Source organism: Antechinus flavipes, chromosome 1 (assembly GCF_016432865.1).
Source record: "Antechinus flavipes isolate AdamAnt ecotype Samford, QLD, Australia chromosome 1, AdamAnt_v2, whole genome shotgun sequence".
In the NCBI taxonomy this organism is placed as follows: Eukaryota; Metazoa; Chordata; class Mammalia; order Dasyuromorphia; family Dasyuridae; genus Antechinus; species Antechinus flavipes.
Genome location: NC_067398.1, coordinates 468,178,266 through 468,291,620, shown reverse-complemented (window position 1 = coordinate 468,291,620; position 113,355 = coordinate 468,178,266). Strand labels below are relative to the sequence as shown.

Here is a 113,355-nt window from a genome sequence, read left to right as displayed (position 1 = left end):
TTCCCACATCCTGTCCAACATTTGTCATTTTCTTCTTCTGTCATATTAGCCAATCTGACAATTTGAGGTGGTAGCTCAAAGTAGTCTTACTTTGCATTTCTCTCATCAAGAAGGATTTGGAGCCTTTTTCTTCCAAATGATTATAGAGTCTTGATTACTTTGTCTGAAAACTGCCTGTTCACATCCTTTGACCAAACATTTACCAAATGAGGAATGCATCTTATTTCTAGAAATTTGATTCCATTTTCTATGTTTGAGAAATAAAGTCTTTGTCAGAGAAATTCATGTAATATTTTTTTTTGGTCACAGTAATGATTACCAATTATGTATTTTCCTCCATCCTATATTCCTGATTTATTCTATTCTCTCTTCTTTTCTCTGTCCATTCTCAAGTGTTTTGCTTCTGACTTTTACCTTCCCACAAAACTGCTCTCTCTTCTATCTCATCAGCTCATCACCTCACCCTTCTCTCTTAGAGCCTCCCCTTTCTACTTTCCTGTATGGTAAGATAGATTTCTATACCCCATTGATATTACACACACACACACACACACACACACACACACACACAAATTGAGATGCTCAAAAGACAAATAAATGATAGAAGCAAGAGCTGGTAATGGCAAACAAATGTGTAGCATGGTTCAACAAGAAGTTTTAGGAGTGCTAAAATTCAGACTGAACTAAGTAAGGTTGCCAAGGGAAACTAAGGAAAATAATGAGGAAAAAAATGAGGTGCAAGTTTACTGATGCATCTTATTTTTAATACCAATTATTTACTGATTTCTTTCCTATCTTCCCATCCTAATTCCTTACTGTGTCCTCTCGTTAAAAAAAAAAAAAAGACCTATTTAGATACTGCTTTTAACAATGAATGCAATGTGTCATTACTTCTGTACTCCAGAGGATGTATATTTCATCAGCTGTTTTCTGAAACTAAGACTGAACTATTATAATTAATCGATATTTAAATATCTTTTAGTGTTATTGTCATATATAATTGTAGTATTATAATTGCTGTATGTATTATTATAGGGTTCAGATGAAGCAACCATTTTTCATTTTTCCCAAGATTCTCTTCTTTTAATAATTTGGAACCATTTCTCTCTAAAGAGATCAGAATCATCTCCAAAACAGCATTTTCCCTTGTTACAATTAGTGAATTAAATTCTATCAATTAGTTGGTGGATGGAAAAAGTGGTGAGACCAATTTGGGTCTCTAAGATTAGTACCAGAGTGAAAAGAAAAGAATCTGTTGAGATAATGGATAGGAATTGCATGTGGTCAACAAATAAAGAGATGAAAACTGTTCTAACTAGGCTAATTTTTAATCAAGTGCTAGAGTTAAAATGTAGATCTCTACAAGTGGATTCAAGAATCAAGTCTGGAAATTTCAACCATTATGCAAAATGGGAGATCCACTATTCAGTGATTAACATTAAGTATACAATGATCTATTTCTGCTGCAGTTGAGAGAATATTATTTCTGTTTCAAGTGTAAGCTGATCTTCCTATTGGGGAGACAGAAAGAATGCTTCACTGCAGCCCAGGTTACTAGGAAGAATAAAGATCTCCTAAAGGAAACATTCAAACTTCAGTAGGAAAAAAAATGGTGGTGTGTTATAGGAATCTGAAGAAGAAGAGGAGGAGGGGAGATCTGATTATTATCAGAGTGATTGAACATAGAAAACAGTTCTATCAAAGTGAAAGGGAAATCAAAGAAAAGATACGATTAGGTCTCACATTTGAAACTCTTCATGAATAGAGAAGTGGATATATTTGCACATATTTAAAGAATGTATTTGCCAGATGTCTGGCAAAATTTAATCAAAAGCTTTAAACTAAAAAGGATACAGGAAAGCAGAAAGCTGCCCAAGTAAAATATCATAGGGGAAGAATATTTAACATTCTTGTGTGTCATTGTTGTCTTTGTTAGTCTGGTAAAAATGGATCACTTCTTGTTTTTTATATGAATAAAATAAAATACAGAGAATTATAAAGGAAATCAGTTATGTTGAAATAGTTATGAAAATATTTTTAAAAAGAGTTCAGTCTCAGGTGAAGAACCACTGAATCAACAGAGAGTAGCCACCAAGAATGAAAATATATAGTAACTGAGATTTTTGGCTGGTTGTTATTATTTGTTCTCAAAAATTACCAAAATAACATCACTATATTGGGATTAAGGTACATTGTGTCCAATTGTGGCTGACCAGAACAATATAAGCTTGGAAACTCATATAATAGGTTAGGAACAAATAGTTCATATGAACATTTGGAATGGAGATGTCTCTAAATTTGCACTTCTCATGCTTCTTTGGAACTACTGCAATTCTGCTTTATTCATATCACATAGCACCTTCTTTGCTATAGGCACACCATGTTGGGAAGTCCTATGCCAGTAATTCTCATGTCTCACAATTGATTCTAAAGCACCTTTGTATCTTGAGTGTCCTTGTATCACTTCTTTTGATGTCCAGGTGAAAGTTTGCTTTATGTGAATTGTCTATAAAATAGTCTTTTAGACAAACATATTTTTGTCATTCAAAAATGTGGCCAATTCATTAGAGTTGCACACTCTACATTAGCGTTTAAATGCCTGGCAGTTTAGCTTTAGAAAGGATCTCAGTGTCTGGTACCTTATCTTACCAGGTGATAGGTGATATTCAGAATTTTCTTAAGACAATTCAAATGAAAGAAATTTAGTTTTCTAGCATGGTATTAGTGTACTGATCAGGATTTATGGTCATAAAACAATGAGATCAGTTCAATGACTCTGTAGACCTTCAGTTTGGTAAGCAGACTAATTTTTTTTTTTTTTTTTTTTTTTTTTACCTCTTCTTTCCTACACTTTCCTTCAGAGCCTCCCAAACACTGAACAAGCTCTGGCAATGCATGTATCAATCTCATAACCCATATGTACATTACTGGAAAGTATAGTGTCAAGTTAAATGAACTTAACCCCAGCATTTGAATTTTCTCTATTTGCTGTAACCAATAATTTCATACATGATGTGGTGCTGACTGGTGGAGAATTTCTGTTTTTTTTTGGTGTTAATTTATCAGACTAAAATGAGCACAAGTGTCAGAGAACTGACCCATACTATGTTGCAGTTCAGCCTAAGAGGCTGCAATGAGTGCACAATCACTTGCAGTCATACACCAATTCTCCTTCCACTTTAGCTTTGACGTGCAGGTTTTTAAAGTTAAATAATTTACCATCAGTGTGGTAACTGAACTTGAAGTGATTTTTATCTTTGTTGAAGACATTTGGCAACATTCTTGAAAACATCATGTTAAAAAGAAGGAGCAAGCACAGTAGCTCCCACAGTGACTTGTGTTGTTCCACTGGTGACTGGAAAAGTAAGAGCACTCACTGCCTATTATCCAGAAAATGTGCAAGCATGCTTCCCTTTCTGGTTCTCTTCTAATCTTGGCTGCAATGGTTTTCTTTGTGCAAAAGTTTTAATTTAGTGTAATCAAAATTATCCATTTTGTATTTCATAATGTTCTGTATTAACTGTTTGGTCATAAATTCTTCCCTTCTCCAAAGTTCTGATAGGCAAGCTATCCTCCTAATTTACTTATGATACTTAATATTTTAAATAAATATTTATCTATTTTATCTAAATTATCTATGTTGTCATATAATTCAGTGAAAATACGATTATGTTTACAAATAGTTTCATATGAATCATTGTTGATAGTTTATTTGATCTTTAATTGATGCAAATTTTCCTTTTACCTTTTTTTTTTTTACCATAATTTGATTTTTCTCTTTTTAAAACCAATTAATGTCTATAAATTTAAAAAAACTGTTTATAGTTTTATAAGTTAAGGAATTCAGTCTTTTTTCTATTTTCAGAATTTCTATTTTGGGATTTGGTTGAGAATTTTTTGATTTGTTGCTTTTCTTGTTGCATTTCCTAATTAACTGACATATTCTCTTTGGACTGCTTCAGATAAATCTAAAAAGTTTTGTTACTCTTTTATTGTCATTTCTGTTGAAAAATTTTTCTAATTTTAAAAAAATTATTCTTTTTTTTTTTTTTAAAGAATTTTACTAGGTAGTCCTTGCTTTTTAAATACTTTTTAAAAAAGGTTTTATTGAGGGGCAGCTAGTGAAGAGAACTAGCCCTGAAGTCAGGAGGACCTGAGATCAAATTTGATCTCAGATACTTAATGCTTCCTACCTGTGTGACCCTGGGCAAGTCACTTAACCCCAACTACCTCAGCAAAAAAAGGAAAAAAAAAAAAGGAAAAAAAGGCTTTTATTGAACATTTATTTTTATTACATTGTGGTCAACATCTTGATTGTGTTTCATAAAAGGATGTGATTAATATTTTTCTTTCTTTGAATTTGTTAGGTTTTTAAACTTCTATATATTGAAATTTTTTGTAAAGGTGCCATGCCCAATTCAAAAATATCTAGAATCCTTTCTGTTACAATTTAGTTTTTTGCCATAAGTTGATCATATTGAACTTTGCTAAAGTTCATTTAGCAACTTGTCTTTTTTATTTATCTTTTTGTTATATTTGGTGTTTTAAGGATAATATAAATACCTTATTTACTTTTTGTTCCTTTTTACTATCACATGTGAAATAATTGATACTCTTGCTTAAGTTTACCTGAAGCATAATGGGTTTTGTTTTAGTCTTTTATTTTAACTCTATGAATTTTTCTTTTTCAAGTATATTTCTTATAAACAACACACTGATGAATTCTTTCTAAGCCATTCTGCAATGCTCTTTCATTTTATTGGTAAATTCATCCCATTTAAGTTCACATATGAGAGTTAGTTTTTGCTTTTACTTCCACTATGTTCACTCAGATTCTTATCCTTACTCTTTACCTTTTCTTATTTACAAATTTGTTTATAAATTGTATTTACAATTTTTTTTTTTTTTACAAAGAAGGTAGTGAAAGAGGGATCTATAATATGAAGCAATATTTCTACTCTGATTCCCCCCCCCCCCGCCTGTTTTTCTGCTCTGATCAATCTTAAAATTATTTTTCCTTACCTTTTAATATTCTATTCTTGCTTCACTCTTGAACAGTAAAATGTTTTACCTCAGGACTAGTTCCTCACTAACGCTACCTCCTTTTCCCAATCAATTTTCCTATTTAGTTTAAATGCATTTTTACACCAAACTTTGTGTTTGTTGAGAAAAAAGTTTGGGTGTTTTCAGTCTTTCTTTTCTAGTTCAGATGAAAGTAAGGTTCTTGGAATGCCTATTGCCTCAACATCTTCCACTATGTTTGCATACTCTTCATTCCTTATCGGGGTCCTCAAACTATGGCCTGCAGGCCAGATGCAGCAGCTTAGGACGTTTATCCCCCTCACCCAGGGCTATGAAGTTTCTTTATTTAAAGGCCCACAAAACAAAGTTTTTGTTTTTACTATAGTCCAGCCCTCCAACAGTTTGAGGGACAGTGAACTGGCCCCCTATTTAAAAAGTTTGAGGACCCCTGCTTTACATTATATAAGTTCTTTTTCCTTTTTGTTTCTTTTTTCTCCACTTTTCATTAGCAATTCTGCTTGATTTGGACTCCACAGAATAATAGGCCCACCCAAGATAAATTTATCATGTGAAATCTCATCATCATGGTGACTTACTTTTTGATACTTAGCACTTCAACTCTTCAATTGCTTCTCCCCTCTGATTGAAGAGTTAGAGGGTGGAGCACTAAACTTTGAAGGGTTCTGAACTTTTTGCAGAAATTTCCTGAGAACTTTCCACTTTCTATCAGGAGATTGGCTTGGTTTGGATAGCAGGGAGTATCCTGTTCCTATATAGTAATTTTACCTTTCATCTGTCATAGTGTCTACACAAGCCTTCCTTAATGAGTCCTCTGCTCTATATCTGCAGGCCTCTGGGTGTTTCTTTGTATCAACCTAGTTTGAGAATGGGGAAATGCATCATTGTGATTTCCCTGGTTGAGTGACTTTCTCAATCTTTTTTGGAGTGGTTATGAGATAGAGCTGGGTTGTACTTCTTTCTCTCACTTTTACCATCTTGCTGGTTCTTGTTTTTCTACTTTTTGATAACTCAAATAATTGTTAAGGCAGGTCAAGATTTTATCAGCTACTCTGCTTTTAACAGAGATAGAGCTCTGGAAATTCAAATAGTTCAGTCTTCTGTCATTCAATGCTGTCTGTGCTTTTTCTAGAAATTCATCTTTCATTTATTCTTTACAGCAAGCTATTTTGTAGCATACACCCATCAAGATATTACAATCTGGCTTGGTGGAAGTATTTGGACATTTTTCTACTTTAGTCTTTTTTTAATGTAAATCTTTATCAGAACCATAAGTTTCCATTTTCAAATATTTAAATTTAAAAATCTAATTTTACCATCACTGTTTTCCATGCTCTGCATCTTCACTGTTCCCTCTCAAACAATTAAACCTCCTTTGTAACAAGAAATTATAAAAGAAAACTGCCCTGATATCGTAAAGTCAGAGGATAAAACAGAAATTGAAAAAAATCTACCATTCATCTCCTGAAAGAGATTCCAAAATGAAAACTCCTAGGAATACTATAGTCAAATTCCACAGCTCCCATGTTGAGGAGAAAATATTGCAAGCAGCACAGAAATAAATAATTCAAATATTGTGGAGGGTTATGATATCCTGGAAGGCAGAACAGATAGTATTACAACCGAGAATAATCTATGCAGCAAATATAGACATTACTGAAATAGAGTACTTTCAAGCATTCATTATGAAAAATTAGAAATTTTGGTATTTGAATAGAAAATTTGGTATTCAACCACAAAACTCAAGTATAAAAAAGATAAATATGAAAGACAAATCATGAGAATAAGGTTAAACTATATGGGAAGACACATGTAACTTAGAGAACTTTATCATTGTTATAGTAGTTAAAAGGAATCTAAACATAGAGCATAGGTGTGCTGACATATTGGGATGATCTAAAAAAAAGGAGAAAGAGGAATGCCCTGAGAAAAGGGGGAAGAGAGAAGCAGAATGAAGAAAATTAAATCATATAAAAGAGGTATACAAGGAAGAACTTTTACAGTGGATGGGGAAATGGGAGAGTGGTGGGCAGTGTTTCAACATCACTCTCATCAGAATTGATTCAAAGAGGGAAGAATATATGTACATATTCAGTTGGGTACAGACATTTATCTTATCCAGTAGAAGAAGAGAAAAGGAAAAATGGAGGAAGATGATAAAAAGAGAGGGAGAGGTGGATTAAGGGTCAGAAACAAAACACACTTTTGAAGAGGAACAGGATAAAAAGAAAGAGACTGAAGGATAAAAAATAGGGTGGAGGAAAATGCAAAACTAGTAATCATAACTGAGAACATGAATGAGATAAGCTAATCTGGAATCAGCTGGCAAAATAGATTAGAAATACGAATCTTAACAATACGTTGTTTGTAAGAGACACACTTGAAACAGATGCATATAGAGGTAAAAATAAAAGACTAGAGCAAAATCCTTTATGCTTCAGCTGAAGTCAAAAAAAAAAAAAAAAGGCTTGTCATGATCTAAGACAAAATAAAAGAAAAAAAAAAAAACAGACCAAATTTAAAAACATAATCGAAAACAATATTTTGCTAAAAAAATAATCTTGACAATGAAGTAATATTAAAAAAAAATTATAGTAAGTTTCTTTGATGAAGGTTTTATTTTTATAAAAGAGCCATTCCCCAATTGATAAATGGTCAAAGGATATAAACAGGTAGTTTTTGGAAGAAAAATCAAGGCTTTCTCTAGTCATTTGAAGACATGCTCCAAATCACTACTGGTTAGAGAATTACAAATTTAAAGAATTTTGAGCACTACCTCACACCTATCAGAAATGACAAATGCTGGAGGAGATGAGAGAAAATAGGTACATTCATGAATTGTTGATTGAGTTGTGAATTGGCCCAACTGTTTGGGAGAACATTTTGGAACTATACTCAAAAGGGTATAAAACTGCAATCCCTTTGACCCAGCAATACTATTACTAAGTTTGTACCACAAAAGAGATTAAAGACCTATAAGTACAAAAATATTCATAGTAGATCTTTTTTGTGGTGGCAAAAAATTGGAAATTGAGGACACACCCCCCCAATTGAGGAATGGGTGAACAAGCTGTGGTATGTGCTTGTGAAGGAACACTACTATGCTATAGAAAATGATGAGGGAGATCGTTTCATAAAAACTTGGGAAAACATATATGAAGAGATGCAGATTGAAGTGAGAAGAATTGGGAGATAATTGTATCTAACAGCAATATTGTCATGATGACAAAATAATTCAAAGACAATCCTAAAGTACACATGATGAATGTTATCCATCTTCACAGAGAGAACTGATAAAAAGAATGTAATTTGAAGTATAATTTTCTCACTTTGTTAATTTTTCTTTCTCTCTTTTTTTTGTGTAACATAGTTAATGTCAAAATATGTTTTGCATTATTTCACTGCTTGCTTTCTCAATGGCTGGAGGAGAGGAGGAAAGAATTTTAAATTCAAAATTCAAAACTAAACTAAACTTAAAAAAAAAAAAAACTCACATTCTCTAATTTTTATTTCCTGTCTGGCTACAGCAAATTTAGCTTAATTTTTGTTTTTGGTAATTTCCTTTTTCCCTCATTAAAAAAGTCATCAGTTAATACTTTACTGCCTTCATTAATCTTTTTTTGGATTTCAGTACTGGATAGAACACTGGAATTGGAATCAGGAAGATAACATTTAAATCCTACTTCAGACAGTAACTAGTTGTATAACTCTGGTCATGTCAATAGCCTCTATAAACCTCAGTTTTCTCATCTGTAAAAAGAGGACAACAGCACCTACCTGCCTGCTTTAATAGTTTTGTTTTAAATCTCATCTATTTCACTTCTAATTTTCAAAATATCTTGTGATTATTTGGGGTTTATTATATTTTCTAGTTTCAAAACAATAATGTTCTATTATTAATCCTCCAATTGCTTTAGTTACATCTCCCAAATTTTGGTAGCCTATTATTGTTTTACATGTTATTTTTGTAATTTGTTCTTGTTGTACTCATTGTTCATGGCATTATTAGGAAGATAGAGCATTTATTAAATACTACATGCACATTACTGTGTGATAGAAATGCAATTAAGCAAGATAGCCCCTGCCCTCAAGAAGCTTACATTCTAACAAAGAAAATACAAAGAGAAGTGCTAAAAAGCTGAAGGAGAAGAAACTCAAAGAGGATCATGGAAAAGAAAGAGCAAAAACTGTTGTGGAGCCTGGGGTAGACAAAAAAAGATATAAACTCATCAGTGAGAGCAAGAGGAACCAGGGGCTCAGTCCAATGATGAGAGATGAAAACAATGGACCCTGAGAGCAGAAATATTGGTGAGCAGTGCTCTAAAACTAGTCTTTTATCTTTTAATATATCTGTGCATATATATATATATATATATATGTATACTTATACATGTTTCTTGTACAAGATTAATTTTTTCTAAGATTTTTATATGACAAACATGTACATTATTTAATATTCCTTTTCTGAAAATTCCTTACCCTTTCAAAATCTAAGTTTTCCAAATTATTTTTTTTTAAAGTCCTGTGGCTTCCTTTTGATATTAGATTTATCTATGTCTGAAAGTAAAGTCAACTATAAATATTGTAATTGCTACTATTCTTATTTTTGTAATAGTATATTTTGACTTTAAATTATAGATACTTTGTCATTTGATGCCTAGTCTGTGGCCCCTTTAATTATGACGTAGTTTCCCTCTTTATTCCTATTGATGATGACTTAATTTTTTTTCTTTTAGATTTGTGATTGCAACTCCTCCTTTTAAAAAAATTACTTGAGATATCAACTTTTGTTCCAGGCTCTTATTTCAAGTTAAAAAGCATTTATTAAGTGGCTAGCATGTGCTAGACACTAAGCTTAAATCCTGAAGGCATAAAGACAAAAAATATTCCATTTTCAAGATCTCAGTCTAATGGTGGTGGGGGGGAGAGAGACAACATGCAAATTATGTACAAATGAAATATGTAATGATAAATTGGATATAATCCATCAATAGAGGGAATATAGTTTCATTTTTAAAAAAATTTAAACATTTTTGGAACTTTTTTGTTTTTTTGCTTGTCTAACTTATTGTTCTTTCATTTTTGAAGAATTAATCCACTCACATGTGAAAATGTTATTTTGCTTTTGTATCACTTTTATTTAAGACTATATTCCCCCTAATATTTTACTCAGGAATCTTCCCTTTTAGCAAATACAAATGAAAAAACAGGGAATACAAATAAACTAATTCCATTTGACAATATTTTCAGGGTCCCAGATCCAAAATTCCCCACCTCTGAAAAGAAAGGAGGAAAGTACATTTTATCATCTTTTCTTTGTCACTAGCTTGATCATCATAATAAAAAAGAATTTGGTTTCAGACTTTTGTTATTATTGTTCTTTCCATTTCTGTTATCATTATTTAAGTTTTTTCCCTCTGGTTTTGCTTACTTTCACTTTTCATCCATTCATGCCTTCCCATTTTTTTTTTTTTTTTTTTTTTTTTTTTTTTGAGAAGCACTTTAATTAAGAGATTAAAAGATTTGCCAAAGGACACATAGCTATCAAATATCTGAAGCAGAATTTGAACTCAATTCTTCTCGACTCCCACTATAACATTCTATCCATCATGTTACACAATCTGTGAGCAACTACTTTGTTTTTTGCTAGTATAAAAAAGTACTGCATCAAATACTTTAGCATATATTGTGGATGGGTGGTGTTTCTGAAGTTCTTACTATACCACTGGGATCTCTGGATTTAAGGGTATGGACATGTTAGTCCTTTCTTAGCATACTTCCAAATTTATTTCTGGATCCATTCACATCAAGATTATAATTTTAAAGTATTATGTTTTCATTCATTAAGAGGGTTTTTTGCTGCACTTAAAAAAAAAAAAACAAACTTTCCCCCTTTCTTTTAAATGAGCAGGTGGTCTCTACAATGTTTCGTAGAAATTATTAATTTGAGCACAGTCTTCATTTATAAACTGTCACTTCCCAAGTTCCCTGAGTTTGTGTTAGTTTTATTTTCCTCTTTTCCCTTTCTAGATCAAATACAAATGTGATTTAGAATCCTCTCTTCCCTCATCTCATCATTCAAGGCACCTTTTCCTAAAAAGTGTTAATTTGCTTAATTCCCTTCCTTATTCTTTGCTATTCTAAACTATTTTGAAATCTAATCTCCCATTTCTAAACTATAGGTTTCTGCATGTATTCCCCATTCATATAAGATAGGGCTCTGTTGGATACAAGTTTTGCTGTTTTGTCCAACTAATATATTACGGAGAATTAAAGATCTTGCTTACTCACCTTTCCCTTTCTGATTTTTTTTTCTTTAAAGATATTCCCCATTCATATAAGATAGGGCTCTGTTGGATACAAGTTTTGCTGTTTTGTCCAACTAATATATTACGGAGAATTAAAGATCTTGCTTACTCACCTTTCCCTTTCTGATTTTTTTTTCTTTAAAGGTATTTTTGTCTGAAATCTTCACTTCCAAACAAGCTCCATTTTTGGTCACTAACTTGACTCTATGCCCTGAAATTATACCATGTTCCCAGCTGAAGCCTCAACTTTGCATTACTTCCACCATCTACCACCTTTGTTCCTACTCATATGCTGCTAAAAAAAAACTGGTAAAAATCATGTGACTGCTAAATGGGTCTACTATATATTTATGTTCTCTCACTATGTCTGGGCCCTCAACTGAAGCAAAGTAATCCATTCTTACGCATTCCTAATTGTTTCATCAGGGTAGTTAAGTGCTGTAGTAGAGAGAACATTGAACCTTTCTGATATGAAAGATCAGAGTTCAATGCGGCCTCAGACCTTAGGAGGTGTATGCCTCTGGATAAGTCACTTAGCCCTGTTTCTCTTAAGTTTCCTCATCTGTAAATGGCAAAACATTTCAGTATCTTTGCCAAGAAAGCCCCACACTTTGTTTACGAGGTCACGTAGAATCAGATTCAGCTGATGACTGAACAACAAATTGTTCCACTAAGTTACTCACCACAGATATTTTTCTAAACCTTTTCATACTTGCCCTTCCCATGGCTCTCCTTATTGTCACTTTCCCCGAGAACCTTGCCTCATATTTCACTGAATATATCTAAGCCATTTGCTAATGGAAAATTGTATCTTTCACAAAAAGTTTTGCCTCTGTATCTTGTTTATATACTATTTACCTATTGCATCCTCATTAGACTGCGAGTTCCTTGAAAGGAGGATCTGTTCCCCACCCCCTCCACTCTGTATTCTCAGAGCTTACCTTTGTACTCAGCACATAGTAGGCCCTTTATAAATGTTGCTAGCAGTACTACCTGTCAACCTATTCTTGTCTGTTAACCTGCTATATTAAATATACTTAGGGGTTCATATAGCCTTTATCTCTGAGGAAGACAAAAGTCCTTTTTAGAAAAAGGCATTTCCTGGGATTCTAATTTCATCTGAATAAAACTTAAGTTTCTTGCATACCTTCACCTTTTCTGTGATCATCCTGCACACTAGATAAGACTGACATCTTAGTCTTCAGTCTTTCCCTTTTATCTCTCTTGACTAACTCTTTCACAGTTCACCAGGATGGAAAGACCACTTTCTTCTATTCTTTCACACCCCAGATGTGGAGGAATACACACACACACATTTTCTTTTCTTTCCTTTAGCTTCTTCTTCCTTCCTGAACAGCCCCATCAGCATAATCTCGCTTCTCCAGTTTGTTTTTAATTTATAAGGGAAAATAGATTTTAGTGTTATCAATTTGGTTTTTCTCAGTTTCTTTCTCAGTTTTAAAAAAATTCTTAAATTTCTGGACCATTAAATTTATCTGCTCCAGATTAGCTACTTAATTTCAAAATATAATTTTTAAGAAATCTTGTCTTGCCCTCAAATCATGTGAAACAATTCATTGCTTAGTCTTTTGCTAATTATACTTATCTTTCTTGTTTTTGTTATTTTAAATGGACATCCAAATGACCAACTCAATCTTAGAATCTTTGAGGAACAATTAATTCAAAGGCTTCCTTTTGATGAAAATCCTTTTCTTTTTCCTCATCTATTTTATAAGATATAATTCTCAGTGCCCCCTAAATAGATTTGCTTTATGAAATATAAAATTTTCATCTCTTCTTGAATGTAAATTCTTTAAAGCTATAGTCCATTTCATTTTTTTCTTTGTATTTCCAATGCCTAATGTACAACTGGATACGATAGGTATTAAATGAATGCTTGTTCATTCTCAATGATGAATCAGTCTTGGGCTATTCAAATTATTTGTTGAAGGCTGAAGAACTTCCTTTTAGCTCCCTGTAATATCTGTTATTACATTTAAATTCCACAATTTAACAAATGCATTTGTTGGTCATAGTAACTAGGAATTTCTCTGTTGTCAATTTGTGGATTCTCTCAATCTTTGCTCTGCTGATAATACATGGGAACAATTTTCTTGTGTTATTTTTTGCTATTCAGACTGTTCAATTACTATTTTTTTTCTTTTAGGGAGACCTAAAACTTTCAAATTAACTCTTCATAGCCTTTCTAATGTCTAAGCACATTTTAAAAATGCTTTTCTCTTTTGTGTTGTGAATTTTTCTTTATATTTGTATTTTCTAGTTCCGCAGCAAACAATCACCCTTCCCCTCATTTCAGAGCCTCTATTGTTTGGTAAAGATTTCTAATTGTGTATCCTAAATTGCTTATCCTAGGTTGTTTTTTGATAATTCTGAATTCTGCTCACATTTTTCCTTTATTTCCTTTGATAATTTTTTGCTTTCTTAATAATTGTTTTTAGTTCATCATTTTTGGGGGGAGATGGGGTGGGTGAAGATCAAGTAGAATAATTTTGATTTCTTTTTTTGGAGTAGTTGGGTTGTCTTCTGTCTTCAGCCTAAAGATCTTCTTTATTTCTTCTTCTTCTATCACTGTATAAAATTTACTCAATGACTTGTGTCTCTAGTTTTATTTCCAACATTTCTCTGGTAGACTCACTGTCATCTGCTCACTCTCTTCTCATTAGGAATCTAATATGTCTGACCCCCTTTGTCTGGAATAGGCATAGGCAATTACCTTGTAGTGAGGTACATAGCTGCTTGCTACATGGAAATTCCACAGGTAGAGGATCTTCCATAAGAAAGGAAGACCCTCAAATATCCAGTTGTTTTTCCTTTCCATGATGGTGCTGGATTAATTTAAAGCTCTCTGCCATAAGAGATCAGGCTGGGTCATACCTTAAGGGAGGGGAAATAAAAATCATTATAACCAATGCTTGAAATGGAAACCTGCTTTGTAGGTCAGTGAGAAGTGAGGAAGTTTTAAGACGTTCTTTATTTAACTTAATCTTTTTCTTTTTCCCTCCCCCTCCCCCCATAAGACTGCCACAAAAAGGCACTATCTTTTCTTATTCTTTATTTTAATCATTGTGTACCTATCACATTTGCTATTCTTTGGAAGGATCATGATTTGTGAACTTAGCTCATTGTATCATCTTATTGATCACATGTATGACAATGAAATTTTTGCAGGCCCTTATTTGATATATTTCATCCCTAGCTAAGAGACTATGATTCTTACTTTTGAAATTATGGTCCAGAGATCCAGTCCTGTACTTTGATATCAGAACCAGATGTTCCCTGCCCATATCCACTCTCTTCTGAAGAACCTATTTTCATTTGGCAATAAAAAAAAAAAACTATCAAATTTATGTTTCCATGGTAAAGTTTCATAACCTTTTTGGCATTATGATCCCTTTCGGAATCTGGGAGCCTATGGATTCCTTCTCAGGTTTTCAAATGTACAAACTAAAAGACTAGGATTACAAAGAAAAACAATTAGACTGAAATAGTTATCTATACATTTACCCAGACACATGAAGACACAAGTTCATGGATCTCAGATCAAGTACTCCTTGCCCAAAGCCTTCCATTTTTTGCCCACAACTACATAATCCCTAAGCAATATTTTCTAGGCTCTTCTTTGTTCCTCGCCTAATTGCACTACTCTGAACTGGTCATATTCCAGAAACTTCATAAGAAACCTCATTGTCCTATGAGATCCTGTTACTCATACTTGTTATGAATATGTTATGTTGTTACTCATACCTCATCAGTATCTTCTATGCTTCTGATTGGAGGGCAGGGCAAAGAACTTCTCCCAAATCCTCTATTTAGAAAGGACTTCCAGGCCAGCAAGCTCTTAATTTTCCAGCCAGGTATTCCCCTCCTTTCACTAGTTCCTTTTGTGTGTTGTCTTCACTACTTACCAATAAGATTGTGAGCTTCTTGAGGGCAGGAACTATCTTTTTCATATTTGTATCCTCAATAACTAGTACACAGTGGATGCTTAACGACTGTTTATTGATCAACAGACTTCTGGATGTAGTATTTCTTTTTATGTGAATTACTGGAAGTAGGTATAGGTGGTCAGGTCTGAGAAGCCTTAGGAAGCTCTTCATTATTTCTCTAGGGACATATAATGGGAAAATAATGTACTTCCCAACTGCTCACTGAAGTTTAATATATAGATAAACTGATAGCCCCTGACCTGACTCTTAGGAGTGGTATTGTACCTTTTCTTTTTGTATAATGTGTAGATCATCATCATTTCTTGAAGAAGCTGCTTTCTCATTAATAGATTTAGCTTTCTTTTCTTTATTACATACTTCCAGCTTCCTGATAAGAAGAATCTTCAGATTTTTTTTTCTGCTTAAAATGCACTTTCCATTCCTTCAAAGAAAATTTTATTCTTTCTGATAAGCTAGAGCATAGAATCACTAACTCAGGTATTTCATTTTTTTGTTTAGAGAGACCAATCTTTTTTTTTTTTTTTTTTTTTTTTTTTTTTTAACATTTATTTTTTTTTATTTTTTATTTTTTATTTTTTTTTAAGTTATGTGCAAAGTATTTTCTTTTTTTTTTTTTTTTTTTATTTAATAATTACATTATATTTACACTCATTTCTGTTCCGATTTTTTTTTTTCCCCTCCCTCCCTCCACCCCCTCCCCTAGATGGCAAGCAGTCCTTTATATGTTGGATATGTTGCAGTATATCCTAGATACAATATATGTTTGCAGAACCGAACAGTTAGAGAGACCAATCTTTAATCTGTTGCACTGACAGAAACACCACAGTACGCTCTCATCAAGTTATTGAATTTTCTTGCCCCTTCATATTTGCTGAGTATATATCTATTGCTTACTATTAACTCATATGGTTTTCTGATATGTCAAAATATCTCTTAGCTGTGTTGGTATCTTTTTTATAGATTACTTTAAAATTAATCTTTTTTTTTCAATTAAGCCTTCTCTCCTCCCCTCCCATTTTTAACTTTCCTCTTCACCACTCTACCTCACTCCTACAACCCAACTGGGAAAAAAAAAAGTTTTTTTAACACGGCCAAGAAAACAAATTTCCACATTGGTTATATCCATAAATGCTTCACTCTGCATTGCTGGGACTCTGGAATCATGATTGGTCATTGTACAGTGAAAGAGTCAAGTCTTTCAAAACTGTTCACATTGTTCAAATATTATTCTAGAATAATTGTTTTAATTGTGCTCACTTCACAGTATATCAATTCATACAAGTCTTCCCAGATTGCTCTGAAGTCAACCATTTAATCTTTTATATGTTAGTATCTTTTGAGGAGGAAAAATAGAAAATGTGTGTGTAATAGTTTTTCCACCTTTATGTTTATTTTGGCAATCTCTAGGGCTACTTGCTTAGATCTATTTATCTGCAAGGCTCTATAAGCTACTACTATTTTCTTTCTTTTTCACTGTCATTACTAAGTAACAGGAATTGTTTAATTGCCTCTTGCCTTAGCACTGTTCCATTACTTGTTAGGTTTGAACCTCTTGGAACCCTTATGAACATCAGAGCTTTTAGTAGCAAACACAGCTATTATTCATTCTTGAAATGAGGTTTCCTGAATTATAAATGAGAAGAGAAAACTTTTGAAGATTACTATATTTTTAAAACTATTTCTTCTTCCTAGTATTGTAACTGTTTTCAGAAAAGGATAGGGAAATGGTATTGATCTACTTTTTAATATTAAAGATCTACTGCAACAAAAGAAATCATCCTTAGGAAATGAAAAAGGGAAAACCACTTACCCCTGCCTCCTATTAGCAATAAAAGATGAAGAAATTCAGGATGCATCTTCAGGAAATAAAAATGAAATTAGCTGCCTCAGAGTTTTTGTCATCCATTGTCATAGTAGGATACGCAGCATAATTGTCCCAAGTTGCCATATTGAATCTCCTGAATTGCAGATGTTAATCAGCACAATTCCATTGATTCTTCAGATAGATCTATGGGATTTCATTGTGACTATCATTTTTGAAGAAAATAGTTATTTGTTGTAAGTATATGATCACTATGCAGAAAGAGTAGGTTAAATGAACATTTTTAAGCAAGACTTCACAGTTACCATTTTATCAAATACACTGATTATATAGAACAGATAACTACTAAATATTAATTTTATCATTTGTACACCTATTGTCTATAAACATCTGGAACTTTCAAAATGTATTTTTTACTCCACTTCTTCCAGAATACAACTGAAAAAAATATTGTGATTAAACAAACAAAAAAAAAGTTAGGAAAATATCTCAAGTCTTCACCTCATTTCAAGACCATATTTGAGGTCAGAGTCTAAAGTTATTAATGAAATTTGGCAACTTTATTTTATCATCTCTCGTTTTTCCAAGACTGATAAAGTAACAAGATACTTAGTTAAAGATTTTTAGTTTCAAAAGTTCAGGAAGACATTAAATAAAAAACAGCTAGAACTCAATAGATGATATTTATATCTGTTCTGCCTTGGGCATCACTCCACTAACGGTAGAATATGCACAGATATGACCCTCCACGGTCAACAAATGATGAGTGGAATTATGATGCTGCAGAGATCTCAGCAACAAGCAAGAAGACACAATGAATAACACAAATGAGTAGGAAAACAGAAAATCAAGAGAAAAGACAAAATACAACTACATTGGAAAGAAGAAAAGAGTTTTATGACATAAAATAACTAGAGAGAAAAGATCTAGTAGATATATCATAATTATGGCATCATGTTTGAAAAACAATCAATAATCAATTTCTTTTGTCTTGTTTTGGGAAGTTTTAGATGAGTAGCTTAACATTACATCTGTTTCAATGGGGATTAAATTTACTTTGGTTGCCAATAAAATAAAATTTCAAGACATCAGTAGTATAGAAAACAAACCTTTCTATTTGAGATTCTTTCAGAAACCTTAAACAATAAAGTTCAAAGTGTAGGAATGCATAAAATGATTTTTTGGGGGGCAAGAATTGGACTTCAAGTAGACACAATGCTTGTATCCAGGGTGGGTATAGTAGAAGTACTGGATTTGGTGCAGGGGATATGTGGCTTCAAATTCCAGCTTTACATCTTAAAATTTCTGTGATTACAACCATATGACCACAAATTTTGAGCTGGAAGAGACATTAGAGGTCACCTAGTCTAACCCTGATATTATAGGTGAGGAAATTGAGACCCAAAGGGTGAAATGAACTGCCCAGTGTTACATGAGTAGGAAGTTAGAAAAAGGATTCTATGATTTTACATTAGTCACCATTAAGATTCTTAACATAATGGGGGAAAATGAAAATGAAAGATATTTTTTCTCAATAAAGGTCAATTCCTAGAAATATACACCTAGGTTTGAGTTTCTTTCAATAAGGCAATAAATGAGCTGGAAATGGACATAATATATAAAACAATTTATAGTAATCATTGTAGGGGTCACTTCACAAGAAAGGCTAAGAGCCAAAGACTGTTCAAAATTTTGGGGCACTAAGTTGAGGTGTCATTTTTATTGATTCTAAAATAAAACTACACATATATCTTACAAGTTAAGATATTTGGAAAAAAACTTGATTTATGAGTTATATTACCAAGAAGTAGCATATAGTCACTAGAACTTTCAAATAATCACTGCAAAATCCAACAAAACCCCAAAACCTTAAATTAAAAACAAAAATGTTCAGAAGTAATTCTAAAGGGCTTAAAACATGAAAACAGGCAGAAGACAGCATAAATAATAATATCTCAATAAATCTTTACTTGGAGTGGGGTGCCTTAGGTAGGTTACTAACCTACCAATACAGAGAAGGGAAGATATAAAAGGCCTTCTAGTACATCTTGAATGCCTTATTATTTCTTTCAATAAGTTTTTAATAGCAATTTGCCAGTCAGAATCTCCAATTCTGAAGACAAATGATAAAAAGATCCTTCTTCAGTCCCTTGCCCTAGATGTTTTTCCCTCAAATGCCTCATAATAAGACATTCTTCTTCTTCTATAATCACCCATTTATCATTCCCATCCTTTTTCTCAGGAAAGATAATGAAGCTTCTAGTGACTGCCATTACCACTACATCTTTGTTATCACACTACTTCCATTTTTACCAGTATTGTACTATTCCCGGGGAAAGCAGGTATTAGTCATTATTAGGTCATTCTCATAGGAAATCTTTATGGGAGCATTGACCGAGGAGTCCTAAGACTTGTGGTTGTAGATCTGTCCTTGATACTTATTGGCTGAATTCTTGGTCGTTTTATTTCATGTCACTAAAAGCTGCTTCCTCATTATAAAAATTCTTGCCCTTTCCATCTCAAAGAGATAGTGAAACAAAAATAAGGCAATGTTCATGAAAATACTTTGAAAAATGCAACGAACAGAAGCATGTTTTTATTATTCAAAGGCCTGCAAAAGTCCATGGAATCATGATCTAGAGATGGAAGTTTTCTCAGAGACCACCTAGGCCATTCCTTTTTCCCCTATTTTATAAAGGAAAACTGGGACCTATGAACATAGAGGGACATGACCAAGGTTATGCAAGTAGAATGTGTGGCAGGATTTGAAACCAGATTCTTTTGACTTCAGAGCTGGTGCTCATTCCCTTATATTATCTCAGTTCTCAACAAAATCTTTGATTCATTAGCTGTGGATTCTAGATCCATAGAACTTTATTTGTCATCAGATGAACCTTTCCTTCAAATTGTCTAGGTCTTCACTCTCACTTTACAGAGCAAAGAGGACGTAGAGAAATTGGAATGTAAACAAATCAAAAGGAAGGTAGTGGGGAACTTCCAATACACAGAAATTAGAATACTTCCAAAATAAGAGGTAAAATAGATACATCCTCTATTAAGGAGAGTACACAGGAAATCAGAATAATCTGTTCTTCCAATTATGACTGTAGAGATGTTAATAAAGATAAACTAGAATGTGGTTATTTTCTAAAAAGCCTCACTTTTCAAAAGTGATTAATTGAAATTAAAAAAAAATTCAAATCCAGACAAAGTTCCCCTTTTAAGATAGTCAAATTTGTTTTCTTAGCAATTTAAAACTTTTTTCCCTACTGAAAGTAGACATCTTTAAAAAAAGTAGATAAATGGAAAAACAGGACTTCACATCCTATTTAAAGAGATGAAAAAAAAAATATCCAATGATACAAGAATGAAAAAAAAATCCTGAAATTAGTTACTAATTTTCCCAAATAAAATGTAAGAGGGTAAGGGGTTTTTAAAAGTCCACATTGGTCCAAATGAAATATTAAGGTTTTTCTGGAAAATATCCAAAGGAAAAGGTTAAAGTATAATTTATAATATACATAATTGGTAAATGTAATCTCAATATAAATTGCCTAAAAATATTTGTTTCAAATGAGTAAGAAATACTATCAATTTTGTGCTTTAAAGTTCAGCCTCAATGGGGGTGGAGGGTGTCTCAAAATTAATTAACACAATGTTTTTACAAGGCTGCACAGTTTTATCAACTACCTTTTCTTCACAATAAACCTGAAGGTAGAGAAGGTAGGTAGCGGTGCCTAGCCTATAGTCACTTGATCAATAAATTTAAGAGCAAAGTTTTAAACCTAAATTTTCTAACCCCCAAGTCTTGTACTTCTTTTTATATATCCACACTACTTCTGCATATATATAAGCTTAATTTTACTTATATTTTGCAGTTTTCCTTTTAAAAATATAAATTATAAATGAAAAGTAAACTAGGTATCCCACTCCACTCACAAAATATATCCTGGTACTAAATATTAAAATATTAAATATTAGAATCTTATTCCCAAATAAGTGAAAAAAAATTATCCAATTTGACAGGGCAAATGAATACCAAATATCTGTTTCATGACATCAAGGCAAACCATGATCTATTAAGATTTCAGGCAGAAGTTCTACGTTAACTAAAACCATTCTGTATTTTTATTCATATATTTTGTGGTGTTCACATATTTTTTTTTTGTTTTTGTACAGCAAACATAACACTGTAGGCCATGAGAAGCTGCAGCACTATTGTTTAATAGCAGCAAGTTATATTTTATATCAGGATATCTGAATAATAAATAGTCTGTTTCTTTGGATGTGAATGTTTAAAATGAAGTACTGCTGCAGCTTCATAATGTGATTGCTATTTCACAGAGCTTATACACAAAAATATATATGCAATCTTTGTCTATATTTTATACAAATACAACAGTAGTTTGTGAATACATTTTAAGTACATATACATGATAAGCAATTTGATTTCCCATATCACAGGATAGCAAATTTTAAATGCAAGAGACATATACAAATTCAGTCTGGAATGCAGGGTTTTGTTTTTGTTTTCTATTTTGACTCAAAACTTTATCATTAGAATATTTTAGCGTTCAAGTCCAAACACTTTTTAAAACTACCTCAATACAATATCAGCAATTCAACTCATGTTCAGGTACGATATCATCCATTTCCTAATGGTTTCCCAGTTTCTTTTAAATTCAAAGGGCTTCTAGCAACATACAGTATGTTCTTCACTCCACACTATATATATAAAAAAGCCCATTATTCATTTTAACTATCAGTCATCTTATGAACAAAAGTTGGGCTTGTTCTGGAAGGTTTGCATGTCCAAGATTTTCCTTTTGCAAGTGCATATGAATACATTGTGGTGTTGTAAAAGTTCGTTAATGACAAATTAAGTCACAGTATAAAAATATATCATACACCTATAGGTCAAATATAGTCCTTTTTCTATGGGTAAAAATATATCTGAATGAGACAGGAAAGTTTGTAGCACCATGAGGAGTTGTTTCCCAAGTTACATTAGCAGCATGATCCAAAAGAATAATATTGCAGGAGTGTTTCTGAGAAGATAAACATTCATTCTGGTTCAACTGTACCACTGAAGCTTATACTGCAAAGTGTTTATATATGATTAGCAATAGTTTTGTGTCATTTCTAGGGCTAGATAACTGTTATCAAAAGACACTGCCTTCCAACCACAGAGCACTGACAACCTTATTACATAAGGGCCTTAAGAATGATTTACATACATCTTTAACTATGTTGGTTTTATTCTGTCTTGCTGTATATGGGTTGAGGATCTTCAGGATAAACCTACATAATGGTATGTAAGTCTATATAGGTAAATAAAATCAACAGATTCTCTGTGGAGTAGGATGTGTAGAGAGATGGCTGCTGAAATAGAGTATGAGAAAAAAAGACAAAGTTAATATAGGCATCTACTTATCATAGATTTATAATAAGCTATCATAGCTAATTATGAATAATATAATTGTTTAAAAGATCTCCTCCAAAGTCACTATATCATATGGTTTTCAGTAGGCTAGGAAAAAACGTTAATGGCCTGGGGTATGGGTGTGTATATGTTTTAATGTACCCGGGGAAGACAGTGTGTTTTGAAACATGTAAATCTAGTTTTAATAATTGTAAAACCTCATGAAAAAACACACTGGATTCTGTGCAATATAGCAAATTGATAAGAAAACACTGTAAAATGTACCTGTTTAAAATTAAATCTACCATTTTTTGTACACAAAGCAATATATGAAAGGCCTACATATATGTAATCTAATGGCACTTGAAACAAATAATAAAAGATTTTATAATAAAAAAGCATAACCTATAAGACAATTTCTTAAAAGGTTTAGATTTTCTTTTTGAAAGTGCTATATCTTGTAATATGTGTAACATAGAGGTTGACCAAGCTTTATTTTTTAAAATATTGGCCTATAATACAAGTATTGCTCACTAGACAAATGATCCTGAAAATATGTACTCTTTAACATTCATTATTAGCTTAAAATAAAGCACTCAGCTCTGGCTCATGTTTCAGTCAGTATATGGTTTTTAAAAACCGCTACTGTCCAAATTAACACAATATATCACTATATTCCACAATTTTACTAATAATAAAGCACAAGCAACAAGTAGACAAAAAATAGTTTTAAAAGAAACACTACTTAAAATTGAAGAGTTGCACAAAGAGTGGTGCACGATCAGCCAGGACATAAAAAATAATATGATTTTAAAATATGAACTTGGTATTAGGGCTTTAGAATGGAAATTTTAGTAGTGGCCAATAGATTAAAATAGATAATACTCATTAATACACTAATGGGTTAATATTGCTTACAGTATCAATCTGTGTTCATAAAGACATACTTCTGTGTTCAGTGACAAAAAGTGCAGTCACAAACAGAAGTTCTAACTGAATGAGGTTCAATATATTGTCTGAGGTCCAAACTTCCAAATGAAATATTTTTTATTAATTTCTATCACCACCTCCACCCCCCGTGTAAAAAAAAAAAAAAAAAAAAAAAAGACCAAGCTAAGGCACTACCAGAAATAATAAGAATAAAGATTCTGGTTAATGGAAGATGAAAACAGGATTGGTAAGAAGTTATTAATCAAGTCTAATTGCAACAAACACTAACAAATGACAATATCTTTTTTCCAAGAATCTAAGAGCCAACCCTGTGTTATATCCAGGTCAGAATACTGTGCAGTTCAAATAAACTAATATGTATTTTCATAGGTGCTCTTCTAAAACTGGTTAATGACTATTATACCCAATTTTAAACTAATTAGGATAGATTCTCTCTTATTTTGAAATTTAATTTCAAGTCTATGGAATTGCGATAGGCAAAAATGGTAAATACATGAAAATTAAGAGTATGCTAATTTAACAATGGTACCCAAATTGATGTTCTTCCATGTATCTGAATAGCAAGTTTTCAAAATATGGGGAGAATTAGGCTTAATATCAATATATTGCCATATCCCCTCCTCTAAAAAAGTCTATGGTCAATTAATTTTGGTATTCCCTTTACATTAGGGAAAAAATATACAGCCCACAAAGGCCAATGTCCCAATTCATTAATCCACTCCTACTGTTTAAAAACAAATGCTAGAATAAAGCAGTGATTCCACATTTGCTATTTAATTTATAGTTGCTATTTAAAAATATATATTTTCTATTTATTTGTGCTCTGTCACCATTTTTCTTTTTCCTTCTAAACATGGTGAGAAAAGCAATACTGAACACGAATCATTCAACTAAGTTTGAGATTAGCGATCTGTTTCATAGAAACTAAAGGAAGCAGGAAGCAGAGCTAAGCGTCCACTTTCAGAGCAAACAATCGCCTAAACCAAATGCTTAGCGACAGTTTGAGAATGTCAAAAAAGGTTTTTACTTATTAACATATCTCATCTTAATGCCTTTGGAACAAATAGTTTTTATAAAAAGTTATTTTTAGTAATAAAATTTAAATATAAGTATAAAAAACTACACCTGTATATTGCTCCCAGGATATACAAAAACAGGAGCAGGATAAAATAGCAGGAGTAATAACTCCTTAAATGGGATTTTGTTTTTGTGAAGTGCTATATATACAGTGAAACCCCCCTATTTACATTATTACAATTTACATTTCCTCACAATTTACACCTTCTGTCCTTGCCCCAACTTTTTAAATATGCTATATTGCTACTGTATTATATTCAGTAATTTGCACAAATTTCTCAGAAATTCTCAGGGAAATACCCTTTTCACTTGAGTGAAATCAATCTTGTAAAATTAGGGGTTCTAACATGTGCTATTCTGCTGAGTGCTTGGCACAATTTTTTTTTTCTTTTTCTTAAAAAAGAAATAGAAAGAGATAAAGAGCGAGAGCAAGAGTGAGAGATCTACAGTTCCTCTGACAATCCTATAAACCTTATAAGGCCACCTATAGAAATATGGTCTCCTGGGTTGACTTCCAGCTGACAATGAAGAAAGAACTTCAATATTTTGTACTTTGAGAAGGTACTTACTCAAAATAGATAAAGACCATCTAATTCAATTAAAATATATATTAAGCATCTATAAGGTGGCAAGGCACTTGACTTGGTGATTGCAAAATGTTTTAGAGTTTTAGATACTATATTAACTAGGATTTGGCTTGTTCAACTTTAATTTATCTTCTTGTCCCTTTTTCTATTTGTAGTAATCCCACCTTACTTCCCAAAGAAGTGTAAAAGTGGGGTTTTACTGTATATATATGTTTAGCCATTTAAAACTTTGTCTCAAAGATACTTGCTATGTACTTAGTTTTAAATTTTTTATAAAAATGGCAAAAAAAATTATCACTCTATAGAAAATATGCTTTTATTGGGGAGGAGGGTTAAAATTTTTTTGTTGGTTTTTTTTTTTTTCTGCTTTTGGCTCTTAAGATTGGGGAAGAATTAGAGTGTATTAAGTAAAAAATGGTGTAAGCAATATGCTTTTACTTTACTCCTAAGAGTCCTGTTTTAAATCTTGGCAACAGGGGAAATTGTCCCTAACCAAGTTCCCAGGATTAGCAGGTGTGATTAATATCTTATTGCTCAGGAGAATCACACCAAACAAGCCAAGATCCACTCTACTACAAACATATTCTGATATTTGCAAATCTACAATGGCTCTCTGATTGTTGGCTAATTGACAATCAACATAAAATTTCTGGCTGGATCTGACCCACGCTTTGGCTGTGAAAGGTGGAAAAGATTGATGAGGTCTATGGATTTGAACAGACTCTGAAGACTCCAAGATACCTTAACTTTAATACCACTAAGATGAAAGAGAGTAAGTTAAGAATTAAGTTGAAAGCTGAAAATGACAGAATAATTTGTGGTAATAATTTGTTATTGAATACTTTTTTCCCCAAGGTCAATCATAATGTTCTTCCTACCAGTGCCATGAAATAATATTATTTCATGTCAGAATGAAAATATTTATTGACTAGAAGAGTATTACTTCTTGAGAATACTGTTGCTTTGTGTTTAAGTGGCTGATTTAAAATATTTTTAATGTTTTAAAATAAAGACTACGTGTATTTTAGCCAGACAATAGCAAGTCTTCAAAACATACTGACCTGAAATTGTGATAGCAAATAAAAACATTTTTGCCACCAAAATTTGGATTCTTAATTTATAAGATACTTTTAAATTATGTATCAAATCAAAGCTACTTAACAATTTAGGAAGTCTCCAGGTCTCCCTCAAAATTTTGTTAATTACTGTACAGTTGTAATTTTTATTTTTTACTGAGCCAAACATTAATGGGTAGAGCCATTATTATTGGATAAAAATGAAAGGATTAATGTCTGAAAATTTTTAACAGGGGATATATTGAAGTTTAGCAGTAATGGCTTTCCTATCTCAATTCTTTTGTAAAGCATGTCAATTGGCAGTGAAAAGACAACGAAACACTTTGAGACTTAAGCAAAGTAAACATAATTGAACACAAACGGTTTCTGAGCTCATTAAAAAAGTTAGTTTCAATTTCTTACTGGCTTAATGAAACTGGTATGATACAAAGTAAGCAGAGATTTTATAATGTCTTAACGTAGGCACTACATTAAAAATGGTCACCTAAGGCATTTCTACAAATACATTTTTTAGTAAGACAGCTTTCTGTGTCCTATTGAAAAGCTTGATGAAAGCGTGGTAGGGTGGTGGTTGTGCTTAGGCTGCTGGTGAAGGCTGCTGACAGGGAGTGCAGAGAACCGAGGCCTATACTGTTTGCAGGATCTTGAGGATCCTGGGTCTGTGGTGGAAGCTGAGCCAAAGAAGAATGTGTCTCCTCTTGGGAATAGCTCAGTCCAAGATTCCCCACCGATACAGAAGGATTATAGGGTGGGCCATTGACAGGTATGAAATTGAACAACTGGGAAAAATCCAAAGATGATGTGTTTAGAGGTTCACTAATGGAAATGGAGCTTTTGGATAAGGCCAGTTCCCCAGATCCATCATCTAGGGGTCCTACTTGAGGCTCTAAGCCTAGTTTAGATGAAGATGCTTGGGAATCCTGGGATGAGGAAGGCATACCACTTTGTAACTCCATTAAGTAACTCTCAATTTCCCCTTTTAATGGTTGTTCTTTTTCAGGCATAGAAATTGCATATGAGGTAGAACTGAGTGGATATTTCAAAGATAGATGGTGGGAAGGGTGAACAGATTCCATATCAATTGGGCATGTCATTCCCAAAGGTAATGATGTGGTGACCATTTGATGTGCTGGTCCAGAACTCTGCATGGATTGAATTTGTGTATTATAAAGGTTTAACTGCAAAGTGTTTGTAAATGGCTTTGATGTTAGTTCACTGGAAGGTAAAGACATCACTGGAAGCAGCTCGTCTTTTATAGGCACAGAAACATTGCAGGTAAAGGGATCTAGAAGGTCCATGGGTTCTGTTTTGACCTTCAAAAGTTCTTGATTGTGACTTTTTTTCATATGACGAGTTAAATGATCTTTCCGTCCAAATCTTTGTGCACAGTATTGACAAAGGAAGTCCTTTCTTCCAGTGTGCACAACCATATGTCTACGGACGTCCTTGCGGGTATAGAAACGGCGATCACAGTGTTCACACTGGTGCTTTTTTTCTTTTACCCCACCAGAAGATTTGCCTGCATGAGTTTTGAGGTGCTCCAAAAGTACCCCTGTGCTTTCAAAAGTCTGCAAACATACCTTACAGGTAAGGTCACCACTTGTTGCAGCATGCAAGGCCAAGTGACGTTTAAACCCAAGCTTGGTATTGTAGTTCTTGCCACATTCTTCACACTTAAACGCCTCTTTGTTGGGGTTGTGTGTATGTAGGTGATTCTTTAGATGATCTTTTCGGTGAAACATTTTCTCACAATAATTACACTTGTGGGTTTTCTCAGGAGAATGAGTAGCCATATGCCTTTAAACATAGATATATTCTGTAAGTAATTATTTTGATCAAAAATTACATGTGCTCACTTTTAAAAAGGAAGCTAAAATCCTATACTAAAGTTTCTTCCCAACAGAACCTTTTTTTTTTAGCTTACAATATGATACTATAAGGATAACTAAGTTAAAGCAATATTTGAGCCATTTAAATAGTTGTTTTAGTTTTTGCTGGCTTTTAGTCAGCATAACAAGGGCAAATAGGTAAGACTGAACATACTCACGTAAATGTCCATAACCAAAAATTCTCAGTCCATACACTTTTCTTGTAGCAATTCCTTGTACAAAAGGAAATTCTATTCTTATTAAGCTTTTTATTAAAAAAAAAAAAACCCAAAGACATTAACATATAAAGTAATGCAATTTGGAATTCTAAAAACAATCCAAAATCTAATTTACTTAACATTTCCTCTCTGCAAATCAGCTGAAGAATGTGTACACAAATAAATACTTTTACAAGGGCCTAAAATGGCCAACATAATAGAAAATATAATCTGAAAGATAAAGAGAGTTTAATACCTTAGTAATTTGTACTTAGAAACAAAGGCCTTGGTGCAGTCTTGTTGCGTGCACTTGTAGGGCCTCTCTCCTGTGTGAGAGTATGAATGAACCTTTAATTTCTCAACACTGTTAAAGGCCTTGTCACACAGTTGGCAAGGAAAGTTTTTTCTTGGTTTGGTTTCACCACGCTTACGTTTCCCTGAAGGGACTTTCTGGGTATCTCTTACTTCTGACAAATCACCAGGAATGACAGTGGCCATCGCAGCCTAAACCAGGCCTTCTTGTTGGACACTTGGGAACTGCCCAACTCCACTAAATGATTTAGCTTTAGATGGCTTCTCAAGTTTCATGTGGTCGTAAAAGAAAGCAAAAGGGGACTGGAAAAAAAAATAAGAAACAACTAGTTTGTAACTAAACTTAATTTATTTTTTAAAAAAGTTTACTTGCTATGTGATGCTTCTGAATTAAAAAAAACCCATACAACTGGATTCAGCTGGTCTAATGTAATATCTGTAGATTTCTTCATATTTGTTAAAATTATATATAAATGCATTGCTCAGGATGAACAGTTCCACATATACCCTGAAACTCCAACTTTACATTTTGGGACATTATAGTATTTCAGGGAAATCATAGGAGATATCCACACAAAATTTATTTGAAGAGCTGTATTATGTCAGCTTCATTTTTTTTTTTTAGTCAAGGGATAAGGAGTACATATATTTGACTAAAAATAAATATTTCAGTAAAAAGTTTCATGCCTGAATTTTCCTCCATGCTACTAAGTTCTATTTCAAAACTACCATAAAATAAAAAAAAAAAATAAGTAAGGCTAGATGAAAACTCTAATGTGTCATTTGGCAAACTGGAAGAGGCTATTTACTTAATGGACACAAGGCCTGAAAGAGTTAATGTACTCCCCCGAAACGAACAATTTACTCCTCTTACCAGTATTATCACACCCAATAGGCTTTCTGAGTTCAAGACTGGAAATGTCTTATCTTCGTAACAAGTCTGCATCTTGAAATGGTAAAATCTTGTGAAATTTAAATTAGGTCAGGATCATGGCTCCTTGTCATTATTTTGGAAGGATCAAAGACCTTGCTTGGGACACAATGTCTGCGCAAGAGCACCTAAAAAACAGTAAAACTGAACTACTCACTATATGAGGTGATTCAAAGCTGGCAAAAATGTCTGTGGGTCAGAGTAACTGAAAAGATAACCTATACTGGGAAGATGTATATAATGCATTGTAAAGTATGTGGTTTAAAAAAAAACACCAATAACAATAAGAAGGATCTTTTATTAAAAGAGCTTCATACACATTAATCTTAAAGAAATTCTTAAATGGAAGACAGAAAATGCTATACAGCTTGGAAAAACTAATACTGAAAAGTAAATGGCTTGCCAATATCAAGTACTTAGTAAACATGTAATTATGAATTGCTGTCTTGCAGTATCCAAAAAACAATGTTTCTTCAATTCACTAGAGTATACACAGAAATAACTTGGCATCTCTATTAAAAAGGCCAATTTCTGAAGTAAAAACTGAACACAGCTGACGGAAGGCATTGCTGCCTATTTTGGATTCAATTTGCTTTTTTTTCCCAAGGTTTTTAAACATAGAAAAAAATTCCTTATAACACTGTTGTTGTGGGATAAAAATTCTTGCTTACAAACTATCTATTGGAATTAGCTGTAGCTTAAAAAAACAGGACAACTACTCTAATGCCCTCATTTTATGGTTAAGGAAACTGAGGCCTGGTCTGTAGTCATGTTTTCTTAGAACACAGATAAATCCAGAGAACATAAGAGCTCTGAGCACTAACAATGAATTCATAGTGAGTGGCCTGGTCTTATAACACTTTAGGATTTAGATTGTAACAATACATATAAAAAGGTAGGATACCAAGCAATTCATTTAAGTGTATCACATAGATGTATAACAAAAATTTTAATTAAATAATCAATTAGTATCCAGGTAACTGAGACAGCAGTTTCTAGCATCTTTCCTTGAGTAGCATCTTTCCTTGAGTATGCTATTCACACCAACAATTATTGACAAGCTACATTTCTCTTATTTTCTCAAAATTTTTTACCTAATGATCTTCAAAAATTCATTTTCTTTAATATTCCATATTCCAGTAAGAGTTTCTGTGTATCCCTCAGAAATTTCTAAATTAATAACTTTAATTAGCTGTACCAGCTAGTTATGCCTTTGTAGAATGTTGCAAAATATTTCTGCTAAGTTAGAATAATATTCTGATTATTTCCTATCAATAACATAATACTTTTGTGTACCTATAAAATAAATGGCACTAATTTTTTTCTATGTAAAATACAACAACTCATAATACATGCAATTTCTATAAGTTGCTAAGTCAAAGGTTTTTAGAAATTGGCTATATTTGTCATATTATGTGACCTAACCATAAGAATATAATTCTAATTTGAACTAATTAGAATGAATTTTATGTCAGTGAAATGTACTGAAAAAAATCAAAGGTATAATTGTGAAAATATGTACAAGTATATACTTGACACTTTTAGACAATGGTTCATCTTCTGTTTTTAAGTATTACTCCTTAAAAGAGTCAGTTATTTTATTCCTGGATGTACATACTGAGCAATGAAAAATGATTTCAATACTGATGCTCAAATATTACAGTTTTCTAAGACCAGCTGAAAATATTTGATAATAATGCCTATCTGTAAGTTAACAGAATACCAAAATTGAAAGCATAATTTTTTTTGCTGCTTTCATAACTGCAGGATAAACACTATGTTCAATATCTAAAAATAACTGCATATATTAAACAGTAAATACATATGTTAAACTGATTACACATTAAGCTATATCTTAGATACATACATACAAAAGAATTACAATGGTTTTGCTCAATGCACACCTGATGATAGCTGGTAAAATCCTCAGATACTGATCTTAACCAGTCCCACTGACTCTTCTTGGAGGAGAGCAGAATCCAGTACTTCCCATTTTGGCTGATCTATAAAATAAAAAAAAAGAATGGACTATACAGTAATGGAACCAGTATTTTTATGAAAAAAAGGTAAAAGATAAGAAAAATGTGATTTAGTAATAAGCACATGCTTAGATTTCATATCTACTTGATTATTCATGCACTAATATCAAGTGTAAATACTTTTAATTCTAAGTGAATTTATGACAAAGTAAGAAAAGAAAAAGAGAAGTCATTTTGATAAATGTTAATTCATAAGGCTTGTTAAATAAAATTTCCTATTCTCAAATATTTGTTTTGTTTTAAAAGGTTAAATCTAGTCCACTTGGCTATTAAAAATACTATTAAGAAATATTTTAAAAATTAAATTGAAAGACAATTTGTAACCTGAGAATATTAATCTTGCCTAGATTTAAAATAATTATTACTATTTCCAAATATTTAATATTTTAAAATAATTAATTCTCTAAAGGGAGAGGAATCGGAGCTTTGATTTCACTAGTATGGGGAGCTACTCAGATGAGAATATTCCTTGACTAATGAGGATCACTTTCTATATAGTTAATAATCTTTGAGTTGCCCAAACCCTTCAAAATTTACAAAATGACATATACGCAATTATGTTTCAGAGGCAAATAAGTCTTGAACTCTGGTCTACCTGGTTCTGAAGCCAGGTCTCCATCTATTATACCACACTGTTCTTAATCAATATTCTAAAGAATCAACAACAAAAAATGATATAGAAAAAAACTTAAAATTTCTTCAGAAAAAAATTTCAGAAATGATTATGCAATGGATTAATGTCTAGAAACCTAGGGTCTAAGAGCACCAACCTGAAACCTAACAGAAATTTAGCGGAATTCCACTTTAAAATACTGTTCTATTGGTTGAGGAGATATAAACAGTAGATAACAAATGGAACTGGAGCTCAATAATTATCTACGTGACACTGGACAAAACATGACATCTCTTTATTCATCTGTTTCTATTTCTATAAAATGACAATCTCTCTAATTCCCTCTAGTTCTCAATATACTGAGTGTATAAAAGCAATGAACTGAAAGTGAGGTAATTCAAACTAAATCCAACTGTGACAATGTCAATTCTCTCAGCAATAGTTTTGTCATATCCAATACCTTCCTCTCTGTTTTTCAGAATGGTGTTTATAATTAAAGATGGGTAGGAACAATAATGTGTTCCTTGGATTTATTATTTCATTAAATTAAATGTTGATTAAATGAGAAGACAAACCATGATTTAAATTTTTATAGAGCATGGTTGAAAAGTAATCTTATAGTAGCCCCCAAACAACCTATTAATGCAATACATATTTCAATAAACTAAAAAAAAATGCTTAAAGAAAAATGTAAAAAATCGTTGTTTATGTTAGTAAAATCTATTTATATGATAGGAATAGAAAAACACTGAGAAAAGACCGATGCAGCACATGGCACAGGCATGGGTAAGTAAGCAGTGAATGTTTGAGACATTATTCGGAGACCAATATAGGAAAATAAAACATAAAGTCAATATAAATTAAATGATAATAACTATAAAATAAGAACCTATTAATGATGAAGAACAAAAATCTTTTAGTAAAACTGCTAAACAAACCAAAATATCTTTCCCGTTCAAATTTTTCACACAATTCCTAATTCTAAAATCTATAAGCCAATATTATTTAACCAAAAAGATATTACTAAAGCATTGTATAATAGGCACTACTAAAAGCACATTAGAAAAAAGAAGTGGATATATCATACTTCAAATGGAAGATTCAGCCTGATTAAAAAAAAAAAAAAAACTTTAAAAAAGTTAAAGAAATAAGTCTGCATTCTTTTGCAAAGCAAAGAACATGCATAAATAAGGTACCAGATTATTGCAAATCAAACTTTTAGGATGATAAAATTCAACCTTGCAAATACTTACTTGCCCAGGACAAATAGTGAATTTTTAGCAGACGAATAAGTACATAAAACAAATGTTGTTTATTATGTAACTTATAGAGCTTCAGTGAAGAGGTTAGAGAAACAGAAAATTTTATGGGCCAGTAAACTTGGTGAATTTATTTGCAAGGCTAAAATAGTTGCCAAGTTCCTTTTTCTCTCCATTTGAGTTGACAGGTAGCATCAACAAAGAATTTAGGCTACTCAAATCTTCCTTTAAACAAAAGAGTATCAAGAACATATTAGCATACTTAGAATTTTAAGTCTCTATATAACAATTGATAATAATCTAGGTAGATTATGAAATCTGAAATCAAAGTCAATGATAATGAAGTCAATTCAATTCAATGTAAGGAACATCTATTAAATTTTGATTATAGTTTCAGTAAGAGAAAAAAAAAAAGAAATGAAACAGTCTTTGTCCTGAAGAAGCTTATATTCTACTGGGGCAGAGGGAGGAGAGAGGGGGGGAGATATATCATGTATACAAGTAAATAAATACAAAAGGATAAAGAAAATAAACAAAAGGGAATGGCTTCAAAAGGATCAATTCCACTGCTAATAATTGAGTGGATCAGGAAAAGCTTGTGTAGAAGTAACACTTCAGCTGTGAGACTGTATCCCTCCCCAATTTATAACTTCGTCAACTGCTAGAGATATTTAAAGTACGTAAAATTATTCATACTAAATATATATTAGGTATTTTCTATTGGCAAAGCACTTTAGAAATTGAAGTACTACATAAATGTGAGCTATTAATTGACTGTTATCTAGCATAGAGAATAGGCTCTTGAGGAACTCTTTGGTCAAAGTTGAAGTCAGTCAAGAAATGTTTATTATATGCTTACTCTGTGTCAAGTATTGTGCTGAATGCTGGAGATGTAGATAAAGGCAAGAACACTATCTATCCTTGTTTTTGAGGAGGTTACATTCACCACTTTCTTGGCAAATTGGTCTTGAGAGTTGTCTGGGAACATTGAGAAGTTAACAAACTTGTCCAGCAGGATGACAGCAAAGAGCTTGCATATGAACCCAGGTCTTGGCAGCTCAGGGTTCCATTCTCTTTATTCCACCATGCTGCCTTTCAAACTATGTCTCAAACCTTGCAAAATTTTTAAAAGTTCTTTATAACTTTTATTGTTAAAGTCAGGAGAATACAATTCTGCTAAAAAGTTTATATTCTAAACAGTAATGAACAGAAAAAAAAATCATGTAAAAATTATGACATTCACTCTAAACATTAAAGTCTATTTAGAATTACTGCCTTGTAGTGTTATCTAATTAAATAGTAAACTACAGGAAAAAAGAAACTAGTTGGACCTAATTACTTCTTTATTCTGATATGATAAATACGAAAAGTATGAACTATGTTTATATATAATAAATTACAATTTTAAGGTGGAATTTGTGCGAATTTTGTAGAATTTCTACATGGAAATCCCATTCAGAAAACTGGACCATTGTTGCTGCTCAGTCATTTTCAGTTGTGGCCAATTTTTCTCGACTCCATTTGAGGTTTTCTTTTTTAAGATAATGGAGAGGTTTGCCATTTTCTTCTCTAGTTCATTTTACAGAAGAGAAACTGAGGTAAACAGGGTTAAGTGACTTGCCCTGAGTCACCAGCTAGTAAGTATTTGAAGCTAGATTTTAACTCAGGAAGATGAATCTTAAGACTCTAGGCCCAGCACTCTTATCTATTGTGCACTCTTATCAATTTTCTTTCATTTACCAAAGTCCACTGTTTTTTAAAACTGATGGGAGATTCTTTGTCTTATTTGAAGGGGGAAAAAGGAAAAAAAAAAGGTAAACTATTGCAAGAGTAAAAGTAAAAAAATGTGCCAAAACATTTCAAATTACTATTATGAAGAGTCCACACTTTAGAATATGCTTTCTAATATTTGCAGGCACCAAAATACAGGCTTAATTCCACTGTGAAATTAATAATGGAAATTAATCATATGCAATTATAAAAATTGGGGGAAATATCGATATACACACAATATACAGAATCTTCAAATTAGATTTTTTAAAAACTATATTCTGAACAATAATTTAGACAATAAGATAGTTAATGTATTCTCATACAGGATTGACTAACAAATATTCTTCTTACATCACAAAGAATATATGGTATTATTCAGTTATTTTTTTAAATTTCTCAGTTCTAAGTTCAATAATTGATTTTAAAATTCCAATGAGACTTACCTGTATTCATAGTTCTTTAAAAGTTTAACAAATAAAATGCACTTTTCTAATACAGTGCTATTGTCAACTCAGTTTGTCTCATAATCATGTCAATCATAAAAAAAAACTTAATGAAAATATTTAAGAAAAAACCATTCATTTGAAACATTTATAACTGCATATAACAATATAACATCTTCCCTACACTTAAGTAATGTCATGTAAGTAAGATGGATTGGAAGAGAAAACTTACCAGGCTTGTAGTACACTTCAATTTGCATGTTTATTAACAGGCAGCACAGAGATTTGAGGACTATGGAAGAAACTACTCAGCTTGTGGATACAACAGATTATGGTAAAGCCAGATAGAGCACACTAACAAGTTTTTTGGCTTTTTTTCTTTATGAAATGTGTTTTGCAACATCCCTCAAAAGAATTTTTTCCCCATTTTAGTAGAAATCTAATTTGGATTACCAGCTCATTTCCTAATTGTGAGTAATGGGTAAAAACTATTAAGACAATCAACTCTGATACAGAAGTTTTAAAGTTTAAGAATTCTTCCCCATATTCTGTCTCTCCATACTAAGGTCAGGTCCATAGTGGGGAACCCTATTGCCTCTTAACCATGTGACACTGAATTTTAAGTTCTGAGTTTTTAAAATGCTTACCTGTTAAAAGTTTGGTTTAAAAAATATATGTAGAATACAAATAAAATATTGTTCAGTGTAAATTTTTCTCTCTTTTTTCCCTAACCCTATAAAATTACTAAGTAGGACTGGGAAAAAGAAAGTTATATTTATCTAAAAATTATAAGTCTAAAAAAAGCATCCAACCATAACCAACTTGTATTAAATTATCTATATTGGAATAGTTCATACTACAGTGTTCGTTTACATTTAGAAGTCGGAATTAATAAAATCCTATAGAAACAATGTGATTCACTGAATGTGGTACTGAAGGGAAAGTTTAGGAGGTCAAGATACTTTTATTTTTTTTGGTTTGGTTTTTTGTTTTGTTTTGTTTCATCAGTGATTTATTAGTTGACTATATAAAAGATGTAATCGTTCTGAACCTTACCGGACTCTAAAAACTTATGGCTTTTTTTTTTAATTTTGTAAATATACTATTGTTTATTTCAATGCTATCACTTTATTGATCTTGTTACAATGCAATTCAAAACTATGAATACTTGACTTATAAAAAATGTTTTCTTGGTTGTATCAGTCTTTGCTTACTCATATGAATCACTTGCCATAGTAGAAGAAAAGCACTCATTCTTTTTTACTTTAGGTATAACATTCTTTTTATTCTGGAGCTATGGTTTTTTTCATCATAGTACAAAATTCCAGATGTGAAAATTCCTTTGCCAAGGAAGAATAGGAACTCATCTGCAATGATGTCTTAGAGATTATGTGAGAAAGGCCTTCTTGATTATATTCTCTCATTATGCTATGCTGCTTTGCCATGTACAACACAGCAATTAGAAAAGGTATCAGGGGAAGCACAGACTGATTAGTCATAGAAATAGTAACATTTAGCACAAATATTTTTCTTTGAAAGAAAAATGTGTTTTTTTGGTAAATAAATCATGAATTCCAACTATTTAAAAAATTGGATAACAGGTGACATGGCAAAGAATTATGCAGTATTTTGCACATGGTAATGAATACTAGTTAACTTGGGAACATTTTGAATTTATCTTGAGCAATAATCAGAACATTTCACAAAAAAAGAATTAACAATCTTCTAGAAATTCATTATAATTGGATTTACTCTATTTGGGTCCTTCTACTCAATATTTTCTGTTGGATATTTAACAAATACTAATGGTAAGGCAATATGGTATGTTGGACCAAGCACTCACTTTAGTCAAAGACTGGATTCAACGCCTACTTTTTAGATGGGCTGCAGATTCCTCATGTGTAAAATTAGATAGCCTCTGAAGTCTCTACAAGCTCTATGATTTTATGATCTTATAAGATATGTTGGCTAAGCTGTATTTTAATTGCATTCCTCTTCCCCTATTTGTTTTAATTAGGGTCTAAATAAAAAAAAAGTCAATATTTCCATCTCTTTTAGCTTTAAATCAGGATATAATTGTCCTATATTATTTTTAGAATAGGAACAAAGAATCTCATACAGTTGGGGACACACAAATCCAAAATCACAATTCTGATTGAACTCCTTGGTGGTCCAGTGGTCACGATTTGGCACTTTTGCTGGGCTGAAGTTCAATTACTAACCAAGGAATACGTTTTGCTTGTTATCATAGGGGTAGAAATGGTAAATATTCCTGTCTGTATCTAAGAGAAGGAGACTGCAAGCTTTTAGGATGAATTTGGATTTAAGGAAGACCTGAGAATTTTTTTTTTCATCCTGAATTCTTCTTGAGGATCCAGCTTCAATATTTTCCACATTTTATTTTTATCATCTAATTCACTCATGATAGTGGAACTAGATCATCCCTTGCCATTGCCACTTCCAAGCTCTCACTCTCCCACCATTGCTAAGTAACCACTTCTCTGAAATTCATTCAAAGATGATTTATCATCTAATCAAGATTCTGGGGACTATTATTTATCACCTAACTAATTAGCTAAGTGTCTAAAATTTTCTTCACTGAATTCAGTTCCTGCTTCAGTCTGTCTCCTCCTAAACTTCTGACCTCATACTAAGGGATTTTATTATACATAATGATAATCTCTCAAATGCTCTAACCTCCTAATACCTCATTTCCTCAGACCTCCCTCTGTTTCTCTTCAGCTCTAACCAGAGGCAATCATACCTCTCATCTTGCTATCCCCCATTCCATGTTTCTGCTCACTCCAGTCCAGTACTTGGACATTTTCTGACAGAGAGTAAATGCTTAATACTTTGCTGTTGTTGCTGTTTGGTCATTTCAGTTATGTCCAACTCTTCATGACTCCATTGGGCTTTCTTGGCAAACATACCGGAGTGGTTGGCCATTTTCTTGGCTAGCTCATTTTACAGAATGAGGAACTAAGGTAAATGGGTTTAAGTGACTTGGCCAGGGTCACATGGCTATTAAGTGTCCAAGGCTAGTTTAAACTCAAAAAGATGAATCTTTCTAATAATTACTGCCTTAATATTTATTTTTATATTCTCCGCAGCTGCCAAACTGATCTTCCTAAAGCATGCTTATCATTTCCCCCATTCATAAACCTTGAAAATCAAATATACCACTCTCTGGTTTTTAAAGTCCATCATAATCAAGCCTCTTGCACCTTGCCAGTCTTCTTACAGCTTATTCCCCCTTTCTATACTCTCCCATCCATGATTCTGGCCTCCTTTCAGTTTCTTGAACAGGACACTCTTGATCATTTTCAAGGATTGTCCCTCATGCTTGGAACTTCCTCTCTCCTTGTTTACTTCCTGGCTTTTCTAATTTCCTTAAGTCTCAGCTAACTTCTCATCTTCTTCAAAAAGATTTTCCCAGTCCTCCTTAATGTTAGTATCTTCCCTCTGAAATTATCTCCAAATTATCTTAAATCTTTTTTGTTTGCACATAGTTATTTGCATTGTCTTTTCTAATTAGACTGTAATTCCTTGATGGTGGGAACTGTGTTTCCTCTTTCTTTGTAAATCCAGCACTTAATATGTGTGGCACATAACAGTCACTTAAATATTGTTGACTTGACTGGTTGGTCTGGTCTAGAGATGCACTTTCAGGTATTGGGAAGCAAGAAATGTCTGTGAATTTTGTCAGGGATGCAAATCAAAACCCATCTTACAGATAAGGAGCCTCTAAAGCTTATCTCAGAAAATTTAATGAGATTTTCCAAAAGCCACAAAACTAGTCAAATGTTAAAGGCAAAATTAGAATCCAGTCTCTTCTATTCCAAATTCAGAAATCTCATTGTCTTTACAATTATACTACATCTCTTTATATGCCCAACTCTAAATATCAATTAAATTTAATCTTGTAAGGATAACCTGGGACATAACAATTTATGTGCCCCCTAAAGCAAGAGCATCTCCAGTTTCTCCAGAGGAAAAAGGGCTACAATACATGGCAGCAGTTGCTAGATTAACTCTGGAAGCTGCTTGTTGTAGAATATTCTTCAATTACAATTCTAGGATCTAGAATCTCACTCACTTTTCACACTTTGGGGTTAAACAAGTAGTTCCACTGCCCTACTTCTATGTTTCTCCTCTTCTCTTAAAACCCACCCTCACAAGGAAATGAATTCCCAGACACTCCTCTTATCACATTCATTCTATATCACCATTAAAACAAACACTCTGGAATCATGGTGATCATGTTGGTTGCTTCCCAAGTAAAATAGTCATACTTTGGGCCCCATGTTTTATTTTATTTTTTAAATAAAATCAATTTTGGTAATTTCTTTTGTTTTTGTGCTACTAATATATGATTACAATAATTTTGGCTTATCTCTGATAATTCTTGCTTTTAAAATCTTAATGTAAGTTAATTATTCCTCTCCATCCCCCATTCTCTCTTGTTCATTTTGCAAACAATCTGAAGAATAGCATAAAATTTATCTATTTTCTTCATTCTTAAAAATGACTCAATGATGGTATATTAGTGTATCATGAGTAATGAAGAATGTGAAGTATTCAGAGAAACCTGTAAAGACAAATAGGTGATGAGAGAAATAAATGGAAGCAGGAAAATAATACTCACATTTACCATAATAATGTAAAGGGAAAAAAAAAAAAACCTCTGAAAGACATCTAAGTCCTAATTAATTCAGTGACTAAATGTAACTTCAGAGAACAAATAATTTATACTATGTCTCCTTACTCTTAGCAAGAGAAGTGGTGGGATAGAGGCACACACAATGACATATGGTGCCAGACATGGTCATATTGCTTTGTTTCATTTAACTATATTTATTTTTTTAGGAAGAGGTAGTCATTGGGAAATAACAATTTTTTAAGAGTTTAATTATTTTTTAATAGCTGAGAGATAAAAGACGTATTTAGAATGGTATTTCCCTATCAACTTGAGGGAAAGGATAGGTAACAAATATTTATCAAGTACCTGCTGTGTACTTAACACTTCACCAATATTATTTCATTTGATCTTCACAATAATGCTGGGAGACTTTATTATCTCCACTTTACAACTGAGGAAACTGAGGTAGATAGAAATTATTTAACTTGTCTGGGATCACAGAATTAAATGTCTAAAGCTAGATTAGAATTTTGGTTTTCTTACTCCAGACTTTGGCATTTTATACATTGCATCTCCTATAAGTCTATACACTGCTTCTCTCTGTTGGAAACCAGAACTGTATGCTCATAATAAGGACTAAGTTTCAGGAAAGAGGGAAAATTTAAAAGCTTGAGCTCTCCTAAATGACCAAACTCAGGTCTATGGTGAAATAAAATATCAGAAAAGTATAAAACGCAATATGGATCATTCAACCATTTGGACAAACTTCAACTTATCTCTAGCTGCAAAGATATTCAAGAATTAAATCATAGATATTGCTAAGGAGATAATAAAAGGAATATCAAAAGCCAAGTACTTTCCCTGGTGGAGATAGGGGAACAATCCCAAAGTCTATACTGTTACCTCCATTACCTGACCCCTATTTATATAATTCACTGACACATTAATTAATTCAACAAACATTATTATTTCCTACCTACTATGTATATGGCAGTTTGTTAGCTACTGTAAGAGATGCAAAATGCAATATGAATGTAAATGAGACGATGTTAAACTAAATTAAACTAGATTTATAAATAAAAGAACAAGAAAACAAAAGATAACACAAAGAAGTAATATATGTTCTAAAAAAAAAAAAGGTCCAATAACTAGAAAAGCAATATGATATATGAGATGGAAAACAAAAGTTTAGAGTCAAAAAAAACTTGGGATCAAGTCTATATAACACACACACACACACACACACACACGCACATATATATATGTATATATATGTATATATATATATGAATATGATCATCAGAAAGCTATTTCACCCTCCTGTGCCTCAGACAACTTAAATTTTTTTTTCCTTAGCTCCCAAATTCTTTCTTTTCTTTTTTTAAAATATATTTTATTTTATTTTATAATAACTTTAATTGACAGAATCCATGCCAGGGTAATTTTTTTACAACATTATCCCTGCACTCACTTCTGTTTCGATTTTTCCCTTCCCTCCTTCCACCCCCTCCCCTAGATGGCAAGCAGTCTTGTATATGTTAGATATGTTGCAGTATATCCTAGATACAATATACATTTGCAGAACCAAACAGTTTTCTTGTTGCACAGGGAGAATTGGATTCAGAAGGTAAAAATAACCCGGGAAGAAAAACAAAAATGCAAATAGTTCACATTCATTTCCCAGTGTTCTTTCTTTGGATGTAGCTGCTTCTGTCCATCATTTATCAATTGAAACTGAGTTAGGTCTCTTTGTCAAAGAAATCCACTTCCATCAGAATACGTCCTCATACAGTATTGTTGTCGAAGTGTATAATGATCTCCTGGTTCTGCACATTTCACTTAGCATCAGTTCATGTAAGTCTCTCCAAGCCTCTCTGTATTCATCCTGCTGGTCATTCTTAAAGAACAATAATATTCCATAACGTTCATATACCACAATTTACCCAGCCATTCTCCAATTGATGGGCATCCATTCAATTTCCAGTTTCTAGCCACTACAAACAGGGCTGCCACAAACATTTTGGCACATACAGGTCCCTTTCCCTTCTTTAGTATTTCTTTGGGATATAAGCCCAGAAGTAACACTGCTAGATCAAAGGGTATGCTCAGTTTGATAACTTTTGGGGCATAATTCCAGATTGTTCTCCAGAATGGTTGGATTCGTTCACAACTCCACCAACAATGCATCAGTGTCCCAGTTTTCCCGCATCCCCTCCAACATTCATCATTATTTTTTCTTGTCAGACAACTTAAATTATAAATTAAAGTAGATTATACACACAGAGAAAATTTCATTTATTCATGAAATCACAGGTCTCTGCAAACAAAAAAGATATAAAGGAGAATTACAGTATATTTTTAAAAATATACTTCAGACAAGAAGGATTAAAAGAAAAATTCATAAAAGAAAAAAGTTGGGCTATAAAGCTTTTTAATTCCCACTTTACAGATGAAGAAATTTAGACCCACATAACTTACATGATTTGGGCAAAGGATTGTTGCTAAAGTAGAGATTCAAACTCCTTTCTTTTGATTTTAAGTGAAATGATGCTTTTAATATATGGACTCTGCTCTTGAAGAATGTTAGGAAGAAAGTTAAAGAACATTCTGATAACAAAGGCTGAAGGACAAGAATAAGATATACTTGTACATTATTAAGTGTTTGAATGTCTGAGATTGCATTTGAACTCAGGTTCTCCTGACTCCAGGGCTGGTATTTCATCCAATGTACCGTCTAGCCCCTGGAACTCACTTTTAAAAGGACAAGATGATAGGCAAATAATTATGTACATATAAAATACACACAAGGTCAAACAGGGGTAATCTCAAAAGAAAGGCATTAGCATTAAGGGAGATGAGGAACAGCCTCTAATAGAAGCCAAAATTTTAGCTGAGTCTTTATTAGGAAACTGGAGAAATCAGGAGGCAGAAATAAGGAAGAAGGTTCCAGAAATGTAGAATATCCAGTAAATACACAAAGATTTAGGAGATGGAGTATTTTATTAGAAGATCAGAAAGGGAGCTTATGGATCACAGACAACATGGAAAGAAGTAACATGTAAGACAACTTATTAGAAAGAGAGAAAGAAATCAGATTGTGTGAGGGGCTTTACAAATAGATTTTTAAATTTGACTTGGAGATATTAGGGAACTAAAGAACTTATTGAAATAGGGATGACATACTCAGTCTTATGGTTTATAAAGATGACTTTGATAGCTGAGTGGACAATAGCCTGGGATGAGAAGAAACGTACAGCAAGGAGGCCAAACAGAAGGCTTTTCTAATAATCTCAGTATGAAGTAACATGGTTGCATCAAGGGAGTAACAATGTCAGAAGACAGAAGGAGAGATATTGTGAATATAACAGATATTAGATATATATTAGATATAATTAGATATTGAAGGGAGGGTGAAGGGAGTCTGAGGAATTGAGGATAACATATAGGGTGTGAACTTAAGTGACTGGAAAGATGGTGGTACAGACCAAAATAGGGAAATTAGGGGAAAAGAGGGTTTTTAAAATTTGTTTTGAGAGGAAAATAATGATTTCAGATTTGGAAATCTTAAATTTAAGATGGCCACAGAATATCCAGTTCAAGCTATCCTTGGGCACTTGATTAAAGTAGTTAGAAGTATGAAGCTGGAAATCAGGATAAAGGTTAGGGCTGGATAATAGATCATGGAATTATCAGCACTGAGGTAATAACTGAATCCATGGGAGCTGATGTGATAACCTCAAGAAATAGTATATAGGAGAAAAAGGGCTGGAACAAAGATTTGAGGAACACGAAAGTTACTAAGTACGGACTTAATGAAGTTCTAGGGAAAGGACTGAAGAGTTGTTAGACATAAGAGAAAAACCAACAGAAGGATTCTAATAAACCTAAAAGAGTATCAAGGAAGAGGTGATCAAAAGTGTCAAAGGCTGCAGAGAAGTCAAAAGAATGAAAATTGATAAAATGCCATTAGAGGTAATTAAGAGATGACAGATTACTTTTGAGTGAGCAGTTCTAGGGGAATGATGAAGGGGGAAATCAGATCTCAGATAGTTAAGAGAAGAAGAGAGAAGGAAGTAGAAGGACTGATTACAGATTGTTCTGTTCCATGAAAGGGCATGGGGTACAAAGAGGATAGATGCTTCAAATGAGGCTTTATTAAGAATGGGATAAAATGGGTACATTTGTAGGCAGCAAAGAAGCAAACAGTAGATAGGCAAAGTTCGAAGATTAATGAACATAGGGGTGTCAGAGAGACAATTTACTAGCAAAGGGAAGGAGTGGGATCACTTGTGAATGTGAAGAGGGATTATCTTTGCAAGGAGAAGGGTTATCTATTCATATGACTCAAAATTAAAGGATATTGAGGGAAGATATCTGAATAACATAAGATTACGGAAATTTCATGGATTGGCATGGATTCTTTAAATAAGAAGGAAAAAAAGAGAAAAAAAATTACATTCCAAATATAAATAAATAATTTTCAATTATCTCCACTTGGGATTATCTGAGACACTGCTTTCCTATATCAACATGGACAGCTTAAATTTAATTCTTATAAAAGAAACTGTCAGAAAACATTATGTTGCAGACAACACAATTCAAAACTCTTCCTGCTAATAAAATAAAATCAATGCTGAGTTAAGATTAATAAATACATGTTTTTAACAGTCAAGAGAAAAGATGTATTTTATACAGGTGAAGTACAAGATATGGATTAAAGTAGTATGAGCAGCAACCTAGTCTTGAATGCAAATAAATACAAGTAGAGCAAAAACACTGCCACCTCTGTGCCAAAAGCGGAGGATTAAAAAAAATTGTCAGGCATCAAACCATTCTCCAATTGAAAAATGGTCAAAGGATATGAACAGACAATTTTCAGATGATGAAACTGAAACTATTTCCACTCATATGAAAGAGTGTTCCAAATCACTGTTGATCAGAGAAATGCAAATTAAGACAACTCTGAGATACCACTACACACCTGTAGTGACCACGTATTTAAAATCAGCCGGAGTCAGGAATTCAGGTTAAGGGAAAAATTCTCAATCTTTACTGAAGTGAAGAGGTGAATAAGGATTGCAATAGCAAATATAGGCAAGAAAGATTGCGATAGCAATATGGGCAGCTGCGACAGGAAGCCAGCTAACAGAGGGGGAATCTGAGCTGAAAGGTCGTTGCAATGGCAAAAGCAAGCAGTCTCTCCTCCCCTTCCTTTTCCACTTCCCTGCCTCCACCTACCAAAATCGTCATTTCCTATATAATACATCAGGACTTGCACAAAGAGTGGTTGGGGGCCATTCTTTCTCCAAGCTTATATATTAATAGAGTAGGGTCCAATTACTATTCAGCCTCATGTGCTTGGGACCTCAGTGCATCATCTCAAGCCTCAGCCCATTACACACACCTGTCAGATTGGCTAAGATGACAGGAAAAAATAATGATGAATATTGGAAAGGATGCGGGAAAACTGGGACATTGATGCATTGTTAGTGGAGTTGTGAATGGATCTAACCATTCCGGAGAACAATTTGGAATTATGCTCAAAAAGTTATCAAACTATGCATACCCTTTAATCCAGCAGTATTAGTACTGGGCTTATATCCCAAAGAGATCTTAAAGAAGGGAAAGGTTTGTATGTACATGAATGTTTGTGGCAGCCCTTTTTGTAGTGGATAGAAAATGGAAAATGAATGAATGCCCATCAATTGGAGAATGGTTGGGTAAATTGTGGTATATTAATGTTTTGTTCTGTAAGAAATGACCAGCAGGATGAATACAGAGAGGACTGGCGAGACTTACATGAACTGATGCTAAGTGAAATGAGCAGAACCAGGAGATCATTATATACTTCAACAACGATACTGTATGAGGATGTATTCTGATGGAAGTGGAAATCTTCGACAAAGAGAAGATCTAACTCAGTTCCAATTGATCAATGATGGACAGAAGCAGCTACACCCAGAGAAGGAACACTGGGAAATGAGTGTAAACTGTTTGCATTTTTCTTTTTCTTCCCAGGTTATTTTTACTATCTGAATCCAATTCTCCCTGTGCAACAAGAGAACTGTATGGTTCTGCACACATATATTGTATCTAGGATATACTATATCTTATTTAACACATATAAGACTGCTTGCCATCTAGGGGAGGGGGCGGAGGGAGGGAAGGGAAAAGTTGGAATAGAAGTGAGTGCAAGGGATAATGTAAAAAATTACCCAGGCATATGTTCTGTCAATAAAAAGTTATAAAAAATATAGTTTTCATGAAAATGAATTATTTATATTAACATGTAATGGACTTATTAGGAATATTTTCAGTTAATAAATATTTTTAAAAACTGTCAGGAAATTACATACAAAAAACAAAAACAAAAACCAACAAAAACCCCACCACTTCTCACTATTAGCAGAGAGGACTTGTTAAAAATGAGTAGAAAAAATTTATAGCCTAATTTAAAAGTACAAATTTCTAAATTATATAGTAAAGAATGGGAAGCAGCTATGTAACAGAAAAGATCAAATGGGGGAAATAAATAATTCCTATGTTTAAAATCACATTCTTCATTTTGCTCTATTCCTTTAATTAAAAAAGCAAATGTTCCAGATTCCATGGCAAATTATTACCTGTACATACTAGTATGTTAGTAATGACTAAAAATGTATTTAATAAAGCTGACAAGGTATATGTAAATTGTGATCAAAATTAGTTAATAATAAACAATATATTAGGCAAATTTGGAAATAATACACTGAGGAAAGTCACTGAGAAAACTGAGGCACAGATTAAGTGACTTGCCCAGAGTCCCTATTAGCTTTGTATAGGTATCCAAGGCAGAACAACTAATAGATGTTTAATTGTTTCAAAGCAGCTATAACTTCTGTCTTATGGAAATGCTGCTGAAAAATAGTTCCACTTATGCATATAGATTGGTAGGTTCAAAAAATACTATATACATACACTACACACACAAATACACATTTGAATTCAGGACCCCTTGACTTCAGGGCCGCTGCTCTATCCACTGTGCCACCTATCTGCCCCCCTACTTTTTTGCTCCTCTCCCCCCTACTTAAATTCCAGTGACTCCCTGTTACCATCAGGATCATTGCTAATTGTTTTGACTTTTGTCTTGTCATTAGACTTCGATGACTCTGGAAGAGTCAATGATGCTAATGACTTTGCTCAATTCTGCCCCACTTAAATCCAATTCACTCACAAGTGAAAGACAGCACCTGATGATATTAGTCCTCCTTGAGAACAAAGAACAAATTACCTCCAGAATCAAATATAAATCTACCAGTATTTAAAGTCTTTCATCATCTGCCTCCTTCCTACCTTTTTAGTTTTGCATTTGACTGTCCTTCACATACTGTCCATCCATGCCTTCTAGTCATCTTTTCTAGGCATTGTCATTGGCTGGCGCCATGGCCAGAATTCCCTCCCTCCTCACTTTAGCCTCCCAACATTCCAGCTTCCTAAACTCTGAGCTAAATCATCTTCTACAGAACACTTTTCAGGTCCCCTTTAACTTAAGTGCCTTTCCTGAGATTATTTGCAATATATCCTGGATCTACTTTACTTTTACATAGCTGCTTGCACATCCATCTTCTTCATTTAATTAAGCTCCTTGAGAGCAAGGACTGACTAATCTAATCTTCTAATCAACTTGTTTTTTAAACAGTATCAGTTCTATTAATTGCTGTTTTAAATTCTTAATTATCTGTCCTCCCACTTCATCCCAACTTTCCTTTATCACTTCCCTTAATGCAGAATATCTCCTGTTTTTTTCAAATGAATTTGATTATTATTTTATTAAGACCTTTAAAGTAAACCATTGGTATTTAGATTGATAAAGCAACAGAAGTGGAAATTTTTTTTAAATAACTTTTTATTGATAGAACCCATGCCAGGGTAATTTTTTTTTTTACAGCATTATTCCTTGCATTTACTTCTGTTCTAACTTTTCCCTTCCCTCCCTCCACTCCCTCCCCCAGATGGCAAGCAGTCCTTTACATGTTGAATAGGTTACAGTATATCCTAGATACAATATATGTGTGTAGAATTGAACAGTTTTCTTGTTGCACAGGGAGAATTGGATTCAGAAGGTATAAATAACCCGGGAAGAAAAACAAAAATGCAAGCAGTTTATATTCATTTCCCAGTCTTCTTTCTTTGGGTGTAGCTGCTTCTGTCTATCCTTGATCAATGGAAACTGAATTAGCTCTCTTTAACAAAGAGATCCAGAAGTGGAAATTTTGGTAGTATTGTCATTTTCATTGTACTAGCATGACCTAGTAATGGACACTAAATAGTTCTCTAGCTATTTGTTGTTATTTCTTTAAGAAGCACTTTGGAATTGAAGCTATATAATTTTGGTAGGCTCATCCCCAGGTATTTTGTGCATTTTATAGTTATTAGGAATGGGATTTTCCTGCTATTGTTCCTTGGATATAAATGCAATTGATCTTTGAGGGTATATTTTGTAGCCTAAAATACTGCTAGAGATATCCTGATTAGTACTTTGTTGTATTCCCAGGATTTTCATGTCCCCAATATGCAGGGATAGTTATATTTCCTCTTTATGATTTTTAAAATTATGGCATTTCCAGAACTAAATCAAAGAAAAGTGAGAGTGAGAATCCTAGTTTTATTCCTCTATTTATTGGAAAAGATTGTAGTATATTCCCATTGTATATGATGCTTGCTTTTGGTTTTAGACAGAAGGTTTTTCATATTAAAAAATCCCTCAAGCCACATAATTTGTATTTTTTTAAAAAAGCATAAATATACTTTGTAAAAACTGCTGTTAGCTATAGGGAGATAATCATGTGGTTTGGGATATTTTAGCTTTTAATTATATTGATTTCCTAACATTGATTCATCATTAATTCCTTGATTAAATCCAAATTGGTCATAATGAGTGATTTTTTTCATTAAATCAATGTACTCTGACAGGACGTCTTTAACAAAATGAGTCAATATTCATTAATGATACTGGCCTATTTATATTTTTTTGTCTTTTAGTCTCCCCTGGATTAAGTATTAAGACTAGACTTGTCTCATACATTCCACTAGGGTTCTTTCTTATTTTTGAGAATTTGTGTAGTATATCTACTATTTTAAAAAAATTTCACAGAATTCTTCTATGATCCATCAGGACAGAAGCAGTATTTTTCCCTTTCTTTTTCCTTTGAGTAGCTTCTTGCTATTTAAAATCTCTATCCAGTAGTCTGACAGTTTAGGGATTTTTATATTTTTTAAGGTATTGCTCTATTTCTTTGTTTTTTTGGTTTTTTTTTTTTAGTTGTATTAGCATAGAAGTGTATAACTAAGTTTAAATAATTTTTTAAAATTTCTTTTGGTTCTCTGATCAGTTTACTCATTTGCTACTGTTGACTTGATTTTCTGCCCTCTTCTTTTAAATGAAATTGGCTAAAGAGCTGTCCATTAATATTTTCAAAGACCAAGCTTTTAATTTTATCTATTATTTTTATAGGTCTTTTGCTTCCAGTATAATTATTTCTCCCCTAATATTACATCTCCAGTTCTGAGAAATTTTAGTTTGTTGGCTTTCTAATTTTAAAAAAATGCATATTCAATTCATTAATTCTCTTTAAAAATTTGTTAACATATGTTTGTAGGGATGTGACTTTTCCCTTGAGCACTGCTTTCATGGCATCTCAGAAATTTTGGTATGTTATTTTTATGTTATATATTTTTTGTTATATATATATTTTATGTTATATATTATCATTTTCTTTTATAAAATTATTGTTTCAATGATTTGTTTTCTGGCTCACTTATTATTTCACTGTTGTCTCCTTTTCTAGTATTTTCATTATTAAATGCTCTCTATATGTAGTCTCTAAGTAAATGACTGTATTTACTATTTCTGCCTTTTTACATTTGTTTGCAATATCTAGCTTTCTTAATTTTATGGTCAGTTTTTATAAAGTTTTCATGTAGTGCTTGAGAAATGTGTATATTCTTTTGCCGCACAATTTAGAAGATGTTATAAATCTTTTAGCTCTAAAGTCTCCAGAAATTTGTTAAATTCTATATTTTCCCTTTTGTTTACCTTTCTGTTGGATTTATCCAAAACCGGGAAAGGGACACTGAAATATCTTGTCTTTATTGTTACTCTATATTCCCATAGCCCAGTTACTGTTTTCTTTTTGAATAGGCATCTGGAGCACATACATTTAATACTGATATTTATTTTCTATCTACATAGTTCCTTTTAGCATAATATACTTTCTTTATTTACCTTTTAACTTATCCTATTGATTAACTTCTAAAATTTCATCTTCTTTGCTCCCTTTAAGGGAGGATTTCTCTTCCTCAGTTTCTTCCCCATCCATTCTGTCTACTCTAGACCCTCATTCTCTGTTTCATAGACTCTATATTTATCTACTTTCTCTCTGAATCCCTCATAATCTCCCAAACTTTCACAATGGTTATTTTGGGTTCTCTACTTTAAGCAGTTTCCATCACTGTCTTGTGGAACTAGTCCTTCATCCCTTTTCTACTATCCCTCACACTCCTAGAAAAATACCAATTCCTGCAAGTGACAGTAAGGACTGCGACCCACAGAAGAATTCCCAACTTCTGTTCCTTAATATGCAGCTCTTCACTGACTTTTGCTTTCCTTTATCCATAGGCTTTAAAATATCCATGTTCTCCCATTCTCCCAAGCTTCAATGAGCTCAGATTTCTCTAGTCAATGTACAAGATGAGTAGTCTCTCCAAGTTTCAGAAAATGCTCAAATTTAATACCAAGTGCCAAATCTCTATTTACCTTTAGAGAACATTTCTATTTAGCCAAGGTACATGCACTAGAAATCTTCCCTCTTCACTTTCCAATCCTTGTCTCCTCATCCACTTCCCTGCAGGTTCTCTACTTTTAGCTGCAGTCATGTTCTCATTTCTAGTGCTCAACCTGACCAGGACAAATCTAGGTTTATTCAGTTCTCTTCTACTTGAGAGCTTTGGTAATTTCATTCTTTCTTCCTTTTATTTCTCCTCTATTACTAACATTCTGACTTCTTCTTTCTGATAATGGTTTCTCTGCAGTTAGATCTTAAATTGTTTCAGCCTCTTCCCATGGGTTTGGTAATTCAAGCCTAGGATATTGTCCCATGTCCCCTTTTGGGTAAGAAAGAATGGGCTTCAGCTTTATGTCTGGGCTAGCTCCCAGGAGGGCCTCAGGATCAGAGTCAGGATAAATCAAAGTTCTTGGTCTTTAGAGGGAGAAGTGAGGGAAGTAGGCAAGCTGCCATGTGGCTTGCCAAATGATGTATCCTGGATTCTGGAGTCTGGATTCTCCAGACTCTCTCCTCCTCGTCCTACAGCCAAGTGAGACTAATTACTCTACCTCAGCCCTCCGATTCTTGCCTACAATTACCTTACCACCAAACATTCAGCAAGTGCCAATCATGAGGAGAGCCATTACATCACCATGTCATCTAAATATATGTATATAGAGCCATCATCTCACATCAAATAGGTAATTAGCCTTAGGTATTCTGCTGTCTGATTCAAGTATACCTTTTCAGAGTTTCAGCCCTCTACACAGCTTGATTCTAGACTCTTTCCTTCAGATTTGTTTGAATGCCACAAAGAAAGCTATGCTCTCCACCATTCCTCACAGATACTGCATCAACCTAGTTCCTCAAGTTTTCTGATTCTGTTAATTTGTGATTTTCTAAGTCAACATGCAGCCTATATGGATCTATTTCTATTTGAATTTGACCACTGTATTATACCATGGAGACAGATGAAAATGTTTCATCTCTGATGCACAGTTTCTATTATAGAGAGGTTTCAAATCATGAGTACCTGAGGGAATGTCTAGGCTTTCATGTTCTTGGGCATGTGATCTAAAAGCAAGATATACTTTTTCAGATGTGAATAATGTGTTAATTTGGGAGAGGGAGCCATTAGAAATTGATAGTGATGTTAAAAAAGTAGGCCAACAAAAAAAATCACAAATACACTGCTTAGCTTCTTGTATTATAAATGTTATACTCTTTCTAGTCAAAGTTAAAATTTAGGAGAAATAAGTCATTTTATTAGTGCCCACATTAAAAAAAATCAAACTTCTTTTTTTCTTTTTACACTGTCTAATCAACGATCACTTAAATTCCTATAGTCTAGGCACTGTGCTATGTGCTGAAAATCGAAGGGTTAAAAAGGGAAACAGGAGGCAAGATGGTGGAGAAAAGGCATAGTCTTGGCTGAGCTCTCCCCATAAACCCTCCAAATACCTTTGAATAATGCCAGAAAACAATTCCTAGAAAGGCAGAACCCACAAAAAGATGGGGTAATATTTTTTTTCCCCAGACAAAGACAACTTAAAATGCTGACAGGAAAGGTCTGTCACACCTGAATGAGAAAGGAGTAAAGTCAAGTGTAGACTGTCCTTGCAAAAAATGGGCCTCAGAAAATCAAGAGCAGACCTTGGGAGCCATTGAATTAGTAAAAGCAGCATCTGCTTCCAGAGCTTTCAGCCCACCAAGGGTAAAAGAGGTGAACAATTAAGCAGAAGGAGATTGTAGGTGTATCTTTGTTGGCAATGGGAGCAGGATTCTGTTGCTTTGCCCATGCTCAAATCCGGATCGCCATCCTGGGTGACAATCCCAGGGCGAGGAGGAGCACTAGCACACCAGAGCTTGTGGTGGCAGTAGAGCAGGGACTCTTGTCACAATTCCAGAACAGAAAAGAATGCTTGTGGTCACACACAGAGCACAGGCCAGAGGAGTAGTAAAATACACCTGCCGTTAAATCATACTACCTTGGAAGAAATGAAAACTTCTAAGTCCCTAGAAGTATCTAAAACAGCTGCTTATATAAAACCCTTGAAGCCTGCGACAGTGCACTCTCTACCCTGGAAGCAGACTCTCATTTTAACAAAAAGCCAAGAAATAAACAAGAAAAATAAGCAAAGAGGGAAAAGAAATTCTGACCATAAGAAGATAGTATGGTAACAAGAAAGCTCAAAAAACACTCTCAAAAAAAGACAACAAACTCAAAGTTCCAACATTCAAAGGCTTCATGAGAAATAACTCTTTCAGGTTATGAAAGAGCTCCAAAAGGATTTTGAAAAAAAAAAAAAGTAACAGATAGAAGAAGAATCAGAATGATGCAAAGAAATCATGAAAAATGAGTTAAGATCTTGGTAAAGAATACTGAATACTGGAAAAAAATCCTTTAAAAACAGAATATACCAAATGATAAAAGAAGTACAAAAAGCTATTGAGGAGGATACCTTGAAAAGCAAAACTGAACAAATGGAAAAAGAGGCACAAAAATTCACTGAAAAAAAAAATTCCTTAAAAAGGAGAACTGGCCAAATAGAAAAGGAGATATGTATAAAAACTCTGAAGAAACTAATTCCTTGGAAATTAGAACTGAACAAATGGAAACCAATGACTTTATGAGGAATCGAAAAACAATAAAAGAAAACCCAAAGAATAAAAAAAATAGAAGACAACATGAAATATCTTATTGGAAAAACAAGTGACCTGGAAAACAGATCCAAGAGAGATCATTTAAAAATTACTAGACTTCCTGAAAATAATAATCCAAAAAAAAAAAAAAAAAAAAAAGAGCCTAGACATCATCTTTCAGGAAATTATCAAGAAAAACTGCTGCTATTCTAGAACTAGAGGGTAAAATAGAAATTGAAAGAATTCATCAATAACTACCTGAAAAAGATTACAAAATGAAAATTCCCAGGAATAGTGTCGCCAAATTTCTGAGTTCCTAAGTTAAGGAGAGAATATTTCAAGCAGTCAGAAAGAAACAATTTAAATTTTATAAAGCTACAATTAAGATAATACAAGATTTAGCAGATTCTACATTAAAAAGACCAGAGCATTTAGAATATAATATTCCAGAGGGCAAAAGAGGTAAAGTAACAACCAAGAATCACCTACCCAGCAAAACTGAATATAATCCTTCAGGGGGAAAAATGGATATTCAAAGAAATAAAGACCTTTCAAACACAGTTGATGAAAAGACCAAAGTTGAATAGAAAACCTGACTTTCAAATACAAATCTTAAGAGAAGCATTAAAAAAAGTAAACAAGAAAGAGAAATTATAAAAGATGTATTAAAGTTAAACTGTTTACACTCCTACATGGAAAGATGATACTTGTATCTCCTAAAAACTTTCTCATTATTAGGGCAGTAAGGAGTATATATATAGAGGGGGCACAGGTGTTAATTAAAATGAAGGTATACCATCTTAAAAATAAAATTAAGGGATGATAAAGAGGAATGCAATGGGAGAAAGGGAAAAGGAGAGGGTAGAATGGGGTAAATTATCTCACATAAAAGAGGTAATAAAGTTTTTATAGGGGAGGAAAAGACTGGGGGGGAGAGGACTTAGTAAATCTTACTCTCATCAGAAATGACTCAAAGTGGGAATAACACACACACCTAATTGGGTATAGAAAACAGTCTTACCATATAGGAAAGTAAGAAAGGGAAGGGATAAGTTAGGAGTTGTAATAGAAGGGAAGACAGATTGAGGGGAGGCGGTAGTTAGAAACAAAGGAGGGACAAGGTAAAAGGAGAAAAAATAGGATAAATGGAAGGGAGTAGGATAGAGAGAATTACATTCAGCAACTGTAACTGTAAAAAAAAAAAAAAATTATGAAGCAACTTTCTCCGATAAAGGCCTTATTTCTCAAATATATAGAGAACTGAATAAAATTTACATAAGAGCCATATTCCAAATGATGAATGATAAAGAGATAGGAACACTTTTCAAATGAAATAACCAAAGCTAACTATAGCCATGAGAAGGTGTTCTATCACTACTGATTAGAGGAATGCAAATCAAAACATTCCTTTTACACTGGCTAATAGGACAGAAAAGATTCAAGAATTTCGAATGTGGGAAAAATAAAACATTAATGAACTGTAAGTGGAGCTGTGAACTGATTCAACTATTCTTTAGAGTCCAGCTTCTTTAATTGTGGGTCATTACTCCATGTGGGGGCTTAAAATTGAATGTAGTGTATTATGGGCCAGAACTCTGTACTTGAAACAAGGGTTCTTATAAGGTACTAACTCAGTGGAATTGTTAAGACAATGGTTATCTAGTTTAGTTTGTGATTAATAGTTCTCTAGTTCAGTACATTTACTTAGTACTTAATACAGATCTACAAGATTCCCACCTATGATGATGTAATTAAAATAGAGCATATAAAGTGGGACAAATTCAGCCAGGGTCAGAGCCGGAAAAGACAGAGGACTGGAGGCAGTAGAGCTCAAGCTTTTGGAGCCAAGGAGACAAATTCACTCCATCTCACACCATCGTGGTGGCTGGCCTCCTGCATTTCCTCCACTGAGACTAAGCTAGCCTAGGCCCCTATCTGGTCCTTTGCATTCACCACTTTCTGGATCTCTCCATATCACCTGGAAATTATAATGAAGCTGCTTGCACTGAACACTGTTCTTTTGTCCAATTAAAAAGCCTGTATTCTCCCCAATTGTAATTCCTTTCTCCCATCTGATTGCTTCTCTGTTAATTGATCATATCAAAGTATTGAACTTCTAAAGACTCTCTGGATGTAACCACAGCTGCCATCATGCCCCGCCTGTTTTTTGTTTGAGGTCTTGGAGCTGGGCCCTAGCTCTCATTTCCCTGGGTCAATCTACATTCTCAGCCCTTTGGGGAAGCCTCTGTTGCATTTTGGACATGGAGTTTTGGATCTTGTTCTCCCATCCTGTCCTCTCACTTTCTCTCTATGCTTACATTGAGTTTTCAGATACCCCACTTTACCCCATTGAAAACACTGACGAGTCTCTCTAGAAGTCTCTTGGCAGGAAGGACCCTGTCTTCCCATGTTCTGCATCATAGCCTGGATATAAAAGGCATTTGTGCCCACTGTGACACAACATCTTATGATCTCCTCAAAAAGGAACATCCTTGTGTGGTCCTAGTATAATTTTTTTACAAACCTCATTAGCATTTTCTTTAGCAAGTTGTCTTATCATAATGATTCCTGTAGCTGCATCTTCATCAATAGTTCGTATGACAGCTGTCTGCAGACGTCCCACAAAATCAGCAAAGGGTTCATTTGGATCTTGCTCTATTTTCATGAAGGCTTCCCCTTGATCTTGTTTTCCTTGAGCTTGCTTTAATAGCAGCAGCAGCAATTTGCTCATATGCTATCAAAGGATAATTAATCTGTATTGAAGTGTCTGCGTACTGACCTTTTTATCTACTAGTTGGTCAAAAGTGACTTGTATATTAACTTTAGTTTGCCTATTTTGTTGGGCTTGTATTCTACAGAGTTCACTGTACTCCGAAAGTCACAATAAGTTTTGTCTAGGTTGTAAACATGTCCTTGCTATAGGTTTCCAATCACTAAGGGTTAAAATTTCATAAGCCAAATTCTCTAATACTGTCTTAACATAAGGACAGATTAACTGTCTGGAGCCTGGGCTAGCTTAGTTTCAGTGGAGGAAATGCAGGAAGCCAGGTATCTCTCCTTGGCTCCAAGAGCTTGAGCTCCCACCTTCAGTCCTCTGTCTTCTCTGGCTCTGACCCTGGCTGAGTTTGTCCCACTTTATATTTGCTATTTTAATTACATCATCGTAGGTGTGAATCTTGTAGATCTATATTAAGTACTAAATATATGTACTGAACTAGAGACTATTAATCACCATGATAAATTAGATAACCATTGTATTATCAATTCCACTGAATTAGCACCTTATAAGAATCCTTGCTTCAAGTACAGAGTTCTGACCCATTAACAGTGGTGGTCATGAAATTATGATTTATTGTCATTAAATATTTGATTTGCATACTTTTTTTTTTATATCCACACACCTGGGGTTGTATAAAAATTTCTTAGGCCAAAAATGTCATGAGTAGAAAAAGTTTAAGAAGCCCTGTTTAATAGCAATTTGGAGCTATACCCAAAGGACTATAGAATTATGTATATCTTTTGACCTAGCAATGCCACTACTAGGTCTTTATCCAAAAAGAGATTTTTTAAAAAAAGAACTTAAATGTATGAAAATATTTATAGCTGCTCTTTTTTGGTAGCAGGGAGTAGGAAATTGGGAAGATGTCCATCAACTGGGGAATGGCTAAACAAATTGCTATGTGACTGTGATGAAATACTATTGTGCTGTAACAAATGATAAGCTCTTGCTCTCAAGAAAAAAACCTAGAAATTCTTCTATGAGGTCATAAAAAGTGAAATGTACAGTACACACAGTAACAGCAATACTATATAATGATCAATTCTGAATAACTTAGTTGTTCCCAGCAATACAAAATATAAGACAACTCTGAAGGATTTCGGATGAAAAATGCTATCCAGCCCCAGACAATATATTGACTATAGATTGAAGGGGATGGAGGAAGGGAGAGAATTCAGAGCTCAAAGTTTTAAAAACAAATGTTAAAAACTGACTTTATAGATTATTGGGAAAAATAAAATACTAAGAATTTTTTTAAAAAATTCTTTTTAAACAAAGGGGAAAGAAGCCCTTGCCCTCAAAGAACTTACATTCTATTGGAAAGAATATGTAAACTAGCAGATAAAATCTGCCCAGATGCTTAGAAGTTTCATATTGGATCTAAATTAGATTAGCAGTACTAGGAAAGAAAACAAAGTGCCAGATTCCAAGAGACATTCAAGCAAGGATCCATGTTACTTTGGTGACTTGTGCGATATGTCATAGATGACCCCTCAATGTTTTGAATTTGGGTGAATGAGAAAATGATAGAAGCTGGAAATTCAAGAGAGAGAAAAATGATGTTCATTTTTTGAAAAACTTGAGTTTGAGTTTCATATAGAGATATGGGGCAGGCCACAGAAGACGAAAATTGAATCTTAGGAGAGTATCTGGTCAGTAAAGATATGGACAGCTATGAAAGTTGAAAGTCATGCAAACAAAGAAAATTACCAAGTGAATTGTAGCTTCAGAAACATGATTTTGGAGCCTTATTTGCAAATCATCTTTCCATAAAGCAGCTATATGACTTCAGCATACCTAGCAGAATCCAGCATAAAATAATGTAAAACAGGAATTTATAAGTCTAGAATAGTGATACCAGGTTCCATTCTAATACATGTCCAAAGTGATCTGGCTATCACTAATATATAATAATTTTTTTAAATTAAGGAATAAAAAAAAAGTAAATTTACTGAAAAATCAAGCTTTAAGACTCATTTCTAAAATATATAGAGAACTGACTCAAATTTATAAGAAATCAAGCCATTCTCCAATTGATAAATGGTCAAAGGATATGAACAGACAATTTTCAGAGGATGAAATTGAAACTATTACCACTCATATAAAAGAGTGTTCCAAATCATTATTGATCAGAGAAATGCAAATTAAGACAACTCTGAGATACCACTACACACCTGTCAGATTGGCTAAGATGACAGGAAAAAATAATGATGAATGTTGGAGGGGATGCGGGAAAACTGGGACACTAATGCATTGTTGGTGGAGTTGTGAACAAATCCAACCATTCTGGAGAGCAATCTGGAATTATGCCCAAAAAATTATCAAATTGTGCATACCCTTTGATCCAGCAGTGTTTCTATTGGGCTTATATCCCAAAGAAATACTAAAGAAGGGAAAGGGACCTGTATGTGCCAAAATGTTTGTAGCAGCCCTATTTGTAGTGGCTAGAAACTGGAAAATGAATGGATGCCCATCAATTGGAGAATGGCTGGGTAAATTGTGGTATATGAATGTTATGGAATATTATTGTTCTGTAAGAAATGACCAGCAGGATGAATACAGAGAGGACTGGAGAGACTTACATGAACTGATGCTAAGTGAAATGAGCAGAACCAGGAGATCATTATACACTTCGACAACGATGTTGTATGAGGACATATTTTGATGGAAGTGGATTTCTTTGACAAAAAGACCTAACTAAGTTTCAATTGATAAATGACGGACATAAGCAGCTACACCCAAAGAACGAACACTGGGAAACGAATGTGAACTATCTGCATTTTAGTTTTTCTTCCTGGGTTATTTATACCTTCTGAATCCAATTCTCCCTATGCAACAAGAGAACTATTCGGTTCTGCAAACATATATTGTATCTAGGATATACTGCAACATATCCAACATATAAAGGACTGCTTGCCATCTAGGGGAGGGGGTGGAGGGAGGGAGGAGGAAAAAAATCGGAAAAGAAACGAGTGCAAGGAATAATGTTGTCAATATAAAGTAATCATTAAATAAAAAATAAAAATAAAAATAAAATAAAATAAAAAACAAAAAAAAAACAAGATCATTGGAAAAAAAATCAAGCTTTAATTATGAATTGAAAAGCAGTTAGTATCACTTTTGTTTTAAAAAATTAATTTCATTGCTTTCTATCCCTCCTTCAAGTTTTCTTTTACTTTTTGCCAAGTATGTTTATTAATACATCTTTTTATTTTTCCAATTTTCTCAAACTTTATTTCCCTTCATGCATCTTTATGTATGCATGCATATAAACTGACCACCTTGCTTGTTTCTCCAAGTTCCAAGCTTTTTCACTGGGTGCTGTCCATGCCTGGAATATTCTCCCTCCTTTTATCTCTGTCTTCTTGCTTCTTTCAAAGTTCAGCTAAGATCCTACTTCCTACAAGAAACCTTTCCTAGAAACCTTTAGTACTAATGCCTTCCCTGCTATGATTATCTCCAAATTATTTTCTATATTTCTCTTTGTTTAATTTCTCCTCCTCCTGACTCATCGCCATCCAAAAGAAAGAAAAAAACAGACATCAATATTATTAGTTTACAAATGCCATCGTGGCCTTATTAAAGATGCATATATGGTTTTAAATCACATTCTCAACTGTTAAAACACATAGGAAACCAAGTTAATTCACCTCTTATTTGATAGACAAGCAAATCACACTTCCTCTCTAAATGTTCTACTATGAATGCAACTTAAGAAGCAAGGGAGTTGAATAAATTCTGAGATAAAGTCCATTGACCACAGTAAAATTCTTAAAGAAAAACTATGGATTTGATTGTATTTATTAGCATAATTACTTGGCTTATGTTAGTTTGTTAAAAAGTTATCAGTAAATAAATTTTAAATGATTTTAAGTTTTGAGCTTGAGTAATTGTCAGAAAGCAATGTGAATCCATCTGGATCTTTGTTGCTTTCTAACCTAGAATTGGGTGATCACTATATTGCTCATAGTAGTAGTAAACACAATTCTATCCTTCTAAACCATCTCCTTTACTGTCTTTACACTTTACAAAGAGGAGTAATGACATTGAATCTTGAACTGTTATTTCCTCGGACCCCATTCTTAGAGTACATTGACCCAAATCTGGATAAAAAAATTTACGATACTAAAGACAGAACTAGGATTCCTTATCATGTTCAAAACAAAACATGTAGAATCATGTAATTTTTTTGTTCCCTTTAAGAAGTTAATGTTTTTCCATTTTCGTGTGTGTGTGTGTGTGTGTGTGTGTGTTCCTATACTTTGAAATGGAAATAGAAACCACAGTTAATAAGAAATTATTATAGCTCTTAACCAGTTCTAGCAAAAATATGAACCTGATCCTAAAACCTAAGGGACGGAATGTGGTTAGGTTGTCTCAGGCTTCCTGCTCCTGAACCCTGTCCCCCCATCTTTAAAAGTGGGGGTGAAAAAAGGACTTTAGAGGAACACCAATCTAAGACAATCAACAAGGAACAGATCATTATACAAACTAATTTTTTAAATTGCCATCAACATTGCTTTTTAAAAGGAAAATAAAAATGGAGTCTGAAAATGGGGTCTATTCATAAAGATATATAAACAGTGACACCAAGTACCCCAAAATGGAGAATGTTGTATTTGCAAAGTGCAGAATAATGGACAAAAAATTATTAAGTACTGTCTACTAGTACAAAAAAGAGAGGAGACAGTTACCTTCAGAAGCCACCAAATTAAGGTAGCAGAAAACTCTCCCATTTGATTCCCTGCAACCCATTTGCCTGAGCAGGGTCACAACCAAGACTACAGAAATATTGTCAATATCCTGTTGCCCAATTGGAATATGATGTCATGGAACAGCAATAAGTCTTCAAATCTGTTCAGTTATCTATATGTGGATAACTGGGATTTACTATATAAAAGGAACTGCCAACTCTCTTGCATTTCACAGGGATTTACTAAGAATCAAGAGATTCCTGGCTTCCAGTTATTGTTTTGTTTTTTCCCTGGGATACCAGGAAGCAACTGTGTGTAGTCGCTGTGCCACCTTGTGTCCATGTCTGGTATTTATTTCAGTGATCTAGGGGGAAATGGGGTGCTATCGAGAAGGAAGAGAGATGATGCACAAAAATGGTACCTGCTATTCTTTTGTTCAAAACTCATCTTTCCCAGATAATCATCTCTAAAGAAAGCACACTATATTAACAAACATTAAATCAACAGATCCATGATTTTTGAAAAGCAGCTACCTCCTTCACAAAGCCCAACTGAGTCATTCTTTTTTCATTCTGTGCAATTCATTATATCATCTTTTCACAAATACTCCATGGCAAACTTACATACAAATAAAATCTCATTAACAATGTGAAGTTCTATGTGAAGTTACTTCTTCCAACAGTGCTTTATTAAACTAACTAATAAAAGTAATACTATATAACAAAGACTCTAATCCCTGTCCAGGGAACACTTTAAAAAAGAACTTGAAGAAATTGACATTAATTTTAAAAAATTAAGAAAAATGAGAACTGAACAGAGTTTTTATCTTGAAATCAAATTGCAAATATTCTTCAAGTCTTCTTATTCCTCCACTGAAAATTTACATGAGATCAAAGTCCTAAATGATTTAAAACCTAAGAGTAAAATAACATTGAATGTGTATGCATAATACTTAACTTAGATTTTTGCAATATTTGTTTTAACAAAACAATCTGGTTATTCCTATAGCTATTATTGGAATGTTATCTGTATGTAAATGGAACCCAGCTACTATCACATGCTACACCTTATTTCCTAAGTTCCTAAGTGTTTAAAAAGGGGAAAAAAAAAAAAAAAAAAAAAGGAAACATGAAATGTTTTAATAAGCAAAAAATTAACCTGATCAAATTTCCTTTATCATTTTCTCTGACTCCCTTTAAAAGTCCCTTGTGTTTTTCATTCCATCTTTTCATGTACCTTACCTTAATTCAAATATCTTAGGTACCTCTTACATTACTTTGTTTATCAGCTCTACCCATCACAAAGTTGTTTTTCAAACAGTGCTCTATCACAATAAAATATCTAATTTCCTCCTCCTATTCTTCTGTTCCTTTTATTCACCATTTCTCAAGTGGAGCTCACAATATGATCAAGTTTTTTTAAAAGGGAATCAGGAATAAAGAAAAGTCAGGAGCTCTTTACTTACACTGGCTATTAAATAAAAAAGGAAGAGGTTATTTATAAAGTGGAAAGAATGACTGTCAAATATGCTTAAAAATTCATCCCTACAGGCCAGTTATTCACATTCTTTAAAAGATTCTTTAAAAAAAAATTAGTGCTGTGTCTGAAAAGGGATTATGATTTTCCGTGTATGTCTATTTTACCTGTATCTCTCAAATATCAGAAAAGTCTAAAGTAATTAAAAGTATCTTACAAAATATAACTTAATGCTGACTATGGATTTATTATAAACTTTTAATATTCCTTTCTTTGATTAGCATGCCAAATGCTAACAATAAATTAACTTCAAAAAGATTTATAAACTATTATAGAGTTAGGATATGTTAGTCCACAAAAATAGCTTTAGTTCATAAGATACCACTTAATAAATGTTAACTTGCTGATATGCTGCAATTCATCTCCTACTTTAAAAGACATTTTTGCATGAATCTAAAGGTAGAAAATACAACTTAAATTATTTTATTATATATAATCAACCAATTAACAGTTACCAAGTGCCTTAGTGCAGAGCAAAGGTTTCCTCATCTATTAAAAGAATTTAATACTATTTGTACTACCTACCTCACAGAATTGTAAACACTGTAAACTTTAAAACAGCATACATGCTGAAGGGTTATAATTATTATTAAATAGCAGCAAGGAATATTCTTTAAAATATTTATTCATCAATCCAGAGCCCACTAATTCCAGACTTATTTGAATAATTTAGAATGATTCTTGTCAAAGACACTTATTAGTTGTGTGATACTGTTTAAGCTTTTTAAGTACCTTTGTTTATCTTAGTTTCATCAGTAAAATGGGGATAATAGCACCTACTATTCAGGGTTGCTGTAAGGGTCAAATGAGATAATATTTATAAAACACTTTGTAAACCAGTCATATATATTAATCAAATAGAAGTTCAAAATAATTATTCCTGACTCTATTGGAAATAGGAAAAGGTCTAGCTCCTACCTCTTCTGGAATGCCCATACACTAGGCTCCTTCCCAGCATTTCCTGGGGCTTCCTACAATTCCACTTTCCAACAGTTTTGTCACTTGAATTTAACTATCTTTTTCAACAAAGGCCTAAAAAACTAGGGATGATAATAAACTAAGTGTGGATAATGGAGTTAAGAAGACCTTAAGTTCAAATCCAGCTTTGGAATGTGATCCTGAATAAGTCATTTAACCCTGTTTGCCTCAGTTTCCTCATTTGTAAAATGAGCTAGAGAAGGAAATGGCAAACAACTTCAGTATCTTTGCTAAGAAAAGCCCAATGAGGTCACAAAGAATCTGAACAACAAATTCATTCCTTAAGAATTAACAAATCCACAGCTCACATTTTTTCCCTTACCTGAGTACTTTTGAACACCAAAGTTCCTACTGCTCCAAACCTATATCCTATCTTACTTCTCCCCTCAAATGTTGCCCACCAACTATTCCCTCCAATCCAAACCCAAATATGACAAACCCAAACATGACACTATAATTGTCCATCCTTTTCATACTACTTTCTGGAATGGCTACTCCATAAATAACAAAACTAGCTCTCACCTTTTCCTTTCTTACTCCTTCCATCTTTTTGCATTCCCTCTTGATGCCATAACCTGGCTACCCTTTTCAGAACTGCTTGCACTTTCACTTGGATGATTACATTATTAGTAATCTGTTTAAATTCTGAGGTTCACTCAGTGCATATACATTACTCCATCAAAAGTCCAGTAGCTGTTGTTTACCAACGTCCAAGAAACTTCAACAATATCAGTACCTGGTTCATAGTCTCTCTTCTCCTCAACTCCTGCCCTTATAGTAAGAGGGCTTTAGCATACAAAGTGATATTTTCTCAAATGATGTAACCTCACAATTTTCCTTAACCTACTCCAGCACATCACTTCAGCTATACAGAAATGGTCATCTTGCCACCACTCACAAGTGATTCACTTCCAAGTTCATGAACTCTGAAATTCCTTTATCTGATCACAATCTGCTGTCATCTCACCACTCTCTCTACAATGCAAACACCAACCCAACTCTTCATTTTTAACTTGACCTCCAACCCTTCAGTTCTTTCTCAGTAGCTACACACTCCTTCCTTTCCCACCCCGACCCCTTAGTGAAATGGTTCAATGGCAAGTTCCTCTTCACTCAAGTTCCCTCCCCCGTCTCTTCTTGTCAGTCTTGATGGGTGAGCCTTAGCCTCAGATTACTCTCAGCCTAAAAATAACAGGGGTTGTGAGGATCACACAACATACACCTGGCACATAGTGTTTAATAAATACTTATTTCCTTCACTTCCTTCTCTCTGCTGTCTTTACTCCTATCCACCACTTGCTGTCAAATGAAAATGGAGAAAGTCACAAAACTGACTGGATCCACTACAAAGTTGTTAGATAACCTCTACTGGGTCTTCTTTGTGGCAAGGCAATCCCTATACACTTGTCTAACCGATTCACTATCCCATTTACTAGAGGCTTTTCCAAATCTTTCCATCCTCCTTGGTATCTTCCATGTCTCCTCTCTTCATTCTCTCACTGGGAACTTCACCCTATAATTCACTGAAAAAAATGAAGCTATTCACACACAGCTTGCTCTTCTTGCCTCCTGATTTCACATCACTCAGATACCTTCTCCCACTCCCACTACTGCCTCATGTGAAGAGGTGATCCTTCTTCTTGCCAAGGCAAATTCTTCTGCAGGCACAAGGTCAGTTTTTGACCATTCCATCCCACCTTCTCCAGTAAACTCTCTCCTCTTACCCCTACTGTCTCTCTTACCTTTTAATTTCTGTACATTAATTCTTTCCCTTCTGTCTATATGCATGCCCATGTTCCCCTTATCCCATTCTCAAAAAGCCTTCATTTAACCCATTTATTCCCTAAATTCCTTTCCACCTATCCACCCACCTAGAGATACATATCCCTATATATCTTTCTGTATCTATGTCTATCTATGTAGATATGTATGTCTTTTTGTGACTAAATTCCTTGAGAAGGCTCTATATTGAGAAATGACTCTAATTTATAAGAAATCAAACCATTCTCCAAATGATAAATGGTCAAAGGATATGAACAGACAATTCTCAGATGAAGAAATTGAAACTATTTATAGATATATGAAAATATGCTCCAAATCACTAGTAATCAGAGAAAAGCAAATTAAGACAACTCTGAGATGCCACTACACACTTGTCAGATTGGCTAGAGTGACAAGGAAAGATAATGCGGAATGTTGGAGGGGATGTGGGAAAACAGGGATACTGATACATTGTTGATGTAATTGTGAACACATCCAGCCATTCTGGAGAGCAATTTGGAACTATGCTCAAAAAGTTATCAAACTGTGCATACCCTTTGATTCAGCAGTGTTTCTACTGGGCTTATACCCCAAAGAGATACTAAAGAAAGGAAAGGGCCCTGTATGTGCCAAAATGTTTGTGGCAGCCCTATTTGTAGTGGCTAGAAGCTGGAAAATGAATGGATGACCATCAATTGGAGAATAGTTGAGTAAATTGTGGTATGTGAACGTTATAGAATATTATTGTTCTGTAAGAAATGACCAGCAGGATGAATATAGAGAGGACTGGCGAGACTTACATGAACTGATGCTGAGTGAAATGAGCAGATCATTATATACCTCAACAACGATACTGTTTGAGGATGTATTCTGATGGAAGTGGATCTCTTCGATAAAGAGAGCTAATTCAGTTTCAATTGATCAAGGATGGACAGAAGCAGCTACACCCAAAGAAAGAATAATGGGAAATGAATATAAACTGCTTGCATTTCTGTTTTTCTTCTGGGGTTATTTATACCTTCTGAATTCAATTCTCCCTGTGCAACAAGAAAACTGTTCGGTTCTGCACACATATATTGTATCTAGAATATACTGTAACCTATTCAGCATGTAAAGGACTGCTTGCCATCTGGGGGAGGGAGTGGAGGGAGGAAGGGGAAAAATTGGAACAGAAGTGAGAGCAAGGGATAATGCTGTAAAAATTACCCTGGCATGGGTTCTGTCAATAAAAAGTTATTTAAAAAAATGACAAATAAATTAATAAATAAAAATAAACCTAAAAGAGAGAGAGAGAGAGAGAGAGAGAGATTGCTCTTTCCAGGTTCTCCTCTTGCCTGTCTGATAACTCCTCCTCAGTCTCTTTTGCTAGATCTTTATCCCAAACTACTAACATTGGGTTTCCTCCAAGACTTAGTCCTAGGTCATCCTTCATACAAGCCATGACTACTAACATTGAGTTTCTTCTAAACCTCTGTCCTGAGTCATCCTAGATAGTATTTCATTTAGTGATCTCATCAGAACCCCATGGATTGAATTATCTTCTCTTTTGATAATTCTAAAACCAACTTATGCAGCCCTAATCTTTCCAGTGGGTAGCTGCCTATTGGACAACATAAAGTGTATGTTCTATAGACATCTTAAACTTAACATTTTAAAATCCCCGTCCTCTTCATAACTTCCCAATTACTGCCAAAGGTCCTAATATTCTTCTAGTCACCCAAGTTTTAAATCAGATGTCATCATCTTTTACCTCCTACATTCAACCTGTTGACAAGTCTTGTCAATTCTACTTTAATGCACCTCTCATTTATGCTAACTTCTCTCTTCAGACCCTGCCTTTATCCTGTTGTATAACTTTATTAAACTGTTTATTAAACAGACTATTGCAATAGCTTTTTGTTTTGTCTCTCTGCCTTGTCTCTCCCCATACTACAATCCATTTTCCCCAATTAAGCTGATACTCCTAAAGTACAGGTATCACCCTGTCTTTCCTCTATCTCCCACATTAAATACATTCCAGTGGCTAGTAGCTATCACTTTTAAGATTAAACATAAAATCTTCTGTTTGGTTTGTATAGTACTTCCCTGACTCCTTCCTACCATGCTAATCTTCTTATATCTTACTCTCTTCCACATGCTTGGCCATCCAATGGCACTTGCTTCCTTGATGTTCCTACCACAAGACACTGTCCATTTTCATGAGTTATCCCCAATGCCTAAAATTCTCTCTATTCTTAGCACTGCTTCCTAGCTTTCCTGGCTTCCATCAATTTCCAGCTAACGCATCAACTTCTAGAAGAAGCTTTTCCCAATCTTTCTTATATTACTATCTTCCTTCTAAGGTTGACTCCAATTTATTTTGTGTATATTTTGTTTACAGTGACTTGCTTTTACAATAAGCTTGAGAGCAGAGATTGTTTTTTGTGTATATATTTCCAACATTTAGCACAGAGTATGACACATACTAAGTATTTAATAAATGCTTATTGACATAACTGGGGCTGTAGAAACTTAGTGGTTTTTCTTTCCAACTAAGGTAAATTCAGTTACTTTTAAAAGAAATTTGTTTCTTCCCTCTCCTTCATATTCTAAGTTCTACAGAGGCTATTTTCAAAAGATCTAACTGGGCCTCCTAATTGTTGTTCCAAATTAAGGTTTTATTGTTTTGGTGGGACTTTTGGCAGTTTCTAAATTGTGTTTTTCTTCCTTAGGTTCCAAATATTGATTTACTTACCTGACAAATGAGATAGCATTTAAAAACTCTTAGTACTTCACAAATCCAAGTACCCATGATTTTATTGCTGTGTATATTGCCTCAAACAATGGAGGCTGTAGCTCCTTATAAGCCTTAAATAAAGTGTCTTTATAAACTTCTGTGGCTTAAAAAATATATATTACCTAGTCACCAACTTTCCAGTATTCCAGATCTTCCAACAACTAAAGGTCTATACTTTTAAGCCTTTCCAGTTAGGTATGACAAGGCAGAGCTTATTCTAAAGATCCAAAGGAAACTATATACTATGTCAATTACCTAGATTGAATTGTAGTGGAGTCCTATTCTGACCTCATAATTTGAAAAATATAAAATTTTATACAAATGTAAGATTTTGATCATAGTTTCATAAACCCTCAGAGTTGGGAAACCCCAAGGGTCAACTCAACAAGAATCCCCTGTACAACATACTAACACATGGTTATTCAGCTTCCACTTCACAATTTGATTTCTGACACCTTAATAAACAGAAACCAATGATCTTTAAATTTCCACATCTGCAGGCTATTCCTCATTTCTCATTCTTGCTAACCTTGTTGAGCAGATAAACACACTTGACCCCTTCTTCTAGAGATGCTTCTACTCTGAATTTTAGTGAGTGATTTCCCTTGTTTCTCTTCTGTCTGACCACTTCTCCGTCTCTTTAGTTCATCCTCCTTCTATCACAATCTCAAATGTATGTACACCTAAAGGTGTCCTATGATTCCTTCTCTCTTCTACATGACCTTATCAGTTCTAATGGGCTTTATCACTATCTTGAAATGGATCAATCTCAAGTTTATAAAAACATATCTAATTTTTCTCTCTTGAGTTCCATCCTTACATCACCTACTGCTTATTAAACATTTCAAATAGGATGTTCCTGAAGGCATCTCAAACTCAAAATGCCAAAAATACATTTCATTGTATTTACCTTTGAATCCTTATCTCATTTCCAAATTTCCGTCCTGGGAACCACCATCCTTCCATTTTTCTAGATGTACAACCACAATTCCTTACTGTCCCTCACTTTTTGCGTCTATTTTCACATCTATTATATATCTATATTCCTGATATATATATATATATCAAATTGATGATTCCTTCTCTCTATTCCCATTTACTGCCCTATTTCAGAACCTTATCATTTCTCCTCTAGGATATTTTGACAACCCTAGTTTTCTTAGTTACAAGTCTTAAATCACTTCATTCCTTCCTCTACTTCAGTAGTGTTAAAGTCAAAAAGAAACAGATCCACAACATATTGACTTAGAAAACCACAAATTAACATTATCTGTGGCTTATTTTTATTCATTTTGTTAAACATTTCCCAATTATAATTTAATCTGCTTTGTGGATTCCAATCATTTCTAAGAACAAACACAAACACTTCTGTTTTTTAAAGCATTTCCCAGCTTGGTCCAAATTACTTTTCCAGTCACTCTCACCTTGATTTTTCATACCTGACACTCTGTTTCTGCTTTTTCACTGGCCACCTTGAAATATACTTCTTCCTATCCCATATGCCTGCCTATGCGTAAAAAACAAAAACAAAAACAAAAAAAACAAGAAACATCCCTTCCCTCCTGAAAATCTGTTTGCTTCAGTTTCCTCAACTGTAAAATAAAGATAACAATAGCATCTACCTGGCTAATCTTCAGTGAAAATCAAATGAAACATTTGTAAAAGCACTTAGCATTTAGCAAAGTGCCTAGAAAATAGCAGATGCTACATAACTCCTTGTCCCTTCTTTCCTCTGGTTTCCTTTAAGACTCAGTTTAAGTGTTACCTCATATTTGATACCCCAAGTTGCTAGTACCTAGCCTCATTACCTTGTGTATCTACTTATATATGATACTCAGATAAATTAAAATGGGTACCACTCTAACACTTTCATTTTGGGATAGTGCTAATTGTTTGTTTGTTTTTTTAACCATACAGAGTTTTAATGTCTCTTTATAACTGCTCTTCATTCTATCTTGTGGGATCAAGAAAAACATACCTACTCTCTCTTCCATGTGATCACTTTTTAAAATTACTTGAGGAAAGAAGAGAAACTAAGAATTAGAAAAAATAATCTTTGCATCAAGTATGACTGATAAAAGTTCTAAAATTGGGAAATGCAGACCATTAACACAAATATTAATAGTCAAAGAACAAAAAAAGTTTTCAAAAAAATTACAAATTACAACCAACTATATAAAAGAGTGCTCCAAATCATTAATATAAGAAATGCAAAACAGTTAGGAAATTTTACATCACACTCAGCCCACTGACCATGATGACATAAAATGGAAATGGTCAATGTCAGTGGAGGGCTTAAGGGAAGACAGACATACTATTATTGTCAGTAGATCTATGAAATGGTCTAATCATTTTAGAAAGTAATTTGAAACAATACTAATAAACTGACTACTGATATGAGTGTGTGTGAGTGTGTATGTATGTGTTTATGCATATACACAAATATGTATATGCATATACACTATTTAACTTAGAGATCCCACTACTAGAAAAATATACATCAAATTATTCAAAGGAGAACCTTTTGAGGTGATAAAAAGATGGAAACAAAATAGATGGTAGTCATTGGGAAATGGTTTAACAAATTATGGGATATGAATGTATTGGAATAATAGTATGTAATAAGAATTGATAACTAAGAATTCAGAGAGACACAGGGGAAAACACATGAACTTATAACAATTACATCAGCAATACCAGGAAAACAAACATGCACCCAACAAACAAATCTGAACAAACTTGCTGTCAGTGACTAGACAGCAATGAATTATGTGATATTTTTTATACATCAGACACACTTAATGTGTTCATTTTATTGAATTTTTCCCCCTTTTACAGTCTGTGTTGCAAGGGATGACTTCTTGTAAAGCAGAAGGCGGGAGGGGGGGGTATTACTTGGAAATAAAAGTGATATATAGATTACTTTTTAAGCAATAAAAATAAAATAAAATCCTTTGGAGGCTAAAATGTTCCTACTCCTTTTTCTCTGATCTCATCTTTCTTTTTTCTCCTGGCTAAACATCTTTAAATGACACAACCTCAAAAAGTTTCAACATTCAAATTGTTCTCTAGAAATATATTCTCCAGTTTGACAATGACTTTCTAAATTGTAGCACCCACAACTAAACAAAATACACCAGACCTCATCTTACAAAGGGAGAATACAAGGAGTGACAACTTGTTACGTTCTGGACACTACATTTCTCTTAAAGTAGACTAATACTGCAAAAGCTGTTTCTGCTGTCACATTGCAAAGTTGATCTAGACTGAGTATGAAGTTCACTAAAAACTCCAGATCTTTTTATTTGCTTTTTCTTCAGTACAAATCAAAATGAGGGAGCAACTTGAATAGCAGATGAGTTTGAAAATTTGCTAAGCCACAAAAAGGACTCCACATTCAGTTAATCAATTACTTTTATAAATCAATCTTTTCATGGGGAACAGTTAGTTGATGAAAATATCCAGTCAAAAGATGGGAGTGTCTTGAGGAATAAACACGGGCCCAAAGAGTATGTGTATTGAGGGAGATGAAGGTAGTGTAATATAAGGGGTAGTAGAGGGATGAAGGATAGTGTAAGAAGACTGAAAAAATGGAGAACAGAACTTATTATGAAGGACTTTCGATACCTGGAGGTGACACTGTCAGATCTGGCTTTCGGAAGAACATTGTCAGTGGAGGATGCAGTTGGGGGAGATTTGTGGTAGGCTACTATAATAGTCCAGATATGAGATAATGAAGGTCTGTACCATGGTGATGGCAGTGACAGAGGAGATAAAAGAAGATATTATGAAGGTAAAATAAACAGGAATTGACAACAGAATGGATATTAGGATTTAGTGAAAAGTCAAGGATGACAATTAGTCTTCTAGCTTGAGCGATTAGGAGGATGATGGTGCTTTTAATAGTAACAGGAAGCTTAGGAAGAGGAGAGGCTTTCAGGAAAGATAATAAGTTTGGGACCTGTTGAGCTTAAGGCAGTAGTCCTCAAAATTTTGTTCTCAATATCTTTATCCTATTAAAAATGACTGAGAATCTGTCCAAAGAGTTTTTGTTTATGTGGATTATAGTTATAGATATTGATCACATTAAAAATAAAAACCAATTACGAATTTGTAGACTCTGAAAGGATTTCAGAGATTCCTCAGGATGCTTTGGACCAGACTTTGAGAACCACTAGCTTAAGGTATCAATGTTTAGTTTGAGATGACAACAGGCTACTGGAGTGAATGAAGATGCTGGACAAGTGCAATTAAGAATTATCAATACAGAGAAAAATGATTTATAGGATCTGATGATATCACCAAATGAAACAGTACAGAGGGAGATGAGAAGCAAGCCCATGCATGACTTAGCCCTGTGAGATTCCCAAGGTTACTTGATGTGACCTAGAGGAAGAACCAGGAAAAAGAGACTAAAAAGGAGCAATGAGGAAGAAAACCAGGAGATATACTATTGTCACAAAAACCTAGAGAGAACCAAGTATCAAGAAGAAGGTAAAGAGTAGTATCAAAGGTTAGAGAGAGAAGTCAAGAAGGATGAGAATTGAGAAAAGGCCATTAAGAAATTGTTAATAACATGGGGGAGAGAAGTTTTGGTTGAAGGTTAGAAGGCAGTCTAGAGAGTTAAAAATAAGTGAGAAGAAAAGAAGTGGAGACATGAATTATAGAGAGCCTTCTCAAAAAAAAAAATATCACAAAAAGGAGAGAAATGGGATTACAACTAGTAGTTATATATGTTCAAGTTCAAGTTTTTTTGAGCAACTGGGGTATATCACTGTGTGTGTATGGAATTGGAAAGAGGGAATTTCAAGCAGAATTAAAATAGCTAGTAGATAGAAAGACTGAAAAAATATGAAAGGATGCAATCTGCTAGAGAAATCAGGATTGAAGAAACCACTTGTAAATGAAGTTGTTATTGAATCATTCAATTGTATCCAACTCTTTGTGATCCCCAGGACTATATCTTGCCTTAGCTGATAGTGTCTATTTTGTTTTTTTGTTTTTGTTTTTTAGCTAAAATATTGGAGTGGTTTGATACTTCCTTCTCCACAGGATTAAGTGACTTACCCACAGCCAAACAGCTAGTGAGTGTCCAGAGCCAAATTTGAACTCTAGTCTTCCTGACTTTAGGCCTAGTGCTCTTTCCCCTGAGCCACTAAATATAGAGGGGTGTGCTTTGACAAGGAGACGATTCACCTCATTATATGAAATGTGGGTGAAGGAAGACAGTGGCAAAAGGCATCTGGGTGATGTATAAGGAGGAGGAGGGAGGGAGAGAAGGAAAGGGGGGGAGAGAGAGAGAGAGAGAGAGAGAGAGAGAGAGAGGAGAGAGAGAGAGAAGGAAAGAGTCTTCTGAGAAAGGTCTCATTTTTTCTCATTAAAATATTAAACAAAATTCTTACCTGAGAGAATGGGGGAAGAGGAAACATGAGAGATTTGAAGAGGGATAAAAATATTTAGACAAGCTTCTGTGGTGAGTAATATAGAGAGCTAATTAGGGAGATATAAAAGGACTGCCTCACCAATGGTAAGGGCCCTCTGATGTATATATACACATAAATACATGTGTATAAATTTAAGTGCATACATGCACATATGTGTATTAGTGGATCCAGTTAGTGCTTAATTTCATGATTTTCTCCAGCTTTGCATGACAGCATTTTGTAGAAGCAAAAGCAGTGAGAGTGATCCAAGACTAAAACTTGGAGGGGCAAGATCTAAGACAGGATATGATAAGGAATAAGGGACTCAAAATAAGAGCAAGTACACAGTTGAACTGATTCATGAAGGAGTCAAATGAGGAAGAGAAGAGAGTAGATATAAAGGATAACCTGAGAAAAAAATGAAGGGTCAATAGATCAGAAGTCACCATGTGGACAAAGAACAGGATTGGGGGTTGCAGGACAGAGGAACAGGTCGAATGAGAATAAATTGTGATGGAGAAAGGAATTTCAGAGTTCATGAACATAGAAATAGGGACTTTGTGAGTTATAGTAAGACCAGAGGTATGACCATATGTAGCTGAGGTGGAGTGCAGTAGTAGTTCGTGGGACATGGATAAATTGAACAATGATTAGGATTGAGTAAATTATTAATATGTAGATTGCATGAGGGCAGGAGTTGAGGAAAAGAGAAAGACTGACCTAGGCAGTGAGTTCATTGAGGAAAGAAGGAGAGTGTCCTGAGGATTGACAGATAACAGCTACTAGAATCTTGATTTAATGAGAGTTATGCATTGAATGATCTCAAAAGAGATCACTGGATGATCCCAGTAGTCAGAGAATCTAGAAGTAATAAAAGTTATTCTATTTCCTTCATCTCAACAAGTGAGTGAGGAGGAAATGAGTGAAAATAAAACAGTGATGGGAAAAGTGGCCAGGGAGGCTGTGTCACCAGGAAGGAATAAGAGCTCAGTGAGAGCCAGAAGACAGGAGGAGTAGAGAAGAAAAAGATGAAAAAGAAAAGCAACCTTTCTGCCCATAAATAGGCATTCCAGAGAGCACAGTGTATGGAATGGGAAACTTTAGAATGAGAAACTTCAAGGGGGTTGAGTTGAGGAATATAGTTTGAAATGGTGGCTATGCAAAGCATCTATTTTATCTACATTACTTGCTTTTATTTGTAGTCAAATAACTGTTTATGTTATTAGGAACTATTCATGTTATTAGGAACCAAATTTTAATTTTGTTACTTCTCTAAAATTCTTGCTGTGTTTAATTCAGTTCAAACAACAAATATCTATCACATGTGATGCACTGGACTTGGTATTGGGGGATACAAAAATGAAATAAGATATGATCTTTCCCCCTAAGACTTTTATAATCCATACATAAGACAAATCACAGCCACAGAACTTCCATTAGAGTTAAGTATTTAGGAGAGATCCAAGTAAGGTAACATGTGAGATTTGAGAGGCTAAATAACCTCAACAGATCCCTTAAGTGACACTGATTCTCTTCTTCTCCAGCTTTCCTGGCAGGCATGAGTGAATACTGCTCTTACTACACGTTTGCATTCCAAGGCCAACTAGTTCTGTTTGGGCAAGTGAACAAGGAAGAAGGAAGGAGGTGAGGAGCAGGAATTTCTGCCATGTCACTGCAAAGCTTCCAAAAACACCTGGAGTCAGCTATCTGCCTATAGAACATCAGTGAGTAGTGAGGTCTCAAAACTATCATACAGTTAGTGGTATTTCTATGACTACATATATCTGAGGGAGAGGGAGAAAGAGTTTTCCTTCTACTATCTATGGGACATTCCCTACTGGACTTTTTTCTATCATCTAAAGCAAAAATATCGCAAATGAGTATTTTATTAAGGAAGAAAATTTTCTGAAAATTTAAATCACAGCTTCAAGGCTGTGTATTTAAAAAAATAAAAAAAAAACATAATTTAAAAACTTTTAATATTTTCTATTCCCTTCCTTTCAAATACTTTTTTATTTTTACATCTCAATGAAAGAGAGATCTCATTAGCCATTTTCCATAGAGGGAAAAAAAAAAGTGAAATAAAACATAAATTACCTTTTCCTTTTGGAAAGTAGTAGTGGTGTTCATATCTATTCCTCCTTTACTCCAGGAGGTTCTTACTCCTTTTTGATGTGGTTTTATGGAAGGAACACTAGACTATCAAAAGATTTAGCTTTGAGACTTATCTATCACTAAATGTCTTTCAGCACAAATCAGTGGGTTGCATATGACCAATACACAATACTTAAATTCCAAGATTCAAATTTCCTTTTAAGTATCCTTTCTAACTTAAGAAGCTTTCAAATCTATTCTCTAGCTTAATGTTTGAATAAACTCCCTCCTTCTTTTGCATCTTCTTCTAAATCTTAGGTAGAGAGAACATCTTTTCTCCCATTGTATTAAACTCTTTCCTCTAACAACTATATACCATCTCTTCTTTAGACTCTCTATTTAATTTCTAATACTGCCATGGCACTTAATAATTTAGCAAACATGTGAAAACATATTATGTATAGATCTAAAGTTAATGAAACATAGTCTCTACCTTTATTCTGGTTACAATTTAGTAGGAGATAGGATAACATGGAATAGAATGTAAGAACTACTGTGTAGCAGTGAACTTGGCATAAAATTAGAGTGACTGCAATTAGAATAATTTTATGACTTTAGGCACTTGGGATTTGCAGAATACTGCCCATCTCAGTGTAGGCCTTCATCACTTCATACCTGGACTATGGTTGGTTTGCCTACCAGAAGTTTCTCCCCTCTCCAAGTCATCCTCCATTAAGCTGTGAAAGTGATCTTCCTAAAGCACAGGTCTGACCATGTCACTCCTTTACTCAATCAATCTCAGTGGCTTCTGATCACCTACAGGATTAAATAGAAATATATTTGGCATTGAAAGTCCTTCACAACCTAGACCAACCTTTCCAGTCGTCTTAGCCCTTATTCCCCTTTTCTCCCTACACTCTTTGACTCAGTGACACTGGCCTCTTTGCTACTGCTGGAACTCACTGGCTCTCCCCCACACATAGAATACTCCCTTTTCATCTCGACTTCCTTGATTTCCTGACTTCTTTTAGTTTCTAATGAAAATTCCACTTTTTATAGGAAACCTTTCCTGTTGCCCTAAATTCTAATGCCTTTTCTCTATTGATTATTTGCATCTAGTCTCATGAAACTGTGAACTCCCCAAAAGCAAGAAGTGTCTTTTACTTTTCATTGTATCCCAAGTGCTTAACGTAGAGTCTGGAACAAAGCAGGTACTTAATATGTTTTGACTGATTAACGGTAGAATGGCAAGGAGGAGAGGGAATCAAGAGTGAAACCAAATTTTAGGGGGCAAAATAGCTAACTATGAAGTCAAGATTAACTAGGGAAGAATTCAAAGAATCACAGAATTGGAAGGGACCTTATCTTGTCTAACATATCTTGTTAGTGTCTCGTCTAGATGTCATGCCTGAAGAATACCCTCTTGTATAACAAGAATTCATCCAAAGTCTTTGCTCAAAGAAAAGGAAACTCAGGAGTGATGAATTGGAATATGAGAGAAAAATCAGAGATTATGTTAGAAAGAGGGGAAAGGATATGTTTTTAAGAAGCAAGGGAAAGGGAGGGGAGTACAATCAGAAAAATTTTAGAGTTGAGGTCTTACTGATAGACCAATTAAGTAATAGTAAGCTCCAAGCTATGAACTCCTTGGTAGACTAGTGGAAGTACTGAAGTAATTGTGGAGTTGTGGAAGAGACTTGGACTTGGTGAACACATCTGTGTCTGAATCCTTCCTATGAAATAGGCTCTGTGCCATGTAGACAAGTCATTTAAACTCTGTGAACCTTCTATAAAATGATAAAAATAATATCTATACTACCTATCTCAGAGTGAATTAACAATCAAATTAAGTAATGTTATAATAAATACTTTACAAACATAAAAATGCTATGTAAATATGAGCTATCCCCATTATAAGAAAAATGGAGATGTTCATAAGAGTTGAGGCAGAGATTCTGTAAATCAGAGGTATTAGAAAGGTTAACATAATGACCACATCATTTAAGATAAAACTTGAAATCAGTTAGGAAGACTAAATTATGAGGCAAAATCATTGCGAAAGGTGAGACATAATGCCCAGATGCTTTGAGAAAGTTCAGGATTCCAAGACACTGAAAAAGTAGCACTACCTATTCTGTCTAGGCTATATTACTAAGGCATTTTGGGTGAAACTCTGCCCTATGGACAGTTAGTAGACAACCAGTCCCAGATGGTTGAATGCTAGTCTCAAAAGATGTCAGTTATCATATTGCTACACTAACAAGATATGGCATCATTGCCATCTAGTCTTCTTGCTTGATATTCAGGGAATCTGAGTAAACAGGTACTATGTACTTGACCAAGGTTCAAGAGATCTTCAAATCATAAAACAGATCTCACTTACTTTACCAGGGTACAACAGACTTTCAAGTGCAGGGCTTCACAGATAACTTTTAAAGTATAGTCTCCCTACTCTATATCACCTACCTTCTTACCAATTCAATGTGACATGAGACTCTGACCCCAATATAGATCTCAACATTTGTCTGGAGCGAAGTTATATGGTTTTTTCCATATTTTCCTTCTCCTTTCCCTTCCATGTACGTATCGCCTTCCCTACTTATCAGAGTCTTATCCTTAACCACTTTGGATCATGTTAATAGATGCTTCTATGGAGGCCCTCCCTTTGTCCTCTCCTCCCTGCCCCATCCCTCCAAAGAAAACAGGAGGAATATCTCTACCTCACTACCATCATACATATAACTAGCATTTATAAAATGTTTTAAAGTTTGCAAAGTACCTTAAATATGTTAACTTACTAACACATAAATTATACTGCAATGAACTCTGGGTGTCTGTGGCAGGGAAGAAGCACTGAGGGATGAGGCATGCATCCTCCTACCCCACCTCCCAAAATCCTGATCTGCGTATTTATTGGATCCCTAACATATCTACTTCTCCCCAATTCTTCTATTCTTCTCTTAAGAAGCCTCCTAAACCAGTATAGAACTGCTACCATATTCATTTTAGATTTAATAAAATTAAAGTAATAGGGACAGATTCTAGGGTAGAATTAAAAAAAAAAAATGACAAATCAAGAGATCTACCCATATCATCAGAACCAGGGATGGTGCTGTGCTATGACAAAAAGAGGTGACAAAGACTCCCAAGTTATTTTGTATTCATGTATTTCTTTTAAATATACTTAAATATGTGCTTGTCTCCCAAGATAGAAAATAAGCTGTTTGAGGGCAAGAACCACTACTTTCTTTTTATATTCTATATATTTCCAGCAGCTCACACTATGTTTGGCAAATTGTAAACACTTAAGTGTTTTTGATTTATTGACTGTTGAAGATATATTCACTAGCAAGAACTTAAAAAGACTTTCTGAATGATAGCATCACTGCAATATGCCAATGTCAAGTAAGAAGAATGCAATCTCTCTCCAATCTCTTGATAAAAAGTATTAAAAAAAAAAAAAAGTGCCCTCAACTTAAACAGAGTAAGAAAGATGGCATCCTTAGGGGAAAGTCAGGTTTCACTTAATAAGAGATGGAAGTATATGTGGAAAAAAATCATTTACATATCAACATGTTCACAGCAACATTTTTCTGGTAGCAGAAATTGTAAACAAGATGTTTGCCCAGGGTGAAACAACTGGGAGGGAATTTAGAGAAACATAGGAAAACTTAAGAACTGATACAGAATGAAGGAGAAACAAAAATATGCATAGTAAATATAATATGAAAGGATCATTTAAAAAGTTGACCTTAATAACTGAAAAACTTTTCAAAGCTGAAGAGCATGAGACTACTTTGCATACAGTGCAAATGTGAAGATATTTTTGCTTAATTGCTGTTCTTCCTAAAACTAAGCTATAAAGACAAAAGGCATTAATATATTTATTTTAATAATGATGATAATAATGTAAAACAAATATGTTTTACAGAGTAATTATATCTGATAACATATGCAATATTCCACATCCATAGTTCTTTCTCTATCTACTTAAAGGAGGGGTATTTATCATCTATTCTTTAGAATCAAAGCTGGTCATGGCAACTAATCTGTGTATGATATTTTCATTTACATTATTGTAATATATAATATTTTCCTTCTCTATACTTTCTTTAATCTTCAACAACTTAATAAAGTATTATTAAATTCTGTGCTCTCAGGATCATTTGGACTCCCAACTTTGTCACTTGTGTTAGTTATGCCTTACAGCTCTGTGCTGCCTATGCCTTTAACAGTGTTGGTGATAAAAATAATAGACTGCGCTGAGCAAAGCATGAATCCATTCCCTTCCAACAGACAATGAATCACTAAAAACTACTTTTTGGGATGGGCTATTTAATCAGCTCAAAAACTGATCTAATTATGTTATGGAATAGCTCGTATCTATCTCTCCATTTCCTCCCTAAAATAGCAAGATATTTCCCATGTGCTTTGTAAAAATCTAGGTAACTACAAACTTATTAACTGTGAAGAAAGGAAAATGAAGTTTATCCAGAATAATTTGTTTAATTCTTTTTAAAATAAAATTTTATTGGTTATAGATTCAAAGATTCAGGGCTACAAGGCACCTTACAGATCATCTGGCCACACAGATGACAGGCCAAAGAGACTGCAGAAAACATCTAGTACAACTCTCATCATTTTATACATGAGGAAATCAAAGTCAAGATAGTAAGGGATTTCCTGGATGTCACAAGATGGCAGAGCCATGATCCAAATCCATTTTTATGATGCTAAATCTAGGTTCTCTTCCACTGTACCATTCTATCTTTTTAGAGAAACTATAGGCACGAGGCTTTCCTCTTCTATAGTTTCTACATCACAGTAATTTCTGGAAATAATTCACCCTCCTCCAACTAAAACTGCACTGGAAGAAAAAGTTAAGCAAAAATCCTCAATGCAGAAGCTGTGTTTGACAATACAACATTCTGCCAAAGTAGTCACTGTCTTCCTGCCAAGAGAAGAATACTTTCTTACCAGTTCACTAGGTTCTTTAACTATGACCTATTGTTGTTGTTGTTGTTTTTAAATAATCCCTTTTCTAGATGGGCATTCAATTAACCATCTTCAACCATTCCTTTAATTGTATGATCTAGTATTTGACCAGAAAATAAAGCTGGGTTTTTTTTTTTTTTTTAATTCAAGACATCTGTTCATCTTCAGTCCTCTAACACTTTCCCTGTTGCTCTAAGGTTTGCCAATAATGTCCACCATTTCTTTTAAGTACTCAAAAATGTAGTTTATCTGGGCCTGGTGATCTGATGGATAGCTAAATGTTTTCTTAGAATCTTCTTCCTTTTTAAGATTGATGAAGCGATGTCCTGAATAACTTGGAAAAAGATGGCATTGAGGGTACAGATAATTGGGTTAGCCATACCCAGAAGGAAAGATATTTCCATCTTCACAAACAGAAAGTAAGGACAAGAGATTGGATGAGGACAGAGAAACTTTGAGGTTGGAATGAGAAGGAACCTAAAAGATTTCAGTCCTTTCAGTAAATTATAAGGCAAGGTCATCTGTTCAGAAAAGTTGAAACGGGATTTGAGGAGGTCTAGAATGGTAAAAGAGTCAATAAATAAAACATGAAATGCTGCTAATTAGCAGTACAGCATAAATCTATCCTAAATAACATTTCATATATCCAGCAACCTCCCCTCTCCTGCATATAGGTAAAAATGATGAAGTTAGAAAAAGGAAAGCTTCTGAACAGTCAAATGAGATGTCACAAAATGATGGCACTAAATTAACTTATGCATTTTATTCATAAGCAGGCACCTCTGGTTCTTACCAACAATCAAAGTGCTCATATTTAAGTGGATCTGTGCAACCTAAATGTAACTTCTTATAACAACCCTATGAAACAGGCAACACAAGGATTATGCCCATTATACAGATGAGGAAATAGAGACTCAGGAAAATGAAATGTTTTGTGCAGCTGTTTTTTACACAGCTGGTAAATGGGAGAAAGAAGACTCAAATCCTTAATCTATTCACTCTTATTGTGGGTACAATTCTCACAAACATTCTTTCCTAATCTACAGAAGAGTTAATAGAATTGCTATTAAAAGTTAAGTAAAGCTATCACAGAAGTGACAGCTAATAGCCAAAGAAAAGTCAGAAAAGTTATTAGTATAAAGAAAAATTTAAGATTTAAAAATAATATGGATCCATTTGGCATAATAGCAAAAGATCCAATATATCAATTATTCTTGTATAATATCAAAGTTCAATAATTTTCATACTGACAATTCTGACTCCTCAAGAAAAATTTAAATATGTCTCACATTCTAAAAAAATAAGTAAATTTTTTTTTTAATTCCGATACAAAATGGTTAAAACAAAATGTTGGCACCTGAAAGACTAAATACCAGTTATATAGAAAATTTACGTGGTGAAACATGGCCCTGCTTAATGATGCTAAAAAAAGTGAAGTACTATTGGATAATATATATATTTAGCACTGTGGCTCATTCAATATTTACTTAGTGTATGTTATCTGTATTTGCCAATTATGTCTTTTGAGGAGATCATAAGCTCTTTAGAGACAGACACTATATTTAGCTATTATACTTAAAACCCATAGTCAAATATAAATACATATACCTTATGGGTGCTTAATAAATGTTGATTAATAGCAAGGAGGATGAAATTGGGATAAAGTTACATACTAGTTTATGATTCTTAAAGTAAACATTTGTGTGTTAAGGTATACATGTTATCTATTTGGAAAATAAGATCTTGACAAAAAGATCACCAGCCAAATTACATTTATGCTATATATTATGTATTTTATTAAAGCTTTAAATACTGTAGGTTTTTGTGGCTTACATACATGTCTATTAAAATATATGTAATTGTGTGATGTTCACTCAGAATAGAAATTATTACTTGAGAATAAATCAAATCCAAACAAATATAATAGTAAGTTTTTATTGTACCCAAACTGGAGATTAATTTCTTAGTGTACTAAGAATAAGATGTGATGTCACTCTGAGAAGATATATAGAATTGGACTAAGAAGACTATCAGGAACTATGGTCTATTTTCATGTGATGTTGATTCTTGGAAAGAATACAGCTGTTTTTATACAGCTTTTTGCTTTACAAAATATTTTCTCACAATTCTATGGTAAATAATATTTTGAGCCTTCACTGCAACCTACCCATATCTCTCAATATGAATGACTCATTCACATCCTTTCATATAATCACAGTGTTAGTTCATACTCAAGTACTGAGAGTCATGGTTAGTTTACTTAATATTAAATGAATACACCTAAAATATCTATCAATTTTTCCTTGATTCTTTTCTGGTCACACAGCTCCCAGATAGAATGCTTTATGCAATATTCTATAGATTGCATTGCACCCTATTCAAGCTGACAATTCTACTTGATATTATACTTTAACAAACCTTCAATTTCAATTCTTCAAAGACTTCAATGAGTTGTAAGATTTATTGTCATTCTCATTTTACAAATGAGTAAGTTCATAATGGTTAAGTGGCTTGAATGTGGTCACACAGTTAGTAAGCAGTTGAAGGGAAAGTTTAATGTATGTTTTCTGATTCTAAGCCCACTGTTTTCTCCATTTCACCCTAGTTAAAAAAGCTGTAATGCCTGAGAAAGAACAATGAACTGAGGATCAGAAGTCAAGATTCTAATCCTTGCTTTCCATTTTTTAGCTTTGGGTCAAAAATCTCTGAGGGCTCAGTTTTCTCAATCATGAAAAAAAACAAAAAAGGATTAGACTATCATCTCTAAAATGCCTTCCATTTTTGACATCTTATGAATTTCCAATTGTCTACTGTTCATTCTTAAACATTTATTAGAGTATATTGAGATCGTTTCAAAAGAGGAAACAAGTGTTCCCCTGATGGAAGATAAAAGATCTCCTTGGACAGGGGGAAAATAGCTCTACTGGAGGGACTGTCCATGAGTACTTGAGATCTTCTGGGGAAGTGTTTGGAACGAAGACCTTTCAAATAGAAGACAGAAGCTATAACCTCATTGTGTTTACTCTTCTTTTCTCTCTCTCTTTCATTATTTCTTTTTCTAAGTTTTTACCTTTAACTTCTCTGTCCTTGATAAGTGACCCCAATGAGGAAGTACATAAATTTTTAAAGCTATTCTGATAACTATTTTAATATAATTGGTTTCCTCTATATTTCTATGTACTATATTTTGTGCATAAAATAATCAGACTGCCAAAGGGATCTATGACAAAAACGATTAAGAACAAAAGGGTTAAGTATCTCTGCTCTACAAAATTTGTAGATTTAATGATCTTTGGAGGCTGATCATCTATTCTAACCACTTCATTTTACATATAAGGAAACTGAGACACAGTGGGGTTCAGTGATGTCCCAAATCATACAAGAAGTAACAAACTCAAGATTCAACCCAGGATTTTTGACTCCTAATTGAGCATTCTTTCCATTGCACCACACTGGTCAAAAAGTCAAAACAAATGCTTTTTTTCTCAGTAATCCAATGCTCTTCTGAACTCCAATAGTCTTTTTGGTGTTTTAGTAACACCACATCTATCTTACATTGTGATCATTTTTGCATATACTTTCTTATCTCATGAAACATAGGGACTTTGTCTTCTTCATAAGGACCGGTGAGTGAAAATGAGAGAGAAGAATGAGGGGAGAAAGAGGAAAAAAATTCCAGGCCTCCCATTCCTTCACCTACTATAAACCACCATAATTACTCCCCATCCCTCCCAGGTACCATTATCCTCACTCCCCCCAACTCCCAACCACACAAAAACTCACTAAGGACGTAAAAGGGAGAAAGAAAAAATAAGGAAATCTTTCCTTGCTGATAGAGCAGATAAAGTAGTACAATGGATCAAGTGCCAAGACTGGAGTGAGGAAGATTCATCTTCCTGAGTTCAAATCTGATCTCAGATATTCATTATGTGACCCTAGGCAAGTCACTTAATCTTCTATACCTCAGTTCCTCATTTGTGAAATGAATTAGCAAAGGAAATAGCAAAGCACTCCAGTATCTCTGCTAAGAAAATCCCAAATGGAGTCACAAAGAGTTTGACAAGACTGAAAACCACAACTCCTTGCTGACTGGAGTGGGAACTTGGGGAGGGCTTATTATTATCTTATGTCCCTGTTATTTTAATTTATAATACTGAATATATTTTTTCCATAGAAAAAATGGTCATAAATGTTAATTAGGGGTCTATCATATACTTTATGGGCTAAATTGTGGGGCTAGTTTGATAATCTAACCATTCTTCATAATATCATTTCTACGGTAAAATACATTCTAATATTCTAGTTTTTTGGAACATAAGCTGTTCATAAATTGAAAAGTGCCCATACTTAGTGGATCATTTTGATTCAATTAGGTGGCTAAGTAGATATAATCAACATTCTATGTCAAAAGAACTAAATTTAAATTTGAAGCTAGACATTATATTACCAGGTGGCCTTGAGTCAAGCCACATAATCTGTGTATCTTAATTTCCTCAACTGTAAAATGATGATAACAACATCTATTTCCCAGATTTGTTGTAAGGACCAAGTGAAATATTTATAGGTGCTTAGCATGATGTCTTGCACACAATAGGCACTTAATAAATGCTTCTTTCCTTCCCTTGATATAGAGGAAAGTTTGATTTTTACTTCATTCCTTATACCAACACATAAAAATTATTAACAAAAATTTCCCCTTCCACAAAATGTATGATTCATATTAAACTTCACAAAAAAAAATTATTGGAAAAGAAATGAGTACCCGATCAAAATGGAAGCAATATTTTATAGCATTTAAGATTAAAAAAAAAAAAACAAAACCACAAAAAATTATGTAAATTGATAAGGTTGAAATTTGGTAAATACTACATCCTCTGTGATTTTTAATAAGAAACTGAAAGCTAGTAAAAAGTTATGTCTTTTTCAAAAAAAAATTGTTACATTTTAAAATAAAACTAATTTAATTCCACTAATTCTGAAACATAAGTGCCACATATTCTAATAGTTAAAAACAAACTAGAAACTCGCAGATTGAGAATTACAATCATAGAAACAATGAATTTTACTATAAGACTTAATAAATGGTACCATATTATTTGAAGATGTAGAAACGGAGGCCCAAAGAAATTAAATGACTTTTCCTAATTTTCACAGTAGTAAATTCCAAATCAACAACTCATCTTGTGACCTTGAGTCTTTGCCTCTGTAACCAAGCCTCTTAATTAGTTATTTCTTACAACCAGCTTCTATAAAACATTATATGTAACTAAATATTTCTTACAAGTACTCATAAGTTATAATGCTTCAATACTGATCAAAGCTGATTTTTTAATACAAATTAAGTTATCCTTCCAAGGAGGAAGAGGAAGGCATCCCAAATTGCCCAAATACACACGTACCTCTTTTATATGCAATAAAACCTTTAGAATCCAAGTTCACTAAATCTGAATTTATAAGTCAGACAAACCCCAAACTAAGTATTGTGTTCCTTCAACTCTTATGGGAGGCGAGAATATCAACAGTATTCTAATTTAAATGTTTGGCATTTAGGATTAGTCAGACCTACTGAGCAGTAAATATTTAAAGTATTAATTTTAATTTATACTACCACATTTCCCCCCATAAATCAAGAATAAGAATTTAGAAAGCAGTTGCTCCTCTAGTCTAAATTCACAATATTTTGCTTTTGCTTTTCTTAAGTTAAATTAGGAAAATTATACTAGAAAATTTTTACCTTAAAAATTAAATGAAACTATTATTTTCAATTCCTTTAAAGAAATTCTTAATGTAACAGTGTTTTAATAAAGTTACAATTTCTTATTTAGAACTTTTAAAAATTAGTAAGGATGTGACACTTGAACATTTAACTACCTTTACTTTGGAAAAAGGCTAATTAAAGATATGAAAATAAACAGTAAATTTATTAAACAATTAACGTTTTACTCTAATATTAGTAAATTCTGAATTTATTTCCTACAAATTTATTTCTTATAAGTCAGGCAAACAGAACTCTCGCAATTTAGCAGAGAGAAAGCTCAAAATCAGTTTCAGAATTTCAAAATCTAAATCTGTTACTGTCCCTCTCATGTTACTGTCCCTTCTTGTCTTAAGCTCCTCACAGGTTTGTTATAAGGATCTAAAAACTTATTTAGAAAACTACTGTACAGTGCTATACAAACAACTGTCATAAAACAAGGAATTATTTAACATTCCAAGTTCCATAATATTAAATTAAGCAGCTAATTCTGATCAACAGATATTAGTAAAAAAAAAAAAAAAAAAAAAGGCTATCACATTCAATTAACCAATTCACAAAACGACAAACTTTTTTTTTAATTTGGGGAAAATTTACTTAAAAATAAAACTTCAGTTAAAAAAAATCAAAACATAATAGTTCTCATCTTTAGAGGAAAATAAATTTTGTTTTCCTTTTTATCAAATTTCAAAACTGACCTTAAGATAAAATGCCTTAAGTAAAGGCAACCTGATTTAGGGGACTGAAAAATATATCTGAAAACTATTTTTAAGAAGTGCTCCTAAACTCTACTTTTGGCTTCTAAATGTTAAATATTTTAATTCTGTGCCTTTTCACCTTGAATGACATAGCATCAAACAAACAAACAAACAAAAAAGCAAAGAAAATCTAAATACCTTTTAAATTTTCTTTAAACACTAGTCTTTTCAGGCAACAATTTGGAACAGTACAGTTTGATAATATAGCACTGAAAAATCAGCGTAACACACTACTGCCATAGACAGGCATTGCCACACACAGGGTGGCAGCACTGAGAATGAAATATATATAAGCATAACCAAAGCACAGCTATACACACAAATGACTGTACACAGATATAAAACTGAATTTGCAATAACTTCTTAAGAGCCCAGGGGTACTTGGTGCCAATTAAGTAGTTTCTTTACATTCTCACATAATTCTGACTTTTAGATAAGTCATCTAAAATTGAAGGTTAATAATAATACATTTAATTAGAAAATCCAATTAGTATCTCTCAAGACTGATATATGAATAAACTAAAAAATCCATCTTCTATCCTCCCTCCTTTTCTTCTACACCTGTGAATATAATTCAAGGTTACTTGAATCAGCATTCTCAGGAGGTACTTACCTTATTCATATCCCATATTTTAAAAGTAATGTCATTCTTATCATGTGTTAGAGATAACAAAAATTATCATTTGAACTTTTTTTGTTTCATTGTGAATTTCAAGTTAATAACCTCCTCTACAACATGACACTCTGGAAGAGCAGTTTTATTAAAGGAAAATAATTATTCTTAAAACAAAGTTTTAAATGAAGTTGCTTGGATAGCTTACTCATAGACTAAGCTATTACTAATTATGAAAGCTTATTAAAGAAAATATTACCTGTGACATTCCTGAAATACATACATTTAAAAAAAATTTTTAATATTCTAAAAATGATTATATGAAAGGTTATAAGTGAAAATGTATTCTAAATAAGCTAACAGATTACAAAGCATTTTTATATCAAGAAACAATTCCTACCTATTTCTCACTTCTTTTAATAAACAGCAAAAAATTCAGAATATTTTAAACCTTGACAAATTTGATCATGCTATTGAAAACTATTTGCTTATATATCATCTAACCTTTAAAATGTATGGTCATCAATTACCTTATAATATCTGCCATATGAAGGCCTTTATTCCTTCTTTGTAAGTATCAACCATTTTTATAAACTTCAGGGAAAAAACAGAAATATTCAAAGATAAATAACTCATTTAATTTATTTTTCTTTGTTTTAAAGCAAGGGTTCATACTTTCCAGCTGAAATTTCAAAACTCTCCTATTTCCAATAAATTCTATTAATTATTAAAAAAAATATATAAATCAGATCAAAAACCAATTTATCTTAAATTATTCAATTTGCATTCACCTATGCAAGGTTGTTCTTATTGCTGAAAGGCAAAATTTCCCCAAAGCATAATGAAATAAATTAAATTAAGCTAAAGCTAACCTGTACATTATTTTTATGTATACACACAGATAACTCTGAAGATGTCAAAAACAGTTTCTAAGAAAAAAGATAATACACTGTGCATCATAGTGAGATAGGTTCTTGCACTATCCATTGGTAATCTGCTTCTTTTTCAGACCTTTTTACCCTTCTCCAACTTATAACTGCTGGGACAGCTCCTAGAACACTGGTGCAATTTACTTTCCTATTTTATTCTATAGCCTTATTCATTCTAATCTAATATGAAACACTAAAAGTTTCCAGAATTTTTTTCTTTAAAATATTATTGCCCCAAAAAACCTTATAAATATAGATCAATTGAGAATTTTTTTTTAATGAACAAAGCTTAAGAATGCATAAAAATTAATTTCTTAAAAGCAGTAGGAAACATTGCATTTTAAAAGTTTAGGATAACCAAACCTGACAATGATGATTACCATAAACACTGTTCATAATCATCTTTATTCACAAGCTTACATGAAGAAAATAAGGTCTTATCTAAATTAGGAAGAGGTCTCCCCAGATCAAAGTGATTCATTTTCATGGAAACATATAATTTTTCTCAGTTTTCTTTGTAAAGAAATACTTATTAACAAATTATTCTAAAGTGATGTGTATAAAAAGGCAGTCTTATTCCACAAAATATTTTTATTTCTTTTTCTAAAGCTGATTATAACCTAATTCATGACATATATTTCTATTAGGATACATTTGGAAGCAATTGTTCTCTATCCTTAATCCCAATATCAAGGCACTATAGAAAAAAGTCAAATAATTGAGAAAATCCAATAGGTTTTATCTTAAACTGTCACCTATTTTTATCAACCACATTTGAGCTACTCAAAGTTTCTTAATAACTATGAAAAAACATTGCTTAAATTATCTTCCAGTGAACTAAAACAATTTTATCAACATTTAAATTTGATATTTTAGCATGGGTAGTTAATTCCTCTTTCTCTAACTTTTTATTTTAGAATATCCCTAAATTTTAATCAAAACGAATAACTGTATCTTTTTACACTCCTTGATTGAGCAGCTATAGACCAAAGGATGTCAACTTTATATGGCAGCTCTTGTTAAGACATTTAATACCTATACCTATATTCGAAAATTGACTATTAGTCAATCCTAAATAATCAATAAAATATGTAATCCAAATAATAGCATGTAAAGTAAAATGTGTCTGATTAAAATATGCAACTCTCAGGATTGAAGAAATTAACTAAACACCGAACCTTGATTGATAGTGATTAAAAAGCAAAAATTTATGTATTTCCCCCTTTAATTAAAATACCTCTCTCTATCTCTCAAAATATTTCCCAGTAAAATAAAAAATTTATAATGCTAAACACTAACAAACTATATATTTTAAGTAATACATAACTCAATGTTTAAAATGAAGCAGTATTTCTTTTAATCTACAGCATATCCATGTACAGAAATGCACAGCTACATTCTATCTTTTAAATTATATTAAGTTTGTAGAAAATGGTCATACTTGTTCCACAGAGTCCAGAAGAGAAGTTGTTTATGGCTAAAGAGTTTTGTCCTAGTTTGATTAATCTAAAAGCAAATTTTTGACTATCAGATGAACTGCTGATGATTTTTTTTTTCATTTTCTATTGTCAATAGTTTCTGATGATGAAAATAATAAAACTACAAGAATCTTAGTATACTTCACTCAATCATAATTTCAAATAATCTTACATTTAAAAAAAACATAGAACACATTGTTTTCTTTTTAAAAGGAATTCAACCCAAATAATCACTATAAAATAATTCTCAAATGTAACTTCTTTGAATGTAATTAAGGAAAAAACAGCTTTCTTTAAGAAAGGTACTTGGAAGGTCATATTCAAAAAAGCACACTCTATGGTAACTATGGCAAAAAACATTTAAGTTCCCCCTTCTCCTGGTTACCTATTTTTTGTATATTTAAACATTTGGCTTTATAGTTATTGGTCCTGCATTTGCATAAGTCAAATTTTAAACTCATCATAAGTATTACTTTATTCAAAAATCCTTATCTATCCTTGATATTCTCATCTATTTTGTGCATTTTCCCCCTTAGTTATGCTCATACATGTATACATTTTTATTGGTTAAAATTTTGATCTTAAAAATAAAATAAAATAAATTTTATTGGTTTTTTGACACCCTCTAATTTTTAGAAATACTTGTTTTTCAAGAATAAGAAAAATATTAACTTAGAAAAGATAGTACAAGGTATAGGGAAATGTTTCAGACAAAACTGCTTATCCTGTTAACCTAAGATATAATTGCATAAGTTCGCTCACTCAATGTGCAAGTATGCACACACATTTCTTAGGTAGTCATCTCAAATTCCCAACACACACTGTGGTTAGTTTTAATACCATGATCCTGCAGTAACTCTGTTTACAAGATATCCAGGGACTATTTAAATACTAACAATTTAAATGTATTCTGAGAAGAGCCCCATCCTCTGTGAATAGTATCACACAACTTCAATTTTTTTAAGTGACATAACATTCCTTCTCCCTTCTAAGAATGTTTCATAATATATCATAAGCTAAAAAAAATAAAAAATAAAAATAAAAAACAAAAAAGTGAAGGAGCCCCCTCCCAACTCAACAACAAATTCAACACCACACAGAGAGCAGAAAACAAAACACCAAAGTGTTCTTAGTAGTTCCATATCATCATATTCTTGCCAATATTACCCTGTAAAGAAGCAGCAATGACAGGTGTACACATTAAGTAAAAATGCAAAATACTGGGCAGCAGGCCAATCTATTTAAAAGGAAAATTTCAAATGTGGGACTATAACAAATTCTACTAAGTCTTCATATATGCTTACTTCTCATGGCCTCAATCAATGATAACTAAACAATAATTGTATGGAAAATCATTATAATATGAAAATTTAAATCTAAATTCAAATTAATTCAAACATTTATTTCCTTTGATAAATTTAATTTACAAATGAACTTGATGCTAGTCTACTATAAAATTAAAATACTGATATACTGTATTCAGGTTTGAAGAATATGTGACAAGCATTTGAAACTGCTTGTATGTAATAATGATACATTTTTGAAAGGTAAAATTTTTGCCAATAAGATGGGTTCTTAGTCCAATGTCTGAAAGAAACCCTATATGAGAACTGTAAAACTATACTTAGCTTACAATTCATCAATACAAATGTACCTTGCCATCATATTTAACTTATTTGTAAATACTTTCCTAAGGCTACCTAAACATTTACTAATTGGTTAAATATGGTGCCTACTCTGCTAATTTCTGTTTGCATTAAAATTTTAAGTAATCTAAATGCTTACTTTTGTACAGATTTGAATACTAATTGTTATTCTGAAGAAGTGTTCAAATATTTTTTGAAAAACACTTAAAACATAAAATATTTCAAGGGAGGATTTATAGCCTTTTGCCTTTTCCTTTGCTCTTAAACTTTGATGAACAGATTCATTTGTTCTAGACTTCTTCTGAAACTCTTCTTTTACTCAAAGAACTTAAGAATCTAAGATATTATTAGTACAAAGAGAAAAAGTTTTAGATTTCACCAGATTCAATACATGTAGAGACCTATTAGAAATACTACAAGAGCCTAGGCAATGTAAATGAAGTCATACAAGTGAAATCACCCAGTTTATTAACCTACACATTTTTAAACAGCTTCATTATTCATAAAACAGCAATATCTTCAACCCTTCAATGTAGCACTATCACTTTGGTTGCACAGCTAGGACTTCAAAGGTAGTTTACCTGTGTGATAAAGTTGTCTGTCTTTTAAAGTGTGTGATAAAAGATAAAACATTAAGTTTAATTTAGCAAGAAATAGCTTAATCCTTTAAAAAGTAACACATCTTCTGCAGAAAACTTAATGAATCAAAATATCTACTGTAGCAATCAAGATTCTATGAAATGTTCAAAAAGTAGACTTTGATAATAAATAGAAAAATCAATAGTCTTAAATGTTTTTTAACTAAAGTTAAGACTGAATGGCAATAATAATAAATTCACAATCTTATTTGCCTGAAATATGTCTACAGAGTTTAAAACTCTGAAAAGATCTATTCTGAGAATTTTATCAATAATAAGTCTTGAATTCCTTTCTTTTTTAAACAGAAGAACTAAATTCTTCCTAGAATTCTCACTAAATTTGAATTAGTGAGATTTGGTATATTTTAAAAGAAGATCTCAGTCAAAAAGCATTTTCAATTCTAATTGGGGGGTAAGAGGAAAGCTTTGATTTATATAGCATCCTCAATATCTGAGTAGGTACCTATAGAAAATCAGCAGTCTTTAGTAGCAACTTGGGGAAAGGGATGCTCAATAGGGAATATTTCTAGTACATACAGAAAGTGTTTTGCTTTTTTTTTTTTTTTTAAGCAAATTCAAATTAGATACTGTTATATTCCATCAAAAGAGAGCTCCCCTAGGAATTATTAATCCCATACTAGTACACAGTGGAAGTATTTTTTAATTTAGGCTATAACTAGTTGCATGAAACACACAATCAACCTCATACTATTTGGAGAGTAGAAGTAGAAGGGAATCACAATACTTTTGCTTTTATTTAAATTGACCAAAAAAACCCAATGACAACATGAAGTTTCCAAGTAACCTGAACAATTCAATGATCTAACTTGTATTGTAAGAAGTGCTTTTCATTCAATTTTAGAGAAAACTGATTTCTTGGTATCATTTTCTGGCTTATTCAAGTACTGTTTTCTTTCTTTTAAACATATAATGCATTTCTACTTATTCTGAGGTAACAGTAGCTTTGCCAGTTACCAAAGTAAAGGTATATGACAACTGAGGTCCACACCAAGGCTTTACTGATTGCATGCTAAGATCTCTGAAAGTAGAGGCATTTTAAAAAATTCATCTTCCATTTTTCATATTAATAGATTAATTCCTTTCTTAGTATTTACTTAAGAATAGCTAATGTGATTTAATTTTCAAGTGAGTTTTGGGAAAAAAAAAAAAAAAAACTGCTTCAAAGCCCAGAAATCACAGGCTGATACTCAAGTGTAGTGTAGTTATAGACATTTTAGAGAAGTGGCAAAGATAAGAGATCAGTTGTTAACATACAATAGATTACAAAAAGCATCATGTTTAGACAGCAGAAAAGGTAATTTGCACAAGAAGCCTAAACAGTCAGCTCTACTATCTAGGAAAAGAACCACTTAGTATTTAAGTTATCCATTGAAAATTAAATGTAAAAGAAAAACTAGGATTTGTTTCAGAAACCTGCATACACCTGTAGAAATTGCAGTGCAAGTATTTTCTTATGGACTGTACAGACTTTCAAACAGATCATCACCAACACATTAGATTTTTAAACATTAAAAGAAAACAAACCCTTGAGGGCAGATGATATGGCTCATAACAGGTAAATACATTCAGCAGTTGATCAGACAAATAAAATATGTGAAAAGATGCAAACTGATTTTTCTTGTGATTTTAAAAACATTTCAAAGGCTTAGAGCCACAGTAGAGGTATGTATGGTACAACCTTTCTAGAGTGAGTATATATGTAAACCTATCCACAATTCATAACATACTTTCACAGGAATGGCAATTGCTCAAATGTTCAAGTCTTCCCCCACTCCTTTCAACCAAAAACCAGACTTGTTTACAATTTTCAACAAGAATCTCACAATGTACCATAAGTCAAAGTGACCATTATATATTATAAAGTTTTTATAAAATGGCTATAAAATTCCATTAGGGACCAAAAGAGCCCTTTGATCTCATTGCATGAAATTCATAACTTTACATTGTATTATGCTATTATTATATTTATACATCTTAAAATGCTTCCATTTCTCCACAATTACTTCCAAAATCAGTTTCCAAAGCAAAGTAATCTAACACAAAAAGTTCCTGTGAGGACTTGTAACACAAAAGGAATGCTTGGATGCAAACAAATCTACACATTTATCCCTCTTATAAAGTTTCTTACTCCATCCCATTCCATCTCTCCTAAAACTGAATGTGTTTCTGTAATATACAGAAAAACCTCCCCCACTGACCCCCCCCCCCCTCCCAAATACTACTTCCCCTCCACCACCTTTGCCTTCTTAGGTTCAGAGACAGCTTCTGGATAGGTGATGATAACTATAAGAAAAGAGAAGCTGTCTCTTTAACATGCCCTGTTCTGTCCCTGATCCCACGTGGAACCAACATCAGCAGCACTTTCCCATTAACTTCTATGTGATGCAAGAGGCATCATCTTTTTATATACATAAAACGAGAAAACCTCAGCTTATATTCTTTACTTAAGAGGAACAGGTGAAACAAAGGTGTCAGGAAAAGAGAAACCGAAAAACTCAGCCCTCCCCAAAAGGTGCACTTAGCATACTCTCTGTCCTCCCTGTGCAACATCACCTCTACCCCTGTCTACTATAGAGTTCAGTTTAAATAAAGGAGGGAGCCACTAACAAAACCTGAAAACGTAAAGGCAACGAAAATACAATTTACAGCCGGAAAGATTTATTCTTTTTAATCACACGTACCCACTGTATGAAGAAAATGACATTATAAAGACATCCCTTCTTTTACTCCCCAAACTCACGCAAAGATCACGAAAAGGAATTATAAAATAGCAAATGCAGCATTTATCTTATCTCAGATCAGTCCACATTACCAATAAGTTTAGCAGTTTCTGCACTACCACCTCCCCCCTCCCTCTCCCTCCTTCTCTTGCATCGGATTTTCACGTTTTCTCATTGTCGGTTGTGAGTTATAAAAGGCTTTTGCCCTTCGAAAGTTTTAAAAAAATAAATAAATATTAACTCCTTGGTCCCTGCAAAGTCAAAATGGACCTGAGGGGAAACGCGGAGGATACTTTTACCTTTAGCGAGAAAAGGGGGAGCATCCCGGGTTTTTAGGCATTTTTTGTGATTTTTTAAAAATTTTTATTTGGTTATATGCCTGAGTTCTCCCTCCATTTTGGTTGTTTATGATACTGACAACAAGCTGTCCCTGCTCTCTGCAGATCTCCTGCTTTCATTTAACACCCCCCCTCCCCCTACCCCCCCAATGCAACCCCCCTTCCAGGACTCACACCTCCCCCCAAGCAAATAAAACACCCCAACCCCAACTCTCCTACCTGGGGAAAGGGGAAAAACAAATTCATTTCTCTGGAAAGAAAAACCTCTGGTGAAAAAGGGGCAAAGTTACCCCAAGTCACTCAAAGTGCCCCCCAAATATTGCCGACTGCGGGTTTCCGCCGGGGCCCTTGGGAAGCGACTTTCCCCGGGGATGTTTTGGTGGAAAATGCGGAGTGTTTACTCTCAAAACTGAATTTATATTAATTTTTCCCTGATTTTTCGGGTCTCTAATGTCTTCCGCTCTCGCTGCTGCCGCTGCTGCTGTCACAATATTCACAGCACCAGAGAAGAGGAGGAGGAGGAGGAGGAGGAGAGGAGGAGGAGAGGAGGAGGAGGAGGCGAAGAAAAAAAAACTTTTCAAACTTTCCAAACCCTTCAGAAAAGGGGGAAAAAGTTTCTTTTTTTTTTTTTTTCCCACCGACTTCACCTTTTGGTCCCCGGGACGCGTCGCCTCCGGCCCCGGCAGGAGCGGGAGCTGGGGCTCTTCGCTACCCTCTCCAATGATTTTATTTTATTTTATTTTTTTCATTTTATTTTGCTCTCTCTGGGGTCCCGAGCAGGGGCTGCGAGGAGCACAAACTTTTCCTCCTCCTCCTCCTCCTCCTTCTCCTGCTCCTCCTGCTGCTGCTGCTGCGGCGGCTGCTCCTGCTCCGGCGGCGGCGGCTGCTGCTGCTCCTCTGCCCCCTCAGCTCGTCCCATAATTTAAATAACCCTGATATTTCCCCCGCTAAACGCCTCTCCGCCCGCCCCGGACCCCGGGAGAACTCACCGCGGGGCTTTAACATCCTCCCTCCGGCCCGTCCGCCGCCTTTACACCGCCCGCCGAATTTCTAATAATTTTTTTCTCATATTTCGGGCTGGACGCGGCGGGCCTGGAAATTGTTTCCTTTCGCCTCTTTCCAGCAGCCATTGTAGTGTATGCGCTGCCCCTGCAGCCCAACTTGCAGCAGCCGCAGCCGCAGCCGACGTCGCGCCCACCGCCGCCGCCGCCGCTGCCGCCGCCGCCGCCGCCGCCGCCGCCGCCGCCGCCGCCGCCACCGCCTCCCCCGGCCCGCTCGGGCCGCCGCCTCCCTGATGGCCCGCCCCTCTCCGGCCTCCCCCTTCACGCCCGCCCTCCTTTCCCCCCCTTCCCTTCATCTTCCCTCCTCCCCTCCACCCCATCACCACCACCCTCCATCGCCGGGCCTGGCCATTGGGCGCTGCTGCCGGCCCCAGACCCAGCTTTGGCTAGGCGATTGGTGAATACGGACGTCAGTCATTCAGCTGGTGTTAAGGGGTGGGTGCAGAACTGGGGTTGGGGGGGAACGTGGGGGAGGGGGAAATAGAAAGGGAGGCGGATACCTCGCGGGCTTCTCCCCCCTCCCACCTCCTCCCTCGCTCCCACCTCCTCGCGAGCTGGGGGTAAGGAGGGGCCGACTGGATCCAAATCTTCGATTGGTCAATCTGGTTGTCAGTCGCACAAAAGCGAGAAATGATTGGACAAAGTGTCAACGGGGGGAGAAGGGGCAGCGAGTTAGGCTGCGTGCTACATAAAGCGCTGCTGCGTGAGCCTTTGACGTGTTTGGAGCTAGAGACGGCCTGGGTGCTGGGGTAGTCGCAGTGCAAGGTGAGTGGGTTTCCTTCTTCCTCTGGGGTAACTGGAACGAAGGTATACACGGTCCTTATCCCCACCCTTGCCCCTCGGTCCTGCAGCTTGAACCGAGGCCCCCGCCATCTCCTCGAGCCGGAATAGCGTGTTCCAGGCCTGGTTCTGAATCTGTCTCCTGCTTCTTTTTCACCCTCAAATCCAGGAAGTAGCTTCAGCTGGTGTACCGGGATCGGAGAAAGTGATCCCTCCTTCCCACTGGAGAGACTGCGGAGGTGGGGGGTGGGGGAGGTAAACCCCCTCCACATCATCTACTCTCGCTTAAGTGTTACCTTTGAAGACCCACCTCAGCTTCTTGTTTCCTCTATTTTCCTTCAAGCACCCCCACCCTCTGCTCCTTCAAAAGGGGGTAGGTGGTACGGGGCAGGGGTCGGGCCACAGTCTGATGAGGCGATACTGATCTTGAGGGTCTTTTCCCCCCCAGATACTCCGGTTTCTTCCAACTCCCAACCAGGCTAAAGCTGCTACCCCCTTGCATGACCCACGTGTGGAATGCCTTGATTTTGTCTTTCAGGCTTCGGTTAGTGACTGGAGCCATCGGTCCTCTGGGCGGAGGGGAGGGGGGGGCGAACGACCCGAACCCTGCCCCAGATCCGTCCAGTTGATGGAGATGAACGTACTCCTTGATATGCCGGCCCCTTCCAGTCAGAAAGCAAATCAGGCGCCGAGAAGAAAGCAGCTATTGGGGGAGTAATATCAAGGAATAAACTTGAGAACTGCCTGGGTAGGTTTCTGAGTTTTTTCTCAAAGTGGGAGGGAGAGGGAAAACTCAAGCAGTCTTGTCTGCTATATTCTCCCTTCCCTCTCATAGGACTCTCACCCCACCACCCCACCACCCTCCCCACTCCCCCATCCCCTATTTCCTTATTCACAAGTGTTATGACAGAAGCTGGCTGATTTTTGTGTGCAAGCGACTGACACCACCCAGAACCACTGTAGAAGGCTTCCTTTCATCTTCAGAAAGTGGACTAGATACCTCAGGACCTTTGTCATTTTAACTCTGTTCTTTCATCTTCAGTCTTCCATCTATCTACTTCCTTAGTCTGAATGGACTTTGATTTGAACTCGACATTTTATTTTGTGTGTATGGAATAGTGACTTTGAGAAACTTAAGCATCTTTTCATAACAGGGTCACAGAATAAATAGTGAAGGGGAAAGGGAGCAGATGTTGCTGTATTAATAAACTGTTCATATCTCTCACATTCTTAATAATAGACCCTAAATCCTTCCTTGAAGAGGAAAGGGAGCAAATTTTGCTGTATTAATAAACTGGTCATATCTCTCACATTCTTTGTAATAGACCCTAAATCCTTCCTTGAAGAAGTTGCCTACTTTCAAGTCATATCACCCCCTTGAGTTCCAGTAGGTATCTGATTAAAACAGTAAACTGAACATAAAATATTTATTTGCTAAAGGTAAGCACCAATGTATGGATTGTTTGGGGGAGGGAGATGGAAATCGCACATCATTTCATGGCACCTTACCTGTCCTCTAACAAAGGTGATGAAAAATGTGCTTAGGAAGGAAAGAAGCTTGAATGACTATTGACTTCTACTTAGGACTTAATGTCTAGAGCAGCCATGTCAAACTCCAGAACAAGGATCATCAAGCCACATGTAAAGATCCTTGCAGGCCACATATTGATTTAGTTTTAGTGTTACATATCTTTTTTTGTGTTTTTTGTTATGCTAAATATTTCCAGATTATATTTGATCTTGTTCAGAAATCATTTTTGACATCTTTAGAGTATCCTCATCTGCATTGAAAATTAATTATATTTTTATTAAGTAGCCCTTTGATTCTAGCTAAAGCTGAAGGGACTAAACTTTTTTTTTTTTTTTTTAACCCCTTGAAAGGCGATCATATATGAAATAATTATTCAGACATCTATGACCACACTGGAAATTTAACCTGAGCACCCCCTCTAAATCTTATACAATCTTGATATATCATCCCCCAGAATCAATTTTATCTTCTTCTACCCTTATCACCCAAAAAAACTTGGTTGTATTTTTTGTCAAAATAAAAGTATTTTCTTTTAGGATGTGAAAATTGAACCATAAAAACTTTATAATTTCATAATCATCTTAATCCAGTAGGTTGTGCTGCCATGTATAATTAAATTTATCTCCATCTCCTTTAGGGGTAGTGCTTGGTAAATAAGAGTAGATATTAGCAGTAGTTCATACTTAAACTAAATGGCTTCTGGAAAAAAAAATATTTCTGAAGAATCTAATCAAGAGAGAAACTCAATTCTTATGAAAACTGTTACTTTGTCATGGTTTTGAAGCTCACTGCACAATATACCTATAGGATAAGAACAAGACTTGTAATTTCATTGAAAATCAAAACTCCATTATCAATGCAAGTTATCTACTTTTTCGCAAATTAAAGCTTGACATTGCCTGAAGTACTGAAAGATTAAGCGCTTTGCCCTGTATCACAGCCATTATGCATTAGAGGCTGCATTAGTGAAGGTATCTACAGTAATTTCTCCTTTTGTACTGAATTTTTTCTGAGGCTGGCCTTAGTTACTGTACCAGAGAGGCAAGTATAATAGATATATGGGAATAGGTATAGTGACTTGGGAGTCAAGATCATCTAGTTTCAAATTCTGCTTTTTGTACTTGATTTTATACACTTACACACACACACACACACACACACACACACACACATACACAAAATCATGGGAAAGTTAATTTTTCAAATAAGAACATATATAAAACATTTTTCAATTTTAAAGTGCTACGTGTATATTGACTGCTATACTTCAGTATCATTTACTGGAATAGAATAAAGACAGCATCAATTAGTTGGTATGATTTGTGATGAAATGGGAATTATGTGACACCATATTTTTGAAGATTGGCTTACATCTCTTTTATTTTGAAATTTCTAACTTCTTAAACTATAAAGTGAGGGAATTAATCCATATCACTAAGATTTTGTAACAGCTCTAATAATTCTATTTCATTTTTTTGATTCTTGTCACTTTTCCCTGCCTTCCCCTAATTTACACCCATTTGAATTGAAAACTAGTTCATATTTCATTAAAAAACAGCCTCACTTAAATATTTAATTGCTTAATATAAGCTAATCAGTTTTACATGTCTATGTATACGTGAAGAGAAGTCATTATTTTGTATATAAAATTAGATAAGAGTTGTATAATTTACATGTAACTTAAATAGCAAGATATACACACAAGATACACACACACATACACACACATACTTGAGCAATCTGGCTACTTTTAAAAAGTAGACTGGACAAAATTTAAATGAATGGCAGCAACTATAAATAAGGGATAAAACATAAAGTACCTATTTCTAATTGTAAAACTTAAATGTTTATCCTTAACATTATGTTTTTCAGAGTAACATAATCTTAAATATTTCAGGCAAAATGTGGTACCAATAAGCTTTAAAAAACTATAAATAATCTTTCTTTCTAACTTTTAGCTGCAGTAAGAAGATTAGGATGCCTATTGTTACGAAGAGACTTAGAGACCCTGACATAAATCCTTGTCTGTCGGTAGGATGGCTTTTTTTTTTTTTTTTAACTTTTATAGATTTTGAGTTGGAAGAATAAGCCCCAATTTAGTGACTTAGAATTTCTGTATTTTTGTTGTTATTGAATAAATTTTTTAAAAAATCTCAACCATTATATCCTTATTTCATAGAATATTTGAAATATTCGTATTTTAGCCAATCAAAATATTTATTGAATATTCCCTTATTTTCTTATACTTTTGGATAGTGTATGCACATTTGTACATCAAACCAATTTCTTTTTCACGTGACACCTAGATACACATATATAATGATAGAGAAAACTCTTTAGACCAAATGTAGTTTTTATTACTTATGGAAAGTTGGATTGTGTAGCATTTTAAAAACTAGCATTGGAATGTAAGTCCTTTTCCTATTTCCCAATACAGTACTGTCCTGACTAACAAAGTCAAAACAGTAGAGAGACATATAATAGAACTAACTTCTTAAAGCTAAAGTGTTTTCTAAAAAGTATAGTATAAACAAACTGTAATGCTGTATTACAAAGTTTTTATTGGCATTTGTTGGATATGACCAGCAACACTTAACTTGTGGCTTTGCCCTCCCTGAGTAATGCAGTCATCTGAAACTTATGCCAATGAAAACTATATCATTCAGTCCTCTGTGCATTCTTTCATATGTATGTATTTTCACTTTTAAAAATTGATGGCATGTAAACTTAGATTTTTTTCATGTGTTAAAATAATTCCTAATAGCTTTGTTATAATCAAAAGAGCTTGTTTGGAAAGAACATGTTTTCTTATGCTTATGAAAGCAGATAATCATGCTACTCATATAGTTCTATAGTGACTAACCAAAATTCACACATTTTCACTTTGATGTTTGGAATTGCCAGTCTACTTTTGGTTCAATTCAGACTGTTTAAATTTAATTCCCAAGTGATAGGTATACTTTTAAAAATTCACATAGCTTTTTTTTCTGACTTAATTTTGAAGTGGAGTTTTAATATCTGTTTCAAAAATTCCTTGCTTAGCGTATGGCATTTACTAGTCTAATGGAAAGAAGACTCAAAAACACTTTGGTATTTCTTAGGTCTGACCAGATACAGGGTATCAAGACGATAGGGAGGAGAAAGGAAGTGTGAATCTACATTCTTTTCTCAGACACATGAACTGAAAAAAAGGTTAAACTAAAATTTTGTCCTTGAGTGTTCTGAAATGGCTTCCAAAAAGGACTAATTTTATCTTTCCATCATTAAATATTGAATATTTTACATGTTAAAGGAATCAGATGCTTCTACCAGATGTATGGATGAAAATAATTATGACAAGGAAATGTGTGCCACTTGTTTCTTGAAGTACAAAAACTGCAGGAAATTTTGGGTAAGTAGAATTAAACCAAATTATATTTGATTAAGTATTAAATTAACTATGATCCAGACACCAATTTGAAAGATGAAATGTAGGGAAATCACAACCTAGGTCTATTGTTAATTGTGACTTTCAGAGAAAAAAATGTCCCAAAAGTTTTCAGATGTTTAGCAGCTATTTTTGATTTTTCCATTTGAATTTCTGGTATAGAAGTATATGATAAGTTAACCTATTTCACCTATTCAATTTATTAGCTTTGTTTTGTTACACAAGAGTACAATGTAATCTCCTGCTCATAGTTGTGTTTTTATGAAAGATAGTTTTACCATAAGACATTACAGTTACCTCTAAAATAGCTAGTTTCCTCTTAAAGGTTTCCTTTGTTCTAAAATTTTTCTCAATTTTAGAACTTAAGGGAAAGACTGCTTTACTCTTCCCTTCCATTTTATACCTATGTTTCCCACCACCCACTGATAATTGCCAACTTCATATGACAAAGTTTTTTATTTTTAAGGGGTACATTTTTTTCCTGGCTTTTTTTTTTTTGGGGGGGAGGGGTGGGTATTGTTTTAATCTTGACCTTTGAAACTTGGATGTAGTTTTTTGTTGATTGTGTTTTGTTTTTATTTTTCATTTTTTTAAAGTAGTGAAGTAAAGTTAAATATAAAATTAACTTTTGTTTTTGTTTGCTTATATTTAGAATGCCATTATGATTGAAAGACGGCGAAATGGAATTACACCACATATGCCCACAGCTGCAGAAAGAGAAAAAATCTTGGGAGCAATGGGAAAGATGCCCTATTAAAGGCTTATAAGCAACACTATTGTTTCTTTGCCTTGATATTTTGGAGCAGAAGTTTAAAAATATATATTTAATTCATTTTGATTTTTAAACCAATATATTTTCTTTTTTTTTTTTTTTCTCTTTATTTTTTAAAATAACTTTTTATTGACAGAACCCATGCCAGGGTAATTTTTTACAGCATTATCCCTTGCATTCACTTCTGTTCTGATTTTTCCTCTCCCTCCCTCCACCCCCTCCCCAAGATGGCAAGCAGTCCTTTGCATGTTAAATAGGTTACAGTATATCCTAGATACAATATATGTGTGCAGAACCGAACAGTTTTCTTGTTGCACAGGGAGAATTGGATTCAGAAGGTATAAATAACCCAGGAAGAAAAACAAAAATGCAAGCAGTTTATATTCATTTCCCAGTGTTCTTTCTTTGGGTGGAGCTGCTTCTGTCTATCCTTGATCAGTTGAAACTGAATTAGCTCTCTTTATCGAAGAAATCCACTTCCATCAGAATATATCCTCAAACAGTATCGTTGTTGAGGTATATAATGATCTCCTGGTTCTGCTCATTTCACTTAGCATTAGTTCATGTAAGTCTCGCCAGTCCTCTCTGTATTCATGCTGCTGGTCATTTCTTACAGAACAATAATATTCCATAACATTCATATACCACAATTTACTCAACCATTCTCCAATTGATGAGCATCCATTCATTTTCCAGCTTCTAGCCACTACAAACAGGGCTGCCACAAACATTTTGGCACATACAGGTCCCTTTCCCTTTAGTATCTCTTTGGGGTAAGCCCAGTAGTAGCACTGCTGGATCAAAGGGTATGCACAGTTTGATAACTTTTTGAGCATAGTTCCAAATTGCTCTCCAGAATGGCTGGATGTGTTCACAATTCCACCAACAATGTATCAGTGTCCCTGTTTTCCCACATCCCCTTTAACATTTCGCATTATCTTTCCCTGTCATTCTAGCCAATCTGACAGGTGTGTAGTGGTATCTCAGAGTTGTCTTAATTTTCATTTCTCTGATTAATAATGATTTGGAGCATATTTTCATATATCTATAAATAGTTTCAATTTCTTTGAGAATTGTCTGTTCATATCCTTTGACCATTTATCAATTGGAGAATGGCTTGATTTCTTATAAATTAGAGTCAATTCTCTATATATTTTGGAAATAAGGCCTTTATCAGAACCTTTGACTGTAAAAATGTTTTCCCAGTTTATTGTTTCCCTTCTAATCTTGTCTGCATTTATTTTGTTTGTACAAAAACTTTAAAATTTGATATAATCAGAATTTTCTATTTTGTGGTCAATAATGATCTCTAGTTCTTTTTTTGGTCATAAATTCCTCCCTTTTCCACAGGTCTGAGAGGTAAACTATCCTATGTTCTTCCAATTTATAATCTCATTCTTTATGCCTAGGTTATGAACCCATTTTGACCTTATCTTGGTGTACAATGTTAAGTGTGGGTCAATGCCTACTTTCTGCCACACTAATTTCCAATTTCCCCAGCAATTTTTGTCAAATAATGCGTTCTTATCCCAAGAATTGGGATCTTTGGGTTTGTCAAACACTATATTATTAAAGTTATTGGCTGTTTTGTCTTTTGAACCTAACCTATTCCATTGACCAACTAGTCTATTTCTTAGCCAATACCAGATGGTTTTAGTAACTGCTGCTTTATAATATAATTTTAGATCTGGTACAGCTAGGCCACCTTCACTTGATTTTTTTTTTCATTAATTCCCTTGAAATTCTTGATCTTTTGTTTTTCCATATGAACTTTGTTATTTTTTCTAGGTCATCAAACTAGTTTTTTGGGAGTCTGATTGTATACCAATATATTTTCAAATAATTTCTCTTCCTCTCTCCCCATTCTCCCAGCCACTAGCTTCTCCATAGTGCCTTCTCTTAACTAATTTTTTTTCCTTTTTAACTAATACAAACTCAGTACAATCTGCAATTTATATTACAGAGGTTGTAGTATTCTGTACCCAGAGTTAGGGGTAAATACTGTAACTGTTTCTACTTCGACAAATATGTCAGTTTGAAAATATAACTAGGTTAATGTTTCAAAGGATAATTCTATTATGACTAATAACATACTATATAATTATACACATACTTATAAAGGCACCATCTTGCTTTTACATATTGTTTTATATTTATCATTTTGATCCTCAAACCCAAATTGGTATTATCATAATGAAATGGTCTGTTTTACAAATTAGGAAACTTAAAACTGAAAAGTGGAACTTGTTGGAAATCACTTATGTGATAAGGAATTCTAATCTTGGTTATTTGATGTTTAATCTATTCTCCCATGCTGTGATTGATAATAATCTCAGAATCTGAATTGAAAGGAGACCTCATAGACTGCCTAATGTAATTTGAATTTCAACAAGAATCTTTTCGACAAAGACATCTCTTTTTTTCCTCTTATTAAGAAGATAATTCAGATAACATATCCAGAGTCTATATATTATGACAATTACTATTAGCTTTCTTGTTTTGATGCATTTTTTCAAACAAAATCACATTGAACAAAGTTTGATGCATCACCACTCACATGTTGTTCATATACTATTGGTATTGTAGGCAGGATGTAGAAGTTAATGGCTTCGCTCCAGTCTTATCCCCTTCAGCTAACTTAGCTTACTATTCTTATTAGCCTTAGTTAAAAAAGTTCTTTAAAAAAGGATCTAGGGGAGAAAACAATATAGGTAGTGAAGTTAAATGCCTGATAAATTACATCCTGCTCTTCTCCCATTAACTTACTGACAGTAAACTATTTTGAATCTAGTCTTCCCCTCTTCCTTTTTCCCTTCCTTTCTCTTCCTCTACCCCCTCCCTTCTGCTACTCTACAGAGTGGGAAATGAGGATGTCATATTAGAAGATTAAAGACCCTAAGGATTTGAAATACTGCTTTAAAATAGTGTAGTTAACTAGAGAGTAGGCATCAATCCCTGTAATGAGGGAAGGGAGGAGGGGAATAAGCATTTATATTTATTCACTAATATATTCATGCACTTTACTACTTATTTAATCCACAATAGTTCAGTGAGATGTGTGTTACTATTTCCCATTTCACAATAGCCAAAAGTTAAGTGACTTGCCCAGGATCATATCACTAATAATTGTCAAAGGCTGCATTTGAACTTGTGTTGACCCTAGGTCCTATGTAGCTTCTAAAGAATTAGGTTATACTGTAGCTTGAGTATTTTAAATGTAAATTAACAGGTAACAGTGTCTCATACCTTTTGTCCCATGTACTATACACAGGCTCATAGATCTAGAGTTTGAAGGAACCTCTACAAAGGCTATGTAGTCCAACTACCTCATATTACAGATGGAGAAATTTGGGCCTATCTATAGAGATTAAGTGATTCGTTCAGTGTCACCCAGTGCACATCAGAAATAGGATTCAAACCCAGAGCTATTTTTGTACTACACCAAGGCAGTGCTAACAATATAGCTCCGTGCTCTTAGCTGTTTCACAAATGCAGCTCACCACTGATGAATATCTTTTCTGCTCTATAGTACTATTTCAATAGGACTAAGTGATTTCCAAGTCTATAGGAAAATTTCTTCAATCTACAATCTAGTGAAAGCCTGGCCAAGTTTTATTTATGATTCCTAATATTCATTGTTAGGATAAGTGGTAAATATAAACTAATTGGAACTACAAAGCCTCCTTTGATTTATCCTATCCATCTGAATTCAGCAAAAATCTTGCATAACTAGCCTTATTTTGTACTTTTGTACTGCAGTTATTGAATGAGCCAAGTTACAGTTAGCTGGTGTTTCTAGGTTATGTACTAAACTAAGTTCCACAAGGACAATGATTGTCTCGAGTGAGTGAAAGAAAGGTAACTTCTAGAACCCAGAATTAAATTACAAGTTTGCTAGAACATTTAGATAGTACTTGAAGATTTACAAAGGGCTTTTCTCACAGTGAGACTGAGGTAAGAAATGCAAGTACCAGTTTTACGGATGAAGAAACAGCTATTAAGGCTTTTTTTTTTTTTTTTTTTTTTTTTTTTTAACAACTTGTATAAGCCTATCACTTTTTTTCCTGAATTTGAACCCATCAAGCTTAGCCAACCTTGTAAGGGTAGGCTATGTTTCAACCACAAATAAACAGCCATGATGATGTGTTTGGGGCGTTGGGGGGGTGGGATAGGGTGAAGAGAAAATTCAAGAGTGAACTTAGTTGGTTTCATCAAATGTGTGTTTCACTGAAGTGTGTACTTCGTGATTTTTTGAAAACTAATAATGCATTTTCATTAGAAGTACTTCCTAGTGATGAATGGAATTCAGCCAATATTCAGACCATCTTACATGGCATAGCATAAAAAAAAACAAAGACGGCTATTAATAATTTCTGTAATATAGTGTAATCATGTTATTTTGATCTAAGCAATTCAAAGCTCCCTATTATACTTGAATAAAGATTCATTGTTGCAGAAATTATGGACTTCATCTGGAAGCATTATTTCCTAGATTTTGTTTAGAAATTAAGATAGTTCTGGAAGTGATCTTGGTTAAATATACATTTTACATAAACTCTTTGTTTCCATTTCAATCACAAGGAGTTTAAGTATTTCTTAGAGGACTAGCAATTTTAACAATCACTTATTGTGGCAGTCAAATAATAGTTTATAAAACAGTTCTAGCAGAACTCTTACTCCATAAGTAGATTAACTATCAAATATATTTAATGAGGAATTGACTAAAATATTATTGGCATTTTGAGTCAACACTTACATTTGCAAACAAAAACAAAAAAAATTAAACCTTAGTACAACATAACTTCATTGCTAAATTTAGGTAAAATTGCTAATTAGAAAAAATTGTCATTTTTTCACTCTATTGCATTCCACTTAGAACTCAGTGTCCTTGTGCTGTCATGTGTCTGCCAATAGGCCTTCACATCCTATATCCTATAATATAGGTTTTATTTATTTATTTATTTGGGGTGAGGAAATTATGTATAGTTTTATCTTAGTGGAAGTATTACCTACGTAACATGATTACTCTTGATAATTTATATAACCATTAAAGTTTTTTGAGGTTGATTGTTTATCTCTATATTACAAATAAGGAAACTGAGGCTGCATTTAGCACTTGAATATAGTCATGAAATAAATGTCAGAACAAGAATTTGAACCAAGATCTGTCCCACTGAAATTCTGTGAGTGTGAGAAAGATGGTTTAGGCTAGATGCTTTGGAAATCCTTAGATATCCTATCTCACCTATTCATCTGATATTCCCTGAAGTGAAACAACTTTCTGAGCATAGTTTTAGAGTAAACTTAGATAGCTAAAACTTCAAAACAAAACAAAACAAAACATTTTCCTATTTATGTCTGAAAAAAAGTTAAGAAGAAATGCCTACCTTTTTCTTGTATTTCAAATGCTTTATCCTGACTGATAAATGAGAAAGAAGCTGGATTTTATTTCAATTTTAAAAATTCTCAGAACGGTTTTGAAGGTCCTTTATTGTGTGATAGCACTCCTAATAGAATCACTTTTGTGAATTATTTGTTTCATCTAGGTACAAGTTGTTCATACTGCACCATGTGGACCCTGATGGTTTCTTTCAGTGTTTTACTTTACTTTTTGGTTTGACAACTGGATGGTGCTATTGTACAGCAGAAGTCTAAAGTCCCAGCAAGTACAGCATATCTATCATCTGCTTGAAAGGATCTTTGAAATGATAATAGGAAAAAAAATATCCATTACCCTGCAAAAACATTCACTAACTTAATTGTGGCCCTTCTCAGCATCTTCTACCTCCCATATCAACTAATTTGAGTTCAGTGTGCATGAAGATATGTTGCTACCACACTCAGGGTTCTAAAAGTGAAACTCTATGGAAAGAATTAAAAATGAGATGAATTTCAAAGTTGTACTTAATGTAAATAGAGAAGAGGAATGGGACCAAGAAAATGAGACAAGTAGTGAGAAATAAGGGGATATTGACATAAGTTAAAAAGCAGTTCCTGACAGGTTGTGAATCTTTTTTTTAAAAACCTACATATATTTATAGTAATTAAATTTGCATGTTTATAGAAATAAACTACCTGTGGTAATGAATGAATTTCAAGGATCATCCACAATGAAAAAAAAGGTGAGTAAAAATCTCAGGTTTTTAATGCAAAGTATATAGTATATCTATCTACTAGGTAGATAGCATCTTTCAGTGCTCTTAGCAAAGGGAAGTGCTGACCTACATAGGTAGAGAGTTTTCTCATTTGAGAGTTGCCTATAGCACTGAATTCACAGGTCTAGACTATTTTTATAGGCACACATATTGACATATATATATATATATATATTTGTATACAATGTCATATAACATTAACACATACACACACACATACACATATATTCTCTTTGAGGGAAGTCTACATCTATGAATTTTTTGCTTTAGAAAATTTCCATTACTAATGAAAATAAGCAACTCTTGCAATTTACAGCTTTAAAAAGTTGCCCAAGGACATACTGAGATTGTGATCTGCCCAAGCTAGGGTCATACAACCAATAGCTCCATACAACTTGAACCCAAATCTTTTTGATTCTAAGAACTTCTTTATCCACTATGAAACACTGCTTCCCCTTCTCTCCTTTCTTCTCTCCTTTCCCTCCTCTCTTTTCTCCTTACTTCCACAATGTATATATGAATTCAAAGTTGTGTGTGTGTGTGTTATGGAAACATATATACAACTTTTAAATTGCTCTTGTATACATATTTTAAAATGCCTCTAATTAAATGCAGTGATAGTAAATGAGAATTATAGCTAATTCTGAATTATCTTTGGTACTAAGGAAAAAGAAAACATCAGTATTAGCTTAAAAATTCTACTATTACTACTACTATGAAAAATTTACCTCTTAGAAGTTCTAATAGGTAGCCAAATAGACTTATTTTCATTTAAATCTATTTACATATTTTCACTTTTTAAATCTTACTGTATTTTTCTACCTTAAATATTGTTCTCCACAGTTCTCCCACACTTTTCCTCCATCCAATGAGCACTCATTTAGTGTTTACTACTGTGTTGGGCATACAGAGAAAGATTAAAAACAGTCCCTGCTCTCAAGGAGCTCACATTCCAGTAGGTTAGACAACATAAAAATAACTTGATACATACAAGATATAGACAAAGAAGATGAAAGTTAATACCAGAGTGAAAGACTCTGGTAGCCACTTCACAGAATTGCTCTGAAGATCAAATGACAGGGTATATAATGCACTTTGCAAACCTTCTGTGTAAGCTACTATTATCTCTTATCCACTAACATTACCTTTAGATCTTCTGTACCTGTATATAATAGAAGGAAAATGGTTAGAAACAGAACTGGAGGACTAGTGGAATAGATGAAATACGAAACTAGAAATCTTCTAAACTTGTAAACTTTTTTCTTTTTGCAACGCCTTTTTGCCTAAGAAATTTTTATGTGACTCTGGATAGACAGGTATATAAAATAGGTATAGAAATCAAACATTTGCTGATAATACATCAAAATTTCATGATCCCCACATTCAGTTACAAGACTCTATATGGTGCTATTAAACAACCGTTTAAAAATCTGGGTTCTAGATCACAGGTTTTTACTCGGAGATCCAGAACCTTTTTTCCTCTTAACATTTTAATAAAACTATTCCAGTTTTGTAATCCTATGTATGTTCTTTCATATATTTAAGATCATTATTCTAAGAGTCAATAAGTTTAGTATAGCTTGCAGAAGGGGTCCGTGATATACCCAAAAAAGTTAAGAACCCTGATCTAGGTCATTTAATGTCCTTTACCACATTGTTCTGTGTAGAAAAGTTATTTTCAATGGAAATTAAGTGCATCATTTAAAAGAAGAATTAAAATATGTGATAGAGATAAATGAAATCTATTCACCATTAATTGATCTTTATATCTAGAACACCCCATTTCTTGGTCTAGAATTCTCTCCAAATCAAGCCCCTATCTATCCTCCTACAAAATGTAGCTCAAGTCTCACCTCTGTAAAACCTGCCCAGGCTAATTCTACCTTGAACTAGTCACTGTTTATTCTAGTAACTCTTCACTTCCACCTCCAGGATTCCCTTCTGCCTACCTACCACTTTTAAAGTTTAATAGTAATGTGCATAACCCTGAAGTTGTTTGTGTGCATGATTATATGTCTGCATCTATTACTTATCTTTGGATTGTATCTGGGTTTGTCTTTGTCATCTCCCCCATTAAAATAAAAAGGGTTTCTACATTCAAAATCCTCCATTTTCCTTGTATTTTGCATGCACTTCTCTCTGTCTCTCCTGAAGCTTCTTGTAGTTCTTTGCCTGATCTGCTTATTCACATTTGTTTTGCTCTCTCATATCATAATTAGTTATCTGGGTATATAGGGTATCATAATGTTCAAAGCTAGAAGGAAATTTAGATATAGTCTACTCTAACTTTCTTATTTTATACTTGAAGAAAGTGAGATACAGAGAAATTAATTGACTTTTAGAAGGTAGTAAACAACAAAGGCAGGCTTTGAAATAGGGATCTCAGACACAATCTCCAGTATTCTGCCTATAATATAGACTTAATAAATATTGAATTGAATGCAATCAATAATTGCTTTAGTACTCTGTACACAGGGGACTCTCCATCCAAATTTCTTTACCTCTTCCAAAAAATTTCCTGACTGAGTCATTTCAACTTTCTCCTCTTTTTGTAGTAACTAAAAATTAAAAAACAAAACACAACCTGAAGGATTTCACATCTCTATTCACTAACAGCAACAATTGTTAATTAGAAACCTACCATATACAGGTCATCATGGTAAGCACTGGATTTCAATAATCCATTTTCGAAAGCTAAAAAGTGATATTACTAAGTGTGAGGCAATAGGATAGATGAGAAAAACGAGGGACCCAAATGAGAAGCAAAATGGATAACTTCTTCCTGGATAATTAAATTTATTTTGTCCTTTTGATGTTTAGAAGGCTTCTTGTCAATACAGGCAACTTTTAATTGTTCAGAACTTTGGGGGATTTGGGTTGTTGTTGAGTTGTTTGTTTTACATTCTTGGTAGATTGGATTTCTTCTCATCTTCATGTTTCTTACATTTTAGATTTATACGTCACCTTGTATAACAACATTCCAATCCCTTGACAGCTTCTGTATATAATTTCTACTTTTGAAGGATGTCTTTCACACCCCTAATAAACTCTTGTTCTTTACCACTTAGAAAAACAAAGCAGTCAAAATAAAAGAAATGTTAATTCTGCTGTACTCAGGCTAGTTGCACTGGTGACCTGTCCTCAGGATTTCAGTCATGTTGTCCCTCACATCTAGAAAGTCTCCAGCCCTCCTTCACTTAACTAACACATAATCCTATTTTTCCTTCAATGCTGGCTATAAAATTCACCTTCTCCATTAAATTTTCCCTCAAAAAGAGGTTCTAGACTCAAACTCATATCTATTTTAATCGTGTACAGTTCTCTTATAGATCATGCAAGAAATGGAAATACCTTGACTAATTTTTATCTCTGTGTTTGTTCAGTAGTTCTTTTTAAATTGGATTACAAACTTGTCTAAAAAGAAAATCATGGCTTTATTACATTCTATCTGCCCTTTTCCTTGTTTTTTTCTCCCAGGTCCCAGTTTGATGGGAACCTTGCTTCTGCCAGGATGCTATTTAGCTTTTCCCTCATTTTAGACTAACTTCCTTCTAACTTCCAGATACAGAACCCACACATTTTATAAGCCATATTGTAAACTAAATTCCTACCTCTCCTTTCTCCTATCCTTGTTTCCCCAGAAAGTTTTAGAATCAGTTAGGTGGTATGATTTCATGGACCTCAAGTATCTCCCTCACTGACTTCTTTTGTTTTAGCTCTAATCAGTTAACAATCACACTGATATTGATAAGTGCCTAGATGGGTGTGCATTTTTAAGCAAAAGGACAGGGAAAATTAAGTTTTAGTTAAGAAAAAGAACCAATTGACAGGCTAAAATACTTTTAAAAAAAGTTTCAAATTTAAATGTTTGAATTTAACATTTCACATTGTTTCAAAAACCCC

At 33.8% G+C, this 113,355-nt stretch overlaps 2 protein-coding genes and 1 long non-coding RNA gene across 5 annotated transcripts; 2 read left to right on the top strand and 1 right to left on the bottom strand.

The window, feature by feature from the left end:
• Positions 1-20,566: 20,566 nt before the first annotated feature.
• On the top strand, positions 20,567-75,714 carry LOC127543853 (uncharacterized). 2 transcript variants are annotated; one of them, XR_007949322.1, is made up of 4 exons: positions 20,567-22,449; positions 27,762-27,838; positions 32,968-33,018; positions 75,286-75,714. It is a non-coding gene; the product is annotated as an uncharacterized LOC127543853 (long non-coding RNA). The 2 variants fall into 2 exon arrangements; XR_007949321.1 differs by lacking the exon at positions 75,286-75,714 and having other exon boundaries at positions 32,968-33,058.
• PLAG1 (PLAG1 zinc finger) lies at positions 24,989-32,977 on the bottom strand. Its single transcript, XM_051970169.1, has 3 exons — positions 31,485-32,977; positions 28,594-28,952; positions 24,989-28,048 (listed from the first exon to the last, which is right to left on the bottom strand). The coding sequence occupies exons 2-3, from the start codon at positions 28,833-28,835 to the stop codon at positions 26,785-26,787; spliced, it is 1,506 nt and encodes a 501-aa protein (XP_051826129.1). The 5' UTR covers positions 28,836-28,952; positions 31,485-32,977; the 3' UTR covers positions 24,989-26,784.
• A 21,722-nt stretch (positions 75,715-97,436) lies between the features above and the next one.
• On the top strand, positions 97,437-103,298 carry CHCHD7 (coiled-coil-helix-coiled-coil-helix domain containing 7). Of its 2 annotated transcripts, XM_051970174.1 has the most exons (6): positions 97,437-97,552; positions 98,106-98,315; positions 98,893-99,007; positions 101,057-101,129; positions 102,391-102,489; positions 103,178-103,298. In XM_051970174.1, the coding sequence occupies exons 4-6, from the start codon at positions 101,076-101,078 to the stop codon at positions 103,280-103,282; spliced, it is 258 nt and encodes an 85-aa protein (XP_051826134.1). In that variant the 5' UTR covers positions 97,437-97,552; positions 98,106-98,315; positions 98,893-99,007; positions 101,057-101,075; the 3' UTR covers positions 103,283-103,298. The 2 variants fall into 2 exon arrangements, with proteins under 2 accessions (XP_051826134.1, XP_051826133.1); XM_051970173.1 differs by lacking the exon at positions 98,893-99,007 and having other exon boundaries at positions 97,438-97,552.
• Positions 103,299-113,355: the final 10,057 nt, after the last annotated feature.

Bases quoted from the DNA above. Each gene is read 5' to 3' on its own strand.
- PLAG1 (XM_051970169.1), bottom strand. From the start codon at position 28,835: ATGGCCACTGTCATTCCTGGTGATTTGTCAGAAGTAAGAGATACCCAG. The intron at 28,049-28,593 runs GTATTAAACTCT...CTATGTTTAAAG, and splicing joins TCTAAGTACAAATTACTAAG to GCATATGGCTACTCATTCTC.
- CHCHD7 (XM_051970174.1), top strand. From the start codon at position 101,076: ATGCCTATTGTTACGAAGAGACTTAGAGACCCTGACATAAATCCTTGT. The intron at 101,130-102,390 runs GTAGGATGGCTT...TACATGTTAAAG, and splicing joins ACATAAATCCTTGTCTGTCG to GAATCAGATGCTTCTACCAG. The intron at 102,490-103,177 runs GTAAGTAGAATT...GCTTATATTTAG, and splicing joins AAAACTGCAGGAAATTTTGG to AATGCCATTATGATTGAAAG.